At 37.0% G+C, this 118,318-nt stretch overlaps 11 protein-coding genes across 17 annotated transcripts in view; 7 read left to right on the top strand and 4 right to left on the bottom strand.

Annotated features, from left to right (window-relative positions):
* Positions 1 to 1,417: 1,417 nt before the first annotated feature.
* Positions 1,418 to 2,050, bottom strand: LOC104880467 (uncharacterized). The gene has a single exon (XM_010657103.3). The coding sequence runs from the start codon at positions 2,039 to 2,041 to the stop codon at positions 1,562 to 1,564; it is 480 nt and encodes a 159-aa protein (XP_010655405.2). The 5' UTR covers positions 2,042 to 2,050; the 3' UTR covers positions 1,418 to 1,561.
* A 5,435-nt stretch (positions 2,051 to 7,485) lies between these two features.
* LOC100245273 (uncharacterized) lies at positions 7,486 to 11,644 on the top strand. The gene is made up of 3 exons (XM_010657102.3): positions 7,486 to 8,019; positions 9,073 to 9,177; positions 9,635 to 11,644. Exons 1-3 carry the CDS (start codon positions 7,492 to 7,494, stop codon positions 11,213 to 11,215), a joined length of 2,214 nt encoding a protein of 737 aa, XP_010655404.2. The 5' UTR covers positions 7,486 to 7,491; the 3' UTR covers positions 11,216 to 11,644.
* A 7,950-nt stretch (positions 11,645 to 19,594) lies between these two features.
* LOC100246942 (protein S40-5) lies at positions 19,595 to 20,749 on the top strand. Its single transcript, XM_002274367.5, has one exon. The coding sequence runs from the start codon at positions 19,761 to 19,763 to the stop codon at positions 20,400 to 20,402; it is 642 nt and encodes a 213-aa protein (XP_002274403.2). The 5' UTR covers positions 19,595 to 19,760; the 3' UTR covers positions 20,403 to 20,749.
* A 4,598-nt stretch (positions 20,750 to 25,347) lies between these two features.
* LOC100267574 (calcium-dependent protein kinase 2) lies at positions 25,348 to 33,882 on the top strand. Of its 2 annotated transcripts, XR_002031025.2 has the most exons (9): positions 25,348 to 26,562; positions 29,461 to 29,604; positions 29,730 to 29,882; positions 31,680 to 31,795; positions 32,370 to 32,537; positions 32,642 to 32,769; positions 33,154 to 33,253; positions 33,334 to 33,526; positions 33,658 to 33,882. XR_002031025.2 is itself a non-coding variant. In XM_002268778.4 (8 exons), the coding sequence occupies exons 1-8, from the start codon at positions 25,809 to 25,811 to the stop codon at positions 33,406 to 33,408; spliced, it is 1,638 nt and encodes a 545-aa protein (XP_002268814.2). In that variant the 5' UTR covers positions 25,348 to 25,808; the 3' UTR covers positions 33,409 to 33,882. The 2 variants fall into 2 exon arrangements, 1 of the variants encoding a protein (XP_002268814.2); XM_002268778.4 differs by having other exon boundaries at positions 33,334 to 33,882.
* A 1,890-nt stretch (positions 33,883 to 35,772) lies between these two features.
* On the top strand, positions 35,773 to 42,694 carry LOC104880466 (uncharacterized). Its single transcript, XM_010657099.3, has 7 exons — positions 35,773 to 36,332; positions 36,413 to 36,636; positions 37,951 to 38,835; positions 39,564 to 39,754; positions 39,879 to 40,085; positions 40,490 to 40,550; positions 40,977 to 42,694. The coding sequence occupies exons 1-7, from the start codon at positions 36,275 to 36,277 to the stop codon at positions 41,574 to 41,576; spliced, it is 2,226 nt and encodes a 741-aa protein (XP_010655401.1). The 5' UTR covers positions 35,773 to 36,274; the 3' UTR covers positions 41,577 to 42,694.
* On the bottom strand, positions 42,442 to 44,519 carry LOC100241814 (peroxidase 42-like). The gene is made up of 4 exons (XM_002274733.4): positions 44,037 to 44,519; positions 43,729 to 43,917; positions 43,291 to 43,456; positions 42,442 to 43,161 (listed from the first exon to the last, which is right to left on the bottom strand). Exons 1-4 carry the CDS (start codon positions 44,274 to 44,276, stop codon positions 42,752 to 42,754), a joined length of 1,005 nt encoding a protein of 334 aa, XP_002274769.1. The 5' UTR covers positions 44,277 to 44,519; the 3' UTR covers positions 42,442 to 42,751.
* A 6,123-nt stretch (positions 44,520 to 50,642) lies between these two features.
* On the bottom strand, positions 50,643 to 65,000 carry LOC100257307 (tRNA wybutosine-synthesizing protein 2/3/4). 2 transcript variants are annotated; one of them, XM_010657096.3, is made up of 9 exons: positions 64,217 to 64,998; positions 62,620 to 63,019; positions 61,077 to 62,273; positions 60,754 to 60,883; positions 59,543 to 59,778; positions 58,971 to 59,106; positions 52,076 to 52,152; positions 51,226 to 51,332; positions 50,643 to 51,129 (listed from the first exon to the last, which is right to left on the bottom strand). In XM_010657096.3, exons 1-9 carry the CDS (start codon positions 64,953 to 64,955, stop codon positions 51,023 to 51,025), a joined length of 3,129 nt encoding a protein of 1,042 aa, XP_010655398.1. In that variant the 5' UTR covers positions 64,956 to 64,998; the 3' UTR covers positions 50,643 to 51,022. The 2 variants fall into 2 exon arrangements, with proteins under 2 accessions (XP_010655398.1, XP_010655400.1); XM_010657098.3 differs by lacking the exons at positions 50,643 to 51,129; positions 51,226 to 51,332; positions 52,076 to 52,152 and adding an exon at positions 59,198 to 59,310 and having other exon boundaries at positions 58,996 to 59,106; positions 64,217 to 65,000.
* A 1,221-nt stretch (positions 65,001 to 66,221) lies between these two features.
* Positions 66,222 to 66,877, bottom strand: LOC100252176 (MYB-like transcription factor ETC3). 2 transcript variants are annotated; one of them, XM_010657094.2, is made up of 3 exons: positions 66,710 to 66,817; positions 66,561 to 66,645; positions 66,222 to 66,449 (listed from the first exon to the last, which is right to left on the bottom strand). In XM_010657094.2, exons 1-3 carry the CDS (start codon positions 66,780 to 66,782, stop codon positions 66,347 to 66,349), a joined length of 261 nt encoding a protein of 86 aa, XP_010655396.1. In that variant the 5' UTR covers positions 66,783 to 66,817; the 3' UTR covers positions 66,222 to 66,346. The 2 variants fall into 2 exon arrangements, with proteins under 2 accessions (XP_010655396.1, XP_059596275.1); XM_059740292.1 differs by having other exon boundaries at positions 66,561 to 66,877.
* Positions 66,878 to 74,443: 7,566 nt separating this feature from the next.
* On the top strand, positions 74,444 to 84,134 carry LOC100247051 (uncharacterized). Of its 2 annotated transcripts, XM_010657092.3 has the most exons (10): positions 74,444 to 74,568; positions 75,257 to 76,988; positions 77,100 to 77,463; positions 77,803 to 77,887; positions 79,470 to 79,526; positions 80,113 to 80,172; positions 80,260 to 80,481; positions 81,030 to 81,138; positions 81,220 to 82,649; positions 83,448 to 84,134. In XM_010657092.3, the coding sequence occupies exons 2-10, from the start codon at positions 75,368 to 75,370 to the stop codon at positions 83,961 to 83,963; spliced, it is 4,464 nt and encodes a 1,487-aa protein (XP_010655394.1). In that variant the 5' UTR covers positions 74,444 to 74,568; positions 75,257 to 75,367; the 3' UTR covers positions 83,964 to 84,134. The 2 variants fall into 2 exon arrangements, with proteins under 2 accessions (XP_010655394.1, XP_010655393.1); XM_010657091.3 differs by having other exon boundaries at positions 81,030 to 82,649.
* A 1,737-nt stretch (positions 84,135 to 85,871) lies between these two features.
* On the top strand, positions 85,872 to 87,445 carry LOC100264091 (ATP synthase gamma chain, chloroplastic). Its single transcript, XM_002274979.5, has one exon. The coding sequence runs from the start codon at positions 86,066 to 86,068 to the stop codon at positions 87,182 to 87,184; it is 1,119 nt and encodes a 372-aa protein (XP_002275015.1). The 5' UTR covers positions 85,872 to 86,065; the 3' UTR covers positions 87,185 to 87,445.
* Positions 87,446 to 98,940: 11,495 nt separating this feature from the next.
* Positions 98,941 to 118,318, top strand: part of LOC100241917 (starch synthase 3, chloroplastic/amyloplastic) — a 21,090-nt gene continuing 1,712 nt past the window's right edge. Inside the window, exons 1-15 of one of the 3 annotated variants that reach the window (XM_059740399.1) lie at positions 98,941 to 99,170; positions 99,254 to 99,492; positions 99,963 to 100,023; positions 100,124 to 101,503; positions 102,522 to 102,736; positions 103,184 to 103,454; positions 109,741 to 109,916; positions 111,754 to 111,861; positions 112,238 to 112,347; positions 113,922 to 114,027; positions 114,352 to 114,522; positions 115,443 to 115,571; positions 116,842 to 117,024; positions 117,331 to 117,462; positions 117,569 to 117,680. In XM_059740399.1, coding sequence (XP_059596382.1) covers positions 99,367 to 99,492; positions 99,963 to 100,023; positions 100,124 to 101,503; positions 102,522 to 102,736; positions 103,184 to 103,454; positions 109,741 to 109,916; positions 111,754 to 111,861; positions 112,238 to 112,347; positions 113,922 to 114,027; positions 114,352 to 114,522; positions 115,443 to 115,571; positions 116,842 to 117,024; positions 117,331 to 117,462; positions 117,569 to 117,680 — 3,280 coding nt within the window. In that variant the 5' untranslated portion in view covers positions 98,941 to 99,170; positions 99,254 to 99,366. Of the gene's footprint in view, positions 99,493 to 99,962; positions 100,024 to 100,123; positions 101,504 to 102,521; positions 102,737 to 103,183; positions 103,455 to 109,740; positions 109,917 to 111,753; positions 111,862 to 112,237; positions 112,348 to 113,921; positions 114,028 to 114,351; positions 114,523 to 115,442; positions 115,572 to 116,841; positions 117,025 to 117,330; positions 117,463 to 117,568; positions 117,681 to 118,318 lie in introns of all 3 variants that reach the window. The other 2 variants (XM_059740401.1, XM_059740400.1) reach the window with 2 other exon arrangements.

Below are 118,318 nucleotides of genomic sequence, written 5' to 3'. Positions count from 1 at the left end.
ATTCATCTTTCTCATCTTATTTTTCTCTAAAGTTTGTTTGGAATCCTGTCATCATAATTCGTGTTCTTTTTTTGGTTGTTGGATTTTTCTAGAGACCTTTTAAGATTCTATTTTGAAGAGTGTAATTCTCAATTTATTCTAATTAAAAAAGAAAGAAAAAAAATTAAAGACGTGTTTGGAAATTATCCTCAAAAGGGTTTTTTTTTTTAAAATTATAAAATAAATTTTTTAAATTATTATTGAGTTTTTAAATACGATTTTATTTCTAAAACTAATTTAATTATTATTGAGAAAAATTATTTTTGAAATTCTAAGAATCAATCTTGCCATGGCTTAATGTCTCTGCATGCCTCAATGTCTTTGCATGCCACCAAGTTGTTTTAATGATAATGATGCATGTCTCAATGTTTCCGGCATGAGTTGGATCTAAATTGATGAAGTCAAGACACTGTTGATGTTGCCATTTGCTCTCTGAACTTGAAAGCTTTTGTTTCCCCTGTACTCATTTTCTCCCCCACAAAAAAAGTCAAAAAGTGGTTCGCCTGCTTCCATTATGTACTTGTGGGTGCACATGAGCAAGCAAGATGAGCAGCGTGGAGTCCCCACAAATCATTCATCTGCCATCTGATTTTTTCACGGTGATTTAATTTTCCAGGAAAATTTGGCTTTCATTGAGCAAACCATTGAAGTCTCCTGTCAAGAGAAATGTAAAAGGCAAGAAATGTATATGGGAGGTGTAAGTGTGAAAAGTATATTAGAATTTAACAAATTACATGAAGATGTCAATTCATTTTCGTAGTATCTGAAACTCATCATTGTATTAACGCTCGGTTATAGGTGTAATGGATTTTTACGTTTTTAAAACATGTCTACAAAGTTAAAAACTAGAAATTTGAGGAACTTCTTCCGAAAAAATTTGAATTAGAATTTTTTATGATGATTTTTGGGGAAAATTTGGCTTCCATTGAACAAATCATTGAAGTCTCCAATCAAAATAACGTAAATAATATGTATAATATGAAAACTACCTTAGAATTTGGGAAATATGTGGATTATGTAATGATATATGCTAATTTTCATTGCTTATCAAGCTTGTCTTTTAGGAGGGTTGTGTTCCAAGTACAATGGGTCCGTTTTAGAAACTTTTTCCCCAATTGACGTGGGTTCATAGTATCAATTGGAGGGTTCAGTCCTTCCTCGCAGTTTTAGGATGGAAACCTTAGGAATTTCCTTGGACATGGGATATCACAAAAATTTAATCCTTTTAGTACAGAGTCTAGGCCCCATGTCCTGAGTTGGTAGCTGGGTGGTTCCACCATATTTTCATGTGTCATAGTTCTTGTCTAGCTCCACATTTATGCCTTTTTTTTCAGATCCACCCAAAAAAATTTATTAGAAAAGATGGAAACACCAAGGATGGAAATGAAAGAACGAGAATAAAGAAGAAAGTGTGTACATGAAAATTGAAAAAAAAAATGATCTAATTATACTGTACAGATGATAATTAATTAAGCCCAAAAAATGTAACCACATCTTTCATCCAAGAGACATATGAACTTGATCAGTTCACCTCCGGGATACTCTGCAGTGCCGGCCTCCAAGATCTCTGCCGCTGCATATCGGCCGACCGATCATTGTCAGTACCGTTGATCATCAGCTGAGCCAGTACATGTTCCAAGGTCTCCCCCTGCATGTCCACTCTGGCCAGCAACTCCTCAAGCTCCTTCTTTGTGATCTTGATCTTCACCTCTCTACCAGACGGAGACCTTGGCAAAGAGCCTCCCATCTCCGCTAGCAGCCTCCTCTTCTCCTCCATGTCTGAAGCAGCCCCACCGCCACCAAACACTTCCTTATCATCATCCTGGTTGGCCAGCTCCATTGGCCCCAAGTCATCACCGGCCCACACCATGGACGAATCTCGCCTAAAACAGTTACCCATTTCTAGTTTTTTTTCTTTTTTTTTCTTGTTCTGCAAAGAGAGAGCTGAGAAATGGGGAGGGTTGTGGGTTATATAGAGGAAGAAGGAGGTGGCGTTTGACATGGTTCCAGGAAGCCAAGGCTTATTAGACTGCATGTGGGTGTCGGGATGTGGGATCTGGCTTCATCTTAGAGGTTGGTTTGTTGACCAAATCACCGCCAGCTTCCGTGTAGGACCATCACCCTGAACATGAACGTAGCTTGATGTCAACGCATACGGCTTGATCAGCTGTGGTTGGTTAATTTCAGTGGGCAATGCCATTAAACTTCCACGTTTAGCCCCGTCCAATGCTCTAATAGTTAATTTGAAATTTGAACTCTAAGATTCCTTTTTCATGGATCTCATATCATTTCACACTCACTCCAACAAGAAATTGTGAAAATTGTGGATGAAAACAAAAATCATAAACTATTATTTTAAAAAACGTTTTCAAAAAATAGTTTTTAAAAATTATTTTCTGAAACTTAAAATCTATTAAAAATTTAACATATTTTTTATGTTTTAAAAATAAATTTTATCTAGTACTTTATTTTTAATCCTTTTTCATATTTATATTTTTTTATTAAAAAAAATCCTAAAGAACACAAATAAAAAAAAAAACTAAAAATAATAAAAGATGTTATCTAAAAACATCATATTTTCAGTTTAAGAACAAAAATTTGTTTTCTATTTTATAATCATCAAACATATTTTTTTTATTTTTTTATTTTAAAAAATAAAAAATTGTTTTTAAAAACAGTTGTCAAACTTATAATCCTCTCAACATTATGGTAACTTTTTACCTTGTTATATATGTTATTAAGCTGAAGGGCATGGAGGCTAATGGCTTAATTAGGGTTTGGAGCCAGCTGCATGGGCAAGGAGGCTAATGGCTTTAGGGTTTGGAGCCAGCTGCAGCCTGCAGCAAGAGGAAAACGTCAACCAATTCAACCAAACGGCATAATAATCTATTTGGGGAGTTGGGGGTGGGAAAAGGGTTGATGGTGGAATCTAGGGATGAGACAAGGAGGTGTGAACATGGCTCACCAAACGAATCTTATGACCTTCTAGGGTTTTTACTTGTTCCCCTGATGCCTTTCTCATTGAATCTTTCATACTAGCTTGTTTTGTTTATTTCCTTTGCCCAATCAAATTTCTATCTCCATTAATTGTAAGGGTCCAACACTCACCAAATTTTCCCACATTTCATTTACTTAGATTCCTTTTGAATCTTTCTCCATCTTTTAGTCTCATCATAAATGGTTATTTTGTGGAAACATTAAGAGTTAAAGACTTTAGTATAATCTTTCATATAATAAATTTTTTCAAATATATTGCATAATTTGTCACCCATACATAAAAAAACAATATACATAACCATTTTTTTTTACAATAACTTTTGTATATGGCATATAGTATAGGCTCTCTCGAGAAGGCACCAATAATCAAGAAATAAAATATGTATATTCGATATACCTCCTCCCCCTCTCGGTCCCATTGTTATAAATATATCTTTTGTATCTTGATCTTATTACTTTATATCATGATTTCATTTTTTTTCGTACTTTGGTCTATATTTATACTATGATCTTATATATTTATACAGTCATTTAATAAATCAAATTTCATCGCTCAAATTTAAAATTCAATATCATATTGAATTGGTACCATACATTTTTTCTATATAATAAATACTTTGTTGTTACCAACTAAATTATATTTCAATCTAAATTAATCTTATAAGATTCAAATTGCGTAAGTAGTCAATGGAGTTGAGTAAATGGCATGAAAGCTTCTCAACCTAGTCAAAGATAAGCTTGACACATAACTTCAAATTTTATCAATATATTCCATTTCATGGTTTGCTTGTTGTGACCAAGTAATAGTTTATGATTTTTCTTCACCTTACGAACACCTTCCTAGGCCATGCCACTAGTTTTCATGTCCAAAATTTGTACGGGTAAGGCTTTTGAATTATTCTTTGGAGTAGAAAAACATTAGCTTATATTTTTCTTAATTGAATTGGCTAATGAATATTGCTACTACAATATGTTTTAGTCAAAGAAATTCAAGGATATGGATCACAAATGATTGACAAGTGCCCTAGTTTAAGATAAGCACCCATTGAATATTCGAAGTTGTAGTTTAGTATGAGTTTCAGTTTGAATTATAATTTTTCTTTCCTCGTGATTTTTTTTTTCTCGTCGTTGTTATTATTTTAAGTTCATTTGAAAATTAAAATTGAAAGAAAATTTGAGGATGATTTTGGGTGTAGCTTTCAAATATTTTTTTATTGTTCTTGAAAATAAAATTTTAAAATATTTTTTTCTAACTTAGTCTTCCCGATGGCTTTGTACACTTTCGTATGGTATAAAACTTTTTGACGTGTTATTTTTCTAATTTTTTTTTAAGAATTCCCTCCGAAAAAATACCTAAAAACGCATCAAATATGTTCTAAAAAATCACTTGCATCATTCATTTTTTAATTTTAATATTTATTTTTATTCTAAACACAAAACTGTGTTTTAATAAAATGATTTTTCAAATAAAACCTAATTTTTAATGATCATATATATAATCAATTGGACTCATTGGCACGTAAAGAGGGATAAATCCATGATGGTTGATGGTGGGTGAGTTTCTTGCTCAATGGTGGGCCGCAAGAAGCCCATGGCAGCCCAGTTTTTCTTCCAGCCAATGGGCCAAGATCTTCTATTCATGGGCTGAGCCCATTCTTTGGGCTTTAAGGAAATAAAAATATAAAATTATATTTAAAATAGAAAGGTTTACCATGAATTTGCCATAAATTATTCTAGAAAATTTTACAGTACCTAATCACTAGCATGCCACTCGATTTAGTAGTGATTTTAGAAAGTGTTTTTAACATTTTTAATACTAGTAAAAATTTTAAAGTGTTATAAATAATAGAAACGTTTTCAAAAATTACTATCAAATACACTTTTAGAACCAGTTTGGTAGTAATTTTAAAAAACGTTTTTAATATTTCTAATACTTAAAAAAAATTTATCATTTAAGTGTTAAAAATTTTAAAAACACTTTCTAAAATTACTCTCAATCGCACTCAGTCTCCACCATTAATGCTCAAAAATCAATCTCGATTGTTAAATGGTTGGGAACAAAAAACATTAAATTGTCATTTTAGTAAATACCATAATTTCATTTGAGAAAAATGACATATTTAGCATCCAAAGCTCATTTTAGGAAAAAAAAAATTAAATAGTTTTTTAAGTATTTAAATTATTTATAAGAACCCAAATTTTGTGTAGAAACTCAAATGTGAAATGCAATTTTTTCGACTTATTCATGTACAATAAAAAAAAAGTTAATTATTTCTCAAAAGAACTCTGAGGAAAAAAAAAAACATGTTATGAGAATAAAATTTCGAAAACCTGTCAAATGTAGTTTTTCTTTAAAATATAAAATTGTTTTTAAGAATAGTTTCTAAATCAATTTTGAAGATTAATATTTCTAGAGATATTAATGTAATAAGGGAAGCAAAAAATCATTCAATTTTTCCTAGAATCTTCCAATAGTTAAGAGTATTGAATTTTATGGTCCAAAAAAGCTTATAAAATGAAAATCCAAATGTAGTATCTCACCAAAAGCCCCAATGATGAAAACGTGTCGACAAAGGGGGAACCATCCACACTTAATAGAAAGACCTAACGAGGTAAACGGCAAAAATGGTCTCATTTGAAGACAAGCCATGAATAAGAATGGACTAGACTATATACATTGGACTTGCATTCCCATTAATGGTGAATAACTTATAGTTGAGAATTGAGATTTTGTTAGGTGGGTGAACCCTAGGTTCCTATGAATCTAATAAATATGGAGCTTTGGCTTGGCTTGGCTCCTTTTCTAATCACCCCTTGCCCCTTGTCACTTTCACTTCATGCCCTCTTAAATCTACTACCACATCATCATTCTTTTTTTAGTTCATATGGTATCACAATTTTATTTTTATTTTTTTTATGGAAAAAAACTAGAATTTTGAATGATGGGCTGTAAGTTGTAACAAAATTTTATAACATCTTTAAGAAAATCTGACATATAAATGATTAACTATAAATTACAAATATTTTTTGTAACTAAACAATCTACGATTTTATTTGCTTTTCTATAAAGTAACACGGGTTTTAAATTGTCACATAAGCTTCACATTAAAACTACTAAATTTGTTTTGTAAAAGAAACCGATTAACCACTAAATGTAAAACACAATTAGTGAATTTTATAATCTTGTAACTTTCATGTTTCTCCTTTTATGAAATATTTTTATTTTACTTGACTTATGGAAATTATAGTGAATCAAACTCTACTTTAATTACTCTAAAATTGTTTTTCATTGATTTTCTTATTAAGACAATATTACTTAATATTATATTGGGCTTTTGAGAATTACAAAGAAAATAAATTAGAAAGGGCAAATAAAAGGAAATAAAATCGTGAACAAAACTTCTCTTATTTGCTCATCCATTAAAATTTTGAGTAAAAATATATAAATAAATAAATCAATAATGTATTTTTATTTTAAAACTTTTCTCAAAATTTTTTAGCAAAAAAGAAAAAAGAAAAAAGATTTCTATATAGTTATTTATTTATTTTTCTATACTTTATTTTCCATATCATCCAAGTAAAATGATATTCTTTAGAATTTTTTCCTTTTTTTCTAACATTTTCCAAAAACAAACATAGCATAAATGTTTTTTTACCAAAATAAATATTATAATGAAGCAAGTAAGACAATCCATCATTTTTTTAATTATTATTAGCTATTTATGAGATGGTTTAAAATTATTTATATTATATTTTAAATATTATTTTCACCGAGTATTGGATAAAATACTTATATTTTCAAAGAATGTTATATAATAATATAAAATTAAATTTGTAAAAGAAATCATTTTAAGACTTAGGTAGTTTCTGTTTTTTCGCTGAAAGCAATTTGTTTTCATAATTTAAGTTGTTTATTTTTCTACTTTATTCAATTAAAAATAATCTATTGATATCAACTAACATAATTAGAGTGAATTTTTTATAAATAGGTTCGGTTTAATTATGTTGGTCGATATTAATAAATTATTTTTAACTAAATAGAAAAAACTAAATATTTTGATTTTTTTATTTAACCAAAAAAATAAATACTACCTTAATCTTAATATGCCTTTCATACATGTTAACTGTTTTTATGTATCGTGCTATGAAGCAAGTGATATTTTATATTAATACTAAATATATCATTTAATATTTTACAAGTAAAATTATTGAATATTAATATTAAATCATTTTAGCTTAGCTCAAAATATTTGTCAAACTCCAAAGTTTAGGGTTTCATTTGGAAATGATGATAACAAAAAATAAAGCATAACTTAGGGATAGAATGTGGTGAAAAATAAAGAAGGTGGTCCAAATCATAGAGTATAATTTTAATTAGAAAAACAAAGGAATTTAATTTTGTTGGAAAATAAATATAGAGGGACAAAAGGGCTGGCCAAAACGCTGCGTTTTGAGATGGAAAAATCGAAGGCATATAAAGCAAGCCCCCCACCTGAAGACCGGGGCTGTAATGGCGACCAGAGCAAGCCGTACAGAATGAAGATACAGGGTGGGGCCCACTCTCCGGCGAGGTTCCCGCCAAATGGTCCAACCTCATCTTCCGGTTTGAACCTCAATGTGACCGCTGATGCCAGACTTCGTCGCCGGAAAACCAGGAGGCCCGGCTCTGCCGGCGCCGGGTTCCGGCTGCGGAGGTCCGGGACTCCGGCGGGGAGGGGGAGCGTGCTCACGACTCCTCTGCTTCGGTGGAAGTTCGACGATGATGAGTTCGGGGTTGGTGCCGGCGGGGAGAGTGTGGCCGGACGGAGGGGTGTGAGGAGAGTGAGGAGTGGCGGCGAGGTTGATGTTTCGGCGAGGAGGCTCGCCGCCGGGCTGTGGCATCTGAGTTTAGCCGCGGAGAGTTCGGGCGGCGGCGGTGGTGGTCGTGGCGGTGGTAAAGGCGGAGACTTGCAATGTGCATCGTACGATCGGTTAGGGCTTGAGGTCAGTCTCGCTTGATGTTGGTTACTCGAGATCTGTGCCATTTTCATAGTGATTGTGATGGGTTATGTGAGGCCTTCTTCGAGCACTATTCAGTGGAAATTTGCTATACTTTTTCTTCTATGAGAATGCTCTTCGATTGTTTCTATGCTCTGTTGGCTTGCCAAACTGGATGTTTTGAGTTTGATTCATTCTCTGTTTGTTTGCCGAGAAAGTTCAAGAAAAGGAAAGAAAAGAAATGATAAATTGGAAGCTTAACAGTGTCTTCGGTTCTCTGTTCTGTTTTGGTTTCAGTAAATAGTGACTTCCCTTTGAGTTGAGTGGAAGCTTTTCTTTTCGTCTCTCAACTCCCCAATAATGGCATATTGAATCCGACTGATTTTTCTAATAGTAAGGTTTATAGGGGTGGTCTGATCGCCATTAAAAAGGGTTGGAGAATACTCTGTTTATGATTGCATTATTGTGAATTGTGTTTGGGGTCATCATATCCATGTCAAATTCTATGAACGCCTAACTCTTATCATCATAGTAGCACATGGGATGAAACTATTGGACAATTCTATGTTTGTCATTGCATTACTATAGTTGCTGCATATTTCACTGATTGATTATTTTGTTCATCTAAGGACATGGATTTCCCACCATTTTTATCGTAATTTAATTAGTCTTTACATCTGCATCATAACATTTTTCTCTTTTAAGATAATAGGGTTTGCCAAGCGAATTTGCCTCTTCCTGATAATGGGTTTGGCAGCCATGAGAAGGTCTGTTTGAGCCATTTGCACATGGTGCTAAAGGATGGGTGTCTTCCTTGTGTGAGCAAGTCACCCTTCTCTATACTGAGCATAACCGAGGGAAGCCCATCTGAAACTGGAGCCTAGAAATTTCCTCGTTTTGTTTGAAAGTCTGATAGATTTCATTGCAGCAAAAAGGGCTTACGGGATAATGATCATTAATGAATCTTGATGAATATTTTCTTATATGTAGATTTAATAAATTCAAGTTGTCAGTTTCAGAAGTTTTAAGATCTTGTTTTTGTCGTTTTGTTTGATGCAGTCTGGAAGGATCACAAAGCCCTATCATCAACATGGTCCAGATATAAAGGATTTGTTACAAAGCCCTCCTTCCTTATCTGGTCCAAAAAATGGAATTCTGTCTAAGGTGTGTCTTCTTCTTTCATTTTGGTCATTCAAGGTTTGAACTGTTTCTACTGGTCTGGGATAGACCAGGTAATTTTGGTACAGTTCCTGGTTATGCTTGTGGCCTGTATGCAGGTATGCCAATGTCACATGCAGGATATCTTCTTCTGTGCCACCATGAGTTTCTAGACCAAGGATTAAACTGTTTTTACCTTTTAGTCATATATTTTATCTTCTGATCTACTGTAAAATTGATCATGTTACACTTGGTCCTGAAAAGGATGTTTGTTATGTTGAATCATCAAAGAAACAGCATTGGCATGTCTTCTGGTTGTTTTATGATCACCTTAGGTCTAGTTCTTAGCTAAACACTAAGATGTTAGTCTCAGACAAATTCCTCCTGATTTTTAAGTTGATCTGTCCAATCATTTGTCAATGTTCTAATTTTTTCTTTTTTCATGCAATGTTCTTCCTTTTAGGTTGAGTCTTCTTTGCCCTTGTCCAAATCTGCATTGGAGAGGGCAACAAAGTGGGACAGTGGGTATTCAAGATCATCGGATGAGTTTGGCCACTTTTACAGCCAGATGAAGCTTCATGAAGATGGACAGCTTAGTACTGTCTCAGTTGTTTCCACTTTGCAAGCAGAACTCTTGCAGGCTCGGACCCGAATTCATGAACTTGAGGCTGAGCGGCATTCCTTCAAGAAGAAACTTGAACACTTCTTGAAGAAAGTTAATGAGGATAGGACCTCATGGCAGAGCAGGGAACAGCAGAAAATCCGTGGAATCATTGATGACTTAAAGGATAAATTGAACATAGAAAGAAAAAATCGCCAGAGGATGGAAATCCTTAACTCCAAATTGGTTAATGAGCTAGCTGATGCCAAGTTATCTATGAAAGAGTTCATGCAAGAATATGAGAAAGAAAGAAAGGGTAGAGAGCTAATGGAGGAAGTTTGTAATGAGCTAGCTAAAGAAATCGGAGAAGACAAGGCCGAAGTTGAATCATTCAAGAGGGAATATGTGAAAATTCGTGAGGAAGTGGAAGAAGAGAGGAAGATGTTGCAAATGGCTGAGGTCTGGCGTGAAGAGCGGGTCCAGATGAAGCTGGTTGATGCAAAGCTGACTCTTGAAAATAAGTATTGTCAGATGAACAAGCTCGTAGCAGACCTTGAAACTTTTCTAAGTTCAAGAAGTGCAACCTTGGATGTGATGGAGTTGAGGCATGCTGAGTTGATCCGGCAGGCTGTGAACTCTGTAAAGATTCAAGACATCAAAGAATTTTCATATGCGCCCCCCAAAACAGATGACATATTCTCCATTTTTGAAGAGCTGAAAAATGGTGAAGCAAATGGGAGAGAGATTGAACCATGCACAAATTACAATCCCCCCACCCATGCTTCCAAAATCCAAAATGGGAATCCTGAGGTCAATAGGTTTAGCAAAAGCCCTTTGCAGAAGTGTCCAAATGGCCTTGTCGATCATAACAGGTGTTTAGAAGAAGATGCCAGTGGCTGGGAAACTGTTAGTCGTGCTGAGGATCAGGGTTCAATTTATTCCCTGGAAGGGAGTGATTACTCCGTCAACAGGTTTAGCCAAGGCCGCAATGCTTCAAGGAGTGGAATAGAATGGGATGAGAATGCAGGTCAAGATTCTCCTCATACTGCAACCAGTGAGGTCTGCTCAGTATCAGCAAAGCAATCAAAGCAGACAAAGCAGAATGCATCTTCAGTATCCAAACTTTGGAGATCATGCTCAAGTAATGGTGAAATATACAAGATAATCTCAGATGAGGGTAATGCAAGGCTTTCAAATGGAACGATTACTAGTGTGGGGACCATGTCTCCAAGTAGAGGATTGGGTGAAGGTGGTCTCAGCCACCAAGACTTGGTGGACCAATGGAGCTCACCGGAGACAGGGAATCCACATGTGACTCGAGGGGTGAAAGGGTGCACTGAACACCCACAAGGAACCCAGAGTAGTTTGAAAGCCAAGCTCTTGGAGGCAAGGATGGAAAGCCAGAAAATCCAATTGCGTCAGGTTCTTAAGCAGAGGAGTTAGGTAAACCAAGTCATCAAAACTTTGCTGTTTGAGCAAATGGACTAGAACAAGAATGTAGCTGTCTCTGTCTCTCCAGCTGTATAAGGTAGTATAGTTGACCATGTTAAGATATTGCTGAAGTTGGTGGGCGGAACCTTCAAAATGTAATGGATGCAAGGTTTTCCAGTGGGCCCGCCTGCCTGGCTTCTTGCCTTTTGTATTCATTGATCATTTGCAGCCCTGGTAAGAATTTCTTCCAATCACTTGCAGATGTGTATTTACAAGTGTACTTGCTTGGACAACTCAGGTATCTGTGATCCTGAATAGATGCTTTGTTTTATAAGAGTATACCATGTTCTTATCCTGGCCATTTGAAGGCAAGCTATGTGAACCATCATATATGTAACTTATGACAATACAATTGAGAAAAACCATTCATATCAGAAGGAATTACATCAATCTCCTTCCTTTCCCTCCCTTACTCTTGTGGTGTCGATTACTTTATCAGGAATATTTCAGCAGGCAATGGAAAATGTCGATGCTTCCAGGCCCATTAGGAAAGGCAAATCCATGACCAATCTTCTTTCCTGTTTATTTCTTTCTTTTTCCTTTTTTCTTTGGTCAGACTCTTCTTTAATTTTTCTAGATTTAGCAATTGGATCTCTGACTATTTATTAGGGCCCTTTTGTTAAAACTACCAGGGAAAAAATGAACTGAGGACATTCTTCTTTATTTTCCATGTTTTCTTGCTCTGTTTGCAGATTAGCTATATTCTCTTGACAGATCTTACTGGATACCCTAGGTGTTTCTGTTGAACCATTCATATGCAATCCAAAAAGGAAAATTACAAGGAGCCGAAACAATGTGCTTATTGGTCAAACAGATGGACTGTGACCAGTGTCTGCAATAATGTAGCTTATAATGCTTTATTGGTCCTGATGAAAACCAGTTTGGCTTACAATGATATTTGTCCTGATGAAAACATTAGGACTATCCTGCTGTCACCATTTATTAAGAATTTAATAAGCCCATGAATCTTCAACTGAGTTTTGTGCAAGACCATTCTTTTTCAATACAGGTGGGGGCAAAGAAGTGGGATACTTGTGAAGTTGTCGTGACGACTTTGAGCTTTTTCCCGAGAAAAAAAGCTTGATTGGTGTGGGATTCTACATGATTCGGAAGTAGATAAAGGTATGGGTGTCTGGATATTTGTTTCTCCTTCTTGTTGGCACCCTGCAGTTGGCCCCACTCCCAAACTTTCATGTCTGTGATCAATTGTCTCCACTTCATGCATGGCCCATATATAACAAGCAAACAAATATACTTTTAAAAAATGACAGGTAAGTTGTATCTTCTTTTCTTTTCTTTTTCTTTTCTCTTCTTTTTAAATCAAAATATCATTATTAAATTCCTATTTTGGATCCCATTTACTCAAGAATATCTTGATTTATATTTTAGTTCTTTGATGGATATAATTCAATATGCATCCATCGACCTCTATGCCATTTGGGTGGATCTGTTAGTATGTCTTCATTGAACCAACAGCCACTTGTATGATTAGCATAGGTTCATTTTCGTGTCTTGTAAAACACATTTTGAGTGGTTTCATCTCCATGTGCCAAAACTCTACAATAACTTTCAAATCTTTAATTGTCAGTTCAGTGGTGTTGTTTTCTCTTTTCTTGTGCAGATGTACTATTAGGAAAATGCATCTGTTTCCTAATCAATGTAGGGCTTTAGGCCCAAAGCCCATAACCCAGGTTAATTTTCTCCATATTCATTCATTCTGATGGTTTTTGTTTCTCCATTCCATAAAATCTGGGTCTTTTCCATGTTGTTCTCATTACTTGCTCTGCTCATGCCTATCTCCCACTAAAACCATGCTGCTTATTTAAAAAACACACGGTTTCTCCATCTTTCCATCTATTCCACTGCTCGCCATTCTGATTCCTGGAAACCCAGAGCTAACAAATGCCGGACTTGTTGAATAGAGTTGCACAGATAGACCAATGGTCATTTTAAGAAAAACACTTGAGGAGCCAACTTCTTCACTGGCTCATCTAATAGTAGAATGTGTAATTTTGTACAAAGTCTAGGGTATTTTGCCCATATGCATATTTGGTATAGCATTTTGGTGCATCTGTTTGGTGCACACAGCATTACTCTTTAAGAATTGGTCTCATCCTAAAGTAGGGAACATAAAGATTACCTAGATTCAGGTAAATTAAGTATACCAGATAGTTATAAATAGCTCTAGGAACTTTAACCAACATCTATAGATGTGGTAATATGTAGAAAGAAAAGAAACTTCAATAGAAAAAGAAAGTTTGTGCCATAGAATATATGGAATCATGGAAACTAAGTTCTATTCCATGTCATATTTTTTCATAGGCTTGAAGTAAATCATCATTATATTATGGAAAAGGAATGCACTTGCATTAGTGGGGGAGAACATAAGTCTCAGCTTGATATGATAGAATCCTCCAAAAAGGGCTACATAAAAGCTAGGGTTTTATCACATTTAACAGAAGAGAGTTGGAAGATGCTTCAATGGATGCATTTCAGAGGCAGCATTTATGCTCTAAACTGACTGAAATTGGTTAGAAGGCAGAGAATATGGCTCCAAATAAAGAGACATGATCTAGAAAACGTGAGAATCCGAGTGTAGAGCCAGAAAAGGTTGAAAGGAAAAGAAAATAGTTTTCTTTCAAGGAGGGGTGAAATCAAGAAAATGAGTTATAGATACCCACTGGTCACACAAGAAAATCTTTGAAATTTGTTGTGTGAGCTTTGGAACACATTTGATGGATTCTGGTCCTCTTTTTTGTTGTTGATCGTCAAGAGAATCTGTAACAGGGAAAGGAAGAAAATTTGAAAGCAATAGGCGTGTACTTGAAGCTGGATATATGGCTAGAAGAGATTGAATTGACCATGAGGATGGAATTTACCTTTTTACTAACTCAGCCATTATTGAATCCAAGAACCTTAAACCCTAGTAAGATCCAGAAAGGTAAATCATGATTTTGAACCATAGATTTATCTGGTGGAATCTGGAGTTTGAATGTGTGGCTTGACCTTGTGAAAGTGACAATACTAACATCAGCGGCAATATTAATAGAACTTTCAAAACCTTGATTTAGACTATCATGGGGTCCATTGACATCAATGAATCGAATAGTAAGATTCCAACCAAATCACTCACTGACCCTCATAGCCAAACTCAGAGCTATAGTGCTACACTTCATGATTGAAGAAACCCCACCCATTCAAAGAAATGGACTTGCCTTGGCCACTATAACCACAGGTTAGAAAAAGCATCATGCATATACTCAAGTGGGAGAAGCACTCCCTTTAGTAAACTGATAAAAGATATACAAGATAAGCTTTTCTGTTACTCGTCATTGTAACCAGAACTAATAGCAACAGTTAATGAGACAACTGCATTGACCCCAACTGAAAGTGACCCAACATTGATAGAAATTCCAAAAATTCTTCAACCCTATCCACACTGAAGTAGTAACCACTATTTCTAATACCTTTTTTGTGTCCATTATGCCTTGAATATCTGTTCTTAACCTCCTTTAAACCAAGCAAATTCCAGGCGTTTTGTTTTCTGGTAACTGTGAATGGTAACAAAAAGGAGGTGATCTGAATTATTAATTTGGGTGTTGATATTAGCAATAATAATTGGGTATATGTCTAGTAAGCATTTAGGACCATAGCAAGGAAAAGGAATAATTAGGTAAGCATTTAGACTGATTGGATGTGAGATAAAGGAAGTGTAGAAACCATTGGTGCATGGACAAAGGTGTTTGATGGGGATGCGGCAATGCCATCAAACCAAGTGGGATCCCCCTTTCAGTTCTGGAAGGGCAAGATTCCATTCCTTTCTTTTAATCATGACAGAGTGATTAGGGTGGAATAATTGTTTAATAAATACTGCTGATAGAAGGAATATCTGAACACAAATGATTTTGTACTTACAATAATATGATTTTGATTTTGTCTACAGGGAGTGAAGGTGGATTCATCTCTTGATTCAATGCTGCAGGGACTCTTGAGGTAAGATCTTCCAACTGGCATTTGCATTACACATGGTTTCAGAAAGATTGTCCCTCCATGAATCTTCTTACAGTGTTCCCTTTTTTTCCCCTCCTCAAAAGCCAGAATACCTGAGTGGCCCACCCTTAAGTTTGTTTCTTGATTCGTATATCTGAACCTTTTTGGCTAAATCAGATTAGAAAAAAAGACATTGGTTAGTCCATCTGATCAAAGAATTAGGAAGGTGTTGCACCAAAAATGATTGAGGTTCATGGCAGGCTCACACCCTCCTCTGTCATGGCACCATCAAGCCCTCAAGGACATGAGATAGGCACATGTACACAACAGATGAGAGACCCCACCTATTCATGCATCAACAGTAGGAGGATTGGATTTTGATCTCTGCTCTTTAAATGGGCTCATGCCTAGACACATTAGAGAGGAGCCCACCATATGAAATGCCACCACCCTAAGGTGTCTCTACTCTTCATTGGATGCTAGTGATGGACTCCCTCCCACCCAGTCTGATTATTATTCACTGTTTAGGAGGGGGGAAAGAGAGAGAGAGAGAGAGAGAGATGGCTTAGCACATGGAAGTGAAAATTGTACAGTTTGTAAAAAGGCATCTTGAGAGAGAGGAAGCTTGGCACATGAAAGTGAAAATTGTACATTTTGTAAGAAGGTTTTTGGTCTAAAGCTCTAGCAAAGTACTGACGGACTAAGAAAGAAACACCCATTTTTGAGTGGAGAGTACCCTTGTGTGGCTAGTTTAACCCAAGAGAGCCTTTATGCTCTCCACTCAAGGGACAAAGCTTGTTTGGAAGTGGGTTTTTTTCTTCTTATTTATTTATTTATTTATTTCGTGTTTCATTTTTTATTTTTTAAGGTTTTGGAAACCCACGTGATTAAGGAATGAGAAGGGGGTTTTAATGGCAGCACATGGCTTCAGCATTGTACTATTACTATACCAAAAAAAAGATGCACACCACTAGAGCAGCAAGAGCCTCACTAAAGGACACCGTTTCCATCAAAACTGAAGAATCTCTTACATCTAAAAACATCCCATAGTACTTACTAGTTGCTAGTTATTACCCAACTTTTTGGTAAGTGAGAGAAACCTACATAGAAAGTAGGGATGCCGATGAAGTACAAGTTAGAACTTGGTGAGAAAAATAAATAATACCACTGTCTAATTCTTTTATTTGTTTACATTAAAATTGATATATGATATTACAACACTACTCTCATTTTTTCTTTATTTTTGTTTTTCAAATTTGAAATGAAGAAAAGGGAAGGGAATGAGGTGAAGAAAGGGAAAACAAATTAAAAATAATGTGAAATTAAAGAATCGGTTTGATAGTGATTTTAAAAAGCATTTCTAGTATAAGAAAGTGTTTTTTGGGTGTTTTTATCAAAAAACATTTAAAAAATGATTTTTTTTTAAAAACATTTTTAGAGGAAATATTTTCGCTAAAAATACTCTAAATAGAATTGTCAAATGTATTCAAGAAGTTACTTTGTTGAGAAGAATGACTTGAAGTTCGATAATAACCACAAAAAAAAAAAAAAAAAAAGTGCTTTGAGGGTAGTTTTAGTGACACATTGGTCTTTAGATTCATGCCAGAGTGTTAAACATCTGATTTCATAAAAAATGCTATGATGTTTTCAAAATCACTTGCTCTAAATCAAACCCAACCCAAATAATGAAGTGAAGGTGACCTGGAAACCATGAGATATTGAGATCCACATGATGGGTATAGTATGAAATGAGTAGGGCAATTCAAGGGGGTTTGGTTGGGGTTTGGGGGGGAGATATGTGAATGTGGGCGTGTGGGTGGTGACAAGATGCAGTTGAGATTCTGATTCTGAACAGGTCATGGTGTGCAGAGAGAGTGCAGTGCTGCCCAGATGCTTGTCCTTTTGCCATCCACCACCAAAATTTTGCATCACAAAATATCACTTCTCCTCATTTATTTATACCCTTACTTCACTCCTCTCCCTTCTCATGGGTCATTTCAATTTTCATATCTCCCCCTATATACCTCACCATCCCCCCCACTTGTGGGTCCCTTTCCATTTAGGGCTATGCCAGGGTTGCCCCACTCATTTCTACTTTACCCCCTCCCATTACTCTTCTTCCCCCTCCTTTTTTTTTTTTTTTAATAAAAATCAGATGTTGATAAATTTTTTAAAATATAAAGAACCACTTAAAAGTGATTTTATGACAATAATAAATGGTTATTTTAAAAATTAGTTTTTATTATATAATAAGGTATTAAAAATATTGCCAAAACATTTTTTTTTTATATCTAAATGAATTAGTAATCATTTTTGTACTATAATTTTATTTATTAATAAATATGATTTTTCTCATACTTTGTCGAATGATGACATAAGAGTCCATGTTTAAAGTTTTCATGTAATACCAAATTGGTGCTATAAGTTCCTATTTGGAAAGTTGTTCATCTCATATAAAAGAGGCACTATATCTTCAATTTTATTTTATTTTTTATTTTTAAATAATAATAAAGAAAGAAAACAAGAGTGAATGTATTGTAATTGTTATGCTATGGTTTTCTATTAATACTTATTTTGAAAGATTTGTTTGGCTTGCTACATTTTGGGAACCAAACATCATATAAAACTTACAAGCGAATGTTGTAGGAAGTTATTAATAACTTAGAGCTCCCTCGAAATCAACCCCATTAGTTAATGGGTGACCATGTCCTATGTCCATGACACAAAAACCTATAGCCGTCCAAGAATTAGGGTGGGGGGGAGCAGGGCATAGGATGCTTGATAGGGTTGATAGGCCCCCAACTCGAAAGCCAGAGTTGGAGCGCAGTCTCTATCTCTGGCTCAAACCCAACCACATCCTAGTGGGACCCTCCTCGAACCACTCACCGCAACACCACCACCCTTACCCTTAGCCATTGCCCCACTCATGGCTCCTAGGCCCCCCAGAGCCCACACCACTCCCCAACTTGGATGAATGTTGACTCATGTTTTTTTTTCATTTTCTTCCCTTGTCATTTTATGCCACTAGGGGCTTATATCATTTTTAACTTTTTCTCTTATAGCCAAAAAGGAAAGCTCTATCGTGCCGTCTTAATACTTATTGAATTTTTTTTATCTCCATAGTATAAAAATAAAACTTAGTTGATGTTTATTTTTTTTATTTTTTATTCAATTAAAAGTAATTTATTAATATCATCAAATATAACTAAATCGAATCTATTGATAACAAGTTCATTTCAATTATATTAGATAATGTTAAATATTTTTATCTGAATAGAAAAAATCAAATATTTTAACATTTTCTATTCAGTAAAAAAACAAACATCATTTAAAATCTAAATAAATGAGATTAAGATAAATAAAAAATAAAAAATAAGAAGAAGATATAAAATATAAAGTAATAAGATTTAGCACAAAATAACGGAATGGATTGATGATGTCTTTTTGGTACTTATTGTTTATTAAATTTAAATTATATTTTCTTTCTTTAGAATTTTTCCTTAAAACTTGTAATAACTAAAGAAGAAAATTAATTTAATTATTTTATCTTATTTTGCTTAGATGGGGGAGGAGGAGAAAGCTCCAAAAGTATATTCCTTGATAATTTAATAATTTAATTTATCTTTTTTGCAATGTTGAACATTAGTCGACATGGATAACCTAAACCAAGAAATGACAAAGCAACTCCAAACAACAAACATGGTTTTAGTTTGGGTTATTTGGACACTAATGGGCCTTTGATGGTGAATGATGTAATGTTCTTTGTTCACTTCCCCATAGACAAGTGTCACCTGGTCCCACCACCACTCCTCTCTCAACCGTCCAATGTGCATCTCCCACATCTGTGGTTTTTATCGTATTAAACTAATACTCGATACACCCTAACAATCAATTAATGGTCATTATCATCGCTCATCGACCCACCGATCCCACATCGTTAACTTTTCATAAATATTTTTTTAACGGTCTCTCTTCCGGCCGCGTGGCGTTGATGTAGACCCGAGTTGGTGGGCCCAGCACACGTGTTGGGCCTTCAATGGACGAATAGTCAAGAGGAGCTTGGGCTACTACCCACGTGGCCCATGGGCCCGTAGTTGGATGCATTAACGGAGTCAAACAAGATTGGGCTCGTGGGGCCCGTTAGAATGAAATCTGACGTGGACTTGGGCTCTTCGAGTTGTTTTAATTAATTAATTATTGTTATTTTTATTTTTTATTTTTTTTACAGTTTCGTGAACGTTTGCTATTCTCTCCATTCAAATGCAGAAAAAATGAAGCTGAAATTCAAATGAAATGAATGGTGGGTTGGCTTTTCTGAAGCCAGCTATAGCCTATATATACGTGTGTATATATATATACGCGCAGAGATGTCCACCCTTCAACGCAGGGTCTATATTATGAGAAGCTTCTGTCTTCTCTAATGGACTTGACTCACACTGGTTGAGTCACTAGTGGAATACTTCTTTGATTTGTCGACGTGGGTCGCCGGAGAATCTGGCCATGCTATATGGCGAAAGGCAGGAAACTGACCACCAGTCGGAGCGAGAGGTTGTTGGGGAGCTTCGCCTACGGCCATGGCCAGGGGGCCGGCGCGGACTCGTCAGAGCTGGGGGAGGAAGATGTCTGGTCCATGGTCGATGACATGGTCGAGCGTGACGATCACGTAAACGGCGGCGGCGGAGGTGGGGGGCAGAGCGACTGGAGCCCACGCGCTGGGGGTGAGCCGGCGATAAGGAACCATCACCACCGGCGGAGAATTCCTAGGGACGACAGGCACCAGGTGGGGGGCCTGTCGCTGGCGTTCGACGACTCGGGGAAGACGGCGTCGTCGAGGATCGTCCACCAGTACCGCCCCCAGGACGGCGTGACGCCTTCTCCCCGCGGCCACCACATGGCGACTTCGGCGCCGGTCAACGTCCCGGACTGGCACAAGATCCTACGAGTCGACTCGGTGGAGTCGCTGCATGACTCCGACGACGATCGAGAATTAGAGATGGTTCCGCCGCACGAGTACCTGGCACGTGAGTACGCCGCCAGCCGCAAGATGGCGGCCACCTCGGTGCTCGAAGGCGTGGGTCGGACTCTCAAGGGCCGCGACATGAGCCGGGTTCGAGACGCGGTCTGGAGTCAGACCGGCTTCGACGGATAATAATCATTTGTTAGCTTTGTAAAACCCCGCCAAAGAAAAAAAAAAAAAAACTTCCATTAGTCACAGAGGAAACGCTATATTTTTTACTTGGGCAATGACTCGGCCGAGTTGACTCAGTACAGAAACCGAGTCACACAGCAGCGATTGAGCCTAGGCACCATTCTGCCATTATGATTTGATCTCTCCCGCTTCTCTCATCCTCTCTCTCTCTCTCTCTCTCTCTCTCCCCATTCCATCATGGATTGCAAGTTTGAATTCTCTGTCAATTTTCTTCTATCAATGGTGTTCTGATAATTTCTAGTGAAGAGTGGGTCACTGAAAATAATATATATTCCAAATTATTATTATTCCTTCAAAATTTCAACATATTTTATTTATTTATTCATCCGAAGTGGAAATAACTAAATAAGAGAACCCAGTGGAAACGGTCAACTGGGTATGGCCCTTATATTCCAAATAAGAGCTCTTAAATATCGAATATATATATATATAAAAACAGAGAATTTTTTTTTTTTAGGATTTAAAATTTATGAGGTGTAAAAAAATAGAAATGGGCATCTGGGAGTGTGAAAGATATGTTGGAAATCCAGTGGTAGAGAGGGAGAAAGAATGGAGGGTTGATGAATGAATGGAATAAAGGAAGAAATGGACAATAATTGGAGGAGGGTGAGTGAAGGGAAAACCAATTTGCTTTTATTGGAAGGTGATGGGTGCAGTGGAGGGTTTGTGGTACAAGTTGACAAAAACCCTACCATTAATGCCATGGACAAAACAATATCATACATGGGGCATTGGGAAGGAAGTGAGTGAGCTACTGAGTGGCCTTTGATGCTCCTCTCTACCCTACCTTTTTCAAGAAAGAGACACAAGTCTCTCTCTCTCTCTCTCTCTCTCTCTCTCTCTCTCTCTCTCAAATCTTGTGAGCCACCCATTCTCCCTCATTATTTGTGGTTTAAGATCTTGGATATTTCTTCCACTCTATAGTTTTTTATGTTCAAGAAAAATACCTATTAAGAAAGTTTTCTATACAGATATAACGATATTGTATATTTTTTATTATATTATATTTGAATATTAATGTGATATATCATATTTTATTTTATCTCATATTTGGATATAATGATAAAGGATAATTCATTAAATAACTTATTTTTCCTTTTTCTCTTATTGTTTCCCTAAAAGGTTTAATAATTTTATAGAAAGAGATAAAATATCTATATATTATGGTATCATAAATTTATTTATTTTATTTATCTTTTTATTTTAGTTATTTTATAGAATAAAAAATAAATTTTCAGCTGCAAATATAACTTTTTATTTATAAATTTCAGATATTTAATCATTAATATTATTGATAAGGAAATAAAAAATACTTATTAAAAATACATTATGGAGGAATTTTCAAATCATTTTAAATATAAAAGATGTTCATTTTTTTTATTAAAAATATTAAATATTACATAAAATATATTTTTCTATAATTCCATTTTTATTATGTGGAAAACTATATATTAGCCAAGATAACACATCCCTATCCTATCCTATCCAAACATTAATGCAATTTCTAGTACTTTTTGGCTCCTTTTCTATTTTTGCTTTGGATGTCAACATTTCATTTCCTTTCTTGAATATTTATACATGGAAAATCTTGCATTATTTTCATTCATAATATCATTAATGCAATAATAGGCTCTGAATTTAAAGAATTAGAAGGCAGTTTTCTATAATCCAAAAGTCAAGTATACTTAATGATTTTTATGAATAATTAATCACATTATTAAGCTAGTAAAAGTAAATTCATCATTAAATTAAATTGCGTTCACTTTATTTAATTTGATAGTATATATACTACTTTAAATAAAAAAAGTTAGGACTTAAACCCACCTTATACCATAGTTTTAATATCACCGATTATATTTTAATATAAATAATACCATAAAATATTTATTTAATTTATTTTTATTGAATATCAATTGGTTTTGAGATTATACTGTCAAACTCAATTAAAAAATTGGTATCAGAGCCATGGGTTATTAGTCTCCATTTGTGTTGTAGTAAGGTAGGGTGGTTCGCTTGAATTGCTCGACCATCCATTAGCTCGGTGCTCATGACACGCTATGGAACCTTTATTGTGTCGGGGGACTAAAGCAGGGGCATAGCTAACGGCATAGGAGTCGACTTGGAGTCAGTCACACGAATTCAACTCGAGGATAAGGGTTTAATCTATCCTCATTGAAGATCAATTCATTTTCGGATGAGAAGTTCAACTTTGTAATTGTAACTAATGATATAATTTAATAGTATCATAATTTTTTTATTATAATTTTTGGGTTTTTGAATTAGGGTTATATGTGTTTTCACATGGGCAAGTTATGGGACCTAAAATGAATTCAAATTGAATAAGGAAGGACAGCCACCCACAGTGCAGGTACTTCCAAAAGTATGCAACATTAGAAAAAGGAAAAAAAAAAGGAACTCAGCATTGAGCAATATCATAGTACTTTGAAAAGCAAGTGGACTGATTCTCAGAATATTTCAGAGTGCTTTGCTACCATTTTTTCTATTAGAAAAAGCACAAAGCCTCCTATACCTGAAATTATTTAACCAGGTATTACAAAATCTGCCAGTTGAACCAACCACTACACTACTACTAATATAGACATATAATGCAAAAGTGGCATCAAGTGAGTAACAATCATAGTGATAGAGATGCTGGCTTCCACCCATTCCATCCTCTGAAAGCTTTGCTCAAGTTTGACATAGAATATACTCAGGAGACAAATTCATTGATTGGGTCCTTTTACCATTTTTGATTTGATTAAAGTGAGAGATAAGGCTTGTTAGGGCTTTAAAGAATCAAGCGATAGGGTTTGTCAGGGTTTTAACCCGATCCACTTAACATGTGTGATTCGTCAGTCAAATTGGTAGTTTAACATAATATTATAACTTTACAAATTTATCATTTATTGAACTCATGCGTAAGTTCAAAAATAATAATCCCACATCTTACATTTTTGGTTTTTAAGGTCTAACACTCTCTCTCCCCTGGTATAGGTCCATTGTTCATTATAAAATGGCTTCTTTTGGTACTCTGCAAAACCTCCTTGGGACCCCTGTGTTCTTCAATGGGGTTTTACTCTTCTCCTTTTATACTCTTTTATTGCTAGGGTGTCTTTTTCCTTTTAATTAACAAACAAATAATTTTCCCAGTTGAAGAGAAACTGCCTAGAAAATCTCTCATGCTTATTTGGGTAGAGAGTGAGTCAATACCCCTAAGCAGAAGGCCAAAACCATGCCCACCATATCAAAGGCTTTTAATGGTCCCAACCCTGTTGGATAAAGTTGGGCCTACAAGGCCCATAAAGTCATACAAAACAAATGACCCAAATGACTTCCTATTTATAAATTTTGTGACTTCAAAAAAAAAAAAAAAAATCATCAACAATTAAATAAAGAAATAGAAATTTGGTAATTAAAATAGCTCTTCAAATCCAAGTTTAAAAACTTGGAAGAATCTTCCACAAAAATCTCAAGAGTTTGAAGTCTGATAAGAAAAATTTTGAATCCACAAATTAATAAAAAATTTTATCTTCTCTACAAGAAGATTCAAATGAGAATCCATTAGATATTAACAAACAAAAGGGAAACTTGCACATTACTACAATGATCAGGAAATGGAAATCATGAAACCCTAGCTTTTGGGTTCTAAATTTATAATCCCTGTGGGGAACTTGGAAATGGGAATCCACATGGTTTTCCAATTCCCATGTCAAAACTTTAGTGGGCATTTGTTCAAAGTCTGAAAAAGGATTGTAGAAAGCGTGTGAGAGAGTCACAAAAATGGACACAAATCAATGGAGGAATCCACAGTAGCTACACCCCCTTATTATCAAACTACATGTTTGAAATCAAGGTCAACTTGCCATGATTGAAACAAAATCCCCCCACCCCCCAAAAAAAAAAAAAAAAAAAAAAACCCACATTTATTTGTAAGAAAATAGATTTCCATTTTATAGACTTGGGTTGGGTCAAATCTTTTGCACAAATTTTACTCAAGCACAAGACCAAGACAACTTGGAAAAAAGGCCAAATTTCATTGATTTTTATTCAAAGTTTAGATAAGATTAAATTTATCCCAAATTTGACATAGACTGAAACAAAATATCTAAAACTAAGACTTTCTTTTTTTAAAAAAAAAAAAAAAAAAAAAAACTAAATAGGGCAAAAAAAAAAAGACATGTCACATGTGGGGACTCTTTAGAAATTCTCCAAGTTAAATCTCACTCAATAAAATAAGATGTTGGTCCTTAATTTAAGGGATGACAGATAAGTAATGGTGTGTTTGGTAACATAGAAAACATCAAAAAGAAAAAGCAACAAAACTTTTTAATTGTTTGATTAATGTTAAGTTTCACTATTGACTTCTCAATATAAAATTCTCTTAATCATTAGTGTGTGGTGTTTCATGTTTAATTTTAATATTTTTAATTTTTAAACTTTTTTTATGGATAAAGTGGGGAAAAAAAATGATAAATTGACGTGAAATTTGTCTTTTTTTTTTTTTTCAATAATTAAGTTTAAATTTGTAGATTACACATTTCAGGTAATTTTTTTACTAAGACAAAATTTAAAAACAATATTTAATTTTTTTTTTAAAACAATATTAAGATATGTTAAAAAAAAAAAGAAAAAAAAGAAAATTGAGCTAAATTTAATTAGTAATATAATGTATGTAATATTGTATTCTATGAATGGGAAACTAGTGTGGACAAACATGGAGAGAATCTATGATGAGAAGAAAATGTAATAAATTATCAATAAAAATTTTGCTGATTTATTATTTAGATAGTTTGGTTAAAGTAAATGCAAAAATAAAAATAAAAATTTGATTAATAAAAATAATAAAAATAATAAAATAGAAGAAATGATTTTATTTTCCCAAGAAAGTTGTGGGAAATTTGTATGAAGTTTATCTATTTGTCTGTTTATTTTGATTTTCTGTTGTGGGTTTAGTGAAGGAAAATGGAAGAAAGTAAAGCACGCGGTTTTGGTTTCTTGGACAACAGTCTTGCCAAAGAAAAAGCAGAAATTCTATAATATTTTCCTACCAAGAAAAAAAAGATGAAAATTTGAAAAAAATAAAGTAAAATTTGAGGATCACTTTCTCCTTTTTTCAGGATTCAGGTTTACAAGTCAACTAACAAGTCTATATCTTTGTGAATCCAAACTATGTTTGTGCACTTCTTTGTCAGATATCACCTTCAAATCTGAGATGGGTATTGCTTAAATGTTTTGATTCACAATTCGGGGTTGGCTTTTCTCATCAGTTTCCATCAAGGTTTGTGCCTTTTTCTTCCCAAAATCTGAATTCCCCCAAGTGGGTATTTGGTTTTGTTGCAGCAGAAAATGGGTTGTTTTAGCAGTAAGGAGAGGGTTACAGAAAGGGATATTAAGGGTGGAAGATCAGAGAGGGGTGGTGGAGGTGGAGGTGGTGGTGGAAGGAATCACCAAGGGTACCAAGAAGTTGTTGTTCAGCACCCGCCGCCAGTGCCTGCCCCTCAGACTGCAGCCCCAACACAGACTTACCACCAACCACCACCACAGCCGCCACTCAAGCCTTCACATCCCAATACCAGAGCTATTCAGAAGCCAGATACCATATTGGGTAGGCCATTTGATGATATTAAGCATTACTATACTCTTGGTAAGGAACTGGGTAGGGGGCAGTTTGGAGTGACTTACCTCTGTACTCAGAATTCAACTGGCAACACATATGCCTGCAAATCAATATTGAAGAGAAAGCTTGTGACTAAAAATGATAAGGAGGATATAAAGAGAGAGATTCAGATCATGCAGCATCTGACTGGGCAGCCAAACATTGTGGAATTCAAGGGTGCTTATGAGGATAGGCACTCAGTGCACCTTGTGATGGAGCTCTGTGCTGGTGGGGAGCTCTTTGATAGAATCATTTCTCAGGGGCATTACTCTGAGAGAGCTGCTGCAGCAATTTGTAGGGCTATTGTGAATGTTGTCCACATCTGCCATTTCATGGGTGTGATGCATCGCGATCTCAAGCCTGAGAATTTCTTGTTGTCCAGCAAGGATGAAGCAGCAATGCTGAAGGCAACTGATTTTGGGTTGTCTGTCTTCATTGAGGAAGGTGAATTTCTAATCCTCTTATGTCATATGATATGGTTGTTTGATTTAGTTAAAGAATGACTTCTTATTTGGAGTAATTGAAAAAGCATCGAATTGAGTGGGGAAGTGGATCATTCACCAAACTCCCTAGAAAAGTTTGATTATTGTCTCTTTGGTCTTCGGTGTTATGAGCTTTACTTGGTTGTTGCATAGTTCTGTTGAAATTGTTGCTATTTAATTTCAAACTCCTGTTAAAAAATTTATTAGTTGCTTGAAGCCGATGATGTTTACTAGTAACTGTTCTTCCCCTTACCATGTGAGCCAATTGAATGAGGATTTCAGGATATGTTGATTTTATAGATTAATTATGTTGAGAAAACCTACTTAGCTACAATATCAGTAAAAGGGCCAACAATTGGGCTTTTTAAGTTTGAGAATGAGGTACCTAAAAAAGTAGTTGCTTTGAACTAGATAAGATCAGGACTATATAAAAGAAGTGGGGCAGACAGTTATTATTGAGTTGTCAAGCCACCTAATAATAGCTCACAGGTGAAGAGTAGCAAGAACCTTTTTCTTCTCATCTTTTTACCACAATTTCTACCTGTGATACTTTGGTCTAGGAGCAGTAAATTAGACAAAGGCCATCATGCAGGATTTATGCTATCAAGTACTGACATTTCGTAACGTCATCAAATTGTCATTGAAATAACAAAGAAGAAAATGAAAATGAATGAGAAACCAATATTTCAAGGAAGAAAACGAAAACGAATGAGAAACCAATCGGATTAGATTCCTTTTTGCATTGAGTCTCAAATCCTTTGGAAATCACTGACATTCAATTTTAGGTGGATGTCTTCCCCCCAATGGGTTGAATAAGAAAAAGAATTTAGCCTCCATGCTCCTTTCTTTTTGTGGTAGTTTTTGAGAAAACAAGTTTTGTTAATTTTCTTATGGATTCCCTTAATTATGGCAAGGCATCTAAATCAATTAGGTAAAGTTTGATATCCACCCTTGTTATATTATTATATATACAAAACATTCCGCAGGTAATGGTAGTTGCTATCATCTTAAAAACAGGAGATTCGTTCATTGCAAGAAATCATATTTTGCTAATGTGCTACATCTGGGGAAAGGTAGCCCTTCTCTTGTGGCCTACTTTGGTAAAGTATTTTTTCTTGATGGAAGGAGGCACTGTGGAGGCGGAGTTTTTGGTTTTCTTCATATTGTCAAACAGTTGAATAATGAAAATAAATGGTGAGAAAATAAGCCAGATGAGGAAAGGGAAGACCTAGGAAAAGCATCTCCTATGGAAAAAAGGCTTGAAGGAACCAAAAATTGGACTTTTTCCAGCCTACCAACAGGGGCGTATCACTGCTGGCTGCTACATAGAATAAAATGGGGCAATTCAATTTCCATTCAAAATTAACCCTGCTATGCTTCTTTCTAATCAAAATGTATTTATCCACAATTTCTCTGCTTTTCATGGACACCTTGGGAAATTACACTATGATAAAGTTGTCTTTAAGCCATTTCTTGAGCCAATAAAAGCTGTTGAAGATGTCTTTGTTCATTACTTAATCACTATCAAAGTTTCAGGAGTCATAGCCTGATAGCCATATGTTCTTCAAAGACTAACAATCTAGTACTAGTTGCTTACATCTTGTTCTATCTTTGGAAAAGCTCAACTTTGAAGAGGTAAAGTAAAATACGTAGAAATACTCAATCACAAAAACGACATGTTGATGTAGGATAACACTTAATGTGGAAATGTGTTTGATGATTCGGATTTTTAGGGTGTATGGAGGGGGAGGGCAAAGTGGAATTTGGGTTGATGGACTAAGTTTTAGAAGATTACTGTATTATGTGGTTTATGAGCCGGAAAGACTCGCCTAGAAGAGAAATTAATAGTCTCTTTATTAAGGAATGCGAAATCTGCAGAAAATTATTATTCAATTTTTCCTTTTTAATTGTCTGTACTACTATTGCTAACATAGAAGCATAGTTACTAAATCTGTCAAACTGAAAGGAAAAAATAGAACTATTAAAACAAGAAATCTCTACTAAATAATAACTTCCTCAATTCTAAATAAAAAATAAATTTGGCAAGAAACTAAGAGAGAGCTTTTATAGGCCTTATTTACATAGAAAGAAAAAAAAAATTTACATTGGGCATCAAATTTTGCAGCATCTAATTTAAGAGGAAAAGACATTATAATATAACAACAGGAGGATGGAATTGATAAACCCATAACTAAAAGGCTAACCAACTTTGCTAAACAATGCCTGAGCATGGAATTTTCTTGTTCAAGGAGGTTAGAACTAAGAATAAGATGGGATTTAATCTACATGACCTCTTCTTTTCACTTGGTACCACAAAAATTAGATGCACTGCAAGATTATAGGCTTCAGGCGTACCAGTGGTCTGGAACAGCTTCTCAGGTACCTTATGTCCTTTACAGATTGCTATGAGATTTTAACATAGACTGTAACTTACATGACACCTAGAGACATGACATGGAGATTCTCATTAGAGACCACAAATTAAGGCATTTCTTTTTACTTAAAACAGTGCGATTCATTTCTATTATAAATGGATGTCAGTTTCCTCCCTATATCAATTTGTCTTAGTTTTCTAAAGCATTTATTTCTAACTTCTTTTTGTGGATTTCTAAAAAAGCTTATGGTTTAGGGTTTATTTTTCCTTATATGGTTCATAGAGATTGTTTGATATATAATTTCTTGCATTAAATGCTCTTTTGGATCTTTTGTCCTGCTTACTTGGGATATTGACACCTTCCATATGCTTCACAATGAACTGTTAATTGTTCTGATTCATTCAAGGGTGTCATGCTTTATGTTGCCATGTACACACTAGTGATAGAACCTTATGGTGACTGACCTTTTATGAAACCTATTCCAGGAAAGGTGTATCGTGATATAGTAGGTAGTGCCTACTATGTTGCTCCAGAAGTATTACGGCGTAATTATGGGAAGGAAATAGATATTTGGAGTGCAGGAGTTATTTTGTATATTCTACTCAGTGGTGTACCTCCATTTTGGGCTGGTAAGGCAAAAATCAACAAATTATTGCTAAACTGTCATATTTTTGTCTGTGCTGTCAATGATCTCTTGTTCCCCACTTTTACTTATGGACTTGGGTTAAGACATTTCACAAAATTTGTATTGCAGAAACTGAAAAGGGAATATTTGATGCCATATTGCAAGGAGAAATTGACTTCGAAAGTCAACCATGGCCAACTATATCAAATGGTGCCAAAGATCTAGTCAGGAAGATGCTGACACAGGACCGGAACAAGCGTATTACTTCTGCACAAGTTCTTGGTATTTTGCTCCATCTCTTCATTACATTTAAGTAAAACCATTGATTCTAATATATGGAGTTTTTCATTTCTAGTTATTATTATTCATACTTCCTAGTACTCTCTCTAAGATGTGTTTTATCCCTATTAAATGTCATTTCATGCATTTACATATGAAATCAGAACATTAAGGGAAACCTGTTTTTCCTGTAGATAGCTAAACAGTTAAATTTTGTGATTATATGTTCCGCTGGTGTTGTCTTTTCAAGCTGTATACAATAGGGTATGATTTTGCTTTTGCAGAAGACACAAGACATTAGGTCTAATTCTATCTTTTGAATATAAGCTACCTCTCTTTCTTTTAGATAGGCAATCAGAGAGCATATATTGACAAGTGGAAATCAAAAAATGAGGGGCACAGCTCTAGCACATCAGGAGTGTACAAAGGGTGCCAAAAGGCAATAAAGGACGCAAAAAATTAATGGGCCCTAAATAATCCATGAAAGGAAACAATGATGAAACATCAAAATCCACAGAACCTATGGCTCCAGATAAATGGGGAGCGAATAAAAACATCTTTCACAGTGTTGAACCAATTGCTCCAACCCATCAAAAGTCCTAAGGGAATCATTCTTCAAACCTTACTTCATTTCTTTCCCACTAAACTCCCATGTCACTCCAATAAAACCTCTCCACTGACCTTGGCAGCACCCAAGACTCTAAACATAAATTTCCATAAACTTCCCACTCTGCCACAATGGAGAAGGATATGGTTGACTGACTGATTGTTGTTTCTAGACAAATGACACTAGTTAGCTAGAGCCTTTCCTCTTCTTCTCAATAGTCCAGTGTTAAGATCTTCTCCTAAGCAGCCTCCCAAAGGAAGAAACACACTTTTGTGGGGGTCATTGTTATGTGAATCATTGTTCTAATAATACTAAATTGCTTGTTAAATAATAAATTTAAAAAGAAACTACATTGTCTGTCTGATATTGTGTGATTAGTCAATCAGTATACTAAATTCACTTTATATTGATTCTAGGGAGCCTGAACATGGACATCACACGGTATGGACACAACACAATATGAACATGCCAAATGGTAGATCTTTTAAAAGTAGGGTGCAGATACAGCAGGAATACATGAATGAAGTGTGCGCACACACATGCACACATATGTGTATGAAAGTGTACATACATGTGTGCATGCATGCATGGGTCTGTGTGCACACCAGTACATGTGTAATTTTGGATTAATTTGTCTGTAGTACTATGGCTACAACTTATGTCAATAGTGATATTGAAATAATGGGTGAAAACCAAATTTAATGAAGGTTTCATATGTTCTGGGCCACTGACCATTCTTTTTTGAGAAATAAGGGACTTCTAATAATGGAAATGCACCTTACACATTTTGTTGTGGCCAGACTTGTATACTTTAGAATGGGGCTTCTTTATTGCATTTTCAAAATAATACAAGCCTTGAAATATTTATTAAGATATCTGGTTTTTCTTTTATTTTTATATTTTTATAAATAAAAAAAATAAGAATTTTTTTTTTGGAACCCTGTTGTATCAGTGTGTTGGATCGTCTCCTAGATTTTTAAGGAACAAGTCTGATTTTTTAATTTACAATACATTCAGCACCTATCCAGCACATATCTGACGAGTATCAGTATTTAACATGTCTCAGAAATTGACACTCTTTTTAACTGAAGTACCCATATACTTAATAGAGTTAATTACATTGACAATATAACACCTGACTCTGGTTCTATGCATGTCTGATTTTGTCTAACATTTATATTCTGCATGATAAGAGCATCCATGGATAAGAGAAGATGGAGAAGCATCAGACAAGCCAATAGACAGTGCTGTACTCTCTAGAATGAAGCAATTTAGGGCAATGAACAAGCTCAAGAAGCTCGCATTGAAGGTAAGTCATCAAACTATGCTTTGAAGCCCCAGCTACCATTTCAAACAAGCTGTTATATGTTGCTCTTTACAATGGAATAAGGACAGTATAATTTTCTGAGGACACTTAAGTGAGGAATGGACAATCCTTGGAAGCTGTTGTCTAGGTCTCTTTGATGTCATATGTCCAGGGTGATTGGAACCTCTTATTTGATGTGTTCCATAGATAACATTCTAGTAAAATGTCCCTATTCTGTGATCCTTTCTTACATTTAAAAATGTGCATGAGATTTTTTTACAAAATTTGTAGTATTTCTATAGCTTGTATGGTTAACTTCATCCAACAGAGTAAATATTTAATAGTTTCTTTAAATTAACATAAATAAATAAATCTTTCTGAGTATTGTCTAGTTCTGCAACTTTCTTTATATGTTATATCCAGTTCTTGTTGTCATATTTGTGATGGGTTATATACCAGAACAGATTTGTAGACCACCTCACTAATGCTAAGAACTTCAGGTTATCTAAATTTCATTGGTTCTGATGCTTTCTTCTTTCCATTTTCTCTAATCTGGTGTTTTTTGGAAATCCCCTAGGTTATTGCAGAAAATCTATCTGAAGAAGAAATCAAAGGTCTTAAAGCAATGTTCACCAACATGGACACTGACAAGAGTGGTACAATCACTTATGAAGAACTGAAGAGCGGATTGGCTCGACTTGGTTCAAGGCTCTCAGAGACTGAAGTCCAACAACTCATGGAAGCTGTAAGTTAATGTGACCCAACAAGAGCTGGATGTCTAGATTTTTTGTTTAAACACTGCATCCATTGTCACCTGGTATTCTTGTTTGTTTATGCAATGCATTTCAGGCTGATGTGGATGGCAATGGAACAATTGACTACATTGAATTTATCACTGCTACAATGCACAGACACAGACTAGAAAGAGATGAGCATCTCTATAAAGCTTTTAACTATTTTGATAAGGATAACAGTGGGTGAGTCCCCAATTTCTTTTCTTTTTTTGCTAAGAATTATACTGGTTGTGCGTCATTGATTTCTAACAGGATTGTCTGATCCTGGTCTAGTTTCAACTGCTTTCTAAGGAACATGGCTAATGTCAGTTTTTCTGGACAATTTCGAAGAGTCCATGACCATCATTCTCACAGTCCTATCAAAACAAACATAGATAACTTTATTCGTGTTTATAGTTATTTCAATTCTGCAGGAGTTTCATGTATCAAAATTTCTTGTTATTCTCCATATATGCCTATCTTCTTGAAAGCTTTGTAATTATTTTTGGAAGAATTCTCTGGAAAAGTTCCATCTATCAGTATTAGATTACTTTGTTATTGAACTTCATTGTTGTGACATCATGGCAGCTTTATAACAAGAGATGAATTGGAAAATGCCATGAAGGAGTATGGGATGGGTGATGAAGACAGCATCAAGGAAATAATTAATGAGGTTGATACAGATAAGGTTAGTTTTCTCCAACTCAAAACACTTGAAACTCTCTTGTGAAGTCATGCATTATGTATTGATGCTTCTAAAACTGATAGGATGGGAGGATCAACTATAAGGAGTTTTGCACAATGATGAGAAGTGGAACACAACCGCCAGTCAAGCTATTTTAGTTTCAGTGATGGTTGCTGAATGTTATATGAGCAACAGTAGATTCTCACCCAGTTTAGCCACTCGAGTGGTTAAGAGGGGATCTTGAGGAAGGAAAACCGTCCCACCAAGGCATAAGAGGTATACCCTTGTTCAGTTTACTTTGTTCAGGATCGTTTCCGTCTTCCTAAAGCAGAAATTTGAGCTTGAGAGGTTTTCACTTTAGGTTGCTTGGATTTGGAGTGATGTTTGTGTATATCTAATCCCTGCAGAGTGTTTCATTTTCCATGATGTTTTTAATTTCCTGTCCTCTGCCTAAACCCGGATATGTTCAACATCATGGAAGGAGCTCATTATAAGAAGAATTGTCAATTTTCATATGGTAGTCATAATCTGTTAAGCAAAAGATTCAGATGCTAAAGTTTCTCTTGGGAGTAGTTTTCCTTTTGTAATTGAGATGATGTGGATCCACAAAAGGAAGCTTATTTTCTTTCAAATTTTCTCTTTTATTTTGTGGGTGGAAAAAAATGGTAAAAAATCATGACATATACCCATAACCAAATCTATTTGGAGAACAATGTTGAAGTCATCCTAGAATGGAAAAGTTGAAAAGAAAGGGTGATGATAGATTTTCATTTCTAAAATCTTCAATATATTTCTCCAAACAGACTCTGTGTTTAATTTTGTAAAAACTTATGACAGATTGTAAGATAATGACCTGAAAATGACTTGCTTGTCATTACCAGATGAACATCTCCATCCACTGCCATTTTCCTCCAATTTCAAGGCTAAAGAAAACCATAAACAACAGATACCTATGAAGCTAATGGATAAAAAATAAAGAGAAGTATCACAAGCCCTCATAATATTTTACACACACCACAAGACAAACAGAAAAAAATATATATAAATACCTCCCAACTTGCAGCCCCTCTGTCCCAAGTTCTCACTCAACACATACATCCTTAAAAAGATAATGGGAAAAGCCATTGATTCAAGGTGGGGTGTGTACTCATTGGAGGACTCCTTTCCCCTCAGCAGCACATTTTTCATAGAGCCAATATAAAACTACAGAAGGGCACCTCTCAAAGTGAGAAGACCTACCTGCCCTTCTTGGAGGACACTGAGCTAAGACACAATTTGAGGGCATACTGGTCTTCTCCCTGCACTAGGTGCCCCATTTCTTACAAAATAAGGGTACCCCAGATCAATGCGCTTAGTTTAAGATTAGAAGGATGGAATCCAAGGTTTAGTCTCATATTCCCCTGACAAAATTTGTATAAGAGACAACCATTTAAGTCACCATTCCACGTGAGGTTGTTTTGTATAATGTAATCTGTTCCCCCCACTATGCATTAGTATATGCACGTGTGCACACATTTTCCTTTGTGCCTGGGAAAAGGGGTCATGGACTCACCCGTCAAGACACCAAATTTCAATCAAACGCCTCTGTAATCATGGCCTCTGCTCAATAACTTTGGCACCCGTGAATTGAATAATGGGGCACATCTCTTTGCTGGGGGAGCCTTAAGAAGAGAGACCCAGTTTTGTAGGGGTGTCCAGTTTATCAAAAAAACAATAGAGGGCACCTTATAGCATTTAAAAATGAATTTGAAATCACAGCTGTGGAATCTATGACAGTGAAAAAGTATTGGGCAAGGAGAAGGCACCAACCTTAATTTGAAGAAAGACGCATCAAGACAATGGGCTTCAAGGTTTACTAGGCTTATCCCCCCTTGGATGAAAACCCCAAAACACAGTTCTAGTCGCAATTTGATCAATGGTAGAGGAATGGGTACTACTACATCTACATCACTGATCTGGGTTAATGTGGAAGCTAATGAAGATTAAATATGATGTGATTATTCCACAATTGAGGACACCAGCCCCTACTCTCATGAATTAGAGTGCGTTAGGTGAAGAGGGCTGAGCTTGAATTCTGCAGAAGGACATATTTTTTAACACCATAACATGTAAATTTTAACATGATCAATGCATAGGATACCCCTAATTCTGTGATGGTGCCAACTGCCCACCACACCACCTCTCATATAACTAGACAATACTGCATCAAAAAGAAAAATTGATAATTGATTGAAGATTTGTCAGTAATATACTTTATTAGCATGTTTTAAAATTTTTTGAAGTGAAAAAAAAAAAGGAAGAAGATTATAATCAAGTCTTTGTTATCTGAAAAAGGTTCTATGATCATGTCTGTAATTTATCAAAGTGAAAGTGCACCATCAACTACATCAAAAATCAAATCAAATATGCCCCAGTTAATAAATTTGAGCAAACAATAATTAGAGATAAACCCTTCAAATTGAAGTGAAAGTATATAAAATGAAGCTGAAATGGAGTCCAAGAATTCCCAATAAATAGATGGATGGGATTTGGTGAAAGTGAAACTATATACATGTGTATAATTGGGAGAGGGACAGAGAGATGCACGTGGGATTGCATGCTCATACCTCTTTTTTCCTTCTATCAAAACTGAAATAGAAATAATCAAACCAAAAGGACTCTCCACATTCCGATCACTGCTGTCTCTCTCTCTCTCTCTCTCTCTCTCTCTGTGTCTATGGGTATAGGATATCTAGGGTCGTGTTCTTCTTCATCTTCATCTTCTTCTTCTTCTTCTTCTTCTTCTTATCTAATGGGGTTTTTCATTTTTCTTTGTTGCTTCTTCTCTGAGTTGCACCCAAACTAGTTCAAACTGGGCTTCCTCCGTTCATGGTTTTTGATGACTTCTGTGTATTTTTTTTTACTGACGCTGCTAATAGTCAGTGTACTTCATCTATACATTGATGCCACTGATCAACTCATCCACTTCCACCTCTGAAAACCACCTTTCTGTAATGGGTTTTGCCGCACAACTCTTGCACTGGGATGCCCACCTTGGATTTCTGCTTCATGGGTGTTAGGTTTCTCCTCAAGATTTTCATCTGTGGGGCATTTTTTTTGAGGTTTTGGTTAGTGGGTGTCTGCCATTTTTTTATGTTGATTTTTTGGGGTTCCAAGTTACAGATTTTGAAGTGGGCTCTGGGTGTTCTCCAATGGTGGAGCTTCAGTCTTGTGCTACCCTGGTCAATGCTTCTGCCTTATGTGCCATAGAGCAAGAAGTGCAAGGAGATGGTGTCAATGCTATTGCAGAGATTTCAGCAGAGTTGCAAAGGGAAAGGCAGAAGAATGCGGAGCTCATGGAGAGAATATCAATGCTTGAGGCTCAAATACAGGAGAGAGATGGACATGTAAGATTGCCCAGCTTTTATTTGTATTTTTGCCTAGATTCTTGGTTTGCCTTTTCCTTTTATCATTACTGCTTCATTAGTGTTTCTGATTCCATCAATAGTGCGTCAGTTAATACTTCAATAGCATTAAATGTCTTGTTAGAGTAAGTTCGTACTGATCATGATTTTATAGGGAGCTCCTTTTTCCTCGAGGTTTATTCAATTTGTGTATCTCATTATCTGGTGATTATGGAATCATCACTTTGATTTCAGGATTATGTCATGTTCGGGAATCATTCTCATGTAAGTGATGACCTTGCTAACTTATTCAAATATCGCAGGAGGGTGTAAGCTAACCAGGGAGTAACCTTAGAAGAAAGATGTTATAAATTAGTTTTAAGTTTAGAAAAATCAAGTGAAATGATCTCTTGAAGATTTTAATTTTTCTGACTTGCTCTGATTTTCACATCCGTCTCTCACTTGATATGTATGACCAATGTCTTTGATCAATGGTTGGATATTCTTTCCCAGATGGACTAAAGGAGGGGATGGGATATAGATGAGATTCTGACGTATGATGAACAGATATTTGGATTGAGATGATCAGAACAAACCACAGTTAAGAAGAATAGACCAGAGTGAGAGGGTGTCCACCATCATCCGTATATAAGGATAGAAGCATATTGCAATTTGGATAGAAAATCAGAACCAAAGTCTTGTATGGTATGCCCATACTTGATTAAGTTGAAAATCCATTCATGTAGAATGGATAAAATGGAGAGTTGATATTGATCAGAAGAAACTCTGACTTGAGGAGAAATTATTACTTTTCTTTCGTCTTAGATTGCATCTGTATATGGAAGTGTATGTTTGTACATTTGGTCTAATTTCAGAGTGTTTTTTTCCCTGAGAGCTTAATGAACATAAGTTTCTGTAAACTTTCCTCAGTTCAATGATGGCTTGTTAGCTCTTTCTTACACCAAGTACGGATGTTTTCTCTCATCTTCGATTGCATCTGCTTGTGGAAGTGTAACACAGTTCATAATATATGAATATAATCTATACTGCTTCAATCACAGGCTAAGGGACCTGTGGATTTTTTTCTCTTCTCCCTCAAAAGGCCAATTCAGCACATTGCATTTCAATCTTCAGTGGGATATCATGTTGTTTATATACTAATTATATATCAAGATCTATAATTTACTAAATGGTACCTATTCCATCCACTGATACCTCATAACTTTATAGTAATTGATTGCATGTGTGTATCCTTCTTTATCTTAGCATTTCCCACAAATCCTGTTATTAAATACCGTTTCTTTCATTCTCACTCAGGGTGATTTTTCCAATGCGATGGAAAGAAGCTTCAAGAAGTTCAAGAGGCAACGGATAGAACCGGGTAGTGATACTACTGACGAGGGAAAAATCATCAAAAGTATTGAAATGGCCTATCAGATGAACAATGACACTGAATGCATGCCCTTAAAATATACAAATCCAGAAGATCGTGTAGTCAACTGGATGAGCATGGATGAGACCCAGTTTCTGAATTTTGAAAAATCCAAAGATGGTGACTCTGCTGCTGATTGTGATGATACAGATGATAGTGAGGATGAAGATGATTACTATGAAGAGGATGATATTGACATTGACATTGACCATAAGTATGGGGAATATGACAACACTTCTAAAGCATCTAATCAACCGAAAAAACATCTTCATGAAAGAGGTATTGATGAAGGCATACACATATCATGCTTGGGAAGTTCCTATGGTAGTCAAGGGGAACTAACATTTGGAGGTGCAAGCCAAGAAACAAATGAAGATAGAAAGAAAGGTTATTTACTACCTGACAACAAACACATCAGCAACAGAAGGGAGCAGAGAAAAAGTGATAGGAAAGAAACCAAAAAAGTTGGAGGATGCAACACATCATCAAAAGCTTTTACATTTGAGCAGGAGGTTTTCCATAAAGTATCTGGAAGCATACCATTGCATAAAAAAACCCCAAAGATGGCTTTCTGTCCAAAAGAGGTCAAGAGGATAATCGAGTCAGAAGCCCTTATGTTGAAAAATGCTCAGTCCCACACCATAAGAAAAATTATAGTTTTTGCATCTCTTGGTATAAGACATGGGTGTGAAGATATGTATGAATTAGACTTCAACCATTTCATCATTCTAAGGAAGGGAGAGCCGTATGTTTCTCCAAAGAATCCAGGGGTAAGCAAAATGTTGTAATACATGGTACCGACATGATGCTAGAACTACATAGTCATTACTGTGACGATTCATTCACTTTGTTTTCTAGCATCATCATATGCATTCTTCTTTTCATCTTCATTGTTATTGCTCCCATCACCAGTCGCCATTTATTTAAGAACTGTAATGTGAAGCATACATTATTTTGTGCTCAGTATTCTAGATCAAACACTTCAATATGTGTATATTCAACAAGCATCATCAAAAAATCAAGTCTCATCACATAATTTTGGCTTGTTGTTTGCCCTATAGACCAACTTTGTAAATGTTTCTGGCACAAGGATATGTTTCCCCTAATCTAAGATGCTTCACTTGTTTTATGTTCTTTGGTTTCATGTTGTCTTATTTCAGGATACACTGTGCTTCCCCCTTGTCATCTTTATTTCTAGTTATCAAGAGAATTGGCCTACGCTTCTAGTGTCGTATTTATCATTGGTTAATCTTGTTAGATGAATGGTAGAACGACATCATTTACACAACATCCCATGGAACTTTAGATTGCAAATAAATTGCCAATAACATTACAAGCTTGTGTAAAGGTACCATGTGAAACATAACAAACTGATTCTATTATCATCAGGCATCACATCCCTAACTGTCTGTATTTTACTATCTGCCTCTAGTTTAACTTTGGCTCTTATTTATACTTTCTCCTTCTCAAGAAAGGAATTGAATTCATTTATTATCAGGAGCATGTCTTGTATGATAATCCTGGTGTAAGGAGGAAGGTCTTCTATCCAAATCAACAGAACCCAATATTATGTCCTGTTAAAATACTTGAAGAGGAGAAGGCGATGCGTCCATCTGATGCTAGCTGCCCATCCTGCCTGTTTCTGTGCATCAAGTATGGTGGAAGGACAAGAAACCTTCCTCAAAATGAGTAAGCTCTGTTCCAATACTTGATTTGCAAGCTTGTTTTTACACACACACACAACTGTTTTCCATTATTTCATGTTGGAAATGTGCAGCCTAATCTAAAACTTCCGTGGGCTGAATTACTCCAGGTATGTCAGGCAGAGGATGGGAAGAAACAAGCTGAAGTCATTTGGGCCAGTTATGTGTCAAATGGCGATGCTTGTTCACATTCGCAGTGGAAGCTTCTTCTTCAAGGCCTTGGGTATCACACTTCTTTTCATGGCTGGTTTTCCAGATGACTTGGTTCAAAGGGAAACCAAATACCGGAACTTGGACCTGCTTCAAAAATATTACAGGTATACATACTGCATAATATGTAGGACATGGACACTAGAATCAGAACACGATAAGTGTTTTTCTGAGCCCAGTAGTTGAGATAATTCACTGGCAGAAATTGTTAATAGTATTCTGATATTGTATTTGCATACTTTTAAATATACTGATGGGCTTTAATTGTAAAATATGCATCATACACGAGCATTTCCATGTACACTTACTGCCATAGTAATGCATTTTCATAAGAACATAGCAATACATTTACAGCCATCAATCATATTCTCTGATCAAAGGGGTTGATAATAAGAAATAAGTTGATTTTCTAAAAGTAAAAAAGGTGTAAATTATGATTTAGTGTTAAGAAGGTGTAAATTTTAGCCTAAGCTTTGGTGGTTTTCTCATTGTCTCAGCCTCTTAATTGCAGGACAGATGAGGACGCAGAAGGAGAGGAGTTATTTCTTTCACATCCAGTGACTTGTGATACTGTAAGATCACAACTCCCATTCACATACCACTTTTCTTTATCTGCTACTGTTAACTTGATCTACCATTCTTTGGAGTTGATAAAGAAAGTCCTTTGGGGCATATTGAAGACTTAAACAACTCAGTAGCACCTTGTTAATTAGCTCAGAAAAAATTCAATTAGTACAACCGGGGATTGGATACTTATTGGTTCTCAAATTCAATATGTGGGCTTCTCTGTTTTAAGTGTTGGTTGAGTGGTTTAAGTCATTTCCAAGAAGATACAATGAGGCCTAGCGTAGAGATTTAGTAAGATAATGTCAGTTTGCTTCCATTATTAACAACATCCTCTTATCTGTGCAATGATCTAGTCTTCAAGACAAATAATTTTGGTATCTGTTTGGATATAGTTTCTCAATTTGTGACTTGTGTTCTTGCACACTCAACAGGTGAGTCCTGATTCTCAGCAGTCAACTGGTAAGGTGATTCCAGCAAAATCAAAGGGCAAGAAACAAACAAATTCAACTAGTAAGCCCCACAGTTTGCAGAAGCCCTCAATTCTGCAACCTGCTCCTTCAACCTCAGCACCAGTGACACAATTTGGGCTAATGGGGTATACCTCTATTCATACTCAGGCAATTGCATCATTCCAGTCTATGACATCCCACGCTCCTGCAGATGCCCTGCAGATATCAAATCCCGTGGTTTCCAGTTCCGGTCCTGATGTCTCATTCCATAATCAAACACCGTATCCAATGTTTCCACCACAACCAGCAAATGCTTTCATGCCTATGATGTACTGGCCTCCCCCTAATACCTTCCCTCCTTGCCCTTACCCAACTTCATATGGCTATCAATCGTTTCCTTCTACTGGGAACTACATGTCCGTTCATCCACAGCCTTATTACAGCCAACCCTCCTGCAATCCTTTCATCCCAAAAATGGTTGAAGACACTAGGAAGAATGATGTGGCCTCAGAGGAAGCAGATAGTGACTCTGATAGCAGTTCAAGTACTGAACCAAAACAGACCTTAGCAAGCTGCAAGTAATGAACTGCCTGCTGTATAGAGATTCCATGCAAGCAGATGGTGAGAGACTATGCATTTGGGCCTCTTTTTACATATTGGGTGTGTGAGTCATCAGCCTTCATCTATGAACTTCTGCACATCAGTTCATAGTGGAGATATGGTCCTCCAAGCTTTTGAGTAGTTTTTTCATTGCTTCTGTAGAGCATATTTACATGAAAACACTCTCATCTTGTGAAATATTAAATGATCATGTTCTTTTATCCATTGTTTACTAAATCAATAAATAAAATAAAATAAAAACAGTCTTGGGCATATAAGATCATGCTTCAACTGATCAAAAGTTTGGTCCCTATGGCCACAAAATCAGGCTCACGGATTGAAATTCTGCAACAATTCTGTTTCTGCCATCCTACACTCAGGCAGTGTCCATCTACCACTACCATTCAAGCAATGATGCTCAAGCAATATCTTCCCATCATTTCCATCCAAGCCGCCCACCTCTGCTCTACACTCCATCTGTTCCTCTATACTATTATGAATTCTATCTCTGGTCCACATCTCTGTCCCCTACAGTCCATCTCTTTGCCTACTATATCGTCCACAAAGGGAAGTGCCACCATATCTCTCACTTTCTGGCCCACACGTCTATTCTACACTTCATTAGATGTTACCCTCTTACCTACCAAAACAAATATATTAGTGGCATATATGCATTGGAGCCTTACTAGCTTGCACAGGGGAATCTAATCCTTTCTATTTTTTTGTATTAGGGATTCTGCTGTTTCTGTGGGATCATTTGATATAATATATATATATATATATATATGTCATTATTCTTTTTGGCGCCTTCAGCACCATGTCATGGAAAGAGGTAGAGGGGATAATATGCATGAATCATCAAAGACTATTACCATAACGCCATTGTAACCCATGCATCATACACCATCACCACCATCCTCATACATACATGCATCCCAACCTTCACCATACCCAGTAACTAAATACCAACCTCACAAAAAGAAAAAAAGGAGAAAGCTAGATAAAAAGTAAAAACAGTGCATTTAACCAACATGGTCACTACCATCTTCATACCTCTCACAAGAACTAGCCACCACCCAGCAAAAGCAAACCCAACCCCATATCCATAAAAGACCATATTATTTTGTTGTCCCCACTCTTGGCTTGCAGCAAAGCTTCTAGTGGTGCTTGTTAGCAACACTGCACTGCTTTCTGATCTCACCCTTTGTGCCAGTGAGAGGATTGTTCTCAGAGAGAATGGTGATGGCTCTTGCAAACTCCTTAAAGAAGTAGTCTTGGCTCTTGGCCATTTTCTTCACATAGGGCTTTGTCCTCTTGTCTGTGGCTAGCTGGTGGTCCACTATCAACAAGCCCTTGTTGTCCAATATGTTCCTGTAGTAGTTGTTGTCCAGCTTCATGGGTGTGCCACGGTCATTCCTCACATATTGCACAGCCTTTGGGTCTGGGATGGCATCAGGGCACTTGTGGAGCATGTGCTCAACATGATCTGTGTTCAGCACAGGGTCCACCTCTGGGTACAAACGGTGAACCAACTTCACACAGTGGGTTCTACCAACACTGTGAGCTCCTGTCAGACCAAACCATACAAACATAAGCCACCTCAATAAACTCAACTGAATATACATGTCATGTATGATATGGACAAAGTTAACAATGGTGACAAGCATACATCATCCATGTATGTCATCACGCATACCTAGAAGGGCAACCAGTCCAGGGGTGTCAATGCCAATGGCTGCAAACCTATCAAGGACAACAGACATGCTCTCATTGTGATCTGGGAGGTATTCCTCAAGGATCTCTGCTCTGCTCTTCCTACCATCTCTTCTTCCAGTTTTAAGAGAGATGTGAGGGCCTCCTAGCTGAAAAAGAGTAAGTTCCATAACACATTTAGAAAGAGCTCACACATCCACACATCAAAAATCACTTTCTGACACGGGAGTTGAATTCTCTTCAACTACCCCTTCATGTCCATCAGCTTGAAAGGGAAAGTAAATTAATGAAGTACAAGTAGGGTAAATCCGGTATAATTGACGAAAAGGCCATACCCATGTTCAGATCTATGGTGAAGAACCCCAAAATAGTAAAAAACAGTAGATCAACAAAAACCCCATAAGAGATAAGAGACTAGTACCGAGACAATGCCATCCCTAGCAGACAACACAAGGATATCAGCACATGAAACAACTCCAGGGCACTCCCTCTCCACAGCCTCTTTGATGGTGTCAAGGTATCTGAAGTTCCTGAGCCCAAAGCTCCTGTCTGTCTCCTTCTCAGACAAGGACCTCCTTGTTGAGTCCAGCAGAAGAGAAGCATCACATGACTATACCACCACCACCACCCACGTAGCAAAAACCCACCAGAATCAGCATATATATCTTCAAAGGAAAAAAAAACAAAAAGTAAAGAACCAGATGGGCTTTCATTTCACATTATGCATACCTGAACAGCACAGTCATGGAAGATGTTTCTGAGCCATGAGAATGCAGTGTTCTTGTGGCGCTTATACAGAAGCCTGACCTGCTCTCTGATAACATCTTCAGCCTGAGGACATGTATCCTTGTAGAAGTTCATAACCAGACCTGGGTCTTCTTCCTCATTGTCTGCAGAAGCAGACCTGAGACAGATCCCTGAGAAAGATAACAAAGCAAAGAAGAAGAAGACAACAGCCCTGGAACTCATCTCTCTCTCCCTTTGCTTTGCTCCCTCTCTTGGCCACTTCTTAAATAAGGCTAAAGAGAGATGGATTTGGCAATAAAATAAGGCGATACACTCCACTTGAAAATGGAGTTACGTTATGATTCTGATGCTTCTACTTTTTCTATCTCTTGGCGATCTCTTCGGCCTTGCATTTACTGCTAAGCTGACAGATTTTAATTACATAATCCTGAACGCAGTTGAGATATATGGAAACTTGATTATCTGTAGTTGGGTAGGATTCTAGATTGAGTCAGGCCCCACATCTGCTTCATCCCGAAATTTCACCCATAAAATCGACGGTCTACGCGCTTTTCCAAAAAAAATCGCCAATTTTGGAATTTTTTTTTTTGGCGATTTTCTTGAAAAGCCCATTTTTTTATTTATCTGTATTTTTTAATTATTTTTTCTAATTTATCTTCTATTTTAAATTCATCTCACCCTTTTATTTTATATTATTTTTCATATTAATTTCATTAATCTTATTTTAAAAAATTAATATCACTTCACTTTAATTTTTTTTCCTATTTATCCTTCTAAATTTATTTAATTCCAAATATTTTTATTTTAAAATATTATAAATATAAATTTATTAAAAAATTGTTAACATATAAAAAAATTAATGAAGGTCTAATATTTTATAAATTAAAATTAATGTGATAAAATAAATTATTAATATATTTTTTAGTAATTTTAATTACTTAAATAAATTAATGTTAATAACAAAAAATGTCACCACAAATTTGTAACAAAATTTTAGAAATTTAATTTTAAATAAAATATTTTATGTAAATCGATCTAATTTTTTATTTAAAATGTAATAAAACATATTTTAATAAAATTATTTTTTAATTTTTAAAACAAATGAATATAATTATATTGAAGGAATTTAAGTTAATATTTTCTTAAAAAAATTGATTAACATTATCTTTGATTATATCTATATTAATTACACTATAATTTTAATTTGCGTATTCTTACTTATTTTATCATTTTTTTTAGTTTTTCTAAATAGTTTCATGAATTTTTAATAATTTCATTCACAGATATTTTTGTCAAAATATCTACTAATATTTTACTGATATATCGTAAAATTCAACTACTAATATATCTATAAAATCTATAAAATCTAAGTACGACTCAACAAATTTCGTACAGTCAACAAATGTCACATTGAGTAAGACTAGACTGCCAAAAGAATAAATTCCTAATAAGACTCCCAGGATAGGAATTAGAGGGTTGATGCACAAGGAAAAAGAGTCTCAAAGCAAGAGAACTCGAAAATGAGTAGGAGTCCTTATTTCCATTATAATTATAATTGTAGTCTTGAGGAAAAACTCAAAGTCCTAGTGGGAATGATCGATGCTATGAGGAACAGTCCTAATTGAACTAGGACATTCTAGTACATTCACACAATCAGAGGAACATTGGTTTATCGATATTTTTTTATTACATTCACATAATCAGAGGGACATTGCTTTATCGATATTTTTTATTACTTGAAGGAAGAGACAAAGACTCCTAACTCGTACGATAGGAAACAGAGTCTTGATGCACAAGGAGATAGAATTTCAAAGCAAAAAGATAGAGTCCCAAAGTAAGAGAACTCAAGAGAATTCAAGTAGAGTCTTTATTTCCATTATAATTATAACTGAAATCGATATTTTTTATTACTTGAAGGAAGAGACTCCTAATGCACGAGACTTCTAGGATAGGAAGCAGAGTCTTAATGCACAAGGAGATAGAATTCCAAAGTAAGAGAACTCAAGAGAATTCAAGTAGGAGTCTTTATTTCCATTGTAGTTATAATTTAAATCGATATTTTTTATTACATGAAGGAAGAGACTCCTAATGCATGAGACTTCTAAGATAGGAAACAAAATCTCGATGCATAAGGAGATAGAATTCCAAAGCAAGAAGATAGAGTCCCAAAGCAAGAGAACTCAAGAAAATTCAAATAAGAGTCTTTATTTCCATTATAATTATAATTGAAATCGATATTTTTTTATTACCTAAAGGAAGAGACTCCTAATGCACGAGACTCCTAAGATGGGAAGCAGAAGGAAGAGACTCCTAATGCATGAGACTTCTAGGATAGGAAGCAGAGTCTTGATGCACAAAGAGATAGAATTCCAAAGCAATAAGATAGAGTCCCAAAGTAAGAGAACTCAAGAGAATTCAAGTAGGAGTCTTTATTTCCATTGTTATTATAATTGAAATCGATATTTTTTATTACCTGAAGGAAGAGACTCCTAATGCATGAGACTTCTAAGATAGGAAACATAGTTTTGATGCATAAGGAGATAGAATTCCAAAGTAAGAAGATAGAGTCCCAAAGTAAGAGAACTCAAGAGAATTCAAGTAAGAGTCTTTATTTCCATTGTAATTATAATTGTAGTACTCAGATTCCTAGGAAAATGGTTGATGTCATGGCCAATGAAAAACAGTCCTAGTTGAACTAGGATGAGGAGTTCTAGTCTAACAAGGAGTGGGTGATAGCCACTAGGATGGAAGAACCTCCTTAAATATTAGTACATTCACACAAAGAGGACTAGACACAAAAATTTGGTGCTAGATTTTGTGTGTGACAATTGGTTCATGTTTATTAATATTTCAAACCTCGATCCTAGGGTCTTATGTTTGCCTATTAGATCTCTCCTTATCTACATCTTCTTCATTAGTTTACTCAAGAAAAATTAATGGTATAATCATGTATTAGAAATCTTTAGACCTTGTTTGGTTCTTGGAATGTAGTAATGGGAAATGGGTCATCCATTTTTGGTATAGAAAAATTCAAATCAAATTTTCTCTTTATAGTATTTAACAACTAGATTACTCAATTTTAATTTTAATTTTAGAGGGGGTGATTTTGGGAAGCACTTTTAATTTAAAAAGTGTTTTTGAAATAAATAAATAAATAAATGTTGGGAAAATCTTTTAAAAAATACTTTTAAAATTCTAAAAAATCATTTGTAAAATTAAAAAATCAATTTTTTTTTAGAGAAACACTTGATGTGTGATTATCCTAAAAATACTTTCAAAGGAAAATAATTAGCACCACTCAATTTTAAAAATTTATTAAATATCTAATTAATTTATCTTTGTAACCATTAATTGAAATTAAGTTATTTAATTATGAAAAATCAACTTTAATTAATTTATGTTTTAAAAAATAATTTATATTAATTTTTAGAAGATTTGGATATTATTCTCTTATGTGAGTTTAATAATTTTCAATTTTATTTATATTAAATAAGAAAAAAAATTTAAAATATCAATTTTGATATTTTTGAAATACAATTCTTAACCATAAAATTCAATATTATTACAACTCTACTCTTTCTATTATTAAACACAATATATTCCATGATATCCACACATATTAAAATATTTATATTTTAAATCAAATTATAAAAAGTTTAATAAAATTTTGTAAATCAAGGAATAAATATATCATCAAGGAAAACAATTTTATCATACTTGGTTTTATTATTAAAAATATAAAACAAAATTAAATATAATTAAAATTAATAAAAAAATTCATATATTTTTAAATTATTTAAATTAAATGAATTTAAAATAGGATACAAATATAATTTATTGATTTTAAATCTATTTTTATTTTTATTCATTTTTTTCTTTTAATTTACCTAAAATTCCTATAAAAATTCTTTTTGAAGTACTATTTTAGCAAATATTTTATATAATCCAAATTTATTTCTTTTTTCATTTTTTTATTCTTGTTTTCTTTCCTAGACAATTTGAGATTCCTTTTTTCTTTTTTTAACTTTTTATTGTACAACCATGTTTCATCCCTGCGTCTTACATCATTCCCCATTCTCCATTCCACAGGGTCTTCAATTTGAAATGGGTAAATAAATAAATAAATAATATATAAAATCCCCAAGGATACAAGCCAAAAGTGGATAAATGGGTGATGACCCACCACCACTAAAAACAATGAATAAAATTATTGATATGATAATGGCCTCTTTTGTCAAACATAACATGGGTGGGGCCATTAATACACCATATTATATACTATACTATTCTTACCCATTCATTACATTTTGGAGTACCCATGCCTAGATTTCAACATCATCCTTATATTTCAACCATTGTATATATATCATAGTTTTATATCATCAAGTTTAACAATTTAATTTGTAATGAGATGGGTGTCTTTTGTTTGGGGCTAAGGCTAAAAGGCAACACTACAACCCATAGGAAAAGACAAAAATAGATTCTATGAGAGCTGGTCATGGTAAAATTTTCATATAGCAATGATTTCATGAGAAAACCCAAATGCATTTTTCAACATCTCCCACTTCTCTGCATTGAATTTCAAAATTAGGGAGAAAAAAAATTCTAGGAAAAATTATGAAAATTTTGAAATTTTGGGAATTTTTTCATTTTCAGTCTTTTATCATAAAAATATCGATCCTATTTGTACAAAGAAACAAGTAAATTGTAGTAGAAAATAGAATTGCAGGACCTTTTGAGATTCAAAACTACAATAGTTATTAAGTTAAAACAAATTACACATTGGGAAAAATATAAAGAGGTTGGCATCCAAAGATTGAGAGCTTGGGGTAGCATATAATGTCAAAAAAATAAGAAAAGTGAAAGGCATGCTGCCTTTCACTTTCAAGAGGGGTGGTCCATTAGATTGATAAAGCTCTTAAATCCAAAAGAATGGATTAATCAAATTTGAATAAGTGATTGAAGAAGAAGAAAAAAGAAAAAGAAAAAGCTAAGATGGAAAGTGATTCTCAATAGTCAATAGTAATAGTGCCTAGAAACACCACCCATTGACCTTCTCCTTGATGGACACTTGCCCTTGCTAAGGACATTTTGCCAACCCGAGTGGAATGGTCATTCTACAATGGGATGTCCTCAAATTGGAGGGTGTCTAGCCCTCAATATGGTCCACCAAAATGTAGATTCGTACTATTTTTTTTTTTTTTTTGGTGGGTGGATGAGAGGTACACATCTTGTGATAAGTATAAATTTTGGAAAGGAAGGACATGATGAAATGGAAGTGACATGTCCATATACAATGATTTGATATTAAAAAATGACAAAGTTTGGACCCAATTTGGCTTTTAGTTTAAGCCTTAAGGTAGAGGGCACTCATTTTGGGCTGCAAAGGAGAGCTTGTAGGCTCAAGCCTCATCATTTTCTCTATAATACCCTTTTCAGTATTGGAAAATATCAAATTCCTTAAGCCATCAATTTGACCAAAAGGGTAAGCACCACTTTGGGTAAAAAACCTAATACCATGCTTTAGAAGGAGGCTTTGACTCAATAAATATATTGCTAAGCTACCAATTTGATCAATATACTAAAACAGTCTATGAATCATGCCTTGATCCACAAACTCAAACGGACAAACATTATTAATAGTGAGCCAAATTTAACATGGATAAAACCCTAACATAATGTAATTTCAAATTCAGTAATTTCAATTTTTGAAAAAAAAATGAAAGCATAATAATTAATGTAACATTGAAGAAACCCTAACGTAATTTTCTTGTTTCAAGAATTTTCCCACATAGATCTTCAAAATCTACTTTTTCTCATGACCCAAACAGACCCATCAACATATGCCACTGACCCATGAAAGGGTAGCCCTGGAAAAAGGGAGTAGCCAAGTGGGTGAAGCAAGCTAAGTGGCTGAGACACCCAGATCAGCTTGGCCACCGACACTCCCATGGACCCCAAAAGAGAGAGAGTGTGTTGAGTTATGGGAGGAGCGCCCCTCCATTCTTCCAACCAATAAAAAAATCTCCATATCCATGGACTTTTATAAATTGCATTAATGGCAGGCCCTCGCTCTTCATGCCTAGAGATCCCCAAGTGTTTGATACCATCATCATCTGCGTATACATTTGGGCCATTGACTATTGACAAAACCCCACGAATCTAGGCCGTACACGTACTATAAAAATTGCCACTTGTATGGAATCCTGTAGTTTACATTGATGATGATGATTCCAACAAGATTATAATCTGTGTTGTATATCGCTTTCTTTGACCCACAATCAGTTGCTTGACAAACAATACAATGTTGGTAAAGCTGGGCTGGGTCCGAATTTGAATGCCGTGATGGCACAGGCCATGCTTCCCATGGAGTACTTAGGGGTATGTTTTAACTTAAGTGGGAAGCATTATTTATTTCAAACAGTGAATTCATTTCTTTTCTACCCACTCTTTTAATAATGTTATAATAGCAGGCAAGCCAAAACTTTTGACTTTTCAAAAACCAGTTCTAATGACAAGTTAAGCTCATTTCAGGAGTGTACATTCAAATTACATGGAAAATAAAACCTGTGAGAATTTCCACAAATCTTTCATCCAAAAAGTTGGGGTTTCTTGTATTTGAAGCTTGCAGTAAAGAGATAAGTCTCATAATGAGGCATGCTCCATGGGTATGATTTCAGTCCAGTGGAAGCAATACACACAGGAGAAACAGTTTTGGGAAAGGAACTCCCAAGCATTCAATACAAAACCTCTTTAGCAAAATGGTTTTAACATTCTCATTTGACATAATTCTCACTCAGTTCTCAGTTTTCCCCTCTCCTCACTGTGTTTAGGGACTGGGCAATTTCAATATGGGCCCGAGGATCTGTGGGAAACATTCCAATTTGCCATTGACCAAGATAGTCCCACAACCTTGCATTTCTCATGGACAAGCTGGGTTTGTTCCCTTCAACTGAATGTACTTCTGACTATCTCTGGATCTGTCTGCATCTCACGTCTGCAACAAGATGGCGGATATGGGGAGCATACCACTTGACTCTTTCCACATGTTCCACCGAAACTTCCCAATCATAACCTGACCATCAATAGTATGATATTAGACTAGTGAGATGCCACATGTTCTAAGCTTTGGATGAAGAAACTAGGAGGTATAGGTTTGAAGAAATGATACCTTCAGATCTGGCAAGGTCACATATTGATTTTGAAACGTGTTCACTCCAAGAACCCTCCTCTGAGTCTTTCGCATTTCCATGCACATGTAACATCCCACCTTCAGTCCTGTATTATTAGCATTAACATAAAAATGTTGAGAGAACTGAAGTTGGGGACAGTTACAAGAACAAATCCTGGATCTAAGTCAACGACCAAGAATGTAATTTACGGTTCAAGTGTGGACTAGTATGCCCAAATAGAAAGGCCTCTCAGACTTGGGTGCAGTTTACTTTCTCTGAAACTAAGCTTCACATAATCAACCAAGACCCAATTAGGGTCACATCACTATTAGGAAAATCATCCATTACAGCCAGATAAGGTGGGATTTGATAATAATATTTAAATCTAAATGTATTTTTGCTGGCTTCATTCATCAGGCAAGTTTTAGCTTAAAATGTTAATGCTTAAGTATTTGGTGAGGCTGGATGCATGAAGACTTTGGAGCAAGCAGCTAGTGAAAAACCAGGTTTCATTCAAGTTAGTAAGGGGCCATGAAGGCATTGCAGCAAATTGTTTCTGCTAAAAAGAAGCATTAGGTTCAATTTCACAATATTCATCTAAAGCTCACATCTTGAAGATTGGTGCTCAATGGAGAAAAAATTATTCAAAAGTTTGAATTTATGGATAGCACAACTTAGTGCCCCATAAATGGCCATTTTCAGCCAATCACACAGAAATAGTTTTAGTTTTAGCCATCAGGTTGCTACAAATGTGGAAAATTTGTGGAAGTTTAAGACATTATAAACCTTACTTCAACATAATATTTAAGAAAATAACCATCAAGAACAATCATGGATCTGAAAGAACACCTTAATGCCCTTACAGCAGTGGCCCAGCTACCCTCACTTGATGGAAGGAGACCAAGACAAACCCGATCAGCAACCCCCTGTAAGAAGATAACATCATATCTTTCTCTTGCAATTAAACCACATGCTGTCATCATGGAATGTTATTATTGCAGAAAGTCAGTTGACACATGATAGGAAGGTCATTTCATCAGTACTTTATTTAAATATATCAGCTGACTGTTTCAAATGCCGTTGCCAATCGTCACAAGCAATTGGCACAAAATGAATCAACTAATTTGATAGCTTCAATCTTCTAGGTTAAGTATGAACTCTGGTGTTTATAGAATTGGTCCCCATTATTATTATTATTTTTTGATAGAATTGGTCCCCATTATAACCAGGTCATATCACATATTTTTTTGATCAGAAGGTCATATCACATATTTTTTTTTTTTTTTTATAAATATCGCAAATATATTAAAGGGCAAAGGCCATCAAGCATACAGGACGTATACAAATCTGCCTCAAAACGAAAGCACAAAAAAAAAGGCCCTTACCCTCCCTTAAGTGGTCGCTAGCCACTCAAAAAAACCTAAGAGTGAAGAGGACTCCTCTCCAATATACACCCTAGCCCAACTCCACAAGGTACAAACAAAAGAATTTTTGAGTTTCTGTATATTTAACACCCCTCCCTTGAACGCTAACCTATTTCTTTCCTTCCATACCGTCCAAAAAATACACAACGGGATAGAATTCCAAATTTTTTTCCTTTTTTTCCCCACAAAGGGGCCCCTCCAACTGAATAAAGCCTCCTTCACCAGCTCTGGGAACACCCAATGAACCCCCACAAGGGCAAAAACGATATCCCATAAGGCCCTTACCACCGTACAATGAAGAAGAATGTGATTTACACTCTCCTCTTCACAAACACACAAAAAACAACGGTTCGGGAACTACCAGCCCCGTTTTTGAAGCCTATCCAAGGTAAGAATTTTCCCCCACGCAGCTTCCCAAGCAAAAAAAACCACTTTGGTAGGGACCTTGTTCACCCAAACTCCTCTATGCGGAAAGTTGCAAGCATTGATAACAACCAGCCCATTATAGGCCTGCTTCACCCCATACTTCCCATGCCCCCCCCCCCCCCTTTCCAAAGCACCCCGTCCTCCTCTGAAGAGAGCTTGACGTCCCTGAGCCTAATAAGCAATCCTCTAATCAAATCCAGCTTCCAATCATTGAAGTCTCTATGAAATCTGAGATTCCAGCCACCTGGACCACTGCTATGGTCCCACATCTCATTAACCGTTGCATTCTTGTTGACCGCCATCTCATAAAGCAAGGGAAAAGCATGGGACAACCTCTCATCCCCACACCATTGATCCAACCAGAATTTTATTCTAGTCCCTTTCCCTACCTTGAACTTGATATTCTCCCAACACCAATTAGCTTCCTTCATGATTTCCTTCCATGCCCCTACTCCGTATGCTCCCCGGCCTTCTTTAGTTTTCCACCCAAACTCTTCCTGACCATACTTCACCCCAATCATTACCCTCCAAAGATTATCCTTTTCCACAACAAATCTCCAAACCCATTTACCCAACAGCGCTTTGTTTAAGGATTCAATCCTCCTCATGCCAAGGCCACCCTTTTCCTTGCTAGTACACACCACCTCCCACTTAATTAAGTGCACCTTCCTCTCCAAGCTGCCCCCTCCCCAAAGGAAGTCTCTTTGTATTTTTTCGAGTCTTTTTACAACACTCTTCGGCATTCGAAAGAGGGACATAATGTATATGGGAAGGCTGGCCATTGTACACTTGATTAAGGTGAGACGCCCTCCCTTTGAAATATACTGTCTTTTCCATTGGGCTAATCTCTTCCTCATCCTCTCTTCCACCCCATCCCAAATGGAAACAGCTTTGTGGTGAGCACCAAGGGGCAGCCCCAAGTACACAGTGGGCAGCATTCCTATTTTGCAGCCAAGTTCCACAGCCAGCTCCTCAATATTCTCCACCTCACCCACCGGAATGAGGACACTTTTATCAAGATTGATTCTAAGGCCGGAAGCCGCCTCAAACCAAGCCAACACCCAGCTTAGAGCGGACACTTGCTCTTTATTAGCTTCACAAAAGATGATTGTGTCATCCGCAAAGAGTAGGTGGGACACTATCATCTCCTCTTCCCCTCTCCCCTTAATGTTGCAGCCTGATAAGAAACCCCCATCAACCGCTCTTCTAATTAGAATACTAAGAACTTCCATCCCCAACACAAAGAGATATGGGGAGATGGGATCTCCTTGTCTTAGCCCCTTAGAATTCGAGAAAAAACCAGCTGGCACCCCATTGATCATGACTGAAAATTTGGCGGTAGAGATGCACCACCACATCCACTCCAACCACCGCGACCCAAAACCCATTTTGACCATAACTTTCATGAGAAATCTCCAATTAATGCTGTCATAGGCTTTCTCAATGTCTAGTTTACAAATCAGCCCATTCTCTTTTCTCTTGTTCCAGAAATCAATCACCTCATTGGCAATAAGAGACGCGTCCAGGATCTGTTTGCCTCTTACAAAGGCGTTTTGGTCCCCTGACACCACCTTATCAAGCACCTTCTTTAGCCTATTCGCCAACACCTTAGCCAATAGCTTGTACAAACTTCCTAACAAGCTGATTGGCCGGAAATCACCCAAGTCTTCAGCCCCTCCTTTCTTAGGAATGAGGACTAAAAAGGTGGAGTTAAGGCTGTTAGCAAACGAACGTTGGTTATAGAATTCCCTAAACAGATCCATAATCTCCTCCTTCACTAACCCCCAACTTGATTGCCAAAACGCAATTGTGAACCCATCCGGACCCGGCGCTTTATCCCCATTCATACCCATTAAGGCTGCGTAGATTTCCTCTTCAGAAAATTGCACCTCCAAAGTTTCAGCTTCACTGGGACTTAGACATTTAAAGTGCAGTCCCTCCACATCTGCCCTCCAGCCTGGCTCTTCAGAGAGCACCTGCTGAAAAGCGCTCACTATTCCTTCCCTCATCTCCTTCTCCTCAGTCAACCAAACCCCATTAATTTTCATTCTCTCCAAAGAATTATTCCTTCTATGCGCATTAGCCATTCTATGGAAGAATCCAGTGTTTCTATCTCCCTCCTTAAGCCACAATTCCTTGGACAATTGTCTCCAGTGGGTCTCCTCCAATAAAACCCATTTTTTAAAGGACTCCTTGGCTTCCTTTTTCAGTTCAGTTTCACCTTCAGACAAGCTCCTTTCCCTTTCCACCCCGTCCCAAAACTCCACTTGTTGCAAGGCTGAATTCTTATTAACTTCCAGCCTACCAAAAACCTCCCTGTTCCACACTTTAATCTTATGCTTCAACACCTTCATTTTAGTAGCTAGTCTGACACTGGCCCTCCCTCTAACCTCAATTTCTTGCCACCAACCCCTGAGAAGATCCGAGAATCCGTCCACTTTAAGCCACATGTTTTCAAACCGAAACGGGGACAGACCTCTCCTTATCCCTCCCCCCATCAGCACAATAGGAAAATGATCTGAGGTCGGTCTTGGCAGCCTACATTGCACGACCTCATTAAAATGATCAAGCCATCCCTGAGTCACCAGAAACCTATCCAATCTGGCCCACGCCTGATTGTTCCTCCCCCCACTCCAAGTAAGCATCCCTCCTTGTAATGGGAGATCAATTAGCTCTAGTTCATCAACAACTTGAGCAAATCTTCTCATTGCACTCGTTAGTCTCCCCTGATTACTCCTTTCCCTCAGTGACAACGTGACATTGAAGTCACCCCCTATACACCATGGATCCTCCCAAATGCCACGAATTGCACCTAATTCCTCCCACATCCACTCCCTCTCCTCTTTAGAAAATGGCCCGTAAACCCCAGTAAACATCCAGACTCTTCCATCTTCCACATTCCTCATCCTACAGGAAATTGAAAAGCACCCCACTTCCAATTCCATTAACTCCAAGGTCCTCTTATCCCAGCAGATCAAAATCCCTCCCGCAGTCCCCTGGGCATCCACAGTACCCCAATTAAGGAACCTGCCAGTGCCTAAGCTCCTCACCAACCCCTCTGTCATTGATTGAATCTTAGTCTCCTGGAGACAGAACATATCCACTCTTTGACTCCTTATCATGGCCTTAATCACTTTTCTTTTTGCACTGTCGTTAACTCCCCGAACATTCCAGCTTAAGATTCTAAGCTTCATTTGTCCACCATAAAGTGACCCCCTTCTACTATCATTCCACCCTTCTGCTTCTTCCCCTTCTCGTAATTAATAGAGCATTCCAGCCTTTTCAGTTCCCTTTCAAATCTGGATTTCTCTAGCATGTTTTTGCTGTGGACCTTCTCCCTTCTCTTCCGAATCTTAATCATAAACTCCAAGATTTCTTTCTCCAGACCTTCTGTAGAGAAGCCCAAGAACTTACTGAATTTGGCCAACTCACTCTCCTCCCAATTTTCCTCCTCCCATCCCTTTCCAACATTTGGCACCGAGTGGACTAGTCTTAGTACCTTGCCGCTGCTCTCCTTACAGACACTTGAGCCCTCCCACAACCGGCCCTCATTTTCCTCTTCCGGGGGCCCCAAGGGGATAAGCATACACAGGGGGGTATCTCTCAGATGTGTAACCCTATCCTCCCCAGAATTGTCGCAAAAATCCCCCAACGGGGACCGACCAAAAAAGAAGAGAGGAGAAGAGGATAATTCAGATGCCATTAATCCACAAGGGATAGGAGCACACTCGTACCTCGATGCTTCTTCGATTAGGGCGCAGTCGGTTCTTGATTTCTCCGCGAGACAGGCCTCCATTTCAGCTTGTCTCCTCCTGCCTTCATATTCCCAAAAAGGAACTTCTTCAGCGTCTGCCTCCTTCAGTTGACTTAGGCCATCCCACACGAGAGGCAAAGCTACTCCAGATGGGCCATGACACTCATTCCCCCCATATAGCCCACCCGATTTAACGGCCTCCATAAACCCAAAGCCCTTTAAGTCCAAAGGCCTTCCAGAAGACGAAGTCCCGCTGGAAGTTGGCCCAGCCTTCTGCGACACGAACCCATCGGGCCCAACATCCAATCCCAGACCACGATTAGGCCCAGCATGGCAGAGCCTCCCATGCAGTCCTTCTTTATCCCCCAGACCCAGTCCATTTGGTCCTCGGGAAAGGGCCCAAACAGACCCCGGCCCATCTATCTGCCCCCTTGTCCCATCAGCCGACTGCAGGTGGGTCTCGGGCCTCACGCCTTCCACCAACTCCATCACGCGTTTGCCCGCGCGTGTTGCTACTTCACCCTCAACCTCTCCTGCAGCATCACCGCTGTTTGTATCTTTCCTTTCTGCCGGCATCCTTCTCATTACCGGCCTCACTTCCCACCATAATGTAAGCGAGTAAAACACCCCCTCGTCCCCAATATCCAGCCTACTAGGGAGCTCCTCGCCGGAAATTTTCACCAAGATTCTTGCCCACTGCAATTCTTCTAGTCTCTCCGTTTGAGAATCCATTGCCAAGAATCCCCCGCATTTCTCCCCAATCTTTCTAAGGATTTCCCGGTTCCACAGCGAGATGGGGAGCCCCACAATCCTCACCCAAGCCTCGCTTCTCTCTTCTCCTTCTAACAGACACCCCGTCCTAGGGTTCCACTTCTCCAACCATAACATTGTCTTCCCTACCCAAATTTCTCCCATTTTAATGGCTTTTTCAGCTTCATCACGCCTCTCAAATTCTAACAACACCTTACCCCTTTCCAGCTTGGCCAAACCTAAATTTCCCCTCAGCCCCCACGATCGAGCCATTTGGTTTCCCCATCTCCTCAAGTCCTCCCCCTTTGCCGACCTCGGATCCCACGATCCAACAATGCACTGATCCAACCTTTTTAGGTTTTGGTACAATTCCTTGTGGTTCACTTCTACCCTAGCCACTGATCTACCAATACGCTTCTGTCCCTTCACCACTTGCGCGTAGCTACTCCCCTCACATGGCGCCACCATCACCTTCTCCTCCTTCTGATACTCCTTCCTCTTCGTGGTGTCGATCAGCGCCTGAAGTATCTGCAACATCTCACTCCAGCCCCCTTTCCCTTCTTTTCCTTTAGGGATAAAGATGTTAAACCTCTTTTGCTCCCCATCCTCCACACCCAGCCGAATGAAGCTTCCTCCTTTATTCTCATCCCGTAACAACGAAAAGAGCCTCCCTCTCTCCCTCCAATTTCTGACCCATCTACCTTTCCGTGTGTCCTCAATACACAAGGCCAAACCTTCCACGACAAACCCTAAGCTCTCCGGCCCCATCTTAATCCACGACGAAACCCCTCGCTTCCTTTCCTCGATGAAGATTTGCGTTTTACCTTTTTTCCTCTCAAGCTCGATCTCGAATGTCTTCGACTCCACCTCGAAGCTTCTCTTCCACCGACTGGTACGAGCATCCAAGCTACTGAAGTCTTTCACGCCATCGCTCGCGCACAGCTGCACTGGATCTCCTTCCGAACTCGCCCTCTCTCTCTCTACAGTCTTCTCTCTTTCTCTCTCCTCCATATTTTAATAGACAAGTACTGATCTCTTCTCCCATTAATCGAGTCAGAATTATCCAGAAGGTCATATCACATATTTCATATCTTACATAGAACCTATCCATTTTTGAGCTCTAACCCTTAACAGATGCATTGTGTAGAAGAATCCCTTCCCCGTGTATTGTCACTACATACCTTAAACTAGATTATTTTATAGCCTAGGTGACTGGTTTCCTATCCACATCAATGAAGAGAAGATTTCAGCCTACTTGAAAGAGCCTAACAGGAATTATATTGTGCCAAATCCAATTCCTAGAGCACAATAATACTGTGGGTGCAACTAGGGATTAACATATAATAAACTAAAATTAGCAACAAAGAACAAAGTGAAGGTGGAAGCATACTTTAGGTGCTGTAAGTCGGTTATCTCCTTCAAGAATAATACATCGATCAGCCACAGAATTGGCAAGAAGATTATGTTGTAGCGCCTCAACAGCATGGGGATTCCACTCACAAGCATAGACCAGTTTTGCCTTGGCACTGGTCAAACAACAGTATCAATAAAAATCATTCCAGTAAAGGAAAGGCAAAAGTGAGCAATCAAGTAGACCATAAGAGTTAAATCACCAACCAAAGGCATTGTTACAAAAGCAGGAGGTTCAGGAATGCAACCCCATTCCTTAGGCCAGCCTTGAAGATGTGCCAGGCAACAATCCCATCCATCCAACACACATAATAACCTTCCTATATTAACATTTTTTCAGGGAAGTTTGCAATTGTTCTTCCAAAAAGAAAAAAGAAAGATTCTTAAGATAATCTACTTTCGAAATATTACTTATTTAATTTATAAATAATGGGTCCCATTTCCACCACTATGTAATATTTGGAATTTATTCTTTCCCTATTTCCAGTAGCGGAATGTAATTTGTAAACTGTGCTACTGTTCTACCAAACAAGCAGTTAGATCACAATATACCTGACGAGGAAAGGCAATACAAAGTACCCAATTCCAGCAAACAAGTCCACAATAACCTCATCTCTACAATTCAGACATCCCATTCGAAGCTTCTCAGAAAGATTGCCCCAGGAGAACATGCACTTGGTAGCATCAAAAGAATAGAGAATTCCATTTTCACAATGATCAACCCAACCATTATCTCCCACAAGAATCTCCAAAGTACTGTCCCTTGTCCCAGATGGTGCAACTCGGCCCTAGAGAATAAGAGCCAATTTTATCTCGTTAACATACCAGAGAACCAGCATTACAGAAGAATCATAAGAGCAAAAACTTGTGATGAGTGAAATTCATTGGAAATATTCTACGACTTAATTTGCCAAAATAATATGGCATATGGTTCTCTAACATGTAGTTTTTTATAATAGGATACTGATCAAATATGACCTTAATTTAAGTCAATGGACAATGGGATGATCAAGAAGCATCTAAGTTAACATACTAACATGGCGATGGCAATATATGCTAATTTAGGAAACCAACAAATGGAGAAAAATCTGAATTTGCAGGCTGATTCATCAGATATCAACAACTGTTTGTGACCATCCACAGATTATACTCTCTATCTACTAGGCAGATTAATTCCAGAATAACAGCCACATATTGCTTGTCTGCACAAAAAAAAAAAAAAAATTTGAGAGGCTCTTGTCTGCCTGGACAATAGGACACTAATTTTAAGTGTGGCAAGGACAGTTCTTGCAGGTTTCTGCCCTCATAATATAACTTTGTCTATGCAAGATATTCTTTCCCTCATTATCCAACACATGAATTTAAAAAGATTATTAAAACTCCACATCAAACAACTTTACAGTCAGGAGAAATAAGAATTAGTTAGCGATTTACTTGAAATAACCTCCAAGATACTGCAAACAAACTTCCCATAGGAATAAACATCCACAACAATGCCCATTGTTGAAAGGAAATATATAAGTTGTTTTGAAATGACATCTGGGACTGCATGTGTTTAACCTAATAGAGTAGTCTAATTTGGGTTATCATTAACTTGGTATTACAACATTCCAGCATATACTGTTATAAATAGTCCATTTCAACATAAACCTATAGCCTCAATGTGCTATATTAAAGAAAAATGTTTGGAAAAATAATGAAGCAAAAAGAAGAGTCAGCAAGGAAAAACAAGGAGTTAGATACAATTCATAAGCATGGCTTACCTGGCGAGCAAGGCGACAAGTATTGAGTGATTTAGCAATGATAGGCCAAAGTTCATCCCCAATTGAGTCCCATATTGGATCCTTGAATGATGTCACCGGAAGCACAACAATATCCCCAAGACGTTCCCATCTGAAGTAGCCAAAAAAATGTTAACTAGGTCATATAATAGTACGTGGACACCACATCAACCAACAGAAGTTCCAAAACCATGCATAGCTCTCATCACCTAAAAAAGCTACTAACTGAAGAACGTCCAATATAAAATGAAACCCAACTTTAGGTGACAGGAAAACACAAAGGAACAAAGTTAAGAAGCACAAACCTTGTGGGCAGCTGCTCTAAAAGTTGTGAAGATAGGCCTCTGTGCTTTATCAAAGAAGCTACAGCTTCACTCATTATTTTCAAGGGAGAGCTGGGAGTTCTTCTGACTTCAACAACCTCATCTGCAAGCTTAGTAGCACCACATTCCTTAAGAAGACGCAAGGCTGTTACAAAAGAGATATCATTCAATAAAACCCCTTCCCCTGTAGATGGTTTATATAAGTGTAGCTCATTTGGCACTTCAAATGCATCACTTGAGTCATGGTCCTTTTCATTGAAAATGGTACAGAATTTTTCAGTTACAGGGAAACAAATATGTCTTCTATCTTCCCGAGAATGAACTTTCCTCCCAAGATCTAACCAGCCAAACTTCTTCAATATGTCCTTTCCTAGTTTTGCATACTTTCTTTCAAGTTGTAGAACCCAATATACAGCAACCATCTGCTTTTCAACATCTACTATAGATATTCCAGGTTCAAAATCCATGTCAGGACTTTCAGTTAAGGTTTGTGCAATTCCATTTTGCGCACCATGAAGATCACCATTCTTTTTTTCCTTCACCCCTTCATATTGGTGAATAGCATGTTTTTCTTCCATTTCAGAAGGTACAAGAGTATCATGTAGAGAAACCAACTGAAGCAAGTTAATTTTCATTGGCCCACTAAATTTTGTTCCAAATGCATAACAAGATGCTCCGCCACCAATCATAATTAGATCATCACCAACAACACTGGCTGTACTCCGAACAAACAAAACCTTGAAAACAGAGTCAAGTATCTCATTCCTCCACACGTGGTGCTGCAGATCAAGTAATGCCAGCTCTTGACAATGTTGTCTGACAGGACAACCCCCAATAATGCCGAGATAATTTTTGTAGATAAACATTGAGTGGGAGAACCTTGCATATGGAGTTCTTCCTGATGCCACTTCCTTTTTCCATAGACATGTTTGAACATCAAAACTGTACAGATCCCCAAGAGCTTTGCCATCATTGCACCCTCCAAACATAAATAATTTAGACCCATAGGCAACCAATGAGTGAGAATGGCGAGCACAAGGCCATTCCCCATGGACACGTATCTCATTCCACTGCAAATTGTCCGTGTCAAGGACATGCAAGGATGAAGAGATTGCATCATTGTTAAGTCCACCAAATACATATATCTTTGAACCTAGAACTGCTGCTGCATGCCGATGCCTGTGTAACATAAATAAAGTATATTGGAATTATGAGAGAATGGACAAAATACGAAGAATTTCAGCTTCTCAAGGAGACTTAAAGGGACACTAGTCATAAAAGAATTCAGTGACAATAAAGGCAGGTGAAAAGATTAGTGGAAAGACAACAAATCAAATTGCTTCCAAGTGGATCTTTGAATTCTCATTTGATATCTGCTAGTTGGGAAATGACAGAGAGGTACTCTCAAAAATCAATGCTAATAAGAAACATTGGCGAAAAAAATTGACTCCAACACACATTTGCTGAACAAAAGACCAAAACGGGTGAAACAGCAATTAAAGAATAAATGCACTACACACATCACCTGGGAGGAAAAACAGAGCCAGTACATTCTAACCGTCTCCATTCATTTTTAGCTGTATCAAGGACCCATACATTGTCAAGAATGTTCTCAGGATCAGCCCTGCCTCCAATAATAAACATTAAGTCCCCTACCATTGAAGATGTGTGACCCAAGCGTGGAGATGGAGTCCCCTCGGCATTAACTGCCTTTAATGTGCCATGTAATGGGTCAAGCACAAAAGCGTCATTTCTTCGTGCATGTCTTCCCATGCCTCCAAAACCTCCAAATACTATGACCTTTTTGTGGTTTATGGTATCCAATGTACAAGCTGAGTGACCCCAAAGGAAAAGCTTCTCAACAGGTTCATCGATAATCTCCATCTGGACAATAGATAAAGAACAACCAAGAACGCCTACTGACCCTGCCAATGATGATTCAAACACTCAGACTTGCTGTCACATTAAAAGGAAAGATGTCCTGCAGTGAAACAAATATTAGTATGTAACAGTACTACTCAGCCAAACAAGTTTTACACTTTTGGAATATCATATATATATATATATATATGATAGCCAAACATAAAAATGCATTAACAGTGCCTAACCATTTTGCAATCATATAAAATTGCCAAAGTTTCAAAGAGAATAAGGAATTTCAATATGTTTGAGGCTTGGTTTAGTAATGTTAACACTCCACACCATTAATCATTCATCTTTGCAAGTTACATTTATTCATTTCAGTCAACAAGTCTCAAATTATTTTTTTTACCACATATCTGCAACAAGTGGGAAATTTTTTGTTGTCTATAAAGGGAATCACAAATATTTTTTATTTGCCAATCAAAAAAGTAGTACAAGCATGGTTAAGGGAGATTAGTGCCAGTAACATTTTCCAACAAAATTGGCTGGACCTTTTTGTCTCACCAAAGCCAAACTTAGCATTCATAACTTTAGCCACTGCATCATCTAATTCTTCATCAAGATCAACAGTTCAGAAGCTAGGTTAATAAGATTACATTTTCTTGCTAGAACCTGCAGGCATGGATGTCAGCCAACTTTCTAACTTAAAAAGTTCAGGCTCCACATTCAGTTATACCTCTTATTCAAAGGAGAAAAAGATGTTACCACTAAAATTGCGGCATAATTCTCATCAAGATGCACCAGGCACTGTTTTTTTTCATGCATAGGTACTATACAATCCAAATATGAGGATTTCCCCCTAAGTCTGTCCTTCATATTGTAAGCAACCAAGAATACTACATCAATGGCAGGTCCTTCTTACGTCAATAAGTTTGCTCAGCCTCTTTTGCTTTGAACTGTACACAACATTTCCTCTGCGCAGAATGAACCTTAAAGCTCTCCATGTGTACCAACACAATCACGATAATAATGACCAAGCTAGGACTATAGCCCAATATGGTTCATTCACAGTTGTGTTCAGCATCACAGGGTCGCCTTGACGGATTCATTTCACATGATAAATAGACACCTTGAAAATCACATTGTTTTAATTACTTCAAGAACGCGTAAATCAAATATATCTTAAGATTCATTTTCAACTACATGGTTCACAGTCCTATATATTCTTTATCATATAAAGCTGGTATTTTTGCAATTACCCGACTCCTTCTCTGCTATTATTCTTTCGGAGTTAGCATCCCCATCTTTACAGTCACTGCAACCATGCTCATCACCACCCATTGCTCCATCCAGACCAGCCCCTCCATTAAAAGATTCCACAAAACCACTGCTCTGCAATGCCTGAAGGAACCCCTCAGTTCTCCGCCGATTCGTCTCCATCTTGTCGTTCGCAATCCCGACGAGGTACCGGACATACTCAGGCGACACCAAGACCCTACCCCCACCGCCCAACGGCACCTCCAGCCGTATCGAACACCGAACCGCCACCATCACCCGCTTGCTCACACTCGTAATTCCCGACTCCCTAAACCCACATGAAACCGCAGTGGAGACAAGCAGCTGCGCCGCCGCCACGTCCTTGCATTCCACTGCGACGATGAACGGCTCGAATCTGAAGACCAGATCATCGTGCTGAGATGAGCAGCCAGTTGTGGGGAATAGGAGGGCAAGGACAGAGTTGGGATCGGCCAAGTCGTGGGTGATGAAGAGCCAGGAGCCGCCTCTGGCCTTTTTGTGGGCGTTGGTGGCTGCGGGCGAGGGTTGAGAAAGGATGGAGATGCGGCCGGAGCAGGAGCTGGTGGTGAAGTATGAATTGTGGCGGTTGATGGCGCTGAGGAGCGGCACTATGTGGCGGTCGATTGTGCCTTTCGGCGACTTGTCAGGCTCCGTTGAGCCCATCGACGCAAGTGTCGCCGCTTTCCTCTTCTCAAACTCCATCCTCAGACTTACCCTCTCGGAGGGTTCTGGTTTAGGGTTTTTGATAAAAAAATAAAATAAAATAAAAAAGAAGGTGCAAAATATTGGAAAAAATCAGAAAATCGTAGGAAAAATGTTATTTTTTTAAAGGAAAATCAAAATTTTCATTCTTTACAAAAATATTAGAAAACGGAAAATAAAGGACACAAAATGAGATTTAAATTTGCTTATTTAAATAGATTTTCGGCACAAAAAATTCATCTACTTATTTTATTATATATATAACTAAAAATATTTAATTTATTTTAACCCGTATCTAATCATTTCGTGGAACATAAAATAAAAGGGTTAAACAAACTCTCACATTAAGATTAGATATCGAATACCATTTCCACTCTAAGTCCAAGGTTCTCATAACTTTAAAATGTGCTCAAACAAATTCATATAGAAACTTTCTTCTCTATTCGACGATGAGACATCACAAAAATAATTCTTTTTATTATTTATATTTTTTTAAAAAAAATTAATAAAGAAGGTTATATTTTTTTATTGAAAATTAAAATTTAAAAATATTTTTTATTTTCATTGATATAATATAATATTTAAAGTGTAGTTATTGTTTCTAACATTTCAAACATTTGAATGATAAAAAATTTTAAATATTAAAAATGTTATAAACATTTCATAAAATTACTGTTAAATAGAATCTTAATTATCCTAAATAAATTACATAATTTAAAATAAACAAAATTTAAACAATACTCCTAAGTTAGAGAATGATTTGAAGTATTTAGTAAATAAATATTTGTAACCTGAAATAATATCATGAGATTGATTTGTTAAAAGCAAAAATTTCAAAATTAGGATTTAAGTCGAAAACTATGATTTGACATAGAAGTAATTGGCGCATGAAGAGGCTTAGGAGCTTATGAAATTTTCTTCATTTGATCTAACATGTTAGATGTATCAGATCATTAATGGGTGGAGGGTTGGATTGATATAGAGTGGGATTAAGATTGATACCATTTTTTTATTTTTTTTTGTAGAAAACAAAGAAAGATAAGATAAAGTCTTTTTGGAATTGTTTTTGACTTCAATAATTTAAAGAATATAAGAGGGTTGGTGTCTTTGTTCTATTGATCTAACTTTGATAACAACATCATCTTTCCTACCCTACTTTTGAAATTTCATTTTTCTAACATTTGATTGAAATTTGACATCATGCATTTGATGTTCACGTAAGGTGAGTAATCACTGAAAAGTATTAAGATTTGGGAATCACTGTCATGACTGCAAATACTTCACCAGTTCAACAACCAACAACCAACAACGTCACTACATGTTACATGAATTTACACTTGTTTGAAGATAAAGCCAATGAAGTTCTATTCGGTCTTCACAGCCTCTTCCTCTCAATCATGTTGTTTAGTCGACGATGAGACAGACTTGGAAGTCCAATACTTCTTGATCTCTTCTGCAGATCTTCCCGGGATCCTTCCCGCAATCAAATTCCATCTGGTGCATATGTATGACAAAGATCAGACAAACCCACAGATTTTTTATTTTTTCTTTAGTGCTTATCAGGAATTAAACAAAGCCTTAGTAAACCAGCAACAAAGAACAAACCTGTCTCCCACCAATCTAAACATTCTAGCTATGAGTGTCTCCTCATCTTCAGAGAACTCCACCTTGGAATCCTTTGCTGTTTCCTCTGAACCAGAACAAACCCAGATCAGTGAACAAGATGAAGACAGAGAAGGGTGTTGTGTGGGTACCTTTGGTGTCCTCACTAGTGGTGACATTTGAGGAGGTTTTTGAGTCTTCTTCCATGGCCTGAAAAGAACCCATTTGGAGAAGGGTCTAGTGCCCTGGTGGGTAGTATTAATAGGAGAATGGGAAGAGAGATCAGCTTGGACTGGTGGTTTGGGGGGTTTGATGGGTTGTTGGAGAGTGAATTGTTTGTTGGTTTGGCGTTATATGTTTATATATATAATGAACAAACAAACCCATTTGTTTATTTATGCTGTCTTGGTCCTTTTTCATCTTTTTGAATGTAGCTATGTCTTGGCTTTATCCTCACACTGTTCTTAGTCCAACATAGATTAAGGTAAGCTTTTATTATGATTGATTCCTTGCGATGACTTATCCATGCTCGTCAGCGGTCGGGTTCTTCGAATAAGAAGTTTAAAAAAATTTCACCATCTTTGACTTGTTCTATAAAAAGATATTTCACACGTATATATAAATTTTTTTAAATATTATAAATATTAAAAACACTTATTAGAATCAAAACTAAATGGATTCTTAAAATACTTTGAAAAAGAGTTTTATTAGCTCTTTATAATGTAAGATTTCATATTCTGAACAATGATCATACAGGATCGCATGTTGAATCACATGAATATTATACCATAAATCTCTATGCCAAATGGTACCTACCTGATTCCATTTGTGTGTTTAATGAAGACGGTATGGATCTTCTAAGAGAAATGAAAGGCACCACCTCTTTCTTTATATTCTCTCAAGCAATGGGAGCGGGAGAGAGAGCGGTTCTATTCTTTCAAAAGGATATGATAGATCCAAAAGACACAAGCTTAAGCCTTTTATACCCTTCTGCCTTAGGGACCATACCCATTGGTTATTGGGCCTCACGGGCCTTAGGCCCATCATCTAAAGCCCGTGATAGCATTGGGCTCTACACATTAGGTGGCTCATACTCAAGATTAAATCAAAAATTGCATGTGAAAAGATAGCTTGATCCTGGACAATGTTTAATATATTGTCGGTCCACATTTATTCTATCAATCTCCCACTTGGATCACATATATATTACAAACAATGTTCATGATAGTACTTTATTGAGCTCATCTTTGCTATCTTATTCAAAATATCCTTAAACAATCCGATCTACTAATTATGCTAACATAGAATTAAAGCGGTCTTCGTTAATCATAATTATAACTTGACCTATCATCAATCACAACATTAACAAAATTAGCAACATGGATCAAGTATGGATGTGTAGTATGGAAATTATATAGAATATGATCTTTAATATGTCTATTTCCAATTGGTCCTACTTTATGACTAAAAGATAGCCAAATACCACTTTCAACACTTGGTGCTAAACTGCTTCTGAAAATCATCATTTCAATTCAGAGTGTTCAAATACAATAGTCTTTAAAATCAAGATCTGTATAGATAACACAACATAATATCACATCAAGAGAATAAACACAAAATCTAGATACAAACTCTCACTATTCTGACACATCATCAATGTGTACAACACCCATATGTGCGACGTGCTCATGATATACTTTGGGTGGCAAACCCTTAGTGAGCGGATCCGCAATCACGGAGTTTGTGCTTATGTGTTCAATCGATACTTGAAGACTCTGAACTTTCTCTTTCACAACCAAGAACTTGATGTCAATGTGTTTGGACTTTGACGAACTTCGGTTGTTCTTAGAATATAATTTTGCGGTCTTATTATCACAATTGATTCTCAACGGTTTCTCAATCCCATCAACTATTCGTAACTGAGTGACAAATTTCCGCAGCCATATCCCATGGTTTGATGCTTCGTAACAGGCTATGAATTCTGTCTCCATGGTGGAAGAAGCAATAAGTGTTTGTTTAACACTTTTCCATGAAACTGCTCCTCCAGCTAACATGAAGATGTAGCCTGAAGTGGATCTCCTACTATCAAGGCATCCCGCGAAATCGGAGTCCGAATATCCCACGATCTCTAAGTGACTTGATCTACGGTATGTGAGTATGTAATCTTTAGTTCTTTGTAAATACCGCATAACCCGTTTTGTCTTTTTCCAATGATCCATACCTGGGTTACTTAAATATCTGTCTAACATTCCAACAATGTACGCAATATCCGGACGCATACAAACTTGTGCATACATGAGACTTCCTATTGCCGAGGCATAGGGAAATCTCTCCATATCTTTCTTCTCAAGTTCATTTTTCGGACATTGGTGCAAACTAAACTTATCGCCTTTTGCTACAGGCGTGTCTCCTGGTGCACAATTGCTCATGCCAAATCTACTCAACACCTTATCGATGTAGGCCTTTTGTGATAACCCAAGTATACCTCTTGAACGATCTCTATGGATCTGTATACCCAGCACAAAAGATGCATTACCAAGATCCTTCATGTCAAATTTACTAGACAGAAATCGCTTGGTTTCATGCAAAAGTCCCACATCACTACTTGCAAGTAGAATATCATCAACATATAACACCAAGATAATAAATTTGCTCCCACTGAACTTGAGGTATATGCATTGATCAACGATGTTCTCCTTAAAACCAAATGAAGTAATTACCTGATCAAACTTTCGGTACCATTGTCAGGATGCTTGCTTTAAACCATATATGGACCTTTTTAATCTGCATACAAGTTACTTTGAACCATTAGACTCAAAGTTCTCCGGTTGCACCATGTATATTGTCTCATCAATGTTGCCATTAAGAAACGCAGTTTTAACGTCCATTTGATGTAGCTCCAAATCATAATGAGCTACAAGTGCCATGATGATTCTAAAGGAGTCCTTTGATGAAACTGGTGAAAAGGTCTCCTTATAATCAATGTCTTCCTTTTGAGTGAAACCTTTTGCAACTAGGCGTGCCTTATACCTAACAATATTGCCTTTTGAATCCCGCTTAGTTTTAAAAATCCACTTACAACCAATCGGTTTTACATCTTTAGGCAACTCTACTAGGTCCCAAACACCATTGTCTTTCATTGATTTCATCTCATCCTTCATGGCTTCTATCCACTTTTCAGAATCAGAACTTTTTTTTACTTGACTTACTGAAATTGGATCGTTTTCCAGACCCATGTCAAACTCATGTTCTTGGAGATATACAACATAATCATCTGAAATTGTACTTCTCCTTTCTCTAGTGGATCTCCTTAGTGGCACTTGTACTTGAGGTTCTTGAGGTTGTTGAGTTACCTCTTGATGAACTTGAATCGATTCCATAACTTGAGCAGGAGGAATCTCAGGTGTGTCTTGAATCCCTGTTATCGACTGTACATTCTGAATAGTGTCATCAAATATAATATGACCATGTCCAGTCGTAATAATAGGAATATTAACAGATTTTTCTTCAAAGACCACCTTTCTTAATGACTCTCTCCCACTTAACTCAACATCCTCAATGAACTTAGCATTGCCCGTTTCAAAGAAGGATCTAGTTGAGGGATCATAAAATTTGAAACCTCTCGACCTTTCAGAATACCTTACAAAGTAGCAGCTCACTGTTCTGGAGTCCAATTTCTTTTCATTTGGCTTGTAAGGCCTAGCTTCAGCTGGACAACCCTAGACATGCAAGTGCCTAATACTAGGTTTCTTGCTAGTCCATAACTCATATGGGGTTTTTGCTACTGCTTTGCTTGGTACTCTATTCAAAATATAAACTGCAGTTTTAATGGCTTCGCCCCAAAGTGATTCTGGTAAGGTGGAATGACTGATCATACTTCTTACCATATCCTTAAAAGTACGGTTTCGCCTCTCTGCTACACCATTTTGGCTCGGAGTCCCTGGCATGGTGTATTGAGGAACGATACCACACTCCATCAAATATTTGGCGAATGGCCCTGGACGTTGTTCTCCGGATCCGTCATATCTACCATAATATTCACCTTCACGGTCAGATCTGACGGCTTTTATTTTCTTGCTTAGTTGGTTCTCAACTTCAGCTTTGAAATTCTTGAACACATCCAATGACTGAGACTTTTCATGAATCAAATAAAGATAGTCATAACACGAGTAATCGTCAATGAAAGTGATAAAATATTGTTGTCCATTCCAAGAAGGGGTAGGAAATGGATCACAAATGTCTGTATGTATCAATTCCAAGACGTCACTGCACCTATTGACATTCTTTTTCTTCATATTTGTTTGTTTTCCTTTAATACACTATATAGACTTGAAAGTCTGAGAAATCAAGTGGATTGAGAATTCCATCTGACACAAGTCTTTGTATTCGTTGATTTGAAATATGACTCAAACGCTTGTGTCATAACATTGATGAATTCTCATTCATTAATTTTCGCTTAATGCCATAATTACTTGAATGCAAGGTTTCATTTCCATTAGTGGCCTTTATGTTCAATTTATATAGTTTGTCTGTTAGACTACCTGTACCAATAATATTTGAATTTAGATAAAGACTAACCATTCCATTTCCAAATGAACAACAATATCCAAATTTGTCCAAACATGAAACAGAAATTAAATTCTGTCTAAACGACGGTACTACAAAAGTCTCTTCCAAATCCAATGTACATCCAGAGTCTAACTGTAATCTGAAAAGACCAATAGCCTTGACTGTAGCCTTGTTGCCATTTCCCACATAGATGTATCTTTCACCATCAGTTGGCATTCGGCTCCTTAGGCAACCCTGCATAGTGACACTTATGTGAGTAGTTGCACCCGTATCTATCCACCAAGTGTCAGTAGGCACTACAGCTAAATTAATTTCTGAACAAACAAAATTGAGAAGTGTACCTTTCTTTTCACGCCAAGTAGCGTATTTGGTACATGTCTTCTTCATATGACCGACCTTCTTGCAAAAGAAACAAGTGATCTCTTTATCTTGTTTCTTTTGCTCCTTTTGCTATGATGTCCCAGAAATTGAAGTTTGTTTTCCTTTATTGTCCCTCTTTCTTTTCTTGTTGGTACCAAATCCCTGAGATGTGGAAGCCAAGTGAGCACTTTCTATCTTTTCTTGCTTTAATCTCTCCTCCTCTTGCACACATTGAGCAATAAGCTCATTCAAAGTCCATTTTTCATTTTGTGTATTGTAACTAATTTTGAATGGACTAAATTGTGTAGGCAGAGAGATCAAGACCAAGTGCACGAGTATATCTTCCGACAACTCTAACTTTAGTGTCTTGAGTCTCGTCACAAGATTAGACATTTCCATAATGTACTCCCTGATATTCTTTTTCCCTTTATATCGCATAGAGACAAGCTTACTAAGAATAGTGTTTGTCTCAACCTTTTCGTTTGCAGCAAATCGGTTTGCTATCTGGTCCAAGAATGCCTTGGCTTGGGTTTCCTCAAGTATTGCACCCCTTATTGCTTCTAGAATTGAGTACTTCATAATCATTAGACTCATACGATTGGATCGCTCCCATTTTTCCATAGTAGACCTTTGCTCGGCAGTGCTGGCACTAATAAGATCTGAAGGGCGATCCTCCCTTAATGCAAAGTCTAAATCCATGCACCCGAGCACAATTATGATGTGCTCTTTCCATTTCTTGAAATTTGCATCATTAAGCACAAGAATGTTATTAACATTTGCAGATATAGAAGATGCTGAATTCATAATAATAAAGCTCATAATCAGTCACATAAGCATCATACATACATGAATAAATAAATATCATGCAAAATACCTAGCACAAACATTAATATTCAGTCTTTGGACAAAAAATATTAACTTGTAATTGGTATCCTTATACAAAATTAATTCATAAATATTAACAACAAAATCAAAAACAATATGTCTGTCTTTGGACTAACATATCGAATGCAAGATAAATATTATTTATTTTACAATATCTAAACATATTATTATTATTTAAAATAATCGGCCCAAAGGAATATTATTTTAATATAATAATAGATAAAGTAGTCATAAATATGTGACTTAGATGTTTGAGAATTTTTTTTTTTTTTGGCTACTAAGGCCATCAATGCCCTTAATTGCTATGATTATTTATTTTTTGTTTGGGCTGAAGTAAATAAACAAAAGGGAATATATATATATATATATAATATCATTATACTATGCCACAAAATGGGATGCATCCAAGACCTTTTATTATTATTAAACCGTTCCATAAAATGGATGCATATGGGATCCTTTTATTATTAATAAACTGTGCCACAAAATGGGATGCATCTGAGACCCATGGTGATATTTGCAGGGAACCCTGCAGCGACTCACCAAAGGCTCACCAGTGGCGCACCAAAAGGTGCACCAACGCGCACCAGCTGCGCACCCGCGTCGCACCCGCGGCGCACCAGCAGCGCACTTAGCAGCGCCTTCAGTGGCCCACCGTCTGTGCCTCAACGGCGTAAAAAACGACGCCTAGAGCAGTGCCCTGAACCGTGCCAGAGACGGCGCCTTAATGGCGCTGGAGTGACGCCTGAACCGCGCCTGAACTGCGCTTGAACCGCCCCTCAACGGCGCTTGAACCGCGCCTCAACGGCGCTGGCTGAAGGGCGCCCTAACGGTGTCTAAACAGGCGTGTGAGTGGCGCCTCCAGTGGCGCCTACAAATGCACCTTGAAATGGCGTCTGAATCTATTTGAAAAGAAAAACAAAACCAGTACAATTGTTACTGCCCTAATATGCCATTTCTAAGTGATTTAACATTAGGGCTCTGATACCAATTTGTAAGATTCCATATTCTGAACAATGATCATACAGGATCGCATGTTGAATCACATGAATATTATACCATAAATCTCTATGCCAAATGGTACCTACCTGATTCCATTTGTGTGTTTGATGAAGACGGTATGGATCTTCTAAGAGCAACGGAGGGCACCACCTCTTTCTCTGTATTCTCTCAGGCAATGGGAGCGGGAGAGAGAGCGGTTCTGTTCTTTCAAAAGGATGTGATAGATCCAAAAGACACAAGCCTAAGCCTTTTATACCTTCCTGCCTTAGGGACCATACCCATTGGTTATTGGGCCTCACGGGCCTTAGGCCCATCATCTAAAGCCCGTGATGGCATTGGGCTCTACACATTAGGTGACCCATACTCAAGATTAAATCAGAAATTACATGTGAAAAGATAGCTTAATCCTAGACAATGTTTAATATATTATCGGTCCACTTTTATTCTATCATATAATGCATAAAGACTTATTTTATTCCTTAACCATGGACACTTGATTCATGATTGGGAATATAAAAACCAAGTGTTGTAGCATGATAAGGTTAGATTTGCTTCAAAATCATTTCCTAAATAGGGATAGTTTGGGCACAGGCCTAAAAAAGCTAATTGTGCAAGTTGCACAATTTTAGCATTTCAAACCCTTAATGTAAAGTGATGGAAAAAGGAGACTGGGTAATGGTAACTAGGTTAAATAACTTTCGATTAAGAGTATACTTGTTAGCATTCGATGCAAGTGCATTTAAGGTAAAGTGCAGGGAAGTGTTTCAAATTATTAATTAATATGATTTATTTTTATAAAGAATGTTATATAAAATATTTACTATAATGATATATTATTAGAATATTAGTTTTTTTATAGAATAAATAAGTTTATTATGAATATTTCAGTTGATATTATAAGTTATGAGGAAAAACAATTACGACGTTGAGATGAGCTTACGAAGAGATGAATAGAGATTTGAGGAAAATTGAGAGATATTTAATTTATTTAAAAAAAAATAATAAATGAACATATATTAATCTAATATTTTGATAATTTAAATAATTATATTTTGCAATTTCAAAAATAAAAAATAGAAAAGAAAAATAGAAAAAGGGGAAAAAGGGGAAGTGGGAGAGATTTCTCTTGCCGTTTGCCTCGTCACTCGTAAGGAGGAACAGAGAGAAGAAACTCGCGCGTGTCATGCACAGCCAGGTAACCCTAACCCAAACCTGAGCCCTAATCCCCATTCTTCATTTTTCTTCTTGTTGTTGTCGTTGTCATAGAATGATGGGATTGTGTTATCAGTCAATGTGTAGCTTGTGATCCCAAAAGGCAAATTTCTGAAACAAAATGGAAGGGTTGTTTAGATTGTTGGGTGATTAATATGATACAAAAAGTTGAAGGAGATGATGCAGGTTGGAAACTGATCAAGAAAAAATGGGGTTTGCACGTTGTTTTAAATTTCGTTGAATTTGAATGGCGACGAGGTGGATGGTGAAATTGGCTTGTTTTCCGCTTCCCCATGTTGCGAATGTTGGGTTGGGAGCGCAAATGGGTTTTGGATTGAGTGTGTTTTTTTATTGGGTTGGGCTTTGATTTTGATTTCTAATGCTCGAGGTTTGCTGTTTTGGTTTATTTTATTTGCATTGTTGTCAAAGGAGGAGGTAAAGTTGCTGTAGATATAAAATCTAAGGCTCACATTGATTACCATGTTCAGGTTTATGCTATGAAGAAATTTGATAAATTACAGACTTGTTTTGGGAGTTTACTATATTGTTGATGATGTAAACGAGCGTGGTGTTGATGCTCTTATATGCAATTTCGGATATGTGGATTGTTACTCTTATGTTTTGTTGAGATGGGGATTTTCTGTTTTGGTTGATTTGTGTTTTCTCTTCAGGGTAGGAAGTGGTAATGTGATTATGCTCATGGATGCTTTGTCTCATTCCGGCCTTTAGATTCCTATAAGGTTATTAAGTATTGGCTCATCACTATATATTCTTTGGCCAAGATGTTGGAACGTGCACAGTCAAAGGAAGTTGGTTGCCACAGTCAACACAATGCTGTCCCTGTTATTCCGAAATTGTCTGAATGTGATGAAAGTCCTTTGGAATTGGTGGAGGATGAGGATGAAGATGAGGATGTGGATTTCAATCCCTATTTAAAAGAAAGTCCTTCACTGGAAGCTTCTTCGAGCTTGAGCTCTGAAATTGAAGGTCCAGATACCAATGTTGCTGACAGTGGTGGAAGCACTTTTGTACCTGTAGGTCCTAATTTGTTGTCAAACCTAAACATGGAGGTCCAAGAATGTGCAATTGGAGATTCGGAGCATCAAGAGGAGAGTGTGATGCAAGCTGTAGTATATCCTGCAGGGATTTCTGAAAATAAAGCAGACAAAATTGTTTCAAGTAGACATAAGAAGAGAAAATCTGTTTTGATCTCCCAACCAGAAACTGAAACTATTTGTGAAAAGGAAAATGGTTCATGCAGTGGAACTGATGTTGCTCATGATGCTGCCATAGGAGCGTTGAGTGATACAACCCATTCCAGGAAGCCCATTATGGATTTAGATGATGAGGATGCCATCTGCACGCGCACTAGGGCACGCTATTCACTTGCCAGTTTTACTCTCGATGAACTTGAGACTTTTCTTCAAGAAACAGATGATGATGATGATCTTCAAAATGTCGATGATGAAGAAGAATACAAGAAATTTCTTGCGGCTGTTTTATTGGGTGGAGATGGTGACAATCAGAAAATACTAGGAAATGAAAATGCTGAAGATGAAGATGAAGATGAAGATGAAGACAATGATGCAGACTTTGAAATAGAAATTGAAGAAGCACTTGAAAGTGACCTTGATGAAAATACAAGGGGTGGGAGCCAAAAAGAGGAGCATAAGGCAACTGTTCGACGACCTGAGACTAGGCAAAATAAACGCCAGAAAGCAAATGCCCATGATAGAAAAATGCTCTTGGGACAGGCCAAGAGGCCATTGCGCCCCCTATTACCTATCTTTCCAAATGTGACAATTGCCCCTTTCCCTTCTTTTGATGGGAAAAATTTAATGGCTGAGACAGCTCCACACCATCTGTCTTCCTCAGCACATGATGGTCTGGTAAATGGATTTACTCCACATCAGATAGGCCAATTGCATTGTCTGATTCACGAACATGTGCAACTTCTTATTCAAGTATTTTCTCTGTGTGCGCTTGAACCTTCTCGTCAGCACATTGCATCCCAAGTCCAGGGATTGCTTTCAGAGATGCTCCATAAACGGGATCAAATATTATCATGGAGACATGTGCCATATCCCACCTTTTGCTTTCGGCCTCCATACATTCATCCATCAATACTAGATGAAATTCCCAAAAATTGCCCAGCACAATGTACCTTTGAATCATCTCAACCTGATCTGCAGAAAGACTGTTCTTCTGCAAGTAATGATTTGCCACCTTCTGATAACATGTCCCCTTCCAGAGGAAGAAATGAACTTGCTTCTAATGGGCATGTCAATTCCTTTCAAATTAAAGCCTCTTTCTGGGTGCCGTATGTATGTGATCCAGTTCTATCCATTTTGGATGTTGCTCCACTTAGTTTAGTTAGAGGATACATGGATGATATTTCTACAGGTATGTCACATAGTAGTAGTTCATTTGTTCATCAATGATTCTGCAATCATATGCTTGCTCAGAGGTTTGACCTCTGTATGCTTTACTACTGATTTGAAATTATTTTGACAGCTGTGCGAGAGTATCAGCGCCAACATGTGCAAGGTACTTGTGATTCCCGATTTGATAGGGAACCTTTGTTCCCCTTTCCTAGTTTCCAGTCACTTGCTGAAGCTAGTGGCGAAGTTTCGAGAGGAACCATGCCTCCTGCTACCAACATGGAGCTAGTTTCTTCATCTAGTCACCAACCACCTAAAAAGACATTGGCTGCTGCACTTGTGGAGAGTACCAAGAAGCAGTCAGTTGCTCTGGTCCATAAGGAAATTGTCAAGTTAGCCCAGAAATTTTTTCCATTGTTCAATTCAGCACTGTTTCCACATAAGCCACCTCCCACACCTGTTGCAAATCGAGTGCTTTTCACCGATTCAGAGGACGAGTGAGTTGCATTCTTTCTTCACTTGCTGATCATTTCGATATTTTTACCTAATGGCTGCTTTGCTGGGTTTTCCTATTGAAACGTCATCTATTAACCTTGAGATTGATGTTATGCTTCTAATTTCCTCAAAAACATCTAATTAGGTTTAAGCAAAGAGCACATTGCATTTGTTTTCTTTTTATTATGTAGTTGATGATGGTGTTAGATGTTAGCCTTTTTTGTTGTATGCATGCTTCTCTTAATTGCTTCTGAGAGTGATGGTTAATGTTAACATCAATTTATAACTTTATAAGGTATATTTGTGATGGTTTACTTGTTTCATTTTGGGTTGTATTGTAGATTACTAGCAATGGGGTTGATGGAATATAATTCAGACTGGAAGGCAATTCAGCAACGTTTTCTTCCTTGCAAAACTAAGCATCAGGTAATTTCTATTAAAGCATTGGTGTTGCAAATAAAATGTTGCCTGGTTTTTGTTGTTTGACCAGTTGAAATATTAAACATGGGTTTTCCTCCTTTTCCTTTACTGTCAGTTGTTTGTGATAACATATTACTTTTCCTTTCTTTTCACTATGCTGTTAGCTTAGCTCTTCAATTTGTGCTTCTATTACTATTCACCTTCTGATAAATGAATAAAGGATCCAAATGTTTTGACAAAGAATGGAAGTCCAAGCTTTCACTTCTTTTTGCCTCAAATGAAATATGCCATAGATCAGATTAAAATCTTCCCCTGCTTATCATCTTATGAAAATGAAGATTGCTCGCCTAATTTCTTCTCTTGAATTGGTTCACCAACTTTATAGGGGGATGCTACGATACCTTGCAGAGTTTTCTTTAGCAGATAATCCAAGCAGCGGGATAATTGGAACCTTAGCTCGTAGGTCCTTTATTTGTTTTGACTTGAAGGATATCACATCCTTTGTGTACTCCTTATTTCTTTTTATGGTTTAATACAATGTTTGTTTCTTGTTGAAGAAAAAAAATCGTGTGAAATGATGGAACGACCATAGGATAGACTAAAATTTATTAGCAAAGCCCATTATTCTTCTCCCTGTATTTGTCTTTCTGTGGTTTATATTTTAAGTACTAAATATTCTTTTAAAAAATTAATGCTTAAAATATGCTAAATTTACCATGAATTCTTGTTTATTACAAAGACAACTAAGATATTTGTTGCTGAAATCCTTTGACTAGTGCACAAATCTATTAGAGTTTTATTTTGGAAGGCCCAGACTGTATCTGATAGGAAAAGAGATACTATAATGCAAGGTATATTGAAGCTTGAGTGAGGAGATGAATGGGCATGAGGCAGAGATGCATAGGTGTTGAGCAGCTATAGCCGATTGCCTAGAGGGGAGAGAGTCAGGGGCAACAATTGAAGATAACTGCAAAGAACATATAGCTTGCAATATTTAGGCTGGGAACAAGAAGCTAGTTTTGTTGTCTTTTGACGTCTCTTGGGCTATATCTGTCAAGGCTACTCATGTTCAGTTATCATTTGAGTCTTGATATACTTACATGTTGGTATTTTCTCTTCTACTTGATCTTTTATAAAGCTGAAGTGATTTGAAATAATCAAATTTTCACATTGGAAAAATTGAGTATTGCATATTCTACGATATCACAAGGAGCTAGTTTTGTTAGTAATAGCTTATATATTACCAGAATTTTCTTATCTTGTGTGTCTGCATTTCAAGTTTCACCGAAAGCAATTAATTTGTTTTGCCTGGATGAGTTTCCATATGTTTGAACTGGACTGATAGAGAGTTATTTCTGCATTTTCCAACTGCCCATATAGTTGACAGCTACTGCTTCAGCTATAAAGCCTGTCATGCCCAAATCCTGCACACCAATTGTGAAGTTTATCACTGTTCCATTTTGTAGTTTTTAGTTTGTTTTCTGAAGTAGAACTCACAGAGAGAGGAATATGGGGTAGTTCTCCAGTAGTAGCTTGGTGAGTAAGTAATACTAGCGTATTTATTTGACATGTGCTACTTGTCTTGCAGATATTTGTTCGGCAGAAAAATCGTTGCTCCTCTAAAGCACCTGATAATCCAATAAAGGTATGCAAACAAATTCTTGCATATCTTGATTATCTGAATTTTAACTGCATCCTTTGTAGTTGGTGTTTATTGGAAATGCATTCCTGTTGTCAATATAGTTATGCTGTTATGGTTCTCTATCCCTGTCTCTCTCTCTCACACACAAACACAAACATGTGTGCAAACACACACACACTCATTTAAAAATTTGTAAGCCAATATCTTGTTGCTAAAATGTTATAGTACTTGATTGTCATCTCTTGGACTTCATTACTCGGACTTGATTGCCTGTGCTAAAATGCGGTTGTACTTGGTGTTGACCACTGGGGTTTCATCTGATTTGATTTGCCTGACAATGAAATGCCATCTTTGAGCAGCTAAGTCTGAAAAAAAATTGGGAATGTTTTAAGATATCAACTGATATGATGTTTGTTTCAAATCCATTGTGAGAGGTGGCCCATTTTTTAAATTGTTCTGATTGGAAAATAGGTACATGTGCTTTGGCTGATGTTTGATGTTGGGCTTATGTATCATATGAGCACTTGGATTATGATCCTGTTTCTCTTGGCTAGTATAAATTTAATGATGGTGTTTCTATTTCATGCAGGCAGTTCGGAGGATGAAAACCTCTCCCTTGACTGCTGAAGAGAAAGAACGTATTCAGGAGGTAACTTATATGGGTGTTTTTTCAGAATTTCTAATCCATCATGTGATGCATAGATGTCTCATTCTAGCATGATGCAAATTGCTCCAGGGACTAAGGGTTTTTAAACTTGATTGGATGTCCATATGGAAATTCATCGTCCCGCATAGAGATCCATCCTTACTACCCAGGCAGTGGCGGATTGCTCATGGAATTCAGAAGTCATATAAGAAGGATACAGCTAAAAAGGAGAAGCGGCGGTTATATGAATTAAATAGAAGAAAATCCAAAGCTGCAGCTGGGCCAATTTGGGAAACGGTATCTGAAAAAGAGGTATATCTATCTTTGGAATAAAAAAAAATCTAGGTTGCATCCGGATCATCCACATCTTCTCATGATACCGCATCAATCCTATACAGTACTCTGATAGGATTTAATATATTGCATTGTATTCTAAATATCTAGATGCATTGTTTGACTTGTCCAATCAGTGATGTTCACATGCTTACAAACCTGATTAGATATTAGTAATCTGTGGCTGGTGTTGTGAATGAGGGCTGAGGTTTGCCTAGCTTGGCATAGTCTAGGTAGACTAGAGCTCAACTTTGTTTAGCTGGTGGATAGAATGAAGCTTGAAGCTCCTTAGAATGGAGGTTCCAAAGCCCAAAATAGAAGCTCAAGTTACCAAATATAAACTTGTGCTTAAATTAGATTATGATATGACATTGAAGTGCAAACTCGTTATGGTAAAAGAGTTAAGCTTGAAGCTTGAGCCTGGCTCATGAGCCTTTCAAGCAAGTGCAGTTTGGTCTTGTTGATGGTTGGTGAGGGTTCCTTCAGAATGATAATTGAATCTCAGAATTATTTTGTGTTTGCTGCAGGAATATCAGACTGAAAATGCAGTTGAAGAGGGTAAAAGTGGAGATGATGACATGGATAATGATGATGAAGCTTATGTTCATGAGGCATTTTTGGCAGATTGGAGGCCAGGTAATACCAGTCTCATTTCTTCTGAACTCCCTTTCTCGAATGTTACAGAAAAATACCTACATAGTGATTCACCCTCACAAGAGGGTACTCATGTCAGGGAATGGACAAGTATTCATGGGTCTGGAGAATTTCGACCTCAAAATGTACATGCGCTCGAGTTTCCAGCTGCTTCAAATTACTTCCAGAATCCACATATGTTTTCTCATTTTCCTCATGTTAGAAATTCAACATCTTCTACTATGGAGCCGAGTCAGCCAGTTTCTGATTTGACTTTAAAATCCTCTAAATCTCAATTCTGTTTACGGCCATATCGAGTTCGTAGAAATAGCAGTGCACACCAAGTGAAATTAGCACCAGACTTGCCTCCAGTAAATCTTCCACCATCTGTTCGTATAATATCTCAGTCAGCTCTCAAAAGTTATCAAAGTGGGGTTTCTAGTAAGATTTCTGCTACTGGTGGTATTGGTGGCACTGGAACTGAAAATATGGTTCCGAGACTTTCTAACATTGCAAAGTCAGGAACCTCCCATTCAGCAAAGGCTAGACAGAATACAAGTAGCCCTTTGAAACATAATATTACAGATCCGCATGCACAGAGATCCAGAGCCCTCAAAGATAAATTTGCTATGGAAGAAAGAGGCATTGAATCAGATCTTCATATGCATCCTTTGCTGTTCCAGGCCTCCGAAGATGGACGTTTGCCATATTATCCCTTCAACTGCAGTCATGGTCCTTCAAACTCTTTCAGTTTCTTTTCAGGAAATCAGTCTCAAGTAAATCTCAGTCTCTTTCATAATCCCCACCAAGCAAATCCCAAAGTCAATTCCTTCTATAAATCTTTAAAGTCAAAAGAATCCACACCATCTTGTGGTATTGACTTCCATCCACTTCTTCAAAGATCGGATGATATAGATAATGACCTGGTAACTTCACGCCCAACTGGTCAGCTGTCTTTTGATTTGGAATCATTTCGAGGCAAACGTGCTCAACTTCAGAATTCTTTCGATGCTGTTCTGACCGAACCACGTGTCAATAGTGCACCTCCAAGGTCTGGCACAAAACCCTCCTGCCTAGATGGAATAGAAAATGAATTAGATTTGGAGATTCATTTAAGTTCTACATCCAAAACGGAGAAAGTTGTGGGGAGCACAAATGTTACTGAAAATAACCAAAGGAAGTCTGCAAGTACTTTGAATTCTGGAACTGCAGTAGAAGCTCAAAACTCTAGTAGTCAGTATCATCAGCAAAGTGACCATCGCCCATCAGTTTCTAGTCCCCTCGAAGTTAGAGGCAAGCTTATTTCTGGTGCTTGTGCATTGGTTCTTCCGAGCAATGACATTCTTGATAATATAGGTGACCAGTCCCTTCCAGAAATTGTGATGGAACAGGAAGAGTTAAGTGACTCTGATGAAGAAATTGGAGAACATGTAGAGTTCGAGTGTGAGGAGATGGCAGACTCTGAAGGTGAGGAATCATCAGACTCTGAACAGATTGTTGACTTACAAGATAAGGTACAGCTTCTGTTTCTTTGTCCTAGTATTCCAGATGCTTTTGAATTGGTGAGAGGTATATGCAATGTTATTCCTTCCAAAAGCTAATACATGAGTATCACTAATTTTATTTGCTCCATCTTGATTAGTGCAACTCATAGTGTCATTTTAGATAATAACTTTTGCTTTCTGTTGCTTGAAATGCCACTGGCTTCAGTCTATCAGAATTGTTCTCAAGATGGTCTGCAGCAACACCTTTTTCTCTTTTGTTTTGTTGAAGTACGACCATAATCAATTTGTGCTATTTTCCATGCCTTACATGTAGCCCCTTGTAATCACTTGTGAACAAAACCTCTAGTGCTCTGAATTCTAACTAATTCTTCACTACATCGCATAATATTTCATTTCCTTTTCTTCCTTTGGTTGGGAGCTGGATTGCATTGTTATTTACTCCCTGGATGGTGTGAATTTGCCTCTTGTTTTGACTTTGGATAATAACCTCTATGGTGGAAAATCCATCTGCCCTTGAGGTAGAATAGATTATGCTGTTGGCCATTGTCCCTCAATTTGCTATTCCATGGCATGGTCTAGCACGCTGATGTAACAACCTATGGCTTGATCAGCTCGCTTGTCTATGTTCTTTTTCTTGTATGGGTGAATGTTTAGGTCATGTTGTTTTGGTTTGGTTTCTTTCTTGGATTTTATAATTCTGGTTGTGGTGGATACTGAGCACCACCACTCTTTGCTATAGTGGCCTAGTGATTTTTCAGTAATATGTGTTTGTATCTGATTTGCTACTTGAAATGTAATCATTCTCAGGTTGTCCCTATTGTTGAGATGGAGAAGCTTGTTCCAGATGTGGATTTTGACAATGAACAATGTGAACCAAGGCGCATTGATAATCCTCAAAGCAATGATTGTATCACAAAGGACAGCACTTCTCCTGTTAGGTTGGGTTCCACGGGTCAAGAAAGGGATACCAGGTGCAGTTCTTCATGGCTAAGCCTAAATTCGTGTCCTCCAGGTTGTCCTCCCCAGGCGAAGGCCCATTGCATACAGAGCAGCAATGAGGAGGGCCCTGATATGAAAAATCAGGAACCACCCCGGCCCAATAGATCTAGCAGGAAGACAACACCAATCCCAAAGTACGTTGCAGCACAGAAGCAACCTATGAACATGCCACCACAGCTTGGCCAAGATTCTCTTGCTGTTATCCCAGTGAGGAAACCCAGAAAGCGGTCAGGCAGAACTCATCCAATTTCAAATCTGGGAATGACTGTGGAAAGCTCTGACCAAGCATGTAACAATGAGCTGGGTTCAGACCAGCTCCGTTAGTACATGCTGGGTTTGTTTCCTTTTTCCTTTTTCTTTGTGAATATGAATTTTGAGAAAAGACAGGGGTAGATTAACGATGGTTGATTTACCCGTGTTTTTTTCGAGCCATGTACAGACATGTTGCTTGTATAGGTGATTTATATTATACCATCCTAACTTTCTGGGTTGAAATGTTAGCATTGCTGAGAACTCTTTGGAAACAAATCCCAGTTCATTGGGTTAGTTGAACGCCTTGTGGACAGTCTTTTTAATGTTGGAATAGGAAATGGGAATGAGAAAGCCATTCTATTTTTTTCTATTTGGATTACGTATAAAATAAAAAATAAAAAATTCTTATAAAAATCAAAATTCATTCTCCTCTGGTGTTTTTGATTCATTTCTTTGGTATCATATTATGATTCTACCCTTTTTCTTATTTTTACACTATTTGATTCTTTAACACACTTTTCAAACAATCACATAAAAAGAGTTAAGTGGGTTGGGGCGTATTAAAAAAACACACAAAATATTTTTAATGGAATTTTATTTGTTTTTTTAAAGTATTTTTAGGATAATTATTTATCAAGTGTTTTTTTAGTAAACATTAAGAATGTATTTGATAGTGATTTTATAAAGTGTTTTTTTTTAGTTTTTATAATACTTGAAAGGTAAAAAATTTAAAGTTTAAAAAAAATTAAGAGTGTATTTGAAAGTAATTTTAGGAAATATTTTTAGCATTTTTAATACTTGATTGATAAAATATTTTTAATGTTATAAACGATTTATAAAATCATTACCAAATGGGTTCTAAGAGCAGGTTTCATAAATAGTCTAAAAAATCTTTCTAGTGCTTAAAAGATAAAAAATTTCAATTATGAAAAAGATAAAAACACTTCTTATAATCACTATTAAATGCACTTTAAATTTTTTTAATATTATAAGTAATTTTTTAGATTTTTAAAAGTGTTTTAATTTTTTTTTAAACAAAATACTTTTTAGATTAAAAATATTTTCTAAAATTATTATTAAATGAACTTTAAAAATGCGTTTAATAGTATTTTTATTTAAAATATTTTTAGTTAAAATGTTGTTTGTAAAAGTGTATTTAAGATAATTATTTATCAAGTATTTATCTAAAAAGTACCATTGAAAAATTTTCAAAATGTTAAACAAACTGTTTTTCCAATTTTATCAAACATTAGATTTTATTTATTTATTATTATTTTTAAAAAAAAAACACATTTTAAGCTACAAACATGGCCAAACAGACTCTAAGTTTGAGTTTTGACCTATTAAGTTGTCATTGTTAGCTTTGGACATTATAAGGAATAAGGGGTTAAACCATTTTAGATTGTTTTCAAGGCTCATTTCAATTTTGGCATGAAAAATGGCTTTTGGAATACTTTTGAAAATAGGGTTTTTTTTGGTATTTTCTAGCCTAAAAAGCACTTTTTTTTTTTTTTTTTACATTTTTCTTTTTAATTTCATATATATATATATTTCTGAATAGAAAATAGTTTTTCAACTCAAAAAATATATATTTGATAAATTTTTAATAAAAAAAAGTTCTTTTTTTTGGAAAATTGTTAAAATATTTTGAGAATTTTTACGTTATATATATTGAATAGAGTAATTTGAAAAAACTGTTTTTTATATTTAAGTTATTAAACAGAATTATTTTTGAAACCTTTTCAAAACACTCCTAATATGCTTTCTGTACAGAGGTGTAGTAAAAAATTTTCCTTCGACCTCAGAAAATCTGACACAAAGAGAACAAAGTATCGTCCACACGGATTGCCGCATATACCTTCAAAATGGGGGCCCTTCCACTGAGATCATGCCACATCAGCCAGGACCCACCAGAAAAATGAAAAGAAAATCACATAAAATCAATCTCCAACGGTCAAAAATCCTTATCGCCATCCAAACCTCATCCACTCCCTCCCCCTCCCTCCACCTCTCATTCCCCTACTCTCCCCTCCACCATTAGAATTCACAACACAGACTAATCCTTCACTCTTCAAAAAAACCAAACCCACAAACCTCATTCTTCCCCCCCTCTCTTTCTCTCCTCTTATCTGCAGTTGAGAGAATCTTCATCTTCATCATTAAATCATATCATCATGTCTTGCTCCAATCTAACAATGTGGGTGTCCTCAAAACCTTCTCTTTCTGACAGTTCTTTGCTCTCTTTTCGCTCTTCTCTCAACCCTTTTCAGCTTCCTTCCCATAATTCCCCCACTGCCAGCCCCTCCAAGTCTGTGATTCAGTGTGGGCTCCGGGAGCTCAGGGAGCGTATCGATTCTGTGAAGAACACCCAGAAGATTACTGAAGCTATGAAGCTTGTTGCTGCAGCTAAAGTGAGGAGAGCTCAGGAGGCCGTGGTTAATGGCAGACCCTTCTCTGAGACTCTCGTTGAAGTGCTTTACAACATCAATGAGCAGCTCCAGACTGACGATATCGATGTCCCTCTGACCAAAGTCAGGCCTGTCAAGAAGGTTGCCTTGGTGGTTGTCACCGGCGACCGGGGTCTTTGTGGGGGTTTCAACAATGCGATTATCAAGAAGGCCGAGTCTAGGATTGCGGAACTGAAGGATCTTGGTCTTGATTATACTGTTATCAGTGTGGGGAAGAAGGGTAATTCATATTTCCTCCGTAGGCCTTACATCCCAGTTGATAAGTTTCTTGAAGGTGGCTCACTCCCCACTGCTAAAGAAGCTCAGACAATTGCAGACGATGTTTTCTCGCTATTTGTGAGTGAAGAGGTTGATAAGGTGGAGCTTCTGTACACCAAATTCGTGTCCTTGGTCAAGGCTGATCCAGTGATTCACACCTTGCTTCCTCTCTCCCCCAAGGGAGAGATCTGTGATGTGAATGGTAAATGTGTGGATGCTGCAGAGGATGAGTTCTTCAGGTTGACAACCAGGGAGGGGAAACTGACTGTGGAGAGAGATGTTATAAGGACTCAAACAGTTGAATTCTCCCCCATCTTGCAATTCGAACAGGACCCAGTTCAGATTCTTGATGCCTTGCTCCCCCTCTACCTCAACAGCCAGATTTTGAGGGCCCTGCAAGAATCACTGGCGAGTGAGCTTGCAGCCAGGATGAGTGCCATGAGTAATGCTACCGACAACGCGGTCGAACTTAAGAAGAACCTCTCCATGGTCTACAATAGGCAGCGCCAAGCCAAAATCACAGGGGAGATTTTGGAGATTGTTGCTGGAGCCGACGCCTTAGTCTAGTGTGAAAACATGGTTCAATTCTCATCCTCATCACACTTGTGCTTCTCTGTAGATGTTCTTTTGGTGTTTCATTATTTATTCAAATATGAACGTTTAAGATCAGCTATGCAGATTAGACACTTTTTTTAATACTATCATTCTCAACTGCATACAAACTTCATGCACAATGAGAATCACAATGTATTTCGGATTCAAACCCCACATCTTTATTTGTTCTTGCCGCCCATATATTCATAATACTTGTACTATTTGGAGCTTCCACCTCCATGGCTCTCCTCTGGTTGTTCTATGTTGAACAGTTTATAGTTTTTTTGATTCATTCCCATGACAATTCGATATAATTCTCACCAATAACCAAATCTACTGCTGTGATGCTTGGCCACATGATGGAGTTGTATGCTGCAGACTACATATGCATTTCCACTGATTGATGTTCCTAATCAGAAGTCTTCTGAAAGACTGCATGAATTTCTTAGAGTTCAGTAGGAACCCGGTTTCTACAATTGGAAAATCCTATACTAAAATGGATTAATTGTTCGTTCTTATAGCTATTGTTTTGCTAGCATTGGACAGATTTGATTCAAGATTTAAGAGTCCTTCTACTAACCCAGTTCCTTCTGCAGTCTTCAAAATCTTGTGGGCCTTGAGTTTTGGCAGTGAAGAGGAAACTCATAAGGAATCCTCTTAAAATTGGCCTGAAAAACTGAAACCTTGTCCTCTGTTTTGTGATGTAAGCAGGTGTAATTTGCCTGGTTGCATTCCATCGGGGAATATCCGAAACTCTTCTTTAAGACACATTAACATCTAAGATCAATGAATAATGCAGTTTAACTGCAGAATGGATATAAACATTTTTTTTTTTTGATGGATAAACACAAGAGAGAGTATATTAATTAGAAAAGGAAGCCCAGAAAGCAATTCAAGACATATAGGAAGTATACAATAGGCGCCAAAAGGCAAAAAATAGCATAACAGGAGGAAAAACAAAAACCTCACTTGCCCTCACTTAGAGCCCAATCAATCAAAAAAGTCGATTAAAGATAAAAGACAATCCTTTATATACAACTTTGTCCAAGACCATAAACTACATACAAAAGAATACTTCAATCTATAAACTGGAAACTCTTCATTATCAAACGCTATCCTATTTCTTTCTTTCCACGTCGCCCAAAAAAGACATAAAAGAGTCAGCTTCCAAGCTTTTTTGTGCTTCTTGACCACAAAGGACCCAAACCAACCAAGGAGAGTCTCTTTTACCGAACAATAGAGAGCCCAAGTCACCCCAAAGAGAGCGAATAATAACTCTCACAAAACTCTAGTCTTCGTGCAATGAATTAAGATGTGATTAGTAGACTCCTCTTCGGCTAGACAAAAGAAACATCTATTGGCAAGGGACCAACCCCTCCTTTTGAGTTGATCCAAAGTTAAAACTTCCTCCCAATAGGCTTTCCAAGCAAAAAAAACCCACTCTTGGAGGAACAAAAGGGCTCCAAATTAATTTTCTTGGAAGCCGGACTGTACTTCCCTATTTCTCAGCAGTATAAAGAGACTTAACCGTAAAAAAACTCAATTTTTGTCTTTTTCCAAATCATCTTATCCTCCAAATCTGCACTAACTCTAATTCCTTATATTGTCAAGAGCAACCGCTCCACCAAGACTACCTCCCAATCATTGAAAGCCCTAAAAAAACGAGGACTCTAACTCCCTCCTCAACCGAAGAGTCCCACACCTCCGCCACCCACTTCTCTTTAGAAATTGCCAAAGCAAACAAAGAGGGGAAAAAGTTGCACAAAGCCCACCAGCACACCAAGGGTCTAACCAAAATCTAATTCTACGTCCATTACCCACGGAAAACCCAATGTAGTTGCTCAACCGAAAATCTTTCTTTCTAATCTCCTTCCACAATCCCACATCAAAACCTTCTTTACCTTCTCCGGTATACCACCTCCCTTCTTCCATTCTATACTTCCTACTAATAACTTGATACTAAAGAGCCTCATTTTCAACCATAAAACGCAAACTTCATTTACCCAAAAGAGCTCTATTAAGAGTAAAAAGGCATTTTACCCCCAAACCCCCTTTACTTTTATCCGAACAAACAACTAGCCATTTAACAAGATGAATTTTTTTTTCCAAAGCTCCCCTACCTCAAAGGAAATTCCTTTAGATTTGCTCAAGTCTCAATCTAACTGATCTAGGCATACGCAAAACTGATATATAGTAAATAGGCATGTTAGACAAAGTGCTTTGAATGAGAGTGAGTCTCCATCATTTAGAAATATATTGCCTTTTCCAAAGTGTTAATCTTCTCCCAAACTTCTCCTTCACTCCATCCCACACCGCTACTAATTCATGAGGTGCACCCAGAGGCAGCCCTAAATATACAGACAGAAGCTTCCCTACCTTACACCCAAGCTCAAGTGCTAGCACCTCCTGATCCTCCACCCTCTTCATTGGAATGATCTCACTTTTATCCAAATTAATCTTTAAACCAGAAATGACTTCAAACCACATCAACACCCAACTTAGGTGAGCCAATTGGTCCTCAGAAGCATCACAAAAAATCAATGTGTCATCAGTGTACAACAAATGCGTAAGTTGAACTCCCTCACCACCCCTTCCTTTAACCCTATAATCTGTCAAAAAGCCCCCACTAACTGCTTTCTTGATCAAACAACTCAAAGCCTCCATACCTAATATAAAAAGATAAGGAAAAAGGGGATTCCCTTGTCTCAACCCCTTGGAGTTGTTAAAGAAGCCTACCAGTGTGCCATTCACCAACATCGAAAAAGAAACTGTAGAGATACACCACTAAACCCACCTTACCCATTTTTCTCCAAATCCCATTTTCTTTAACACCTGGAGCAAAAAATCCCATATTAAATGGTCGTAAGCCTTCTCTATATCAAGTTTACACATCACCCCACATTCATTACTTTTCAATAGAGAATCTACGATCTCATTAGCTATTAGCATTGCATCCAGAATCTGCCTCCCCTCAACAAAAGTATTTTGATATGAGGATACACCTTGCCCACCACTTGCTTCAACCTATTAGTTAACACTTTTTCTAACAGTTTGTACAACCCTCTCACCAAATTGATAGGTCTGTAATCTCTTAGGTCCTCAACATCTTTCTTTTTTGGGACCAACACCAAGAAAGTAGAGTTCAGGTTTTTTAAAAACCTCCCATGCTCGTGAAAATCACAAAAAAACCTATCACTTCCTCCTTTACCAAATCCCAATCGGACTACCAAAAAACTAAGGAGTAACCATTTGGCCCCGTAGCTTTGTCCTTACTTAAGTCGAAAATAGTCGATACAACATTTTTAATAGAGAAAGGCTCCTCCAGCCTAGCTGTCTCTTTCCCTTCTAATCTATCAAAGACTAGCCTATCCAAACTTGGACTCCAGTCACTAGGGTTCGACAACAGGTGCTAAAAATCACTAACCACAATCCCTTAGATCTACCTCTCATCAAAAAAATCCAAAAACCATTAATTTTTATCTTGCTCAGATTACTCATTCTTCTATGACTATTCGCCATCTTATGGAAAAAACCTGTATTCCTATCACCTTCATTTAATTACACTTCTTTAGATTTTTGCCTCTAGGAGATTTCTTCCATAAGAACCCATTTCTTAAATTCCTCTTTGACTTCCTTTCTTGCTTCTTCCTCTTCCACCGATAAGACTTTAGACCTCTCTTGAGTATCCCATGAATTGACTTGTTGTAAAGCCAATCTCTTATTCACCTCCACCTTCCCAAAAACCTCATTGTTCCAAGTTTTCAAAATACCCTTAAGAGCCTTTAACTTTGCTACCAAAAAGAAATTGCTAGAACCCCTGAAATTGAGCCATTGCTACCAGTCTTTTAAAAGGTCCTTAAACCCCTCCTCCTTCAACCACATATTCTCAAAGTGAAAAGGCAAATGGCCATTCCTCACTTCTCCCATGTCTAACAGAATATGATAATGATCAGACACTGGTCTAGAGAGAGTACTTTGCTCCACCCTATTGAACCAACTTTTCCAGTCCTCAGACACCAAGAAACGATTCAATCTTGACATAGTTTTCCCATTAAGACCGTCATTCCAAGTAAATGGACCCCCATTGCAAAGGAAAGTCCCTTAGAATCAAATCATCAATCATCTTAGAAAATCCTTTCATTGCAACTGCTAACCTTCCTCCTTTGTTGCGCTCGCTAGGGAACCTTGACACATTAAAATCCCCTCCAATGCACCAGGAATCATCCCACAGTCCACGAATAGCCCCCAACTCCTTCTAAAAGGATTCTTTACATTTCTTAAAAATGGAACCATAGACTCCCATAAAAACCCACACAAAACCATCCTTATAATTTCTAAAACGACAAGAGATCGAAAACTGTCCTACCTTCATGCCAGTCAACTCTAACACTCTATTATCCCAAAAAACCACCACCCATCTGGTTGTTCTCCTTGCATTAACTGCACCCTACTCTAAAAACCTCCCCACTCCAAGACTACGCACCACTCCAAAGGACATCTCTTGAATCTTAGTTTCCTGAAGACAAACCAAGTCTACCTTCTAAGTCCTTATTAAAGCTTTAGTAACCTTTCTCTTATTGTTGTCATTCGTCTCTCTAACATTCTAGGACAACAACTTTAGCTTCATTTACAACCCAACTCTTTATCTCCTCTTCCTTTGACTTCTCTGCTCTCTATGTCCCATCCTTTATGATTGATCAATCATTCTAGCTTCTTCAGTTCTTGGTCAAACTTAGAGGTCGAACCGACACCCTTCTTCTTAGTCTGTTCATTTTTTTTTAAATTTTTATTCTCTGAAGCAAACTTAAAAATTCTCCTTCAAATCCTCATAGGGAGAAGCCCAAAAAATTGCTAAACTTCACCAAACTGCTCTTATTCCATTGATCTTCAAATTCTCTTGCTTCTTGAGTTAGTCTTATATTCACCGTTAGAACTATATCTTCTCTTCCTCTTCCTTCGTTTAAAACCTTTTCCTTTTCCTTTGCCTTCTCCCACTCCCTTTCGTCTGCTAGGACTATGGACAAAGGGTCCACGAAGCTCTCATTTTCTACTACCACCAGCCCATCCTGGACAAAGGACCCCCTTACCACCAAGGCTCGACCAAAAACAAAAGGAGTAGAAGAGAGAAAAGGGGTCTTCGCGCTATCGCGAGAAAGAGTGTTGTACTTGGAGGCCTCTTCCATCAACACCTCGTTTATAAACTTTGTCCTAGCCACTTCCGAAGAAGACGACTCTATCTAGGAAAACAAATAAGCCACCACGATTATTGGGTCCTTCTCAAAGATGCCGAAGATTGACCTCTACTATTATCGGCTTCTATGAGGGTCTTTTCCCGAGCCTTAGCTTTGAAGTTAGCCACGGAAGGACTGAGGCTTTAACAAGTCCCTCGAACCCCAATCCACCTTTATTGGGCCTAGTCATCATCACTTAGTCCTCTCCATGGCCCACTAGAGAGCTTTTTAAGGAAAAGAGCTTTTAACCCACCGTTTTTTCACCATTCTCCTGCCAAGGCTCAGACCCAAAAATAGATTGGGTTTTCACTGAGCCCAATCTCGCTTTAACTTCTCTTCCTCTATCCAACCCACCATTGTACCCACCCAACGGCTTCAAAAAAATGTCGTCATTCTCTACACTTCCACTTCTACACTCAAGTTTCACATAAGAAACCCCCACTTTTCAATCCTATCCATAGACCCCAAAGCAAAGGAAGCAACAACAATAGTAGTATCAACGCCAACTCTTTCTTGTCTTCCCTCCTGCAACGACGCGTTTTGTACTCCTCTCTGAACCTCAACCTAAAACCACCATTTCTCTAACAACACCGCATAAGTCAGCGCGTGACCTATGTGGATAAAATTGCTTTTGAAGATAGTGTGTTGTCCATCCAAAGGCCGAAAGCTTCTTTTGTGTATTTACTTTGGTTAGAAACCAAATTGTGGATAAAAGGTGGTCCTTTGACCTTAATAGATTTTATAGATTGGGTTGGTTCGTGATGAGGGAAAATGTTTTTTTTTTTTTTTATCTTGTTGTTTTGGGTCCAGTTGTAAGGGGGTGAATGTCTCTATACTGTATTTCTGTGGGTTGCTATTTTAGCACCTCTTTGTAATACAATTCTTTTGCTTATTGATAAAAAAAAAATAATAAGTCAGCGCGTGACCTCACCTCACCTGCTTTTCTAGAACTTCCAACCAAACATATCTTACTCGTTGGTACCACCTAGACAAAATAGGGATGGGTTTCCCACCATAATTGAACTGAAAAACAATGTAATCCTACTACTATCTCCAACGAACTGGGAAACTCCTTACTTTCCAACTTCACTAAAATCCTCGTCCATTGTAACTCCATGAAGAAAACTGTATTCTCATCCACTACTATAAAACCTCTACAACCATCACCAATCTTTTTGAACACTTTTATACTCCACATGTGAAGAGGAAGACCCACCACCCTTACCAAGCCTCCTTAAAGGCAACGCTTTGTTGAAAACACCCCACCTCCGGATTCCATTTTGTAAGATGCAAAACATTCTCCTTAAGTATTCTTTTCCCTCTCCCTTTCAGCTTCACTCAAAGACTCAAACTCAAACAACAAAAACCCTCTACCCAAATAAGCCACTCTCAATATCCCTTTTAACAATCAAAAGTGGCTTGCCCAACTCCTCACTAAATCTAAATAAGGGACATAGACAAAATCCGCTTCCCATTAGCCCACTAAACACCGGTCCAACTGATCCTTCATTTCTAGCAACTTTCTTTCTCCCAACTCTAACCACAGTGAATCATCTTTCCTATCTAGCCTCAATTTTGCCATTTTCGCATATGTCTTTGACAACAAACCTTTCTCCCTAAGAGGAGTCACTGAACCTCTTGAGTTTAGAAACCTAACCAGAGAAACAACTCCAAGATCACGCAGCTTCTCCGTTAGAGTGTTCCGACCTCCCAACAAACCCCTTCTTTCTCGGAAGATCACATAGTACATTTTGGACTCAAAATCACAAACTGAACAGAGAAGAAACCTTCCTGCCTCGTTCGAATGACGTTCCAACCTATATTTCCTCTCCCCTATTTTCAATCAAGAACTCACCTTCTATTTCCATTATCTCTACAACAAACTTCAACACCATCTAACAAATGACTTAAACTAACTTTCCCAAACCTAATCCAAGAAGTGGTTCCTCTGTATTTCTCCCATATACACTCCTTCAACTTTTCACCTACCACCTCAACTTGTAGCTCAAAAAACTTGGACTCCACGCAAACCAACTCTTTCCATTCCTTAAATCTTCACTCATTCTCTAAAAACTTGAATATAAACATTAATGCCTTTCTTTTATTTATAGGAAGCAGAAATACTGATTTGTGGTTGCAAAATGACCATGCTTGTGGAGTTTAAGTCAGTAAAGGAAGGAGAATTGAAATGAGGGTTGATGATTTTTCAAAGAGAATGTAATACATGTCTTTGCTTTTGGTGGCTCTTTAGCATCTAAGCTACTTAGACAATCGAATCAAGGACTAAAGTATGAGAAGGTATCAAGATATTCTTTATTGTCCAATTTTGATAGCACTTTCAGGATTGTTCAATAAGGATAGCTTTGGTGTGCAAGCAGTCTTTCTATTGGTGCTACAACATCTTGGAATAACATGCAGTGGAATGACATAAAGACAACTTGTGATATCACACGTCAGATAGGGGAGGTTCCTGACACTATATATACTTAAATTTCTCTTAATTAAGTAGATACTTTTTAAAGTCATGAGATCTCATTAGGTCCATAACGAACAATGTATACATGGAATAGAATAAACCATTACAAATGGTATCACAATTAATCTTCAATCTCGATATGGGACTCTGCTTGTTAGATCCTATAAGAGGTGTTTATATATATCTGGTCCTGTAATCCCATGAAATATAATCAAAATGTTGTTCTTGTATGGGGTGATTGTGATATCTCACCTTGAATAGGGGAAAAAGTTCCTAATACCATATCTGTATGAGCTTTTTTTAACCATAGATCACTTTTAAAATCATGAGGACCTATTGAGTTTAGAGTGGACAATATTTATATGGGAGAGAGCAAGTTGTTATATAATCTCTTCTAAATAGTCTAACATTCATCTTAAAAATTAATCTTCTTCAACTTGATACTAAAAAAGTACAATTTTTCATGACCTTCCTTAAGAAGTTCCATTACTTGAGCTATTGGCACATCTGCCCAAGTGCCTCTTCACTTGAGCTTATATAGACAAGAAGCCTTTAGATACAGAGACTTGTTGTTGGCATGCTACTTACCTTCCTCAATTCCAGGGAGCAAAAGTTAGGTGGAAATCCATGGAGTAAGGGAAAGGATTTTAGAGAATTCTTGCATATAATTTATATGGAGGCATTCTTTAAAGAATTTTCAAATTGTAAGAAACCATTAAATTCCCAAAGAATTCCATAATTACTTATAAATAGGTGGTGACCTCGTTTGACTAAAACACTAAATCTAGCATTATAATACAAGCTTTCATTCTTTTATACTCTCTAAATGTTGCCTTCTTTGCTTATATCTCGTTTTAATGTCATGTAAGGAAGAATGACTTGACAAATTCAAGATTATGGACTCGTATGGTTTATTAGAAACACCTTGAGCAGGGATTGCAATGAGGTGAGTTTGGGAAGCAACACCTGTATCCCATTCTCGTTCTAATTATATAATTATTTTTCCATCTTCGTCTCAAACCTAGAACAATGAGAGTAGAAGAATTCTTATTCTTGTTTACAAAAAGCATAATAATCTTGTTCCCATCCCATTCCCTTCAACTATACCTTTGATGTACCTCAAACTACTATTGGTCATGTTACTTCTCTAGCATCAATTTCTAAAGCCCCTATACTAGCCTTGTCGTTGAACTCGCCACTACCACCATCCCTCTCTCCAACATCGCTTGCACTAGTGTTGCCCTCCAAAGTTGTTGTCTCTTGCTCAGTTGAACACACTAACCTTATTTTCGAATTTGTTACATTCTACAACTAAAGCTCTAGTATCGATGATGCCACTTAAGATATCTTATGCACTTGGGCATTCACTTAAATAACTTCTAAAGCCTTCAAAGTCATTTCATTATCGTCATCTCCAACACTATTGAAGTCTTTGGCACTATGAAATTTCCCATTTTTACTTTCTCCAATACCATACAAGGAGAGAAGACTTATGTACATAGAGTATAGGAGCTACTGTTAACAAAGGTTACGACAAATGTTTGAAGATGAGAGAGTTTTTGGGGATTTTCTAATATATTCAAGGTAAGACAAACAAAATTCATACTTGTCCTAAATTGGATTTGGATTTTAAAAATTTTCCCAAACTTGTCCCATTCTCGATTATCACATACACTTGTCATAATAGAGATGGTGGTAGAGTGGACAACCTGAATAACTTGTGAAATTGTCATCACTAATCTTGGGTCAATGACAACACTACTAATTCAACCTAAAAATTTAAATTAAGCTTAAACTTCTAGATAATATATCAATAAAAGCTAATCACCACTCTTATCATAGACAAATAAACTTGGGTATCGATATGGCACGTATGGAGTGTGCAACAATGGGAGAGTTTTGTTCAATGGGAGGTTTCACAATGAGTGACAAATGGGACAAGTAATTTGTAGAATTTTTGGGTTTTCTAACGACTCAAATCAACGTAGTTTTAAGTCCATAGTAATATTTTGATTTTGCCTCAAAGTTAAAGCTTTTTGGTTGACCAACCAATCCATGACAAGTCAATGGTCCTTAGCCTCTTGGGGTCCCAATGCTCAGCACCCCACCACATCACACAACCCCTGTCAGCTGCCATATTTGGCTAAAAAACAAAAAACAAAAAAAACAAAGAGAGCAGAAGAAAGCTGTACAAACTTCAGACAATGGCTGCTAAATTCTTCCATCTTTTGATTACAAAATTGGAAAAGAAACTGCTAGAATCATCTTTTAACCATTATTCTCCTCTTATGGAAACACGTCTACCCACCTCCCATTCTTTTTTTCGGAGAATTATGTTTTGAGGATAAATGAGCCCTAAATTAACAAAAGGTCTATATAACTCTTCAAATTGAGTTGAAGGATATGAAATAGTAATGAACAAATATACCCTTCAAAAACACATATAAAATATTTTATAAAATTAAGTTAAATATTTTTTTTTTCAAAAATACAAAATTAAATAAAAGTAGTTTTCAAACATATTAAATTAAATAATTTTTTTTCAAAAATATTAAATTATATTTTTTTTTCAAAAATATAAAATTAAATTAAAGTATTTAAAAAAATATTAAATTAAATAATTTTTTTTAAATATTAAATTAAATAATTTTATTTTTAAAAAATATTAAATTTAAATAAAAGTATTTTAAAAAATATTAAATTACATAAAAATATTTAAAAAAATATTAAATTAAATCAAAAATATTAAATTAAATAAAAGTATTTTTCAAAAATATTTTTTTTTTCTCAAAATCAACAAAGGGCATTTTTGGAAATACTGAAGGATAATATCCTTCAACTCAATTTCCATACTTTCATTGGGTCTTGGGCTCAATTTGAAGAGTTACATGAACCTTTTGTTAATTTGGGGGCCCATCTACCCTCAAAACATAATTCTCCCTTCTTTTTTTTACTCTAAAGTCTAAAGAAACACTCAAATGAAGATTTGGGACAAATGTTGATGGCGATCTTTCATATTTGCCTTTATTTTTGCTGAATACTTTATATATATATATCCATTTCTTTTTAAAAAATCTGGCCAAAAAAGAGAAAATATAATTTTGGTGAAGTTATTTGTTTATCTTTAACGATGAAAGAATGAGGATATGTAATTTCATTATTCTTTATAAATTTTCCATACCCCTATACTTAAAAGTGTTCTATTTTACTGGAGATGACAATGAGACGGATTTGGGATAAGTCCCATAACCCTATTCCATTTATTTAAAATAATTCTATCTCTATTCCATTAGAAAAATTAAATAACACCAAACAGGTGGGTATGAGAAATTCTCGTACTCTGTCGTGCTCATTTTAGTTTTTTTATTTTATTTTTCTTAAATTATTTAAATATTTTTAGTTACATTAAAATAAAGAGTGGATATTCAAAAAACACCGTCCTATTATCATCCTTAACTTTAAATATTGGATAAATAGTCCATTATTTGTCATCGATAAATCCGATATAATATATATTTAATTAAGAATCAAATTTCATGAAATTTTAATTAAATATTAATTTTATATTTTGAGATTACTTATAATATTAAATTTTATATATCTCCGATTAGGATTCACTCAATAGAAATTGTTCATTTTACATTTTTTGGGATGAAAAAGGGATTTTTAATTCAAAATTGTTTATTTATTTTTTTAAAACTCTTTATTTATGTTTTTTTTAAAAATAAAATAAGAAAAAAAAACCGTGAATGAATTCAATCTTTACAAGGAACCGAGCTTAGAAAACTTATCGCAAGATCACGTGAGATGTGACAGATGTCGAGGGAAGAAAAGTTAATACTCTTTTTTTAACTTATATTAATTTATCAATGATACCAATTAAATTATGATTTTAAGCTCCATCTACTGCAACGTGGCACATTTCCATTGGGCAGGTCGGTCCCAATCAATTCTCCACCGTTGCCGATTCTATCACGGGCGATGAGCCCCTAAAATTCTGAGCCACTAAAATATTTTAAAATCAAAAAAATTATTTCAGAGCTGCCACGCCACACCTAAAGAATCCAACTCAGACACGTTTCTACCGTCCGATCTCCCATCATACCTACTCCACGAAATCATCTCCAACTCAATCAACTCGGAAACAACCTCCACCGTCACCTGGCGATCATACCACATGACAGATCAGCCTCCGGTGCACTGGCACCACACAGTAACTCATACTCCCATGGCTTACACTTCTGGACTCTTTGTACTGTTATCAGGATTCAGGATTGATTTGATTTTCTTCTGATTTTTTTTTCAATTATTTAAAAAAAATGTTTTTTTTTTCAGAGACAGAGAGAAAATCATCAGAGGAATGTTTTGATGATTTGGGGTGAAGAAGAGTGAAGAAAGAGAGAGATAGAGAGAGAGAGAGAGAGAGAGAGATTGATACTTGAGCAGCTATGGAGGTGGCTTTGCAAGCACAGAGGCCAGTGAGCTGCAGAGCACTTTCTGATAGGGAAGCCAATTTCAAGATTAAACCTTTTCTGGGTTTCTTTCCAAATGGAAGGGCAACTCAATCCTCACAAGTAAAAAACATATTTTTTTTTTCCTTCATGAGTTATATATAACGGTTGCCTTTCCTAGTATTTTTCTCCTCATTCTTCTTCTCTGTCTTGTTGGATTGTTTGGTGTTCTGATTCTGGACACACACATGTGAATGTATACTTGCTTTCTGATTAAATTATTTGGGTATGTTGTATCTGAAGTGGGGTATTTGTGATTTATTGTTGATTGAATGAATGTCCATTTGGAATGATTAATGATGGTTTGCAAATTATGTTTTCTTGAGTTTTGTGTTGGCTGATTGATTTGGGATTTTCCAGTAAAAGTGAACTTAATTGGTTAAGTTCTTACTGTTTCTTTGTGGTTATCCATCATCTGGTTGATTCACTGTACAATCAGATTTTTATTTTTTATTTTTGGAAATTCAAAAATTTTGAACTAGGGTTATATTGAGTTTACTGGATATCATATTGAATTATCTGTTTTCATGCAGCATTCATGGCGCAGAGAGTTCCCATTAAGTGGGGTTTCAAATGGGATCGTTGCAAGCGCTGGTAAGTCAATGGTAATTGTCCTGCTTTGGTTTGAGGTTGAATTTTTACTTATTTTTTCTGACTTTTTTTTCTTTAAAATCTGTCATAATCTATCTGCTAGATTTTTCAAGGAGAAGACAAAGAAAAGTGTCGATGTCAGGGCCTAGGGGTCCTGGTCCGAAGGGATTTTTGCCAAAGACACCTGTGGAAACAAGCACACAGAAGAGGGATCAAAGAAATACTGGAAAGAATGAAGATCCAAGCACTCCCACATCTAGCGAATATGTTGGGACCGGGAAGAAGACACTTGGAACTGATGAAGAGCAGACTGTTGAAATTACTCGAGGAACGGAAGTTGATGAAGAGAGGAATGATAAAGGTTCAAGTGCTCCAACGTCTAGTGAATATGAGTCTGGAAAGAAAACGCTTGAAACGACAGTTGTTGCTGGTGAAAAACAGACTGTTGAAATCACTCAAGGAAAGAAAGTTGAAGGAGGGGATGACAATGGAAAAGTTGCCGGAGCGGATGAGAATGTGATAGAGTCACAGAAAATAAAACCTACTGCAAAGAGTGATACTGGGCATGCAAAGGATGGAATAAGTTTGGAAGAAAAGAATTCGGGTATCATTAAGAGCAGTGCCAATGAAGGAAATGAAAGCATTAAGTTTGATGGAGTTAGAGCTGAAGATGTTTCTCTAGATTTAAAGTTGGAGATGGAGGCAAATTTGCATAAACAGGTTCTTGAGGAGCTTGCAGAAGAGAACTTCTCTAGAGGGAACAAAATGTTTTACTACCCTCAAGTGGTGAAACCTGATCAAGATATAGAAGTGTTTCTAAATAGGAGCGTCTCCACTTTAAGTAATGAGCCAGATGTTATGATCATGGGAGCCTTTAATGATTGGCGATGGAAATCTTTCACCATCCAGTTGAACAAGACTCATCTCCAAGGGGATTGGTGGTCTTGTCAGGTTCATATTCCTAAAGAAGCATATAAAATGGATTTTGTGTTCTTTAATGGAACGAATGTCTATGACAATAATAACCAAAAGGATTTCTGCATACCTGTTCATGGTGGAATGGATGCACTTGCATTTGAAGATATCTTGCTTGAAGAGAAACGTCGGGAGCTAGAGAAACTTGCTAAGGAGCAGGCTGAAAGGGAAAGACAAGCTGAAGAGCAGAGGCGAATAGAGGCAGAGAAGGCTGCTAGGGAAGCTGATAGAGCACAAGCAAGGGCAGAGACTGAAAGGAGACGGGAAATGTTGCAACATTTGATGAAAAAGGGTGCAGTTTCTGTTGACAATGTTTGGTGCATTGAGCCTCGTGAATTTAAAGGTGATGACTTGGTCAGATTATACTATAACAGAAGCTCAGGTCCTCTTGCTCATGCTAATGATATTTGGATTCATGGGGGGCATAATAACTGGAAAGATGGGTTGTCTATTGTTGGAAGCCTCATCAAGGATGAGAAAAAGGAGGGTGACTGGTGGTATGTTGAAGGTATACATGGATACATTTCTTACCATACGTATTGTTATAATTGCTAGATAGATGTTAAAGATAGGTGGATTGCAGGAAAAATAAGCAGAGCATGTGTTTCTGTTTTTATCCATCTTTGGATGGACTTATGTGCCACATGTCCATGGTTACTAGAACAACCTAACCCGTCTTTAGCAGAAAACTTTTTGCTTCATTTGGATACTCAGATCAACAGCTGCACGATTGTTCAAAGTAAGAATTTCATAGGAAAGCAATGATCACACTCTTGTTGCCTTGCTCCTGAGAAAGATCTCCAAGTATAGGGATCCACGAAAGGTGGATTATACCTCATTGCGTGTGCTGTGTAAATGGTCCTCCTATCATTATCTAGGTTATCTATACTGTCTAAAACTTTGTTGGTTTCCATCTATTTCCTCCTTTGAGCATACTAACTATCCTTTATAAACCAATTCTTTATTTTGTTAAGTTTATACTTGATGCTAAATAAGAAATGTTTGTACATCCAACCAATCAGAAAATCATTTTGGTGAAGGAAGTAGAACTTGGAAACAAGCTAACTTTAGTACATTTGATAATCTGAATGGGTCTGGTTAAGTGGTTAGTTCCGATCCTTTCCTTTCATGTCATACTTTAGATCACTGTGAGATTACTGAAGGACATTCCTTTTAGTGTTATTTTTGCTAACTACCTCCAAATGATACTGCAGTGAATTAAGAAGCTCTACATAGTCTTATCATTGCTAAGCTAATGATGTTCCTGCTGCCAATTTTATGAAATGCCAAAAGGTTATTTTATATCATATATCCTTATGGAAGTAACAGATTTTGGTAACACATATTATTGAGAAAGTAACTGTGGTCTCATCACGTACTCACTCGTATTCTAAATTCCAATGCAAATTCCATGACATTGTGATCTCATTATAACATCTTTAGTATATTTTCACTCCATGCTGTTTTGCAACATCTGTTGCAAGTTGCACAAATTCCATTCTTTTGAACAAATATATTTTCTGTAGTTGTTGTACCTGAACGAGCCCTTGTCTTGGATTGGGTTTTTGCTGATGGACCACCACAGAGAGCCAGTCTGTATGATAACAATCACCGTGAGGATTTCCATGCCATTGTACCACAATCTATTTCTGAAGAACTTTATTGGGTTGAGGAAGAATACCAGATATACAAGAAACTTCAGGAGGAGAGGTGGTTAAGAGAGGAGGCTATACGTGCAAAGGTCAGTTTACCATGAAATTTTACATTCATGGTGATCAGATTGTTATCCTATAATATGCATTGGGAAGCATAGTGAAGATGCAAAAATTTTACTTGTTAATTTAGGAGAAAAGCATTCTTGGCCATTCTATTTCAGTATGGGGACACCTGAGAATGTAGTCAGGTAACTAAGAACAATCTAGTCTATCTCAGTAGACTTGCAGAGGGCAAAGGACCCCCATACATGAGTTTTGAAGTGGTGGGTTCTTGTTGCTTGTTCTCCTTATGAGCAAGTATGCAGTTTTGTGAACTTTCTTTGTTACAACATTAAAGCACCTGAGGTTTTGTTTTTCTGCCTTTTTTATTACCACAAATTGATCTTTGTCTCAGGAGAAATTTTATCTCCTTATTGCTTTTCTCATTTCTTTGTTACTGTTTCCAAATTTCTTTTGTTCTTATCTTGTCACAGGTTGAAAGAACAGCACGAATGAAAGCTGAAGCAAAGGAAAGAACTTTGAAAATGTTTTTGTTGTCTCAAAAGCATATAGTTTATACTGAGCCTCTTGATGTTCAAGCAGGAAGCACGGTATCAGTTTTGTACAATCCTGCCAACACAGTTCTGAATGGAAAATCTGAAGTTTGGTTTAGATGCTCATTTAACCGTTGGACCCACCGCAATGGTTCCTTACCACCTCAGAAAATGTTGCCTGTAGATAATGGTTCTCATCTCAAAGCTACTGGTAAGTTTTTCAGTTGACGATTACTATTATGGAATATTATGTGGTTTAGACAATCTGTTCCTAGTCATAGTGATTGATTATTTCTTTGGTTTGGAAGGTTAAAGATTCTTTTTTTTTTCCAAAAAGATTCAAAGAAATGTGGTATCCAGTTTCTTGGTTAGACTTCCATCATAAACCATGCCTCAGATTCTGTTTTTCATGGTTGTGCCATCCAAGTTTGCGTTCATTTTCTCTTTAATGTCTAAGATAGTTCTTCAAATATGTTGAAATTTGGCATTCAAAGTTAGGGTTTTAATTTAGGAAAGTATTTTAGGAATAAAAAAGGAGAGATCATTTAGGATGATTCAGTTTCCTAATTTTAGGAGAGAATCAAGCTAGATTGATATTTTCTTATTCAGTCATTTGTGTATATATATGTGTATGGTGTGTACCTAAAAAATCAATAAAGGAATTCAGAAATTCTTCATGGTATCAGAGCCAGTTTTCTGAAACCCTAATCCCTTCTAACCACCTCTTATTCAGGCCATCATTCATTCCGGCCAAATCTTTCTGGCCATCTCTCAATCCGATCATCTCTCTCTCTCTGGCCATCTCTCATTCCGGTCATCAGTCCCTGTTCTCAGAGCCAAGGGAGAAAATGTTTTCTGGTCGGTCGAATCGTCAGAAAACATTCACCGCCGGCAGCTTTTCCGGCGAACTTTTCCGGCAACGGTTTTTTTTTTCTACACCGCAAGGAGCACCTGGAGGAGATCTCCAATTTTTCCCAAACCACCGGAGCCAGAAAACCATCCACGCGCCGTCCACGCGCGTTTTTCCGGCCGGCGCGTGAGGGCGCGTGAGCCACTTTCCGGCGACGCGCTTCCTCCTCCAGGCTCGCCTGACGCCGACCAGCCACCCTTCTTACCTGTTTCTGCCATCTGAGCCCTGCACTTGCCTCTTTTGGGGTTCTTTTGCCTCCGCGGGCCCTCCGATCAGTGTTTCCGGCGTCCTCCGGCTATTTTTTCTCAACTCCAATCCCTGCACGTGCCTTGGGAAGTGTTCTTCTACCTTTCCGGTCCATGAAAAAATACGGAATGGCATCATCACAAGTATCCAGCGTCACGTCACCAGAATCAGGGGGCAGATCTGAAATTCCAAACCTTGGTGGCAGTGATTCCTCTCCTATTCTCATCACAGGACACAAATTAAATGGCCATAACTATTTACAGTGGTCACAATCTGTGTTGCTGTTCATTTGCGGGAAAGGAAAGGATGAGTACCTCACTGGAGAAGCAGCCATGCCAGAAACTACAGAACCGGGTTTCAGGAAGTGGAAGATTGAAAACAGCATGATCATGTCATGGCTTATCAATTCCATGAACAATGACATAGGTGAAAATTTCTTACTGTTTGGGACTGCAAAGGACATATGGGATGCAGCCAAAGAAACTTACTTAAGTTCTGAAAATACTTCAGAACTTTTTCAGGTTGAATCAGCCCTACATGACTTCCGCCAAGGAGAGCAGACAGTTACTCAGTATTACAACACACTCACAAGGTATTGGCAGCACCTTGACTTATTCGAGACTCACTCATGGAAATGTTCTGATGATGCAGCAACATACAGGAAAATTGTGGAACAAAAGAGACTGTTCAAGTTTTTCCTAGGACTAAACAGGGAATTGGATGATGTTAGAGGCCGAATCATGGGCATTAAACCCCTCCCAAGTCTCAGGGAGGCTTTTTCAGAGGTTAGGCGTGAAGAAAGTAGAAAGAAAGTGATGATGGGATCCAAAGAGCAACCTGCCCCAACATTGGATGCCTCTGCCCTTGCTGCTCGGTCATTTAATAGTAGTGGTGGAAATCGTCAGAAACGGGATAGGCCTTGGTGTGATTATTGTAAGAAACCAGGCCATTATAAGGAGACTTGCTGGAAGCTTCATGGCAAACCGGCTGATTGGAAACCAAAGCCACGGGTTGACAGAGATGGCAGAGCACACGTGGCTACCAACTCTGAGAGCACATCTGTTCCCGAGCCGAGTCCATTCAACAAAGAGCAGATGGAGATGCTACAGAAACTATTAAGCCAAGTTGGCAGTGGCAGTACTACCGGTGTAGCCTTCACTGCTAATCGAGGAGGAATGAAGCCGTGGATAGTGGACACAGGTGCTTCTGATCACATGACAGGAGATGGTGCCATCCTTCAAAATTACAAGCCAAGTAATGGTCATTCATCCGTCCATATTGCTGATGGTTCAAAGTCAAAAATTGCCGGGACAGGTTCTATAAAACTTACTAAAGACTTATATCTTGACTCTGTCCTCCATGTTCCAAACTTGGATTGTAATCTTTTGTCCATTAGCAAATTGGCCCGTGATCTCCAATGTGTTACTAAATTCTATCCAAACTCGTGTGTTTTTCAGGACTTGAAATCGGGGAAGATGATTGGCAGTGCTGAACTGTGTTCCGGGCTCTACCTCCTCTCATGTGGCCAATTCTCAAACCAAGTCTCTCAAGCAAGTTGCGTACAGTCTCAGAGTATGTTAGAGTCTTTTAATTCTGTGTCAAATTCTAAGGTCAATAAAGATAGTGAGATTATAATGTTACACTATCGCCTTGGTCATCCTAGCTTTGTTTACCTTGCAAAATTGTTTCCCAAATTATTCATCAATAAAAATCCAGCATCTTATCACTGTGAAATTTGTCAGTTTGCAAAGCATACTCGAACAGTATATCCTCAAATCCCATACAAACCTTCGACTGTTTTCTCTCTAGTACATAGTGATGTGTGGGGTCCCTCCCGGATAAAAAATATTTCTGGCACTCGATGGTTTGTGACATTCGTTGATGATCATACACGGGTAACATGGGTTTTCCTTATGAAAGAAAAGTCAGAGGTCGGGCACATTTTTCAAACCTTCAATCTTATGGTTCAAAATCAATTCAATTCCAAAATTCAAGTCCTCAAGTCAGATAATGCAAAGGAATACTTTACTAGTAGTCTCAGTACTTATCTTCAAAATCACGACATTATCCACATAAGTTCCTGCGTTGACACCCCACAACAAAATGGGGTGGCTGAACGCAAGAATAGACATCTCTTGGAGGTTGCCCGGTGCCTTATGTTTTCCTCTAATGTTCCAAACTATTTCTGGGGGGAAGCTATTCTCACAGCTACCTATTTGATTAACCGTATGCCATCCAGAGTGCTTACCTTTCAATCCCCACGTCAACTTTTCTTAAAACAATTTCCTCACACCCGTGCAGCTTCTTCTGATTTACCACTCAAAGTATTTGGTTGCACGGCATTCGTTCATGTGTATTCTCAAAATCGTAGCAAATTTGCTCCTCGAGCCAATAAATGCATTTTCCTAGGGTATTCTCCAACCCAAAAAGGGTACAAATTCTATTCTCCAACCAACAAAAGATTTTACACCACCATGGACGTCTCTTTCTTTGAACATGTCTTCTTCTATCCCAAATCTCATGTTCAGGGGGAGAGCATGAATGAACATCAAGTTTGGGAGTCTCTTCTTGAGGGTGTACCTTCTTTTCACTCAGAGTCACCAAATCCTTCCCAATTTGCGCCCACTGAGTTGTCCACACCCATGCCGTCATCAGTCCAGCCAGCCCAGCACACAAATGTTCCTTCTCCCGTGACCATCCAGTCTCCCATGCCTATTCAACCTATAGCCCCACAACTTGCTAATGAGAACTTACAAGTTTACATCAGGAGGAGGAAAAGACAGGAATTAGAGCACGGATCACAGTCAACATGTGGCCAATATATTGACTCCAATTCAAGTCTTCCTGAAGAGAACATAGGTGAGGATAGGGTTGGAGAGGTGTTAATTCCCAGCATTGATGATTCTACTCTGCCGATTGCATTGAGGAAGGGTGTTAGGAGATGTACAGATCATCCAATTGGGAATTATGTTACGTATGAAGGGCTATCACCATCTTACAGAGCATTTGCTACTTCTCTTGATGATACTCAGGTTCCCAACACAATACAAGAGGCATTAAAAATTTCAGAATGGAAGAAGGCAGTACAAGATGAGATTGATGCACTTGAGAAGAATGGGACGTGGACTATCACAGATTTGCCGGTTGGGAAGAGGCCCGTGGGGTGCAAGTGGATTTTCACCATAAAATACAAAGCAGATGGATCAGTCGAGAGATTCAAGGCTCGTTTGGTAGCTAGAGGGTTTACACAATCCTATGGGATAGACTATCAGGAGACTTTTGCTCCTGTTGCAAAACTGAACACTATCAGGATTCTTCTCTCATTGGCTGTCAATCAAGATTGGTGCTTGCAACAACTAGACATAAAAAATGCGTTTCTAAATGGTGACCTAGAAGAGGAAGTCTACATGGAAATACCACCTGGTTTCGAAGAAAGTATGGCAAAGAATCAGGTTTGCAAACTCCAAAAATCCTTGTACGGCCTTAAACAATCTCCCCGAGCCTGGTTTGATAGATTCACAAAAACAGTCCTGAAGCTGGGCTACAAACAAGGTCAGGCTGATCATACTCTATTTGTCAAGAAGTCTCGTGCTGGGAAAATGACCATAATGATAGTCTATGTCGATGATATTATTCTATCTGGGAATGATATGGAGGAATTACAGAATTTGAAGAAGTATTTGTCAGAAGAGTTTGAAGTTAAAGACCTTGGAAATTTGAAATATTTCCTTGGTATGGAAGTGGCTAGATCAAGGAAGGGAATTGTAGTCTCTCAAAGAAAATACATACTCGATCTTCTTAAGGAAACCGGTATGCTTGGATGCAAACTAATTGATACTCCTATGGATAGTCAGAAGAAACTTGGTATCGAGAAAGAAAGTACACCGGTAGACAGGGGGAGATATCAACGGCTTGTCGGGCACTTGATTTATCTCTCACACACTCGACCAGATATTGGCTTTGCAGTGAGTGCTGTAAGTCAATTCATGCACAGCCCCACTGAGGAACACATGGAAGCAGTCTACAGGATTCTTAGATATTTAAAAATGACACCAGGGAAAGGTCTATTCTTCAGAAAGACAGAGAACCGTGACACTGAAGTATACTCAGATGCAGATTGGGCAGGAAACATCATTGACAGGCGGTCCACTTCTGGATATTGTTCTTTTGTCTGGGGAAATCTTGTTACCTAGAGGAGTAAGAAGCAATCAGTTGTAGCCAGAAGTAGTGCAGAAGCTGAGTACAGAGCTCTTGCACAGGGAATCTGTGAAGGGATTTGGATAAAAAGGGTTCTTAGTGAACTGGGACAAACGAGTTCATCTCCAATTCTGATGATGTGTGATAATCAGGCAGCTATAAGCATAGCAAAGAACCCCGTGCATCATGACAGGACCAAGCATGTTGAGATTGACAGACACTTCATCACAGAAAAGGTGACTAGTGAGACGGTTAAATTGAACTATGTTCCTACCAAGCACCAAACTGCAGACATCCTCACCAAAGCTTTACCTAGGCCTAACTTCGAAGACTTAACTTGCAAGCTGGGATTATATGATATATATTCTCCAGCTTGAGGGGGAGTGTTGAAATTTGGCATTCAAAGTTAGGGTTTTAATTTAGGAAAGTATTTTAGGAATAAAAAAGGAGAGATCATTTAGGATGATTCAGTTTCCTAATTTTAGGAGAGAATCAAGCTAGATTGATATTTTCTTATTCAGTCATTTGTGTATATATATGTGTATGGTGTGTACCTAAAAAATCAATAAAGGAATTCAGAAATTCTTCAAAATATATGTTCCTAACTTGCGAGCAAGTAGTCAATACATATTTGACATTTCAAGGTGCAGCAATGTAAACAAGGAGAATTTTGACATTGAAAAATTGATGAAAAACCAGGTAATCCAACATATTTATCACACCCAAAATAGTACTTTCTTTTCCACTACTTAGTGTTACATGTGCCTTTCTGTATTCAATGAATATTTCTTTTCTCAAGCAATCTATGAAAGCTTAGGAAATAAGGTCGTCCTTTTGCCCCTATCAGCATTTGGCTTTCAGTATCTTCTGGGAGTGTGTTATTTATGTGTGGTACAAAACAATGGCTGCTCATGAAAATATTGCTGAAGGCCATGTGGTGCACTTTTTAGGCCTTGGACTCTATGAGTGGTTCTTCTAGCTCTTGGCTCACCTGAAAATAATTTGTTAGTAGGAAACCTTGACTCCTTGCTTCACAAGCTCCTTGATGAGACTATAGGGCTTATAGAAACTGGAATAAATGCTTGACATATCAAGTAATTAATTTGTTAGAGCACAACATTTCTGATAAAATGTGTCTTTGCAGTCAAGGTTCCATTGGATGCATACATGATGGACTTTGTATTCTCTGAGAGGGAGGATGGTGGAATTTTTGACAACCGAAATGGCATGGATTACCACATACCTGTTTTTGGATCAGTTGTAAAAGAGCCACCCATGCACATCGTGCATATTGCTGTTGAAATGGCCCCCATTGCAAAGGTACTTTTGGTTTTCAGTTTAATTAATGATTGTACAAAGCATCTTCCTTCTGTAGAGGACAATCATATCTCTGAAGTATTCAGTTGTTACACAACCACTTAAAGCAACTGCAACCGATTGAACATCTCCATCTGGAATACTGGATGCAACCAAAACTTCCCCTGTAATAACCCTTCTTCTTTTAGATAGCGGTCATCCATCAGTAGATCTTCTTATCTTCCTTATGTGCCTATGACTGTAATATTTACTATTTTGAAGTTTAAAAGATTTTGAGGATCCATCCTTTGAACTGCACAACAGAGTTTAGGTGCTGCACTGTTAGAAATTCCTCTAAAAAAAAATTTATCTTTCAAGTATTCCTAACTACATTTTCATAATGTGACTTTCCTTCTTTTAAATACCTGATTACATATTAGTCCATGCTTTGAATGCTGCACAAACTGCAGTTCTGGCCTCCAGCAATGATAAATAAAAAAGAGATGCTGTTGCTAAGGGATATGGGAGGAGCATCTGTTTATTGTTCTATGAGTCATACCCCTTCAATGTGATCTGAAACACAAGTGGAAAGAAAAGTTAAGATGCGGGCAATGGTGCTAGCACTAGCATGTGGGCATATTGTCACGGACTTAGTATTTTTCTAATCTCGTGCAACACTTAGACAAATCAAGACCCTTGATCTTGCCAAGTCAACCTTACTCCCGATGCTTAGCTTGCTAGGCTAAGACGCTCACGACTTGGAAGCTTTAAAAGACGTAGTAGGCAACTCTTGAAGAATGGAAGCTCTTATTGCTTAAAGGAAGCTTTACAAGTGCTTTGAAACTCACTTGCTTGGTTGGTTAGGTTCTTGGGTGGTGCCTTGGCCAAATGAGGCTTAACCTATTTATAGGCACCTTAAGAAGTCTCTAGAACCTTGAAGGGTTCCTTACAAATCAATAATAATCTAGAAGCTCCTACACTAGTCTATGTACAAAGGTATGTACAAGATGACTCTGGAAGATTCTAGAACACCCCACACTATTCCAATGCTCTCTTAGCCAAGTGTAGAGATGTGTGGACATCTCTAGCCCTCTCTAGAAGCTTCCATACTCTTCCACTTTGTAGCTAAGTGTAGATGTCTCCAGGGGTCTCTAGAAGCTTCCCACCTCCTATATAAGCTCATGGAGAGGGTCATTTGAAGCATCTTGTGACAATATGCTTATTTTGATTAAGCTCATTGATTTCTCCTCATAATGGCTATGAAGTTGTCTTAGTTAGAGATGATCTCCTAGCTAAGTTTGGTGTTTCAAATTGGGAATTTGGATGTTGACTCATCAAAGTTATAGGGTCATCTCCTTTATTATGCCTAGCCATCATTTTGATTTCAATTTTCTTTTATTAGTTTTTCCTTTCATAAGGAGTTATTTCTACTTCTCTCTCTTGTAAATTTGGTCTGTATTAAAGGGAAAAAAAGATAAGAAAAGAGTAGGAAGATCTTTGAATTGTTCATGTTCTTGTGATTGTGTATGTTTTGGAAATCATAGCTGAATTATTTTCCCCTAAAAAGGAAAAAAAAAAAGGGAATGGGAAGAACACTTCCTAAAATGTTTTGTATCTGAGAAATGAAGGAGAGAAGGAGAGAGGGACCATATATGGGCATCACATCCATTTTTCCATTTAACTGCCTCCGGTTTTTAAAGAGTGCCAAAATATATGTTTTTGGAGTGTTTGTGAGATGTCCTTGTTTATGATCCCAATATTGTAGCTTGTGTATGAAAAGCTTATTAATTTCTTCTGATATTTGCTTGTTTGTTTTTATTTTCTCAAGTTTTTTTGTGTATTATATTGAAATCTATTACAGGTGGGAGGCCTTGGTGATGTTGTCACTAGTCTATCCCGTGCTGTGCAAGAGTTAAACCACCACGTGGACATCATTCTCCCAAAGTATGACTGTTTGAATCTTAGCAATGTAAGCTTCAATCCTGTGTCTTCAGTCCAGATTATTGATTTCAATATTTTTTCTTTCTTATTCTTGAATTTTAGCCTCTATTACTGAACATATGTAATATTATACCCTTGTCTTTGTGAAAGAAACATGCATCTGAATGTCAGTTCTATGGATGGTAGTTTAGTTTAACTGTATCTGTTAGAGGTCTATTTCACAGAGATAGTTGAAGAATGAGTTTATTCTTATTTTTAGAATTTAGTCTGGAAATTTTCTTGTACAAAATTCCTTTGGCAATGTGGTGCTTACAGAGCACAAGTATGACAACCATTACACCAATTGTTACACTTTTATTTTAGTTATTTCATTTAGTTTATTGAACATCTATGTTTTGAAACAGGTGAAGGACTTTCAGTATAAGAGATGCTATTTCTGGGGTGGAACTGAAATAAAAGTTTGGTTTGGAAAAGTGGAAGGCCTTTCTGTTTACTTTTTAGAGCCTCAAAATGGGTAATCCAGTAGTTCTGTTACACCTTTTAGACATGCCATTATTATTTTGGTAGGAATTTGTATCTCATTTTTACTGTTCATGCATATATTTCAGTTAACTACATCTCTGAACCATCCTCTTATTGGTTCTTTGTTTCCTTCTATGTTCTTTACTTGCTTAATGACATGGTTTTGGTGCTTCAGTTGTTCAGTTCAGTTACAAATATTTTTCATTTGTTCAATTACCAATAGTCAACCTAAGCACCTTGATTTTAATCACAACTGCTCTAGTAGTTAAATTCAATCCATTTGCAAGATTAAACCAGTCTCTTTATTGTTTCTTCCAGGCATTGCATGCACAAATAAATTCATGCTCAAATCATTGTTTTATTGTTTCTTTTGGGTGTTGCATAACCAAATAAATTCATGCCAAAACCATTCTTTAATTGTTTCTTTCAGGCATTGCATGGCTCACATAAATGCATGCCCTAATCATGATGAGGTAGTTCTCCACTTCACTCCCATTTTGATTCTGGGAGGCTTGGATTGTTGTGCATGACTGAAAATTATGATCTGATTAATCCTTGAAGAATCCTTGGTTGTACATGTTCTCTGAGGTACGCCTTTGAGATCTTGACCGCCAAAGAGTGAATTCTGATGTCTGCGTTCAAAATGATTCTGACATTCTGGATTGACATCCTTCAAATATTACATGTTAAACTGTGGTAGTTCTCAGTCCCACCCCCATCTTTGCCTTTTGGGAGGTTTGGACTATCATGCTTGGCAAAAAACTCCAACTCAATCCACCCTTAAAGAATATTTGTACACATTCTCTTAGTTATGCCTTTGAGACCATTGAAATTTTGTGCTGTGAATTATTTGGTGGATCACAGCAGCTTCTCCCTGAGGTTTGTGGAATTCACAGTTTGAAACCTTAAGAGCATCTCCTAAATTATTCTTTTCCCATATGTGATGCGCAACTAAGTTCTGAACTGGAAAATTTTGTTTTTGTACATGTTGAATAACAGTAATAATCATAACTGAGATGAGTTTGAATCTAATAACATCTAACTTATAGATTGTGTGCAAGTCATGTACCTGATGGTTTCCAAATGATCCATAAATCACAAGAAACTTTGTATAGTGGCTTTGTTGTGGCTGGTCTTACAGCTCTGAATTCAAAATTGTCAAAGAATCAAAATTGTTTCTATTTGGATTGTATTAATATTTATCACCAGTTCCACTCAGGTATAACTTCTACTGATTGCCTTTGTTGTGGCTGGTGTTACAGCTCTGAAATTTAAATTGTCAAAGACTCAAAATTGTTTCTATTTGGATTGTAAAAATCTTTTCCCTAGTTCCATTCAGGTATAACTTCTACTAAAGTTCCATTATTGATGCCTTGGCATAGACCTTTTTCTTGTCTCAGTAGTTGCAATTTAGCATGGAGAACTGAATTCTGGATATTTAATCTGTGTAACACTGGATTTGAACATGTATTCATGATTGTCTGCCATTCTGTTCTTTACAAAATTCAGCTGTTGGTTGCAGCAAAATCCTCTATAGAAAATTTCTTGATGCATTTTCCCTTGCAGATTTTTTTCGGCAGGTTGCATATATGGGTGTAGGAATGACGGGGAAAGATTTGGTTTCTTTTGTCATGCTGCCCTTGAATTTCTGCTCCAAAGTGGATTTCATCCCGTAAGTTTAATAATTTGACTCATTTATCAAGTTATTGCTTTTTAACACTATTCCGCTAACTCATTCATGTTCTAGCTTCAGTGGTAAAACTTCACGTTTCTACATCTTGATGTATATTATTATGTTTACAAGTGCTCCAACTCATCAAATAAATTTTTCATTTTTGGGTCTAATTAAGCATAACAATAAAGATCTGTTTAGAATATTGTCATACTAATATACACACAGAAGACCAATTTTTTTTTTTGGTTGTAATTTTCATTTATTATGTTAGTATGTTCCTATTAAGTGTATCCATTCTGACTAGTGCTTTATGCTGGGCAGGATATTATTCATTGCCATGATTGGTCTAGCGCTCCAGTTTCGTGGTTGTTTAAGGACCATTATAAGCATTATGGACTTAGTAAAGCTCGGGTTGTCTTTACAATACATAACCTTGAATTTGGGGCACCCCTTATTGCGAAAGCAATGGTTTACACAGACAAGGCTACAACTGTTAGTACATACCATTTTCCTTCAATAAATATTATTCTTAGTATTTACAGCGATTCAATTTTGTTTTTATGTTTGTTTCTTGGTTGCTCTTTTCAATAATTTATATATATTTTTTACTTGATATATGCTTTAACAAGTTACTTTTATTGGCATCTTCTTTGTTAAGAAGTTAGATTAATATGTTTACCTTAATCACTGAATTTCAAACTTGTTCTTTATTTTTTATTTCAAATTATTGTATTTTCTTATTGATTATTGATTTATTTATTCTTAGGATGGGTTTGCATGTTAGTCATAATGCATGTTATGATGCTTTAATATGCTTTATTTTTTTTATTTTTTTGTTACAGTATCCGCATAGCGTCTTGATAAAACTATAGAACAATGGTAGATGAGAAAAAAAAATTACTGAGAATTCTTGAAACTGGATGAAAAAGTAGGACCTTTGAGTTCTTAAGAAATTAGGATTGTGTGAAGGTAACATTTTTGAAATTTTCACATTGTTGGCTGGACTTGTCTAGATAGAACTCTTTTAATTAATAAAAAAAAAAGAAAGAAAAAGAAAAAGAAAAGGTTAAATTTATTATAGATGAAAACTCTAGGTTGCATTTTTGGAGGATGATATTTGTAGGGGACTCTTTACCTTTGAGATAATTTGGCTCAAACTCCTAGTAACCTGAGACAAGTAAGACTTCTGAACCATTGATGCATAGAAATCAGTGGAATCAATAATGCCCTCTCTGTTCCATTTGGAAGTCAATTTAGATTTCATGCTTTTCCATTGTATCAATTTAGTATGCCATTGAAGAAATTGCTGATATCAAAAAGGAGAAACCATACGCGATTTTTTTGCAATAATCTGTGCTCTCTTTCATATATGGCCATTGCAGCACCTTAATTCTGAATGTTCATATCTGCAGGTATCCCACACGTATTCAAGAGAGGTTTCTGGGAATCCTGCAATTGCTCCTCATCTGTACAAGTTCCATGGTATATTAAATGGAATTGACCTAGATATATGGGACCCATACAACGATAAGTTTATTCCTGTAAGTAGATTACTGTAGTTGAAGTTGAAATCCTTAACTTGGAGCTGTCTTACCCTCATGTTTTGTCATCTACAAATTATACAACATACTATAATTTATGTTTGCATAAATAGAATACTAAAAGAAAGAATAATCTCCATCTACTACTAAATTGGGCTTATTAAACTTCAGTAGAATAGGATTACAATCAGTAGCAGACCCTTGAAGCTTCTTTCTTTTTCTTATTATACTTGGAATTAAACTATGACATCTTCATACCTTTTTAAATTTAGAATTTGATGGGCATTGCTTCTGTAGATTTATGCTTCATATGATATACTCTAATTGATCATATTGCTAATACTTGCTGAAAACTTCCTTCATCCTCTGGAAAACTACAAAACTTTTTTTTTCTTGCTAAGGTACTTGGCCCTGGAAAAAGGCTGGGCAAAAGGACTGTGTTAACTTGTAAAGGAGTATTGATGTGGTAGGAGTTTGCTATTAAGATGAAATTCAATGGCGAATTTAGAATTTTTTTTTCTTTTTTAAAAAAGAGAGTAAAGTTGTCACTCAAAAGCAGAGCAATTAATTACAATTTAGGAGTCTTCATTCACACCCTTATCATTAGAACATATTAACAGAGGTCTAAGATAATGACCGTCTTTGATCTGTTTTCATCACCTAAAATTTTTGGGCCAAGAAGCAACATTTTCTGTGTGATCTCTTGTTGAACTTTTCTTTCTGGTTCACATAATCAACATAAAATTTAAGTCAGTTCTTGGCGTAAATGTATTGTAAATGGAGATGCCTATCATTAATTTTCATAAACTAATTAACCAACCATTATATTTCTAGTAAGAAAAGATTATAGGGAGGTTTTAACCTATATATGATCACAAAATCAATAATATTGAAGCACTTCACTCATACTATTGCTTTGTTTTATAAGTGTTTAGTGGTTCTCAATTTACCATTCTAATCTCTATGTTTTTTAAGCAACAAATTTATTGGAACGAGGTAGTTAATTGGTTTATTTTTCTTAACATTGGAACACAAAGTTCTTTTATTGTGATTTTGAATAGTTTTCATTGGGCTATACTTCTCAATATGCTGCATGGCATCTGTGATTTTGCAACTGCTGTTGAAGGTTTGACATGGAACAAAATGCATTTATTTTCCTTTGTGTCTGATTATAAACTTAGCATCATTGAATACATTTTGGAGCTTTTGTTCACTTCCATTGTCAGATGCCTTGGCAACTGGGGCTAATACATGTCTCATATTTTTCTAGGTACCTTACATTTCAGACAATGTTGTTGAAGGCAAAAGGGCTGCCAAGGAAGCCTTACAACAAAGGCTTGGTTTGAAAAAATCTGATTTCCCTTTGGTAGGAATTATTACTCGCTTAACTCATCAGAAAGGAATCCACCTCATCAAGCATGCCATTTGGCGCACCTTAGAACGCAATGGACAGGTTCTCTCTCTCTCTCTCCTCTTTTCCAAGGGTGGTTATGGACATATATACATGCACATTATATTCATCCTAGATTATCCACTCAGCACCTGGGAATGAGTAGGACGGGACTTAACCTAAGAATTCTAACTTATATTTCCATGAAATGTACATTTGCTCTCTCTCTCCTCTCTGTGTGTGAATCATGCCTTTTATGCTCAATGTCGATCATTTAAGCTAACTCAACTGTATAGTTCAAACTGGTGCATTTTAAGAGCTGAATCCTATACCATTTCCATCCTCTAAAGATACAAAATATGATGGCAGGTTGTATTGTTAGGTTCAGCTCCAGATCCTCGTATTCAAAATGATTTTGTTAATTTGGCGAATCAGTTGCATTCTTCACATGGTGACCGTGCTCGACTTTGCTTGACCTATGATGAGCCTCTTTCACACTTGGTATTCTCTCATGCATCTTGAATTCTATAACTCTCAGATACATAATCCCTGGTTGCATCTGTGGTACAAACCTGGTAGTAACTTTCCCATTTGGATAATATTGTAGATTTATGCTGGTGCCGATTTCATTCTAGTTCCTTCAATTTTTGAGCCATGTGGACTTACCCAACTCACAGCAATGAGATATGGTTCAATACCTGTGGTTCGTAAAACTGGAGGTGAGTAGATATCTTTTGATTGTTATCAGTGGTAAGGATTAACTGTTCATATCTGCTGTCTCAAGTGCTGGACATTTATCATGTGAATGTTCTCTTACACGGTTATGGCAAATTAGGGCCATGATAGAGTAGGGAAAGGGTTGTGATAGAAATGACTGTCTTTTTCCAAAATCATTTGTTTGCTTCAACTGCCTTTTTTTCTGTGTTGGGGTTGAACATATACTTTGACAGCAAGAAATTGAAGCACAGTTCTATATGATGCAACAGTTAAAGTGAATTAATATATTTTCCTGTTAATCAAGAAAGAGGTCGAATCTTCATTTGCCTTTGCAAATTGAGTTTTGGGAAAAGTATGGCTGCTAGGTTGAAAAGAGCCCTTTTGCACTTCTTTGCATTTTGATCTACGCATCTGGAATATACTCAGATTTTTGAAGTGTTCAACCTCCCTTTTTAGAACGAGATTGTGCTTTTACTTCATGAATCTTCAATTTGTCAATAGTCGCTTAGGCTTTGTTCTCTTTTTTGAATACTTGCTGCTGGGTGTCCTGGGCATGACATATGGAATCTAGTGGTTACTAGAGATCTTGTCTTGGGTCTGAGTGGGAATTCTATCTTTGTCACTTTCCATGTTCATTACT

Source organism: Vitis vinifera, chromosome 10, assembly GCF_030704535.1.
Source record: "Vitis vinifera cultivar Pinot Noir 40024 chromosome 10, ASM3070453v1".
Classification (NCBI taxonomy): domain Eukaryota; kingdom Viridiplantae; phylum Streptophyta; class Magnoliopsida; order Vitales; family Vitaceae; genus Vitis; species Vitis vinifera.
This window is presented reverse-complemented; position numbering and strand designations above follow the sequence as displayed.

Coding starts and splice junctions, on each gene's coding strand:
- LOC100241814 (XM_002274733.4), bottom strand. CDS start 44,276: ATGAGTTCCAGGGCTGTTGTCTTCTTCTTCTTTGCTTTGTTATCTTTC. Junction 43,918..44,036: donor TCCATGACTGTGCTGTTCAG/GTATGCATAATG, acceptor GTGGTGGTATAG/TCATGTGATGCTTCTCTTCT. Junction 43,162..43,290: donor TGGACTGGTTGCCCTTCTAG/GTATGCGTGATG, acceptor TTGGTCTGACAG/GAGCTCACAGTGTTGGTAGA.
- LOC100264091 (XM_002274979.5), top strand. CDS start 86,066: ATGTCTTGCTCCAATCTAACAATGTGGGTGTCCTCAAAACCTTCTCTT.
- LOC100257307 (XM_010657096.3), bottom strand. CDS start 64,955: ATGGAGTTTGAGAAGAGGAAAGCGGCGACACTTGCGTCGATGGGCTCA. Junction 60,884..61,076: donor TTAGAGCAGCTGCCCACAAG/GTTTGTGCTTCT, acceptor TGGCTACTTCAG/ATGGGAACGTCTTGGGGATA. Junction 51,130..51,225: donor TGACCTTGCCAGATCTGAAG/GTATCATTTCTT, acceptor ATTGATGGTCAG/GTTATGATTGGGAAGTTTCG.
- LOC100267574 (XM_002268778.4), top strand. CDS start 25,809: ATGGGTTGTTTTAGCAGTAAGGAGAGGGTTACAGAAAGGGATATTAAG. Junction 26,563..29,460: donor GTCTGTCTTCATTGAGGAAG/GTGAATTTCTAA, acceptor AACCTATTCCAG/GAAAGGTGTATCGTGATATA. Junction 29,605..29,729: donor TGTACCTCCATTTTGGGCTG/GTAAGGCAAAAA, acceptor TTTGTATTGCAG/AAACTGAAAAGGGAATATTT.
- LOC100246942 (XM_002274367.5), top strand. CDS start 19,761: ATGGCGAAAGGCAGGAAACTGACCACCAGTCGGAGCGAGAGGTTGTTG.
- LOC100252176 (XM_059740292.1), bottom strand. CDS start 66,736: ATGTCACCACTAGTGAGGACACCAAAGGTACCCACACAACACCCTTCT. Junction 66,450..66,560: donor TTTAGATTGGTGGGAGACAG/GTTTGTTCTTTG, acceptor CATATGCACCAG/ATGGAATTTGATTGCGGGAA.
- LOC100245273 (XM_010657102.3), top strand. CDS start 7,492: ATGGAAAAATCGAAGGCATATAAAGCAAGCCCCCCACCTGAAGACCGG. Junction 8,020..9,072: donor ACGATCGGTTAGGGCTTGAG/GTCAGTCTCGCT, acceptor TGTTTGATGCAG/TCTGGAAGGATCACAAAGCC. Junction 9,178..9,634: donor AAAATGGAATTCTGTCTAAG/GTGTGTCTTCTT, acceptor TCTTCCTTTTAG/GTTGAGTCTTCTTTGCCCTT.
- LOC100247051 (XM_010657091.3), top strand. CDS start 75,368: ATGTTGGAACGTGCACAGTCAAAGGAAGTTGGTTGCCACAGTCAACAC. Junction 77,464..77,802: donor TTCACCGATTCAGAGGACGA/GTGAGTTGCATT, acceptor GTTGTATTGTAG/ATTACTAGCAATGGGGTTGA. Junction 79,527..80,112: donor CACCTGATAATCCAATAAAG/GTATGCAAACAA, acceptor TATTTCATGCAG/GCAGTTCGGAGGATGAAAAC.
- LOC104880466 (XM_010657099.3), top strand. CDS start 36,275: ATGCCCACCTTGGATTTCTGCTTCATGGGTGTTAGGTTTCTCCTCAAG. Junction 38,836..39,563: donor TTTCTCCAAAGAATCCAGGG/GTAAGCAAAATG, acceptor ATTTATTATCAG/GAGCATGTCTTGTATGATAA. Junction 40,086..40,489: donor CTGCTTCAAAAATATTACAG/GTATACATACTG, acceptor TCTTAATTGCAG/GACAGATGAGGACGCAGAAG.
- LOC104880467 (XM_010657103.3), bottom strand. CDS start 2,041: ATGTCAAACGCCACCTCCTTCTTCCTCTATATAACCCACAACCCTCCC.